The sequence below is a fragment of the Salvelinus sp. IW2-2015 genome, linkage group LG37 (assembly GCF_002910315.2).
Source record: "Salvelinus sp. IW2-2015 linkage group LG37, ASM291031v2, whole genome shotgun sequence".
Taxonomy (NCBI): domain Eukaryota; kingdom Metazoa; phylum Chordata; class Actinopteri; order Salmoniformes; family Salmonidae; genus Salvelinus; species Salvelinus sp. IW2-2015.
In genome coordinates this window covers 13,469,803-13,594,550 of record NC_036876.1, presented here as the reverse complement: position 1 = coordinate 13,594,550, position 124,748 = coordinate 13,469,803, and the positions used below count along the sequence as shown (strand labels likewise).

Sequence of the window (124,748 nt, the reverse complement as noted above, 5' to 3'; positions counted from 1 at the left end):
AGCTGTGAACCCACACTTCACACATCAGTGCTAATTGAAGTTGTATCTGGTCTGTCTCAGTTCCAGGTTGGATGGTATATTAATCCTTCCAGGTAATTTTGTCCTTAATTAGTGTTGTAGGTTTGGAGTTTTGAACTGGAGTGAAGGTTATGCTGTGGAGGGTAGCATCCTGTATATGTCCCTGCCAAAAAATCCAAGTTTATCTAACTCCAGGATGAAGCTAGCATTCCATCTTTGTTTATGCCTACAAAGCTGTTCATTTTAGTCTATTCAAAAAKACCCCATTTCATAGGAAACATGCACCCATTGAGATCAGGTGTGGCCAATTAGTGGGCGCGGCCAACACACTTAACAAGATARAGGATCGAGACAGTTTTGTTCATGCTGAGAAGGAAATGTATATGATTTTAAATAACATTCTTAGAACGTTCTCTGAACTTTACTAAAGTTTTCTTAATGTTCTGAGAACGGAATGTCCCTATGGGACTCCCGATAACAGCCGGTTGTGATACAGCCCGGGATCGAATCCGGGTCTGTAGGGACGCCTCTAGCACTGCGACGTTGTTTCTTAATGTTCTTGCAACAATTTGAGAACATTACTTTAAATAAAACCATGAGGAAACCTGTAGGAAACATTATGCTTGAGTACTGAAATTGACACAGAATAATGTTGTTTCTTAACATTCTTGCAACAATTTGAGAACATTCCCAATGTCAAACCGGTTGGAGAACATTCCTAGAACATTACCAAAATTGAAATGAAATGTAACCATGTTTGAACTTTTAGGAAACTTTCTGTTAAAGCAGCAACATGCAGAAATCGCTTCGTCATTTCCTGGTTGCTAAAATTCRAATAGTTAGGCTCATTTCAGTTTATGTGACAAAACAAGCAGTCATTGTGTAGAGAATCACTGTACCATCCAAACCCCTGTGAAATATATTTTCCATAACCAAAAATGTAGTGTTTTCATCCATTTGAAGCTGGTGTACAAAACCGAAAGTAAAATACACAAAAATGAAACTTAAGAACAGGAAGCATAGAAATAGCACACATAGAACAGATCTACAGCTTCTTGGGACTTGCTTTCAATGAAAATGACAGATCTATAACTCACATTTCTGTGTGAATGTGGTCAGGTTGCCCAAAAAGTTACATATTGTAGCTTTAAAGAATGAAATACCAAGAAAATATTTGTTTGTCAAGTTCCTTAAATGTGCTGAGAATGTTCCAAAGCCAAGYAACTACCCTGCACCATTCCCAGAAAGTTGTGGGGTGGTTGTATGCAAAATAACCATACAACAATCATATGGTTCTCAGAACGTTATGGGCTAGTTGGGTTGTTCCTCAAATCCCATATACACTGAAGCAGCGAGGATAGGGTCCAGGTTTCTGGTACATGGGGTAATATAACTAATGTTTCTGTTTCTAATGTTGACAAAGCTTTGTGGCTATGGGGGACRTATGTGAGGAACACTGTGTAGCCAAAGTGTCACGCCCTGATCTGTTTCACCTGTCTTTGTGATTGTCTCCACCCCCTCCAGGTGTTGCCCATCTTCCCCATTATCCCCTGTGTATTTATACCYGTGTTCTCTGTTTGTCTGTTGCCAGTTCATCTTGTTTGTCAAGCTTACCAGCATTTGTCCTGYCAGCTCTTGTCTTTTCCCAGCCTCTCTTTTTCTCACCCTCCTGGTTTTTGACCCTTGCCTGTCCTGACGCTGAACCCGCCCGCCTGACCACTCTGCCTGACCCTGAGCCTGCCTGYCATCCTGTGCTTTTGCCTCTGTTGCTGTAATAAACATTGTTACTTCGCCACGGTCTGAATCTGGGTCTTACCTTATCCTGAGACAAAGACACTCCATTTGTGWGGTTGGAGCCTGCTTCCTGAATGAGTAAACAAAATGAACTATTAATTGTTTATAGGAACAAGATAAATTTTCTCACTTCTAATCCCTTTCATAGTTTCAAATGCTCTCTTTTCACTTTGAAAAAGAAAATAAAAAATCTTAAACAACTGAAATACAAAAGGTTCTCTAGAGCTTGTTGAGTCTTTGTTTGCTTGTGAGGTCAGAGCGGTACACAGAAAGGTACACCTTGGCCAGTAACTTACATAATTCTTTAACCAAAGACAAGGGGTTACCCGGGGTTACAAGATCTTGTGTCAGGAGTGGGCAGTCCTGCTTTGTTCCTGAGATTCAATCTCTTTTCCATTATCTAACAGGAAAACACATTACAACATGATCCAGCACCCAATCTAATCAACATTCCTTTAATGGGGCACCTCTCCGATTCAGAAGGGTTGGGTTAAATACGGAAGACACATTTCAGTTGAAGCTTTCAGTTGTACAATTGACTAGGTATCCCCCATTCCCTTACTTCAGATTAACACAGTTTGTATTGTTGTTCCCTTAGAGTTCTAGGCCTACAGCTCTGTGCACTGGACTAACTGAATCCTCATGGTGCCCATAGGTACTGCAAGGCCTGTTAGTGAGAYACCCAATGAGGACCAACTCAGTGGAATGGAAATGAATGAGTAAAAGCAACCCGAATGGAAATAGTAACCACACATTGGTTCACTGACACTGGCATTAGCTTTCATGATAGTAAGTAGACGGTGCATGCCGTATGCTCACTAAGGGATAAAGCTACACTACATGGACAAAATTATGTGGACACCCCTTCAAATTAGTGGATTCTGCTATTTCAGCCACACCCGTTGCTGACAGTTATATCAAATTGAGCACACCGCCATGCAATCTCCATAGACAAACATTGGCAGTAGAATGGCCTTACTGAAGAGCTCAGTGACTTTCAACGTGGCACCGTCATGGGATGCCACCTTTCCAACAGTTCGTCACATTTCTGCCCTGCTAGAGCTGCCCCGGTCAACTGTAAGTGCTGTTATTGTGGAAATAATAAGTGGAAATGTATAGGAGCAACAACGGCTCAGCCGCAAAGTGGTAGGCCACACAAGCTCACAGAACGGGACTGTTGAGTGCTGAAGCACACAGCGCGTACAATCGTCTGTCCTCGGTTGCAACACTCACTACAGAGTTCCAAACGGACTCTGGAAGCAACATCAGCACAATAACTGTTTGCCGGGAGCTTCTTGAAATGGGTTTCCATGGCCGAGCAGCTGCACACAAGCCTAAGATCACCATGTGCAATGCCAAGCGTTGGCTGGAGTGGTGTAAAGCTTGCCGCCATTGGACTCTGGAGCAGTGGAAACGCATTCTCTGGAGTGATGAATCATGCTTCACCATCTGGCAGCGTGACTGACGAATCTGGGTTTGGCCAGGAGAACGCTACCTGCCCGAATGCATAGTGCCAACTGTAAAGTTTGGAGGATGAATAATGGTCTTGGAGGAGGAATAATGGTCTGGGGCTGTTTTTCATGGTTCGTGCTAGGTCCCTTAGTTCCACTGAAGGGAAATCTTAATGCTACAGCATACAATGGCATTCTAGACAATTCTGTGCTTCCAACTTTGTGGCTACAGTTTGCGGAAGGCCCTTTCCCATTTCAGCATGCCCCCGTGCACAAAGCGAGGTCTGTACAGAAATGGTTTGTCGAGATTGGTTTGGAAGAACTTGACTGGACTGCACAGAGCCCTGGCCTCAACCCCATCGAACACCTTTGGAATGAATTGGAACACCGACTGYGAGCCAGGCCTAATTGYMCAACATCAGTGCCGACCTCACTAATGCTCTTGTGGCTGAATGGAAGCAAGTCCCCGCACCAATGTTCCAACAWCATCTAGTGGAAAGACTTCCCAGAAGAGTGGAGGCTGTTAAAGCAGCAAAGGGGGATCAACTCCATATTAATGCCCATAATTTTGGAATGAGATCTTCGACGTGCAGGTGTCCACATACTCTTGGCTATGTAGTGTATGTATCCACCTTGACGTGTAAGGATTCATGAATGATTTCCATATAAAAATTAGCATTAAATAGACGCATTGTGGTTTCTCCGAGTCATCCAAAATAGCTTTTATTTTCCAAACATTACAAATAGTGCAAATGTACGTAACATTAAAACAAACTAAAAACTTTTTCAGAAAAAGCTATTTCAGAAAACTAAAAGCACATTTCTCAAACTCACACAGGGGACAGTAAACATTACCACAGTAACTAACAACAGAGTGGCAGAGAAGGCACAGACTGGAACACAAGTTCAAACACCTCACTGTCTAAAAAAAATCACTCAGTCAAATGGCACCCCAAAATAACTCAGGACAGAATCTAGTTTTTACTCTGTTGTGTTGCGCAGCAGAGGTCAAGCGAATATCAACCTCTGGTCCAATCTTGGCCAATGATAGTGATACTGCAGTAAGGAAGTCCTGGAGTTTTAATCTTAGAATATTTTTTTTGAAAAAGTAAAGTGTATTTTTTAGACCATGTTAACTTATGAGGGTTATTTGTTTCCTGCGTACACTTTTGCACATTTCATCTTCTGTAACAACCACGTGCATAAGACTATAGTAATTGATAGCGGTGAGGTAAAGATGGAAATACTACAAAACATGCATTTGCCTGATGTTTTCTGTTTGCATATTGCTGTCCTCTAGTATTTCAGATCATTTCATTTTCAGACTCCACAGCTTCTACGTCAATTAATAAAATTAATAAAACAACAAAAAAACAATCACTGGAAAACAAGACATTGCAAGACTAATGTCACAAACAAGTAACTGAACTCAAACTCACTGCATAAACATATCCAAACTAGGAACAAAGTTCATACTTCCAGTCATTTTTAAAACTATGGGTCTGGTCAAAAGGCACATTTGACAGGCAGGACCTGTAAGATTATCTGTTGAATACCTATTCAATAAATAAAACCATAAATTACTTTGATAAGTTCAAACGGTTTTGTTCTTTCAGACACCGAGCTGTAGGGTACGAAACTAGCTACCGTATAGACTCCCGTTCTTTTCCCTTCCCTCCTAAATCTCCCACTCTGGTTGAGCGTTGGAGCGCTGCAAGTAAACATTTAACACCTTCAATACCAAGACCGTGTCAACAATGTCAGTTTTCCTCTCTCCCCGACATCCACGTCGATAAACGATCAGACAACGGATGTCTGCTGTGTGCTGTCTGCACAGCCAACATACTGCAAGAAATAAGAAAGATATTTTTGGCAATAGTTGTTTGGCACAAGTTGAGTACTTTCCTTCCATCTCTCCATTGTAATTGGCAATAAATCACAGAGCGCTCCTGTCAGTCTCATGTAACTGTAGGTGAAGACGGGTGAATCAATCCACCTGCTGCATGGCACTAAAGTAGGTCTTTGTTATACATAGTAGCTGGAGCCCTGTCCCGTCCATAATATGCCATTCGGTGGAAAATACCTTTTGTAAGTAACCCATTATACAATACACTACTGTAACAGATTCTACAGTAAGGCAACTACCTGGTGATAAGTTAGTTAGGGATATGTCTTTGTGACCTGAAGTTAATACACAGAATAGCGCCATACAGTCATGGATTGCACTCACAATGGCACGCATCAGCGCACACATTCACACGCACAAACACAGGTACACACAAACTCTGCATCCATATAGAAAAATAAGCGACAAGAAAAACACTTCAATCCAATCAAAACACAATCTGAATAGCAAAGCGACTGATGATAACCAGTCATAGGTTGGATTGAGGCTCAGTCATATCATGGAGGGGTGGGGGGGCGAACATCATTTTCCGTCCTCTTAGTGCAGTCACATAACACTGTTCTCAGTCTCTTCCATGCAGTGTTGATGTCATGAGCCACACACATACAACATCAGTCCCAAAGTGCACCCAGGTGACCTTCCACAGGGCTGCCTGGTTCAGGTGTGTCCGACGCCAGGCCTCACTGCAGCACACACTTCTCCTCCTTGCTCTTCTTGCTGTACTTCCTGCGTCTCTGCTCCAGGCCTCTCTCCAGCCTCTCGTCCTCCTCCAGAGCCCTAGGCGCAGAGAACAGGGAGATAGACCTGCTAGAACAGTAGTCCCATAGAAAATAGTTCCCCTCTCAGACTTAGAGGGGACTGCGTCCCAATTGGCACCCTATTCCCTATATAGTACACTACTTTTGACCTGGGGCCATTTGGGCTCTAGTCAAAAGTAGTGCACTGTATAGGGCAGGGATTATCAATTAGATTCAGTGGCTGGACGATTTTATCTTGAGCGGATGGTCGGGACCGGAACTTAATTACAAATCATTTGTAGACTGCAAATGGACCGCAAGAAGCACAAACAGACATAATATTTGACTAAAACATAATGATTTCAAACCTTGCGTAGACACTTGTATATGATCACGTGTCTCTCTAATATGTGTGGGAATACTTGGGAACAGATTGCAAAAATTAAAATAACTTGCAACTGATTTCCTGGTCTTTTTACAGTCTTTTATGTCCAACCATGAAAATAAATAAATGTTGTCTTTTTTGCTCATAAACTTGAGGGGCCAAATAAAACCACCCGCAGGCCAAATTCGGTCTGCGGATCACCAGTTGGGCAACCCTGATATGCAGACATGGCTGTCTCACCCTCTCTCCTTGGCATCCATGTCGTGGACCAGCTCGTCCCTCAGGTTGACCAGAGACACCAGCTCCTGCAGTAGCAGCTGCTCCCTGTGCTTATGGGCCGCTGTCTTCTGCCACTCTGGAGGACAGAAAGAAGAGTGGAAGAGAGAGAGAGGGAGCGGAGGAGAGGAAGACAGGGAAAGAGTGATACAGGATTGAGGGTGGTACAGAGTAGAAAAGACAGTTGTTGCTTTGCCAATATGTAATTTAGTTCCATGACCAGCTTTTTCTTACAATGGTCTTTTTCCTTTTTTAAAAAATTATATTGGCTTTCACCTTGCTCTAATAACATTCAAATTTCGTGTGAAACATAACAAAAATCCCCTGTAGTTTAATTTTAAACTTCTCTTTAAAGATCAATGAAATATATATTTTTTTACCCCTTTTTCTCTACAATTTCGTGGTATCCAATTGGTAGTTACAGTCTTGTCCCATCGCTGCAACTCCCGTGCGGACTCGGGAGAGGCAAAGTTCGAGAGCCATGCGTCCTCCGAAACACAACCCTGCCAAGTCTTGACACACTGCTCACTTAGCCCGGAAGCCAACGTGTCGGAGGAAACACCACACACCTGGCGACCGTGTCAGCATGCACTGCGCCCGGCCCGCCACAGGAGTCGCAAGAGCAATGGGACAAGGACATCCCGGCCGGCCAGACCCTCCCCTAACCCGGACGGCTCTGGGCCAATTGTGCGTCGCGTCATTGGGTCTCTATTGGTCGCGGCCGGCTGCGACATAGCCCGGGATCGAACGCGGATCTGTATTGACACCTCAAGAACTGCAGCGCCTTAGACCGCTGCGCCTAAGGCCCTCTTTAAAGATTTAGAAGCTAATGCTGAAACTGGAAGTAAATAAAGGATTCAGATAAATTATGACATTAAAGAAAGGAGCACTTCCTCAAACCAACTCGAGGGCAGATACCACTTGGCACAGTTGGCAGGTCTGGCTTTTCCTAACAGATGAACTAGCCTGAGTCAATCACGCCCAGAGCTTACTGCCATACTTCAGATGTCCTTTGCAGACTCAAAGCTAGAATCCTTAGCTGCTACATCAATTTTTGGACTTGATTGGAAATTGATGATATATATACCCATTGATTCTTGAAGAATAGAACGCCTCGTGAGCTTAGTTCAACTGTCGAACCCCATAAGCGTGTTTTACTCCAATGTTTGTAAACACCGCAAATGTAAACAAACACTGTAAAGCCTCAAAACATGGTTAAAACTATACATTTGATATCATGGATGGTCAGTCATTGCATAATTAGCTCTGTCTGTGAATTTGAGAGGGGTTACATTTATCCAGCCGCCTCCCTTAGCTTTTTAGCAAAACAGGGGCAGGGGAAAACATTGTTATTGTTTCAATGAAGGATTCTAGCTTTAAGACATATTTTTGCCATTGTATGTCACTATAACCAAAACCGACCACAGTGGTGAGCTGTACTGCAGAAAAGAGTTGCATCACGAATCCTGTAGTTCAGTATATCGGTACTGCAGTTTTACCTTCAATAGCCATCATGTCTCTCAGCTCTCGGTTCAGCATCTCAAACCTCGTCTCYAGGTTCTGCTCTTCTTGTCTGTGGAGCAGAATAACTTTTGGTTAGATCAGTGTAATGGCTCTATGATATGTCCGCGTTGTTTTTGAAGCACTAGGTAACGGTGGAGAACACAGCGGGGATGGTGGGTCATACAGCAGCTGTAGTTGGTCTTGTCTCCTGATGAGGGCGTTCTTCTTGTTGACCAGAGTGAACCACTCCTGAATCAGCTTCTCCTCCTGCATCTTGTCACTACCTACATGTATGGAGACAGAGAGGGCGTCATTATAAAGAGAAGCCTTGAAAATACTGAAAGCATTTATTCAAGGGTATTTTTCTTTCTCTTTCTCCATCCCCCTCCTCCCTCCATCCTCCCCCTCCACCCCCCTCTCCTCCCTCCATCCCCCCTCACCTGACTCCATCAGTCGGCGTAGTCTCCTTTCCACTATGTCTGCCCTGCTGTCAATGTGCTTCTGCTCCGCCTCCAGGGCCTTCATCTCACTCAGTGCATACTGGCTGGCGTCCTGGATGCACGCGCACACGCACACGCACACACACACACAGACACACACTTCTTTCATATACAGAACATTGGCATTTCCTTGATGCACGTAAGTGTTTATGACAGCGGCAGGCAGGGATTTGTGAAAGTGACAGACCTGGCACTCCTCCTCAGCCGATCGTCCTTCTTCACCAGCTTCCCCTTCTATATGGAAAATACACACAAACACAGCGTAAGGAAATACATAGGAACATAATGCAGTAGCTCCACTGAGCAATTACTAGACGAGCATTAAAGTGGCAAACGAGACTGCGATGACAAGAGGCAATTAGCATAGTTGGATAGGCCAAGGACTGATCCTAACGACAGGAAACCATCAAAGTAATTAGAGTGAGTGATGCCAATGCTCAGGGGATGGATGAGTCAAGTACAGCAAAGAAAACTGTGATGACTTGTGTCTGTACTCGCTCTCTCTCTCGCTCTCCTATCCACTGCACCTCTGATGGGTGTTGCGCAATCAAAGCTCCTGGGAAACTGGAGACTCAGTAAGTCTGTGTGGGTGTAAACTCCAATAACATCATACAAAATCAATACACTGTATGTACCTGTTTCTGATTTCTTTCTGGTAGCTCCAACCTCTTCCTGACCTGTAGCAACCTGTAAAGACAACAATCACTCACAGAGATCACTCACAGAGATGGAGAAAAAGAGTTGGCAGATTAAGTGGCAGAAAGTGGAGAGAGAGAGAGAAAGAGAGAAAGAAAAAGAGAGACAAAGAGGAGCTGGGTGTGAGAGTAAGAGAAGGTGAAGAGAGACAGAGAGATCGTAGGCCACTTACCTCGGTTGAGTCTGCCTCGTCTATTGAGCTGCGTTGCGACCGCCGCTTCTTAACCAGATCTGCATCCTTTAGCTGGGAGAACCCAGACTTGGCAGATAAGAAGTGTGTCCTTGGGGGTGCGACGGGGGCCTGGGCCCCTCCTCCTGCCCCTGCAGCCTGCAGCCGTTTGGTTCTAGGGGGCGGGACCACGTCCCCATTGGTGCCCCCCTTAGTGTCACTATACGCCTCCTTCTCTGCAGCGCCCCCATTGGTGTCCGTTGTGAGGGCCTCATCGTGGATCCGTTGACAGTAGCGTGCAGCGGCCTCCGGGTCGGGGCCCTCCCGGCTCTCCCCGGCCACGCCGTAGCTGGACTCGCTGCTGTCCGCCTCTATGTGCAGCACGCTCAGCTCCTGGCCCAAGAAGTAGGTGCGGATCTGGTTGAGGTAGGTCATGACGATGAGACGGTCAGGCACGGCCAGGAGGGCCATGTCTGAGGGCTCCATCAGCCGAGAAATGCCCAGCTCAGCAAAGCCGTCGAAAGCCTGGGGGTTAAAGAGGAGATGGGGTGGATGGGTAAAATGCAGTAGTACTTAAGTAAAAATACTTTAAGTTAATACTTAAGTCGTTTTTGGGGGGAATCTGTACTTTACTGTTTCTATTTTTGACAACTTTTACTTTTTCTCTACTACATTCCGAAATAAAATAATGTACTTTTACTCCATACATTTTCCCTGACACCCAAAAGTACTCGTTACATTTCGAATGCTTAGCAGGACAGAAACATTTACCAATTCACACACTTACAAGAGAACATCCCTGGTCATCCCTACTGCCTCTGATCTGGCGGACTCACTAACCACAAATGCTTCGTTTGTAAATTATGTCTGAGTGTTGGAGTGTGCCCCTGGCTATATAAAATAATAAAACAAGAAAATCGTGCCGTCTGGTTTGCTTAATATAAGAAATGATTTATACTTTTACTTTTGAGACTTAGACTGTCATGTTTACATGAATTCTGCTTATTTCCAGGGATATATCCTGAACATCCTGAAATATATGTAAATATCTTTGTTAGAAATAATATTATATTTCCCTTGACGGAGTGATGCAGAATGTAAAAAATGGCTCAACTTACCCCACTCTCCCCTACAGTAAACGCACTCAAAAATGTAACTATATTTAAAACCAAATACTTTTACTCAAGTACTATATTACTGGGTGACTTTCCCTTTTACTTGACTCATTTTCTATGAAGGTATCTTTACTTTTGGGTACTTTCTCCAGCACTGGTAAAATGTTAAGGTGCTAAACACTTCATGATAAACATTCTAGGCCGAGGAAATGATGGGTTAGCAAATTATACTCTGACTGATTATTACACGCCGAAATAACATGTGGAAAATCACCTTCTTGTTGTTGCGCTTGATGTCATAAGGGTCCAGCATCTCAAAGTTTCTAAGTAGCGAAGAGAGAAAAAAAATCGACACACAAGAACAGGAAACAAGTGAGAAACCGTGACATAATGCGTGCTTATGTTCATGTCTAAGCTCTCCACAGACGGTACCTACATCCTGTCCGGGTGGAAGTGGTGTAGAAGGGCACAGAAGGCCAGGCCGTTCCTCCAGGATGTGCTGAAGTTAGTGATCTTGATCCCCTTATGTTCTTTGGTGGCTTCCTGACACCACTCCAGTAGTGACTGGCTGGAAGTGACCAGGCCAGGACTGGCCATGAGACCCTAAAACAACACGACATCAAATATAAAAGGTCAATTCAGAGTTAAATCTAGGTGGCACTTCATTTTATGGTATAGAAATGACCAGGTATCACACAGCAATAACTACAAAAAAAGTGTTGTTTTGTCATTGACAAAATTGAAAGTTATGATGGTGGTAAGGAGTCAACATTTATGATGGTGGTAAGGAGTCCACATTTATGATGGTGGTAAGGTGTCCACATTTATGATGGTGGTAAGAAGTACACATTTATGATGGTTGGTAAGAAGTCCACATTTATGATTGGTGGTAAGGAGTCCACATTTATGATGGTGGTAATGAGTGCCTTATATGGTGGTAAGAGTCCACATTTATGATGGGTCGGTAAGGGGTAAACATTTATGATGGTTGTAAGGAGTCCACATTTGTGTAGTAAGATTTATATGGTGGTAAGGAGTCCACATTTATTGATGGTGGTAAGGAGTCCACATTTATGATGGTGGTAAGGAGTCCACATTTATGATGGTTGGTTCAAGAGTCCACATTTATGATGGTGGTAAGGAGTCCACATTTATTGATGGTGGTAAGGAGTCCACATCTCATGATGGTGGTAAGGGTAAACATTTATGATGGTGGTAAGGGTAAACATTTATGATGGTGGTAAGGGTAAACATTTATGATGGTGGTAAGGGTAAACATTTCATAAGTCAATGATGAAACAAAATGAATGGTGGAGGATTGGTCAACTGATACGACTATAAATAGCGTACTTCTGGAGAAGCAGCACTGTCTTGACCCATTTCCTGAGAGTTTGCAGGTCTGCGCTCAGGTGTTGTTGGCTCCTCTGCTGCCTCCTGCTGCCTAAAAAGAGAAAGACAGGGATTTAATATGACTTGACTACGCAGCAACAATGTTATACTCTGGATTTTTTTTGTTTAAACTGTTTCGTAGCAACACATTTAAAACAATGGCAATGGATGAAATATATGGCGTTTTCTCAATCAGTTAATTTTCACGCAAGCATAGTAGCAGTAGAACTTTCAACAACTAGGGGAGAGTGTGGTAAGTTGAGCTAAGGGGGTAAGTTGAGTCACCCTTGTTTCTAATCACTTGACCAAAGATTTAGGAAGAGGTCATCATTTCATGGAGTACGTGAAGGAAGAAACCACATGGGAAAAAGTGCAAAGCAAGTTACGATTCTCACTAAGACTAATTTATTGCATTAGAGGTTTTATGGTGCTTGTATCTAAACCAAAGGAGATCTTTAAAGATCAGTTGGGGGTCTCTATAAGCTTCAATATGCGGTCCTTAACCTAGTATGAAAGTGCATCCTTGAAGCTGTATGGGCAAATATATATTTAATTCAGTACATACATTTGTAGGCGGCTTGATTTAGCCCATCCCACGGCYCAACTTACCCCATACCCGGAGTAAGTTGTGCCAAATGACCACTTTTTTGGACAAGCTATGTTTTTAAAACGGTCATGTTTACATGAATTCTGATTATTTCCAGGGATACACAACATCCTGAAATATATGTAAATATCTTTGTTAGAAATAATACATTATTTCCCTTGACGGAGTGATGCTGATCGTTAATGTACCCCACTCTTCCACTCTTACCCCACTCTCCCCTACATGTAAATGCACTCAAAAATGTAAACATGTCACGCAACTACTCTTTTGCACATGCGTGTCCAACATAACATACAGTACCTCTCTTTATCTAAGCCACCGTCAGCTACGTCTACTGACTCAAAGCCAAAGTCCACCTCTTCAACCCCCGTGTATTTTCTCTCTACCTCCATCTTCTCTGTCTCTTTGGCTCCCTTAACATGTAACCAGTCGTCCTCAGCTGGTGTAGCAGTGGTTGGAGAGGTCTGGTCAAGAACTTCTGCCTCTGAACCCCTCTCAATATCCTCACTAACAGTGTCTGCGAAGAACTTAGGGGTTTCTGTGAAGGACTCAGTGACAATGGCAGTATCTGTAAAGGTCAAGCTCTCCATGCTCTGCTCCAGTCCTTTCTCAAAGACAGTCTCTGCCTCTGAACCCCTCTCAATGTCCTCGCTTACAGTATCTGTGAAAGCCTCAGTGACCATAGCGGTATCTGTGAAGGTCCAGCTCTCCCCACTCTCCTCTAGTCCCTTTTCGCAGACAATAACTTCTGGTGATATCTCCTCTGAGTGAAGAATTGTGACAAAGCTCCCTTCGGAGACCATGCTTGAGGTTAATGATATTGAACCCTCTGTGGCTTCCTGACTGGCGACTTGTTTGTCTTCCTGAGAGAGAGACAACAAGCCCTCAAGGGAATCTGTCTGCCTAGTGAATGAGGAGTCCATTGAAGGAGTTCCATCGGAGAAAGTGGAACTGAGGCGTTTTTTCGAGCGGGGAACTGGAACAGGCATGCTTGATTGTTCTATGTTTAGTCTACTCCTCCTACGCAGAGGAGCAACCACCACTTCACCAGATGCTGCAGGCTGGCACCCAGGGGGTACGGGAGGAAGACTACTGCTCCTCTTGCTGTGTTGAGGTGGTTCCAGCACAGAGGCTGAGGCTGCATGTGAACGTCCTCTCTCTCTGGTAGAATCGTTGTCATCCCCACTAGAGGCATGCCGGGTCTTTGGTCTGGTAGCATCTAAATGGACAGGTGGGGTCGGGTCTCGTTTCCCACGAGGCTTTGGGACTGGTAAGTACTCCTGCTTGTCCTCAGTCTTTACTTCTGGCGCAGTGTCCTCTGTCGATACCTTCTGAGCTGCACTGTAACGGAAAACTGTAATTTATGCACTAATTTGGGGTATTATCAACAGTAAAATGCTGTGAAGCATTATACTGCAGCATACTGTAAATTATGGTGCATTGTGGGAAATTGTTGTGGGTGGGGAAATAATTGGTGTATTTTGAATGGTACTGTAATTCCATTCCACAGAATACAGTACCGTACCGTATTTTGGGAGTGCCAAAAACCTTTTGACCACTAGTGGGTGCATGGTATTGTTGTTTCTGGCTCATTAACATATTTTGAGGCATGTCTTGTAAGAGCCTATAGTTAGAGAGAGCTGTACCAATTGAACTGGTATGTGGTAGTAGTGCTCCATCAAATTAAAATATATATAGGGGACAGGATTGGAGTGGCAGCAAGTCTTAAACCTTTAATGGTTGAGCATTTTGCCATGTCCTTTTGGTCCGTTTTACCCTGTAGTCATAGCCTGTTTAGAAGCCTTTGTTAAGGCCTCTAGAAGTGGAAGTGATGTAAAACACAAAATATTTATTTGATATGTTGCGATATGTAAACACATTACCTAGCAGCCAACCTGCTTGCACCAATCCCATGTAATTACAGTAAAATAATGTGAAATACAAGCCCTAATTCCCTCAATGAATTTCATTAATCCCTCCATCCATCCATCCATCCATTCATTCATTCATTTGATTACGGTAGCATTGACTTTTTTCACGGTATAATACAGTCAATTCTACGGTATTGTACGGTATGTCATTGTACAGTAATTGCTTTGATACTGTTTTAAGATTACAGTAGGTGTACTGCAATATGAAATACGGGAACTTACTTGTCAATGAGCGGCCTATAAATTACGGTCAAATTCACGGCAACCCCTTCACAGTGTGGCTTATCTTCAATTGGCTCAGTGGCCATTTCTGTGGCGTTCTGAGACTGCATCTCGGTCTCAACATTTTCAAACGAGTCTATCATCAGATCCTCTATCTGGGATGGTGCTGAAGACCCCTGGTTGGCAGCATTCAGGGCCTCTACAACCACAGCCTCATCTTCTACTTTGCCTGATTCCACTGGGGGAGAATTTGTTTTCTTGCTGCGCCTTGGCGGGGCTATTTTTCTGATGATCAGGAGGGGGGCAGTCTCTCTCGCACCAAAGTCCGGGTACGACTCTGTCGGTACATGATCTGGTGTTAGGGGAACAGTTGTGACCTGACCGGTAGCGCTCTCTAAATCGGCAGCTTTCTGTTGATGTTCGGTAGAGAGAGATGCTTTCCTTGTGCGCTGAGGTGGAATCAGCTCGGTGACCGCYTGGGCAATCAGATTCTCTGGCTCATCGGCTTTCTGAGCTGGCTGTGGTAGAATCAGTTCAGTGGCTCCCTGGCCAAGTTTCTCTGAAGGTTCTGCACTGGAGGCTCTAGAGGTTCTCCTTGGGCGCGGAGGTGGTACCAGGCTAGTTGCCTGTGTTGATGTGTCTTTAGTGAAGCTTTCCTTTCTCCTCAAAGGTCGGTGTGGAGACTCTGCTGGAAGACTACGGTCTCTTTTCTTAGTACGGCAAGGAGGGACCACGTCTGTGTGCGCCTGGACAGGGGCATCAGGTTTCTGTTGGGGCTCTGTTGAATGACTGCGGTCTCTTTTACTACCAGGCCGTGATGGGACCACCTGAGGAGCTGCCTGGGCAGTGAAACCCTTCTGACCATCAGCTTTCTTTAGAGGTTCTGTTAAAAGACTACTGTCTTTTCTCTTCGGACAGCAGGAAGTGACTACTTCAATGGGCTTCTGTGCAGATACATTCTCAGATTTTTGTTTACGCCCCGGACTGAGGCTGTCTTTTCTCCTTAGAGGCTGTGAAGGGACCACATTAAATACAATCCCTTGATCATCAGCTTCCGGTTGAGATTCTGGAGGAAGACTTCCCTCTTTTTTCTTCACACGATGAGGAGCGACCAGTTTAGTTGTTACCTGTGCAGCGACATCCTGGGTAGCCACACTTCCTTGGCCATCTGCTTTTTGTTGAGACTCTTGTGGAAGGGATCGCTTTTTCTTTCTGCTTCTCTGAGGGGGGGCAACTTCTGATTGTGTTTCAACCGAGGTGACTGGGGTGACAGTCTGATCATCAGAGGGTTTATCTGGTATGGGTACTATATGTTCTTCAGACTTGCCCTCTACCGGCAACTTGTCTGCAGTAGGTTGTGAGGTAGGGCCAGAGGCTTCTTCTGTGCTTGCGTGTTGGGGGCTTAAAGAAAAAAACAATACAGTCATGTCTCAGGTCTTGCTATGGAATTAGATTCCATTGAAGGCCTAACTTTTCACTTTAAACAACGTTTTTTTGTTTAATTATATTATCCCAAAAAAACAACCTTTCAACAATGATTTTTCACACAAGCCACATTCCATAAGCTAGCAAATGACTAAATAGAGACAGTTGCTTACCCAAATCCACTGAGGAGACACTGAAGTGTTACAAGAGAACAACTCAACACAGTGACCAGTTATAACTCATACAAATCGTCCATGTTCCTTTGCTTAAATTACAAACATGCGCTCACACACATATATTTGTGACACGTCTGACATAGCAGCATAAACAGTGCAAAGACACTGATGACCTGGACCCACAAACAAGTGCCTTAAGCATCAAGAAGCAGCTTAAACCCATCCATTCTGTACTGTAGACTTGTCCATCACAGTTCACTGAGTAGCAAGCATTGCTGAGCAAAACATTATGCAAACGAGAGACAATGTTATAACTGCAAATAAACGGATTTGGATTCTCAAGCCGTGCAGGCAAATAGTTCCGAGACGGGTTTGCTGCCATGACACTCACCCCTTGTCCAGGTGTAATGAAGGTGATAATTCTGTCTCAATAGGTGACCCTGCTGAAAAAACTTCAACATAACCTGTTATCTGTCCAGAATCCTGCACTTTGAATGTTGACTTCTCCCCTATTTGCGCCCATGAGTCAAGGGTAACCTCTTCTTCCCCAGTTACCACAAACTCTCCTCTGGAGATCTCAGTAAGGTCAGCCTCCGTCAACGGCGGCCATTTTCTCATACTGCTTGGGCCTTCGACTCCAACGAACCCATCCTCACTGTCTTGTCTCACTGCCGATGGAGAGTTGGATTGCTTGTCTTCCACAGTCAACAAGGATGGCTCAGCGGTGGTTGGGAGCTCCACAGTTGGTTTGGTTTCACCCTCAACATGCGGTGCCTCTCCAGACACTGCTTCCTGAACAAGGATAGATATATCTGGGACAGGATCAGAGGAGCTCTCTGATGGGACTGCACTGTCCTCTGGGTCCACAACACTACTGTCGACATCTTCTGTTGGAGGTGAACCAGACGGACCCAAAATGGCTGCTACTGTTTCATAACTGTGAGAGAGGGATACTAACAGTAAGTGAGGGATTGAACCCTAAAACAAGAGTGATACACATTTGGAGCATGCCAACCATACACAAAGTCTCAAGTCTTCTCAGAAATCAAGGCGAATGAACACAGATCGCTCAAACTTCAATCATCAAGAAATGTATTTTATTAATCGCATACGAAAGTTGCTCGGAGGTCTAAATTTGACCAAACGGTGATTTTTCAATCCATGATGAAGATCAAAAATAGAAAATGCCATCACATGCAAACAGAAATCTAAAAAACTCTAGTGAACATGACGGTGATACTGGTGAATATAATGACCTTAAGTGGACTCATGAGTCAGAATGCTTCTACTTTCTAAAAAGAAAACACGCTACACATTTTGCCTCACACCAATCTCCCACTTACCCTCTGGAGAAGACACCAACAATATTCTGTAGAAGGCCAGAGGCCTCCTTTGGCTTCTCTGCCACAGAACCCTCAGCCTCCAGCAYCTCCCACCCCAAGACTAGCTCTGGTTCTGACACTGCTGAGGGCTTCTGGATCTCCTCAGGTGTGGACTTCTCTATTTGTGGGCTGCTGAGGACACTAACATGAGAGGTGAACATTGAAAAGAACATCCCCACAGAATCCATGCCACACACAGAAAAACACTCAGTTGTTGGCATGCACCACAATGACTCACCCGTCACAAATTCAGTAAGAATTTCAATCCATAATTATTGATCGCCATGTAAGAGGCTCCCAGACCTAAAACACATCTCAGATGCAGAGCATCTTGAAAATGATCAAAAGCCATGCAGTCTTTCAAACTAACTTTTCAGTGTTTCCAGATTTCTATGAAATATGACCTAGAATGAATTACAATAAGAGTGAAATAGTTTTCCTTCCAAAAATGATAATTAAGTATGTTAAAAAGCAGCTTTTCTCTGTTGGAATGGTATGGGCGTATACCGGTCATAGAAAATATTCATGCGAGTAGACCGCTGATTGGCCAGCTCATAGCAAGCACTTTTGAGATAGAAGTTACCAGTGTTTTTTCCCCCCTCTCATTTATGCTTTGGCCACAAATATGATTATAAGATGAGTCGACAACATTATTTGGGTATGAGTCAACAGAATATTAACTTCTCAAAGTGAGATTTTCACTGGACAGTTAGTTCAGAGATTTGCCAGAGCTCAAATATCTGGCTTTCCAGTGGCCATGGCAGACCAAATAAGACAAACAACAACATATCACTACCACTACCACTGCAATCCATGCAGAGAGTCATATGCTCAAACACTCACCCCTTATCTAGAACATACTCTGCTGGTTCTCCAGCAACCTCTTTCTCCTTTGTCTGCATACTTGTCTCTTAAAAACCAAAAGCAAAAGAATGTTGCTTTCCACTTGCAATGTGAGTCACTGGAATTAGAATATTACATGCTTAACCATACACGTCTTACCATGTGCCTCTACAGACTCTGGACTGTGAGGGGGCACAGATGGAAAACCAGGAATGTTTGCTGCCTCGGGGCAAGATGGTGCCAGTGCAACCATAGTTTTGAGGCCTTCATCTCCAACTGCACTGCCTAGGTCAGGCTTGGAAAGTGCGGTATCCCTGGACCCATCCTTCAATGGTTTTTCATACAATGGCTGCATAGAACTCACAGATTCTTCTCCCTGGGCCAGAGCTAATTCAATTGGCTGTCTAGAAGGTAATCCAGCTACTGTAGATTCATTTGTACAAGATGGGTGTAGAGCAGACATGGTTTGTCCTTCCATTGCTTTAGGTTGTGGTAAGGACAGGAACCCAGGAGTGAGACTCTCACGTGCCACTATATTTTTCATATTTCCTTTGTCTTCTGCTGACCTATCTTGGATTATTATGGTATCATCTTTCAGTGTCTTCTCAAACAGAGGCTTCTGTTCAACGTGCCAATTTCCTGTCTGGACYTTGGCCGTAGATGGCAAACCTGGTAGACTGGAGATTTTGGGGCACGATTGTGTGAAATCCACACGATGTACTTCTTTCTTAGGTTGTGGTGCAGAGGGGAAGCTAGGAATCCCGGCTGCTTCTGTGCAACATGGCACCAAAGCAACCATTGCTCTTGTTTTGTCAATGTCTTCTTTTGATCCGTCTTTTGGGAGAATGTTTTCTTCTTTCTTCTTCTTCTTCTCCAAGTGCTCAAACATAGGCTTGGGGTCAACAAGCCACTCTAAATGTGTAGCCCCCTCAGTGGATGCAAAACCAGGGAGACTGGAACCTTTAGGACAAGCGGGCACAAGACTCAACATACTTAGATCTACCTCAGCTTTGGGATGTGGTGCAGAGGGGAAGCCAGGAATACTTGCTGCGGTAGGGCATGATGGTACCAGATCCACCATTCCTTTCATTTCTTGTTTGTCTTTTTCTGATATTTCCATAAATAAAATCAGCTTCTTCATTTGCTTCTCCCATAATGGTTGATGCTCCTTGGGTGGATCTGTGTGCCAATCTTTTCCTTCAGTTTGCTGATTGGATGGGAAACCTGCAATACTGGAGAGTTTTGGACATGAAAGACAGATCATACTTGGTCCATAATATACCTCTTTGGGTTGTGGTACAGATGGGAAACCAGGGGTACGACCAACCTTTCGGACAAGATGGTACCAGAGATACTATTCCTTTCATCTTGGCTTTGTCTATTTCTGATCTTTCCGTTATCACAACTGGCTTCACCTTCATTTGCTTCTCCCATAATGGCTGATGATCTCAGGCAGATCTGTGTGCCAATAATGTTTGTCAGTTTTCTGACGGATGGGAAACCTGCAATACTGGAGACTTTTGGACACAATGGAAGAAGGTTGACAATACTTGGCCCATAATATACTACTTTGGGTTTTGTACAGATGGAAACCTGTACGAGCCACTTTCGGACAGGATGGTACCAAGCCAACATTTCTTTCATTTCTGTTTGTGTTCTTCTGGTTTTCCATCAATAACATCTTCTTCTTCATTTGCTTCCCCATAAATGCTGATGATCCTTGGCAGATCTGTGTGCCAATCTTTTCTGTCAGTTTGCTGATGGATGGGAAACCTGCCATAACTGAGACTTTTGGACATATAGACTGATCATACTTGGCCCATAATAGACGTCTTTGGGTTGTGGTACAGATGAAACCAGGCACCAGAGACATTTTCGGACAGGATGGAACCAGAGCCACTATTCCTTTCATCTTGGCTTTGTCTATTTCTGATCTTTCCGTTATCACAACTGGCGTCACCTTCATTTGCTTCTCCCATAATGGCTGATGATCCTCAGCAGATCTGTGTGCCAATCTTTTCTTCAGTTTGCTGATGGGATGGGAAACCTGCAATACTGGAGACTTTTGGACATGATAGACTGATCATACTTGCCATAATAACCTCTTTGGGTTGTGGTACAGATGGGAAACCAGGAGTGCGAGCCACTTTGGGACAAGATGGTACAGAGCCAACATTCCTTTCGTCTGGCTTGTCTTTTCTGACCTTTCCATTCTCAAAACTGGGTTCACCTTCATTTGCTTCTCCCATAATGCTGATGATCCTCGGCAGATCGGTGTGCCAATCTTTTCTGTCAGTTTTCTGACGGGATGGGAAACCTCAATACTGGAGACTTTTGGACACAATGAAAGAAGGTTGACAATACTTGCCCATAATATACTACTTTGGGTTTTGGTACATGGGAAACCTGGGTACGAGCCACTTTCGGACAAATGGTACCAGAGCCAACATTTCTTTCATTTCTGTTTGTCTCTGATTTTTCCATCAATAACACATCTTCTTCTTCATTTGCTCTCCCATAATGGCTGATGATCCTTGGCAGATCTGTGTGCCAATCTTTCTGGCAGTTTGCTGATGGGAGGAAACCGCAATACTGGAGACTTTTGGACATGATAGACTGATCATACATGGTCCATAATATACCTCTTTGGGTGTGGCACAGATGGAAACCAGGCACCAAACATTTTTGGACAGGATGGAACCAGAGCCACTATTCCTTTCATCTTGGTTGTCTATTTCTGATCTTTCCTTATCACAACAGGCTTCACCCTCATTTGCTTCTCCCATAATGGCTGATGATCCTCAGGCAGATCTGTGTGCAATCTTTTCCTTCAGTTTGCTGATTGGATGGAAACCTGCAATACTAGAGACTTTTGACATGAAAAACAGATCATACTTGTCCATAATATACCTCTTTGGTTGTGTACAGATGGGAAACCAGGGTACGAGCCACTTTCGGACAAGATGGTACCAGAGATACTATTCTTCATCTTGGCTTTGTCTATTTCTGATCTTTCCGTTATCACAACTGGCTTCACCTTCATTTGCTTCTCCCATAATGGCTGATGATCCTCGGGCAGATCGGTGTGCCAATCTTTTCTGTCAGTTTGCTGACGAGATGGGAAACCTGCAATACTGGAGACTTTTGGACACAATGAAAGAAGGCTGAGTATGGTTGGCTCAAAATAGACCTCTTGGGGTTGCGGTACAGAGGGGAAGCCAGGAATCATGGATGCTTCGGGGCAACATGGCACCAAAGCAACCTTTGAACCATCTTCCTTCCTAAATTTGTCTTTTGGAAAAACTTCTTCTTTCTTCCTCCTCTGCAAGTGCTCAAACATAGGCTTGGGGTCAACAAGCCACTCTAATGTTGTAATCCCCTCAGTAGATGTGAAACCAGGGAGACAGGAAACTTCAGGGAAAGTGGGAAGACTCAACATATTGGGTTGTGGTGCAGATGGGAAGCCAGGGATCCTTGCAGCGTCAGGACACGAATGCCTCAATGAAACATTGGTTTTAATTTCCTCTTTGTCTACCTTTAAGCTGTCAATAATGACTTTCCTRTCCTTTAATGGTATCTCGAACAATGAGCTCTGATCAACAACCCACACTGCTTCCCTATCCTTCTCAATGGATGGAAAACCAGGGAGACTAGAAGCTTTAGGGCAGGAGGGAACAAGATTCACACTACTTGTCCCCACTTCAGCTTCTGGATGTGGTGCAGAGGGGAGACCAGGAATCAGGGATGCTTTTGGGCAACATGACACCAAAGCAACCATTGCTTTAATTTTTTCACTGTCTTCTTTTGATCGGTCTTTTGGAAAAACATTTTCTTCTTCTTTCTTCTTCTTTTTCTCCAAGTGCTCAAACATAGGCTTAGGGTCAACAAGCCACTCTAATGTTGCAGCCCCCTCAGTGGATGCGAAACCCGGGAGACTGGAAACTTTAGGGAAAGCGGGCACAAGACTCAACATACTTAGATCTACCTCAGCTTTGGGATGTGGTGCAGAGGGGAAGCCGGGAATACTTGCTGCAGTAGGGCACGATAGCTCCATAGTCACCATGTGTTTCATGTAATCTTCTTGTAATCTGTCCAAATGTGGACTGGACCTAATGGTCACCTCTTCTTTCCCCTTCACTGTCTTCTCGCAAATTGCCTCAGTGTTGATTGTACACTCCTCTACCTGACTTTCAAGAGAAGGGAATCTGAGTGTGCCAGCCACTCTTGGACAGGATGGCATTAGATCTGCCATGTTAGGTTCCCTCTCTACCTTGACTTCCTTGGACAGATGTATAGACGGAAAGCCTGGAATGCTGGCAGTTCTTGGGCAAGATGGGATCATATCTGCCATAAATCTCACCATGTCTCTCTCCTCTTTTGATCTATCCATGGCCAGCTGTGGACCGTCCTTTGTTGGTTTCTCCCATAATATGCTCGTGTCCACTGGGCAGTCTTCCAATTGAGCCTCTGAACAGGACGTTTGAGTGGATGGAAACCCTGGTGCACTGGCAACTCTTGGGGATGATGAAGCCATATTTTGAGGTCTGAGGAGAGGGTAAACCATGGTCAGAGGTGACTATAACAACCATGAAAGCAGAGTTTTCAACTAAGAGCAAAGCAATCAATAGGAAATTACCATCTAAAACGATCACACACAAACCAAAACTCATGCTCAAACATGATCTGACTATTCACAAAAATTACAATTAATAATGCAAACATTTCAATCAAGATAAAGCCAATCTAGGTGCATAAATACCACACAATCAAATGTAAAGTTTTTTTCAAAACCATGCTTGCAAAAATGTATACTGAACAAAAATCTAAACACAACATGCAACAATTTCCAAGAGTTACAGTTCATATAAGGAAATCAGTCAATTTAAATAAATTCATTAGGCCCTGATCTATGGATTTTACATGACTGGGAATACAGATATGCATCTGTTGGTCATAGATACCTTTAAAAAATGTAGGGGCGTGGATCAGAAAACCAGTCAGTTTCTGGTGTGACCACCATTTGCCCAATGCAGCTCGACACATCTCCTTCACATAGAGTTGATCAGGCTGTTGATTGTGGCCTGTGGAATGTTGTCCCACTCCTCTTCAATGGCTATGCGAACTAGAAAACATTGTCGTACTCGTCAATCCACAGCATCCCAAACATGCTCAATGGGCGACATGTCTGGTGAGTATACAGGCCATGGAAGAACTAGGACATTTCCAGTTTCCAGGAATTGTGTACAGATCCTTGCGACATGGCCTTGCGTAATAATGCTGAAACATGAGGTGATGGCGGCGGATGAATGGCGCAACAATGGGCCTCAGGATGTCGTCATGGTATCTCTGTGCATTTAAATTGCCATAGATAATATTTATTTATAATTTATACGAGACTTCCGACGCCGACCGAGATGGCCGCCTCGCTTCGCGTTCCTTGGAACATATGCAGTATTTTGTTTTTTTATGTGTTATTCCTTACATTGGTACCCCAGGTAATCTTAGGTTTCATTACATACAGTCGGGAGGAACTACTGAATATAAGATTAACGTCAACTCACCATCGTTCCAACCAGGAATATGACTTTCCCGAAACGGATCCAGTGTTTTGCCTTCCACCCAATACAATGGATCTGATCCCAGCCGGCGACCCTATGCGACGCCGTAAAAGGGCAAACGTAGCGGTCTCCTGGTCAGGCTTCGGAGACGGGCACATCGCGCTCCACTCCTAGCATACTACTCGCCAATGCCGTCTCTTGACAAATAAGGTTGATGAAATCCGAGCACAGGTAACATTCCAGAGAGACATCAGGGATTGTAACTTCTCTGCTCACGGAACATGGCTAACTCAAGAGACGCTAACGGAGTCGGTGCAGCCAGCTGGTTTCTTCACGCATCGCGCCGACAGAAACATACATCTTTCTGGTAAGAAGAGGGGCGGGGTGTATGCCTTATGATTAACGAGACGTGGTGTGATCATAACAACATACAGGAACTCAAGTCATTCTGTTCACCTGATCTAGAACTCCTCACAATCAAATGTCGACCGCATTATCTATCTCTTCGATTATATCACGACCGTATATTTCCCCCCAAGCAGACACATCGATGGCCCTGAACAACTTTATCTGAACTCTTTGTAAACTGGAAACCACACACCCTGAGGCTGCATTCATCGTAGCTGGGGATTTTAACAAGGCTAATCTAAAAACAAAACTCCCTAAATTCTATCAGCATATCGATTGTGCTACCAGGGCTGGTAAAACCTTGATCATTGTTATACTAACTTCTGCGACGCATATAAGGCCCTCCCCCGCCTCCTTTCGGAAAGCTGACCACGACTCCATTTTGTGTGCTCCAGCCTACAAACAGAAACTAAAACAAACAAGCTCCCGCGCTCAGGTCTGTTCAACGCTGGTCCGACCAATCTGATTCCACGCTTCAAGACTGCTTCGATCAACGCGGATTGGAATATGTTCCGCATTGCGTCCAACAACAACATTGACGAATAGCTGATTCGGTGAGCGAGTTCATTAGAAAGTGCATTGACGATGTCGTACCCAAGCAACGATTAAAACATTCCCAAACCAGAAACCGTGGATTGACGGCAGCATTCGCGTGAAACTGAAAGCGCGAACCACTGCTTTTAAACAGGGCAAGGTGACCGGAAACATGACCGAATACAAACAGTGTAGCTATTCTCTCCGCGAGGCAATCAAACAAGCTAAGTCCAGTACAGAGACAAAATAGAGTCGCAATTCAACAGCTCAGACACAAGAGGTATGTGGCAGGGTTTACAGTCAATCACGGATTACAAAAAGAAAACCACCCCCGTCGCGGGACCAGGATGCTTGCTCCCAGACAGGCTAATAACTTTTTTGCTCGCTTGAGGACAATACAGTGCCACTGACACGGCCCGCCACCAAAACCTGCGGGCTCTCCTTCACTGCAGCCGAGGTGAGTAAAACATTTAAACGTGTTACCCTCGCAAGGCTGCAGGCCCAGACGGCATTCCCAGCCGCGTCCTCAGAGCATGCGCAGACCAGCTGGCTGGTGTGTTTACGGACATATTCAACAATCCTTATCCCAGTCTGCTGTTCCCACATGCTTCAAGAGGGCCACCATTGTTCCTGTTCCAAGAAAGCTAAGGTAACTGAGCTAAACGACTACCGCCCCGTAGCACTCACTTCCTCATCATGAAGGCTTTGAGAGACTAGTCAAGGACCATATCACCTCCACCCTACCGGACACCCTAGACCCACTCCAATTTGCTACCGACCCAATAGGTCCACAGACGACGCAATCGCAAACCCACACTGCACACTGCCCTAACCCATTCTGGACAAGAGGAATACCTATGTGAGAATGCTGTTCATCGACTACAGCTCAGCATTTAACACCATAGTAACCCTCCAAACTCGTCATCAAAGCTCGAGACCCTGGGGTCTCGACCCCGCCCTGTGCAACTGGGTCCTGGACTTCCTGACGGCCCCCCAGGTGGTGAGGGTAGGTAACACATCTCCACCCGCTGTCCTCAACACTGGGGCCCCACAAGGGTGCGTTCTGAGCCCTCTCCTGTACTCCCTGTTCACCTACGACTGCGTGGCCATGGCACGCCTCCAACTCATTCATCAGTTTGCGGATGACACTACAGTGGTAGGCTTGATTACCAACAACGACGAGACGGCCTACAGGAAGGAGGTGAGGGCCCTCGGAGTGTGGTGTCAGGAAAATAACCTCACACTCAACGTCAACAAAACAAAGGAGATGATTTGTGGTCTTCAGGACAACAGCAGAGGAGCACCCCCCTATCCACCATCGACGGGTCAGTTAGTGGAGAAAGGTGGAAAGTTTTAAGTTCCTCGGTGTACCACATCATCGGACAAACTGAATTGGTCCACCCACAACGACAGTGGTTGTGAAGAAGGCGCAGCAGCGCCTCTTCAACCTCAGGAGCTGAAGAAATTCGGCTTGTCACCAAAAGCACCTCACAAACTTCTACAGATGCACAATCAGAGCATCCTTCGGGGCTGTATCACTGCCTGGTACGGCAACTGCTCCGCCCACAACCGTAAGGCTCTCCAGAGGGTAGTGAGGTCTGCAGAACGCATCACCGGGGCAAACTACCTGCCCTCCAGGACACCTACACACCCGATGTCACAGGAAGCATAAAGATCATCCAAGGACAACAACCTCCAAGCCACTGCCTGTTCACCCGCTATCATCCAGAAGGCGAAGGGTCAGTACAGGTGCATCAAAGCAGGGACCGAGAGACTGATAAACAGCTTCTATCGTCAAGCCATCAGACTGTTAAACAGCCACCACTAACATTTAGCGGCCGCTGCCAACATACTGACTAAACTCCAGCCACTTTAATAATGGGAATTGATGGAAATTATGTAAAAGATGTACCACTAGCCACTTTAAACAATGCCACTTAATATAATGTTTACATAACCCTACATTACTCATCTCATATGTATATGTATATACTGTACTCTAGATCATCTACTGCATCTTGCCATCTTTATGTAATACATGTATCACTAGCCACTTAAACTATGCCACTTTATGTTTACATACCCTACATTACTCATCTTATATGTATATACTGTACTCTATACCATCTACTGCATCTTGCCTATGCCGTTCTGTACCATCACTCATTCAAATATCTTTATGTACATATTCTTTATCCCTTTACACTTGTGTGTATAAGGTAGTAGTGTGAATTGTTAGGTTAGATTACTTGTTGGTTATTACTGCATTGTCGGAACTAGAAGCACAAGCATTTCGCTACACTCGCATTAACATCTGCTAACCATGTGTATGTGACAAATAAAATTGGATTTGATTTGAGATAAAATGCAATTGTGTTCGTTTCCCGTAGCTTATGCCTGCCCATACCATAACCCCACCGCCACCATGGGGCACTCTATTCTCAACTCTGACATCAGCAAACCGGTCGCCCACACGACGCCATCTGCCCGGTACAGTTGAAACTGGGATTMATCCGTGAAGGGAACACTTCCAGTGGCCATCGAAGGTGAGCATTCGCCCACTGAAGTCGGTTACGATGCCGAACTGCAGTCAGGTCAAGACCCTGGTGAGGATGATGAGCACGCAGATGAGCTTTCCTGAGACCGTTTATGACAATTTGTGCAGAAATTATTTTGTTGTGCAAACCCACAGTTTCATCAGCTGTCCGGGTGGCTGGTCTCAGATGATCCCGCAGGTGAAGAAGCCGGATGTGGAGGTCCTGGGCTGGCATGGTTACACATGGTCTGCGGTTCTGAAGCCAGTTGGACGTACTGACAAATTCTCCAAAATTACGTTGGAGACAGCATATGGTAGAGAAATTAACATTACATTCTCTGGCAACAGCTCTGGTGGACATGCCTCCAGTCAGCTTACCAATTTCACACTTTCTCAAACCTTCAGACATCTGTGGCATTGTGTTGTGTGACAAAACGGCACATTTTAGAGTGGCCTTTTGTTTTCCCCAGCACAAGTTGCACCTGTGTAATGTGTCAGGCTGTTTAAKCAGCTTCTTGATATGCCACACCTGTCAGGTGGATGGACTACCTTGGCAAAGGATAAATGCACACTAATTGATGTAAACAAATTTAGAAAAACATTTTTTTTGTGTGTATGGAACATTTCTGGGATCTGTTATTTAAGCTCATGAAACATGGGACCAACACTTTACATGTTGCATTTATATTATTGTTCAGTATATATATATTCAKAAAAATTGTAACTGATAATGCAAAATATTGGCAAATTCAATTAAGTCTAGAAGCACAAATTTTACAATACGATGTCATACCATTCCTGCATTTGGCTAATGCTCTGTTTAAGTTATRTCAAATCCAAACTCCAAAAACAGCAATAGGAATGCAACACCATGCAGATCAACACAACTAACCAGCACCATGCCGGCAGGTAGTGAGGTTGAGCGCTGTGGCCCTTTCACACTTACCTCATCTCATAAACTTTCMCCTGCCTAGCCACAGTAACCTCTTCCTTCCCAGAATGCTCTATTCCAGAGACTGACTCTAAGACTTCCTCTACCGCTTCTTCCTCACATATCATGTCCAAGTCCTCTACAACTTGATACTCTACTAGTGCCACAACCTCACACGCCATCTGGCTGTGTGAAATGTCTTTTGGCTCATTGTCAACAGTTGCTCCCATCCCATACGGCAATGGCTGTCCCCCTTGAATRGGAGACTGACACGAAGGGCTGAAAGAGAGTGACAGGAAGTGAGAGACCAAATAAATGGGAAGAATTACACAGTGAAAAGCACAGGGCATGCACCTTGCAAGAATAGTGCAAAAACCACAGTAGTGTCAGTCAGATGTGGAGGAGATGGTGCACAAGCATTATTGTAAGCAGGCAAACAAGAACAGCTGCACTCCTGCGGCAAACCAACACAACCCACCTCTCTCTGACAGTCAAGAATAATGGCATGTCTGTAGGAATGGAGTGCCACATTCGGCAGTGCAAGTGTCTGAAAACAGAGTTGAAATGCAAGTGTTTCATACTCTATCTGACAGGCAACTGGACAGGCAGAGAAATGTGCTTTAAAGTCTCATAAAAGTGTGCCATAATGCAGATTTAGAATAGTCTGCTCTCCTACTCCCACTCACTCACCCTCTTTCTAGAACGCCCACTTCTTGCGCCTCATATCTGGTCTGAATGACCCCCTCTTCCTTGAGCCTCTCCAAAACTGAGCCATGTTTAAATTCATGTTTGTTCTCATTCACCACTGCTTTGATTAATTTGGGTTTGTGGCTAAGCTCTGTTTGGCCCTCCTTGCAGTCATATATCTCCTCTGCCCATTCAGGCCTTTGACCTCGACTTGACTGTTGATTGAGAGACGAATCACTGTAGAAAGGCGTTTGACAATGTGTCGATGGGAAGCCAGGGTCAATGGCCTCACTTGTGCAAGATGGCAACATAGACACCATTCCCTTCTCTAATTCATCATGAGTGGGAGCCAGTGACTGCACTGTTTTCTCTTTCAGTGACTTTTCCCAAAATGGCCTCTCCTCCACAGGACACTGATGAATTGGAGGATCCTCTTGATTTTGCGTCTTTGTGGATGGAATCCCTTGGACATGTGTAACCATTGGGCAAGTTAACAAAAGACTGGGCATGTTTGGCTCTTGTTCTTCTTTAGGCAATGGTGCTGATGGAAAGCCAGGTATACTAGCTTCTTTTGGGAAAGATAGTAACATAGCTGCCATTCCTTTGGCATCATCTGATCTACTGACTCCAGGAAAGCCAGAGACTTTGGCAACATTGGAGCATGATGATTTAACTGTAGCAGTGATGTATTGCTCTGTCTTGGGTCTTGGGGCAGAGGGAAAACCAGGTATTTTGGCTTCTTCCGGACATGTTGGCTCCAGGGCCATCATATGTCTGTCAAACTCTTTGTCATCTTTTAATCTACTCATAACTGGGGGTGAAAGTACAGTCACAGAGAGTCTCGCCTTCACTGGCTTCTCTAACAATGGCTTTCGGTCAGCTGGCCAACCCATAACTGGATCCTGTTTTGTTAGTTCTATCTTTATGGATGGGAGCCCAATAACATTAGAAATGTTGGGGCAAGATAGCACAATATTCACCATACTTGGAAGCTTCTCTACTATGAGCTGTGGCACAGATGGAAAGCCCGGACTTAGAGCAACACTTGCACAGGATGGTACAAGAGATAACATTGCCTTTATCATATGTGGGTCTCTGTAACAACAGTCTCCCTCAAATGGAGAGCATTCCAGAGTCTCCAGAGTATTAGCAACCCTCGATGGTGGTGTCTTCCAGAGTACACTCTTGACTGTCGGCCAGCCCTCTACATAAGCATGATCAGACGTGACTGACTGTCTTGAAGGAAAACCACTTATACTAGAAACTTCCGGGCAAGATGGGGAAAGATTAGTCATGCATGGCTTTTTCTCTACTTCAACATGAGCATCTTTTGCTTGCGGACCCGATGGGAAGTTAGTAAGGGTGGCTTTTGCTGGGCATGACAGCACAATACTTGTCAATATTTCTCTGTCTCTAAATGACATTTCCTCAGATGGACAAAGCTGAAGAGATGGGAAACCTGGATTCAAAGCAAAAGTTGGACATGATGGTATAAGWGATAACATTGCCTTTATCATGAYGTTGTCGCTGTAACAACAGTCTCCCTCAAATGGAGAGCAATCCAGAGTCTCCAGAGTATTAGCAAMCCTCGTTGGTGATTTCTCCCAGACTACACTTTTGACCATCGGCCAGCCCTCTACATAACCATCATCCAACATGATCAATTGTCTTGAAGGAAAACCAATGATACTAGACACTTCCGGACAAGATGGGAAAAGGGAAGTCATGCATGGCTCTTTTTCTACTTCAACATGATAGGTTTTGGCTTGTGGAGCCGATGGGAAGCCAGGAAKGGTGGCTTTTGCTGGGCATGATGGTACCATACTTGTCATTATTTCTCTGTCTCTGAATGACATATCCTCAACTGGAGAAAGCTGGAGATTAAGCCCSTCTCCTTTCCTCAATGATTTAACCCAAAATGTCTCCCTGTCAACAAGCCAGCCATCATGTCCTGCCTTGGATGGACGTCTTGAGGGGAAACCTGAAGCCCTTGAATATTTCGGGCAGGTAGGCCATAGACATATCATGCTTGGGATCACCCTAACATGAGCCCTATCTGACTTGTGCCGTGACGATGAGGGAAAGCCTGGAATGGTGGCTTTTATTGGGCAAGGTGGTAACATAGACACCATAATTTTAATCATCGCTCTCTCTTTGAATGATAATGTTTGCACTGGACAAAGGGCTAGTGTGTCTCTATTATTTAATGGCCTCTCCCACAGTGGCCTCTTGTTAACACACCAGCCATCTTTATCTGAATTGATAGGAAGTCTAGAAGGTAAGCCAGAAACTTTAGAAACTTTAGGGCAAGTCTGCAGAAGACTGATCATGCTTGGTGTGTCTGCAAACTTCTTCCCAGGTACAGAGGGGAAGCCTGGAATCACAGATGCTTTGGGACAAGATGGCATCAAAGCAAMCACTGCTTTCATTTTGTCAATGTCTTCCTTTGATCCGTCTTTTGGAAAAACTTCTTCCTTCTTCTGCAAGTGGTCAAACATAGGCTCGGGGTCTACAAACCACTCTAATGTTGTACCCCCCTCAGTGGATGCGAGACCCGGTAGGTTGGAAACTTTAGGGAACGTGGGAACAAGACTCAACATATTGGGTTGTGGTGCAGATGGGAAGCCAGGGATCCGAGCAGCATGAGGGCATGATTGCCTCAAAGGAATGTTGATTTTMATTTCCTCTTTGTCTGCTTTTGAGCTGTCAAAAATGACTTTCCTCTCCTTTGGCGGTCTCTTGTAAAATGGCCTCTCATCAACTACCCACCCTGTTTCCCTATTCCCCTCAATGGATGGAAAACCAGGGAGACTAGAAGTTTTAGGGCAGGAGGGAACAAGATGCATCATACTTGGTGTCTYCTCAGCCTTTTTGCGTGGTGCAGAAGGGAAACCAGGAATCATGGATGCTACTGGGCAACATGGCACCAAAGCAACCATTGCTTTCATTTTTTCAGTGTCTTCTTTTGATCGGTCTTTTGGAAAAATGTCTTCTTCCTCCTYCTTCTTTTGCAAGTGTTCAAACATAGGCTTGGGGTCAACAAGCCACTCTAATGTTGTAGGCCCTTCAATGGATGCGAAACCCAGGAGACTGGAAACTTTAGGGCAAGCAGGAACAAGACTCAACATACTAAGATCTACCTCAGCTTTGGGATGTGGTGCAGAGGGAAAACCAGGAATCCTGGCCTTCTTCGGGCAAGATGTTAACATATCTACCATGTTATTTGTAACGTCTTTATTGTCATGTGGTATTGCCTGTACCAAAGAAACAGTTATTTTCTTTAATGGCCTCTCCAAGAGTGTCATCCAGTTAGCATGCCAGACAACATTTTCAGACGTATGCAGATGTCTAGAAGGTAAACCAAAAACTCTGGAAAGTCTAGGACAAGTAGGCAGAAGGTTCATCATAATTGGCTCTTGCCTTGGTGCAGAGGGGAAGCCAGGAATACTGGCTGCTCTTGGGCAGGATGGTGTAAGAGCAAGCATGGTGCTGGCCATTTCACTATCATTATAGACTGTGCCAACATTATCTAATAATYCTGACCTTTTTCTTGGTGACATCTTCAAATATTCTTTATCTACTGGCCAATCTGGTGCCTGATTCAGATCCAAAGCTGGCAATCCAGAAACAGTCGATACCTTTGGGCAAGTAGGCACAAGATTCACCATACTTGGGGTTTCTACTGATCTCTGCCTTGGTGCAGAAGGGAAGCCAGGTACACTGGTTTTCCTGGRGCAAGATGGTACCATAGCTACCATATGTTTCAGATCTTTGTCTTTATCATGAGCTGGAGAAATGTCTAGAATTGGCACACCCCTTTCCCTCAACGGCTTCTCCCAGAGTGGCAGTCTCTCCACAAGCCAATATTCATCTCTAGACCTGATTCGCTCTATAGAGGGTAAACCAGAAACCTTAGAAAGTTTAGGGCAAGTAGTCAGAAGACTRATCATACTTGGTGTGTCTTCTAGCTTCGACTGCGGTGCAGAGGGGAAGCCTGGAATCCTGGCCTTATTCGGGCAAGATGGTAACATATCTACCATCTTTTGTGTAAGTTCTTTATCCTTGTGTGGCATTTCCTGTACGTAAACTGTACTTTTCTTCAATGGCCTCTCCAAAAGTGGCCTGTTAGCATGCCAATCATCATTTTCTGATGTATGCAGATGTCTAGAAGGTAAACCAAAAACTCTGGAAAGTCTAGGATAAGTAGGCAGATGATTAACCATACTTGGCTCTTGCTTTGGAGCAGAGGGGAAGCCAGGTGTACTGGCCTTCCAGGGGCAGGATGGTGACAAAGCTACCATATTTTTCACAATTTCCGTATCATGATAGACTGTGTCAATATCGTCCAAATGGAACATTGATTCTTCTGGCCTTTCTCTAGATGGCAACAGTGACTCTTTATCAACTGGCCACTCTACTGTTTGTGTCTGTTCGATAGCTGCCAATCCAGGAACTCTAGATACCCTTGGACAATATGGCATTATGTTAACCATACTTGGCTCTTGCCTTGKTGCAGATGGAAAGCCAGGGACACTAGCCTTCCTTGGGCAAGATGGTAACATGGCCACCATATTTTTCATAAGCTCATTGTCCTTGTGTGGCATTTCCTGCATTAGACATGCTGTTCTTTCCCTCAATGGTCTCTCCAAGAGTGGCCTGCAGTTAGCATGCCACTCAACATTTTCAGGCTTATTTGGCTGTTTGGAGGGTAAACCAGGAACTCTAGCCAGTCTAGGGCAAGTAGGCAGAAGGTTAACCATATTCGGCTCCTGCGTTGGTGCAGAAGGGAAGCCAKGAATACTGGCCTTCCTGGGGCAAGATGGTACCATAGCTACCATATGTTTTACCATATATGTATCATGAGCTGGAGAAATGTGTTGAATCGTTACATCCAATTCCCTCAATGTCTTCTCCCAGAGTGGCATTCTGTCCACAATCCAATTTTCATGTCTAGACATTGTTGGTTGTTTGGAGGGTAAACCAGAAATTCTGGCCAAWCTAGGGCAAGTAGGCAGAAGGTTAACCATGCTTGGCTCTTGCCTTGATGCTGAGGCGATGCCAGGAATACTGGCTGCGTTTGGGCAGGATGGTTTCAGAGCTGCCATGTTTGTGACCACTTCACTATCATGATAGACTCTGCCAACATTCTCCAAATGGAACATTGATTCATCAGGCCATGCTCTGGGTGACAGTGACTTTTTGTCAACTGGTAATTCTACTATTTGTGTCTGTTCTATAGTTGCCAATCCAGGAACTTTAGATACCCTTGAACAAGTTAGCATTATGTTAACCATACTTGGCTCTTGCCTTGGTGCAGATGGGAAGCCAGGAATCCTAGCCTTCCTTGGGCAAGTTGGCAACATGGCTACCATGTCTTTCATAATTTCAGTGTCTTTGAATGCCATTTCCTGATCTTGTAAAATAGGTCCTTCTCTTTTCTTCAATGGCTTCTCCCACAGTGGACTGCAGTCCACTTTCCAGTCAATATCATCTGAATTGTTTGGAAGTCTAGAGGGTAAACCAGGTACTCTGGGAAGTTTATGGCAAGTAGGATGAAGACTGAGGATATTTGACTCTTGACTTGGCATAGATTCTACACCAGCTACACCAGCCTTTTCCGGGCAAAAAGTTAAGAGAGCAACCACAAGTTCATTGTGCTCATATGACGTTGCATGTACTACAGAAAGTGAAGGGATCAGCTCAACTGTTTTCCTCAATGGCTCTTCTATTATTGGCCGTCTGATAGCATGCCAGTAGTCAGGTTCTGACTCAGTTGGATGTCTAGAGGGTAAACCAGAAACTCTGGAAAGTTTAGGGCAAGTAGGAAGAAGATCATACTTCATGATCGTTCTTGGGGATCCTAACCTCTGCTTCAGTTTTGAAGGAAAGCCAGGAATACTGGCCTTCCTTGGGCACGATGGTAACATGGCTACCATATATTTCAACATCGTTTTCTCTTTATATGCAATGCTAAGAGCTGAAGAAATTGGTTGAATAATCACATCCATTTTCCTCAATGGCTTTTCCCASAGTGGCTTTCTGTCCACAAGCCAATCTTCATCTCTAGAACTGATTGAGGGTAAACCAGGAACCGTAGAAAGTCTAGGGCATGTAGACAGAAGACTGGTCATACTTGGTGTGTCTACTAGCTTCTGCCTAGGTGCAGAGGGTAAACCTGGAATCCTGGCCTTATTCGGGCAAGATGGTAACATATCTACCATATTTTTGGTAAGTTCTTTGTCCTTTTGTCGCATTTCCTGCACTACAGAAAGTGCTCTGTTCTTCAATGGTCTCTCCAGAATAGGTCTACTGTTAGCATGCCAGTCAACATTATCTAACTTAATTGGCAGTTTAGAGGGTGAACCAGAAACTCTGGCCATTAAAGGGCATGTAGGCAGAAGATTAACCATATTCAGTTCAGATTCAGAAAGCTTTATTGTCCCAACATTGGGCAATTTGGTAGGCTCTTGCATTGTTTCAGATGGGAAGCCAGGAATACTGGCTGTTTTGGGGCAGGATGGTTTAAGATCCACCATTTTCTTGACCTTTTCACTATCATTATAAACTGTGYCAACATCCTCTAAACGGACCATCAATAATTCTACTTCTTTAGGTAACTTATTAAACAGAGCCTTTGTATCTACTGGCCAGTCTACGGTCTTTGTCGGGTCTATGGTTGGCAGTCCAGGAACTCTAGATACCCTTGGGCAAGTTGGCATTATGTTAACCATRCTTGGCACAACCTGAGCTTTGGGCCTTGGAACAGATTGAAAACCAGGAATAGTACTCTCACTTGGACAAAATGGGACAAGCACTACCATACGTTTAAACATTTCTTTGTCTCCATACACTTGGTCTAAAGCAATTGACGACGAAAGCTCAATAACCGTCTTCTCATCATGTGGTCTCTCCCATTTCAGCTTTTTATCCACACTCCAACCTACATCCTCAGCCCCTTCAGTCTCCTTTGGTTTCCAGGAGTCCAAACCAGGTGCACTGGATACGCTTGTGCAAGTTGGCACTAGATTCACCATACTTGGTTCCATTTGTGTTTTGGGTGGTGCTGCTGGTCTTTCTGTTTTGGGTGGTGATGCTGGTCTTTCTATTTTGGGTGGTGATGCTGGTCTTTCTATTTTGGGTGGTGATGCTGGTCTTTCTGTTTTGGGTGGTGGTGCTGGTCCTTCTGTTTTGGGTGGTGATGCTGGTCTTTCTGTTTTGGGTGGTGATGCTGGTCTTTCTGTTTTNTGCTGGTCTTTCTGTTTTGGGTGGTGGTGCTGGTCTTTCTGTTTTGGGTGGTGATGCTGGTCTTTCTGTTTTGGGTGGTGATGCTGGTCTTTCTGTTTTTGGTGGTGGTGCTGGTCTTTCTGTTTTGGATGGTGGTGCTGGTCTTTCTGTTTTTGGTGGTGGTGCTGGTCTTTCTGTTTTGGGTGGTGATGCTGGTCTTTCTGTTTTGGATGGTGGTGCTGGTCTTTCTGTTTTGGGTGGTGGTGCTGAGGGGAACCCAGGAACACTGGCTACCCTTGGACAACTTGGCAACATGGCAGCCATACTTTCCATTACTTTCTGGTCCTCATCCGCTGTTTCAGGGGCAGGGGTGATAATTGGTGTTCCTTTCAGTGGCTTCTCCCATAATGGACTTTTATCAATGGGCCATTCTTCGGGTCGGGCCTTATATCTGTTCCTAATCAATGTGGATGGGAAACCAGGGTAACTGGACACGTTTGGACAAGATGGCAGCGAGGCAGCCATACTTTTAGTTCTAAAGGGACAGGGGACACCAAGGATATATGTCAGAGGAAAGGTGCCAACTGGGAACTACAAAACATGTTCTTGTGTTTAAATAACTAGTGGGACCAGCCCTTAATATTTATTGAAATGCAAACCTATGAGGTACATTAGTACCTCATGTCTTCAGGACATGCTAACATGTTTTAGAACTAGTTGAATGACTGACACATTGAGGAACAGGGGTATGTAGTGATTGTGCACCATGCCACACTTACCCCCAATCCATGGTTACCCCTTGTTCTTTTGAACGTCTTGAAACTCTTGTTGTTTTGGGAGAATATTTAGGAGCATCTTTCTTAGGGACCAGTGTCTGCCCCTGCTCTTTCTTTGGGTCTTTCTCATTTGGCAGACCCCTCTGCGACACTCTGTACAACCGTGTGGTCTGCAACTCAGTGAGGTGGGAGGGCGGGGCCATCATCCTCTGCTGCCCACTGGTTACTGTCACAATCTGTTCAGGCTCTGGTTTGGCTAACGGTGTCCCTATCTGCATGGACATCTTGTTCAAGTGACTCCTCGTTCTGTCAAGTGACTTCATGGATGTGACTGTGGGCTCAGGTAAGCCTGGCCTTTGCATGGGTGCAAAAGGGAGAGGTTGCTGAGGTGTTGGAACTGGGAGTGCCCTGATTGACCTCTCCTCTGCCTGACATTTTGCAATCGGTTTTGGCATCTCAAAATATTGGAGCCCCGGAACAGAGGTTGCTCGGGGGCTAAAGGGCAGGAGAGGGCTCATGCTCTCAGCTCTGAGGGACAAACAAATCAAGGTCAGAGTTCAGAGGTCAAGGGAGGGGGGAGATTGCATCTCCATAGCAACAACGCAGTGAAAAACAGGCAAGGTTCCCCATCTCAAGCACGGTCAGAGGTGCTACTGTAAGGGCACAAGCACAAGCTTTGCTAAGGATTTTACATGAATTCTTTGGCATACTTCTAGAGTTAGCATACTACTAAATTGCACACAAAGTAGACAACCAGCAAGCGCTCAGTCAAAAAAAGTTAATCATGTAAGACAATCACTGGGACAAGACGAGCAGAGATCTCTCTATGTATTTAAAATGTTTACATTTGACCCTTATTTAACTGGGCAAGTACGTTTTTAAGGACAAATTCTTATTTACAATGATGGCCTATTGCAACAGCTTTGCAGCTTGAGGAAACTTGACACACTATAAATCTGCCTACCTACCAGAAACTGATACAATCGTTTTGGTTTCACTATTGACAACCAGGTAGTTTCCAATGAATCACAATATTTCAGATGGATACATTGCTACAGTGACAAAATATGTAGTTCTAGCTTTGCAGTGCCAAAGCAAACAAATGGTTATAATTACAACTTTTAACCAGGTAAGCTAGTTGAGAACAAGTTCTCAATTTACAACTGCGACCTGGCCAAGATAAAGCAAAGCAGTGCGACACAAACAACAACACAGAGTTACACATGGAATAAACAAGCGTACAGTCAATAACACAATAGAAGAAAAAAAGAAAGTCTATACACAGTGTGTGCAAATGGCGTGAGGAGGTAAGGCAATAAATAGGCCATAGTAGCGAAGTAATTACAATTTAGCAGATTAACACTGGAGTGATAGAGGAGCAGATGATGATGTGCAAGTAGTGATACTGGTGTGCAAAAGAGCAGAAAGTAAATAAAAACAATATGGGGATGAGGTAGGTAGATTGGATGGGCTATTTACAGATGGGCTATGTACAGCTGCAGCGATCGGTTAGCTGCTCAGATAGCTGATGTTTAAAGTTAGTGAGGGAAATGTAAGTCTCCAGCTTCAGCAATTTTTGCAATTCGTTTCCAGTCACTGGCAGCAGAAAACTGGAAGGAAAGGCGGCCCAAAGGAAGTTGCTGGCTTTGGGATGACCAGTGAGATATACCTGCTGGAGCATGTGCTACGGTGGTGTTGTTATCGTACCAGTGAGCTGAAATAAGGCGGAGCTTTACCGCAGCATAGACTTATGACCTGGAGCCAGTGGTCTGGCAATGAATATGGAGTGAGGGCCAGCCAAACTAGAGCATACAGGTCGCAGTGGTGGGTGGTATAAGGGGCTTTGGTAACAAAACGGATGGCACTGTGATAGACTGCATCCAGTTTGCTGAGTAGAGTATTTGAAGCTATTTTGTAGATGACATCGCCGAAGTCGAGGATTTGTAGGATAGTCAGTTTTTACTAGGTTAAGTTTGGCGGCGTGAGTGAAAGGAGCTTTTTTTGCGAAATAGAAAGCCATTCTAGATTTGTATTTGGATTGGAGATGTTTGATATGAGTCTGAAGGAGAGTTTACAGTCTAGCCAGACACCTAGGTATTTGTAGTTGCCACATATTCTAGGCAGAACCGTCCAGAGTAGTCGATGCTAGTCGGGCAGCGGGGGGGGGGCATGCATTTGGGTTTTACTGGTGTTGAAGAGCAGTTGGAGGCCACAGAAGGAGTGTTGCATGGCATTGAAGCTCGTTTGGAGGTTAAGTTAACACAGTGTCCAAAGAAGGCCAGAATGTATACAGAATGGTGTTGTCTGCGTAGAGGTGGATCAGGGAATCACCCGCCAGCAAGAGTGACATCGTTGATATATAGAGAGAAAAAGAGTCGGCCCGAGAATTGAACCCCTGTGGTACCCCCATTAAGAGACTGCCAGAGGTCCGGACAACAGGCGCTCCGATTTGACACACTTGAACTCTGTCTGCGAAGTAGTTGTGAAACCAGGCGAGGCAGTCATTTGAGAAACCAAGGCTATTGAGTCTGCCGATAAGAATACGGTGATTGACAGAGTCGAAGGCCTTGGCCAGGTCGATGAAGACGGCTGCACAGTACTGTCTTTTATCGATGCGGCGTTATGATATCGTTTAGTACTTGAGCGTGGCTGAGGTGCACCCATGACCAGCTCGGGAACCGTGATTGCACACCGGAGAAGGTACGGTGGGATTTGAAATGGTCAGTGATCTGTTTATTTAACTTGGCTTTCGAAGACTTTAGAAAGGCAGGGCAGGATGGATATGGTCTATAACAAATTTGGGTCTAGAGTGTCCACCCCTTTGAAGAGGGGGGATGACCGCGGCAGCTTCCAATCTTTAGGGATCTCGGACGCATACAAAAGAGAGTGATTTGAACAGACTGAAATAGGGGTTGCAACAATGGTGGCGGATAATTTTAGAAAGAGAGGGTCCAGATTGTCTAGCCCAGCTGATTTGTACGGGTCCAGGTTTTGCAGCTCTTTCAGAACATCTGCGATCTGGATTTGGGTGAAGGAGAAGCTGGGGAGGCTCAGGCAAGTAGCTGCGGGGGGTGCGGAGCTGTTGGCCGGGTTGGGTTAGCCAGGAGGAAAGCATGGCCAGCCATAGAGAAATGCTTATTGAAATGTTCGATTATCATGGATTTATCGACGGTGACCGTGTTACCTAGCCTCAGTGCAGTGGTGTTGATGCCATGTTGATCGCAGACAGCACAAGATTTTTGTGCAATAACACGACAGCTGCCTTAGACTCAAACACAACTCCTTCAGACAGTTATCCAAGACACTATATCTATGTCACCATTATGACTAATAAGAAGAGTACACCGACTACAGCAACACTGGGAAAACCACAGCATTGACGAGAAGAATTGTTACACAAGACATTTCCTTGAAGTCGGACGKTTACTGTGTTCCTGACATACCACTAAATAGATTTAGGCCTTTTCAAGTTACTACGAATGTGGAATTCACTCCTCACAGTTATCAATAAGTTCAAATGACCATACTTTTGTCTTTCAAAGTGGCMTTCACTGTGTCACCTTACATCGTTGTCTTACAAAACGCCATCGTGCAAAAAAATAACCACAAAAAAACAGACCATGCTCACCATGGACATTGAATGGAGATGTAGAGGTTCAAACCAAACCAGCCGTTCCAAGCATGAACAATGAGCACCACCACCAGTAGCTGTATAACCTTTGAATTCACTCACCCTGCCGTTCCCTGGACAACCTCCACTCCAAACATTGAGTCTGCCCCCCATCTTCCCGCGCAAGCTCTTGTCTCAAAGGGCTTAGCCAATGGGTCAAGTGTGGATGTTGATGGGTCTGCCCTCTGATTGGCAATACTGATCATTCCAGCAGTGCGGGCTAGAAGGGACGACAGGGGAGAACATCATGAAGATTCATCTGACGCCATCAGTACACACCGTCTTGACTGTGGGCCAAATCYTGACTTAAAATTATAGGGCACAGATCTTCATGTTTTGAGCCAAGTTAAGTACACAGATCTCAAGTTAGGATTTGGCCCTGTGTATAGATTTAGGGATGTTCCTAAAAGGTATTGTGGTTGCTTAAGGTCCTACTCACCGGGAGTTGTGGCAGTGGTGTATTCCTCCTCTGTCAGAGTGCTCAACTGCCTCTGAAACTCTAGAAGGGAAAAGACAGGACATGGTTAGACCTGATTATCTTAACGGGAGAGTTAGCTTGGCACCCAGCTTGGCACCCGTGACGTGCCAAGCTGGCAATGAATGAAGGAAACACATTTAATGCTAACATAACATTCGTACAATCAATAACAATTAGCAAGAGACTGTTACAACCAAAACAACTCGATAGGTGCCRAGTGTTCGCATGTGACGATTGACAAGGGAATACATGTTATCATCATAGCATTCTATCATGAATGTCCCCATTATTAAACATGAGGACTTTGTCAGTGAACACCTTTCTGTTTGTCGCCTCAGGTTGTATACCTGTCTCTTGGGGAGCAGTGACTGGTGCTGGGAGGRGGGCAGTGGGGACTTGAGTCTGAGAGCCAGCAACGAGCACAGGAGAAGGAACAGGATAGGGGGTGAGAGGAGAGGGTGAGTGGGGGAGCTCCAGARGAGGGGAGACCAGCCTCTTCAAATTGGGGTGGACCATGGTGGGAACCACCTGGTGCATCCATTCTGCAGTCTGGAGCGCAGCAGGGGGGACTGAGGTTGACAGTGAGAAAGAGAGAGAAAAGATAGGACACAGGGAAGACAAGGGGGGGAAAAGGAGAAGGGAGGAAAGAGGAAAGAATTTGATTCATAAGCGTTTCAACCAGTTGGGATCTAAGTACAATTTTGTAGACTGGTTAGACAAGCATTTGTCCAATGTCCATGCTTTGGGCTGAATCTCACTGAGATCTGTACCTGACTGGGAGACAGTGGCAGAAGCAAGATCTGCAGCACACGGCGAAGCGCCGATAGCATGAGGGGAGGGACCAGGAGCAGGGTCATAACATTGGGCAGCGGTAGGGTCAGAARCAGTAGGAAGCCCAGGGGTGGGAACAGTGGGATCAGAGGAAAGATCAGGGGTAGAGGATARGGAAGGGTCAGGGGTGGCGGTTGGGGCAGGGGCTGGGTAGATGGGAGTAGATGAGGAAGAATCAGAGACGATGGCAGGCGCAGAAGCAGGGGTGAGGACAGGAGCATCAGAGCCAGAGGAGGTTACGAGAGGGGGGGATGAGGACACAAGAGTGCGGTAAGGTGCTCCAATTGGGTCAGATGCGTAATCAGGGGTGGGGAGAGAGGAGGATGCAGGAGACGAGGCTAGGACAKGGGGGGGTAAGGGGAGAGGAGACTGCAACATGGATGAATGGGACACATCAAGGGAGAATGACATGTAGGAATCAAGCTGAGAGAAAGCAGGATTACATGGTGTCTCCATGGACCACTTTGTCTGCTCTAGAGGCACAGGCTCCACTGGGTCAGGGGGAGAGAGGTGCAGAAATTTGGGGGAGAGGGCCGGCTGGGCCAGAGGGGCCTGGGATTTTGGCGGTCTCCATTCACTCTGCCAGGGTACTGTGAGGGAGGGATGAGAAGGGGTAGAATGGAGGGAGGGAGAGGAAACAAGGGATTAAAATAAGGCACAAGTTTGAGAGAAAGAGGAACAGGAGAGAGGAGATGAGGGAGAAATAGAGGGATGGTATGTGGGTGGTTAGAAAAGATATTGGAATAGAAAGGGTATTCAGATTGGAATAAAGAAGAATTTTTGCCTTGAAGAATGGGCAAAAATCCCAGTGGCTAGATGTGCCAAGCTTATAGAGACATACCTCAAGAGACTTGCAGCTGTAATTGCTGCAAAACGTGGCTCTACAAAGTATTGACTTTGGGGGGGTGAATAGTAATGCACGCTCAAGTTCCCATTTTTTTTGTCTTATTTCTTGTTTGTTTCACAATAAAAAATATTTTGCATCTTCAAAGTGGTAGGCATGTTGTGTAAATTAAATGATACAAACCCCCCAAAAATCTAAGGCAACATATAGGAAAAATGCCAAGGGGGGTGAATACTTTCGTAAGCCACTGTATTGCAAATTTCTAGTCAACAATGGGGGGGTGGTTGCTTCCTACAAAAGCACAAAATATGTGCATTTCTAGCCATCTTTGAAAAGCGAGTCAGGTAAAGAGCTTTTTTATGCTTTAAAGACGCAATTTGGCCCCGTTAAGAATATAGTTGAATAGCCCTGTCATAGCCCTTCTAAGGATACCCTTTCCACTCCCTATTTAATCTTGCTCTTGTGACTGACTGGTTTAGAACCAGGTCTCCTGCATGTCATAAGACTGTGTTAGCCCCTGGTTCGAACCCAGTCAGTCACGAAAGCAATATTAAATAGGGAGTGGAAAGGGTATCCTTAGAAGGGCTATTCAACTATTCAGCCAAATTGCTGTTTTTGTGACACTCCTGTCTGACATGTCATGCATGGCCTGTGATCATCATAGATGGGAACAGAAGGTAGGTCCAAGTTAAATAAAGGTTCAATAAAATAATGAAATAATTCAAATAAATGTTCCATAGAGTCTAAGCTTTCAGGAATGGGGTCCTAATAGCTTATAGCTAGAGCCAAATTCATAGGAAGAAAACCAATTCAGAAACTGCCAAAAACTTCTGGTTACCAGARAGAGCGTTTGATTCTATCTGTGCTCCTCCACATTTCCTGGCTGGCAAAGTACCAGGATGTTGTCTCTGGTTTTGAATCTGAACTGAATTTGAAAACTGGAGAAGTTAAATACATGAAACTTTGATAAACTTGAAATTATAGTTTTTAAACTTGATACACAGACAATGAATGAAATATCTTCCATATTGAAACTGAATATATAAATATTGAATTTGAATATTCAATTAAATTGTAATTGAATTTTTTTACTAAATTAAATATTCATTCAATTCAGTTTCAAATCAGGAAATACAAGTCCAATTTATGAATTAAATGATTCAATTTGTGCATTACAAATTCAAAAATATTACATTTAAATTCAATATCCTAATACAAAATGTTGGAATTTAAATATAATTTCTGTTGGCACTGAAATCACTCCATATGCTTTGCCTTGTGCCTGTGTCGTACCTGTCTCGGGGGCTGAGGGCAGGCTGGTAGGCCTAGTGAGGGCAGAGCCCGGCTCTGCCAGGGAGGTGATGTATGCTTTGGGCCGACAGGGGACAGGGAGGGGCTGGGAAGTAGGAGGGGAGGTGCCGAAAGTGGTGGAAGAGAAGGAGGAGGATGAGAAGGAGGGGACGCTCTGGGGTCTCCAAGCACTGGTGCGAGCAGCAGCATAGGTGGCTGAGAGAAGACAGGAGGATGGAAAGAAGAATGTGGGGGGTAGAGAAGATGAAAGGAAAGAGGATGGTGATGAACAGCTACTACAGACAAAAGAGAACTTACAGAATCAAAGACAAATTGCATCCATGCAGTAAATTGAAATGAAGGACAAATGCCTTGAAACTATCCCATCAATTTCTGTGCATGCAGTACCTGTCTGTGGAATATCCGAGAAAGAGGGAGGTGGAAAGACAGATGGGGCAGAGGGTGAAGAGGAGAGAGGAGAGGTGGAAGAGGAGGAAGGCCCAGTGAAGGAGGCTGAGAGGGGTCTTGATGGAGAGAAGGTGGGGAGACCAGGGGCCACATGGCCCTCAGCAAGACTGGCAGGTTCAAGGGCCGGGTCAGTCTGGAAGCCACAGGGCCTCCGGCCTACAGATATGGGCACTGAGAGAAAACGGTAGAGGAGAGAGTAGAGRAGGAAGAAAGAGAGGAGTGAAGGAAAAGGGAGAGGGCAGACAGTGAGAAACAGAAAGCATATTAAAGATGGGTTGAGAAATTAGAATCAAGCTTGACCAGTGCAGAGAGTAGAACAATTGTGTCCTTCAGCATGGCTTAATGTAAAAAAACAACGTTTTTTTTTTAAAGTACATGCTTTCTCTTGAAACTGGCCTGAGTAAACTAAACTACTCCACAACTAAACAGCCCTATTAACTGTGATCTCACTTCCCTAGCAACAGTCAAGGACCAACGCCAGAAACCATAAATACAGTATGACACCGCTTTGATGAAGAAATTCACTGCGAGCTAAGGCAGTTGCTATGGAAATGAAGCAATTGCCTCTGGCAATCTCTGCAATAAACATTTAACGCCTGGCATTTCGGTCAGTGGAGAAAATAATTATTCCAGACCCCTGTGTGTCTCTAGAGACTCAAGGTAATTCAGGACATTCAGTTCATTCCTCAAGGAATGTGTCGACATGTTTTTCCCAATCTTGCCATAGCTTTACTGATGTAAACAGCAGGGGGTGCTTCAGACCATAGAAAGATAGAGTAAGGTCCAAAATGTTTGGCACCCTTGATAAAGTATAATAATGAATAATACAAAAATKGAGCTATATATATGCTCAACACAATGGGAAATGTATATTATTTTATACTAATACAATTGCTCAGAGAAAGAGAGTTTGTTTAACAAGTAATTAAGTTTTTTTTCTAAAAAAGATAAGGGTCAAAATGATTGGCAGCCCTGTTTTCAATACATTTCTATAGACGGGTTGGTCAAAAGCGACGCGTACGCATCTCTGGGGCAAAACAGATGGGGTTGTCTTAGACTCTTGTCTTAAACTATATTTCTGTCTCACCTGTCTTTGTGCTTGTCTCCACCCCCCTCCAGGTGTCGCCCGACTTCCCCATTATCCCCAGTGTACTTATACCTGTGTTCTCTGTTTGCCTGTTGCCAGTTCGTTTAGTTTTTCGTCAAGCCCACCAGCGTTTTTCCCCCGTGCTCCTGTCTGTCTCTAGTTCCTGTTGTCTAGCTTTCCCAGTCTTTTACCATTTTGCCTGCCTTGACCCTGAGCCTGCCTGTCATTCTGTACCTGTTATACCACCCTGAATTACTGACCTCTGCCTGCCCTGACCCTGCCTGCCGTTCTGTACCTTTCAGACTCTGCTCTGGACTACTGACCTCTGCCTGCCTTTGACCCGTCGTTTGCCTGCCCCCCTGTTTTTGTAATAAACTTTTGTTACTTTGAAACTGTCTGCATCTGGGTCTTCTCCTGAGCCTTGACAATTTCATCTATATTCAACTATATTTTCACATTTTTCATGAAAACAAATACATTTGCACAACGAGCACTTGTTGTCTCTCAAATACATCGTTACAGTTGTTGGTTAGCTAGCGAATTTTTGCCATATTAGCTTAGACATGACATCAGTCAAAACAAGACATGGTATCACTAACAAGATACAATGACCTGAAGCAAATCACCTACGATTCCCCATATGGCAGCTTCTTGTCATTGTTGCTATCTATTCACGCCTTCTGGCCACATCGATGCGCGCAACATTTTCGTGGCGTTATCAGCCCCTCAAAAATGATGAAATTGAAGAATACATTGGAAGGGATCTTAGACCATTCCTCCATTCAGAATCTTTCCAGATCCTTGATACTCTTTGTCTGTGCTTATGGACTGCCATCTTCAATTCAAAGAGCTCTAATTTCACGTCATCCAGCAAATGTAAACGCCTGGAGTTTGCTGAGTTCTGCATATGCAGAAAAGAACCCATTACCTACTGTAAAATATGGTGGTGGCTCTTTGATGTTATGGGGCTATTTTGCATCCACTGGTCCTGAGGCCCTTGTAAAGGTCAATGGCATCATGAACTTTACCCAGTACCAGGACATTTTAGCCAAAAATGTAGTTGCCTCTACAAGGAAGCTGAAACTTGGCTGAAAATGGATGTTCCAGCAAGACAATAACCCCAAGCACACATCAAAATCGACAAAGAAATGGTCAATTGAAACAGAAAACATTTTGCAATGGCCATCTAGGTCTCTGGACTTGAAAACCATTGAAAACCAGTGGTTTGAATTGAAGAAGGCAGTCCATAAACACCGGTGAAGGATATCAAGGCTCTGGAAAGGTTTTGTGYGGACGAATGGTCTAAGATCCCTCCCAATGTGGTCTCCCATCTCAAAACATTTGAGAAAAAGTCTCAGTGCAGTTATCCTCGCAAGGTGAGGTATTGAAAGGTATTGAAAASAGGGGTGCAAATCATTTTGACCTCTATCTTTTTTAGAAAAAACGCTTACTTGCTTTAAACAAAATCTCTTTCTCTGAGCAATTGTAWTAGTATAAAATAATATAATTTCCCCAAAATTGAGAATACAATATAGCTCAGTATTTGTATTATTTCTTTTATACAGTCTTTTWTTTGCCCATCTTTATCAAGGGTGCCAATAATTTTGGACCTGACTGTACATGGCATAACATGGTAATGGCCCCTTTACTGTGTTCACGTGAGACAGAATACCCAAACTACAAAACTCAGAATCAAACATTTGGGTATCCCTCGGCGGTATCCTTACCTTGAATAAAAGCTGCTATTTGACCTTTTACTTATTACAATAGGTGTAGTCTATGATTAAAGCTGTAATCCGTACTTGGTGAAACTGCCACGTCCGTTTGTGATGTCACAACAACAAAGTAACTTCAAAACAACAGACAGTTTTTCCCCCCTCAGACATCATTGCACGTGCGATAGAACAGCAGAGTATGTACTGCGATTTTTTTTCGTTTCACCAACAGAACAAAACAAAACAATAACAAATGTGCTGCGGGCGAACAGTTGCGCTGTTTCACCTTATGCGGATTTCAGCCGGAAATCGATTTATTTCAGCTTTATCACTGTGATGTCTGTAAGTCAGTCAGTCTGCCAGTACCTGAGCCAGCAGCGGGCTGGAAGATTTTGGGCAGTGCAGGTGGGTGGGCGCGGACAAAGGCTGGCACTTGGTAGGCATAGGGGGAGGGTCGTGCCTGCTGAGCGGTGCCCGCGGGGCCAGTGGTGAGTCGGGAGCGGGCGGCAGGGGCGGGAGGCAGGGCGGAGGGGTCGAGGGGTACGGGCAGAGGGGGGCGTGACAGATGTGAGATGGTAGACACAGTGCCAGATGAGCTACTCCCATCCATCTTACTGGCAGCTGGGTGAGAGATGAGGACGGGGTGGGAGGGGAGGCGATGGGCAGAAAAAGGAGGAAGATGGAAAAGAGAGTAGGAGCAAAGGATAAAAGGGAGSACAGATGCAGGAGAGAACAGAATAGAATGGCAGGGAAAGTAGAGAGAGAAARTGGACCAAAGAGATGAGAAGATAAGTGAGATTCAGTTGAGGAAGAGAAGAGAGGAGGGGAAACAGAAGTGAAAACAGAAGGGAAGAGGAAGTGAGAAAAGGGAAGAGGGGAAGATTGAAAGAATATAAGCAATGGAGAGTGATAGTACTCGGATACTCATACCATACAGTCAAACTGTACAGTTGCTMGAATTACCGTTTCTTTCTCACTGTAACTCTTCATTATCAATGATTAAACCCTACTCCCATTTCTATGTGCCAGGRACAAGAATTCCTGGTTAGGCCCCAGCATTCAGTCCCACAGTTKAATTACAGTACATTTGATACTGTACATGAGAAGAATTTAAAAGAAAAAGCTCAGCTCCTATGGACACCTTAGGACTCTGTATTGTGTAACCATACATTTTAACATCTATCAGATTCCATCACTTCAAACAGTGATTTAAACGACTGGTCATTTGTTTGCTTAATTTACCCTTGCGGAGAGTATCTGATTAAATATGAGAATGTAATGAGGTATACAACTTCATTTGAAACCTAATTGGCTAATATCCATTCGGTTTAATAAATATGATTCATCGAACCATACAAATTATGTATATAGGTTGATGATCAATATTTAGACAAATGCTTATAASCCATGAATATCATAATTTCAAATGAGGGATGGGATGTTATATAGAAGGAGAAGGGATAGGGGRAAAAGGCCAATCAGGATTCAGAGGAGGTGGGAGCAGGGGAGGAAACAGGAAGTTACCTGTGGCCTCTGGGTCAATCACAGGTCTCCATGCCTGATCACGTATTCTCCTTGTGGAAGCTTTCAAAGTAGAAGGAAGGAAGGAAGGAACATATTAAAGGAAAAGGAAAGAAAACGAAGGAAATTAAATTGATATACTATGGAAAGGGAAGCTTGGCGTGGAAAGAGAGTTTCTTGGCATTCATACATTTGAAAGGGAAAATGTAGAACAGGGAAATTGGGCCACCGTAGTTGAGACATAGGTGTGAGGCTGGAGAGTGGAGCAACATGTTATGCCGGTGTATTGAGCAATGTTTTTAAACATAAATGCTTAAAATAGAATTGTCACACCTCATATGGCTGGCAATCATATGTGCAAAGTAAACATCTCCTATGACAGTTTTGTTTACCTGTTACTACAGTTGAAGTCGGAAGTTTACATACACTTATGTTGGAGTCATTAAAACTCGTTTTTCAACCACTCCACAARTTTCTTGTTAACAAACTATAGTTTTGGCAAGTCGGTTAGGACATCTACTTTGTGCATGACACAAGTAATTTTTCCAACAACTGTTTACAGACAGATTATTTCACTTATAATTCACTGTATCACAATTCCAGTGGGTCAGAAGTTTACATACACTAAATTGACTGTGCCTTTAAACAGCTTGGAAAAATCCAGAAAAYGATGTCATGGYTTTAGAAGCTTCTGATAGGCTAATTGACATCTTTTGAGTCAATTGGAAGTGTACCTGTGGATGTATTTCAAGGCCTACCTTCAAACTCAGTGCCTCTTCGCTTGATATCATGAGAAAATCAAAGAAAAACAATTGGAGACCTCCACAAGTCTCGTTCATCCTTGGGAGAAATTTCCAAACACATGAAGGTACCACGTTCATCTGTACAAATAATAGTACACAAGTATAAACACCATGGGACCATGCAGCCGTCATACCGCTTCGGAAGGAAACGCGCTCTGTCTCCTAGAGATGAACGTACTTTGGTGTGAAAATTGCAAATCAATCCCAGAACAACAGCAAATGACCTTGTGAAGATGGTGGAGGAAACAGGTTCAAAAGTATCTATATCCACAGTAAAACAAGTCCTATATCGACATAACCTGAAAGGTCGCTCAGCAAGGAAGTAGCCACTTCTCCAAAACCGCCATAAAAAAGCCAGACTACGGTTTGCAACTGCACATGGGGACAAAGATCGTACTTTTTGGAGAAATGTCCTCTGGTCTGATGAAACAAAAATAGAACTGTTTGGCCATAATGACCATCGTTATGTTTGGAGGAAAAAGGGAGCGGCTTGCAAGCCGAAGAACACCATCCCAACCGTGAAGCACGGGGGTGGCAGCATCATGTTGTGTGAGTGCTTTTGCTGGAGGAGGGACTGAGTGCACCTTCACAAATATATGACCTGGCATATTGGAGATGGAAAATTAGTGTGGATAATATTGAACGCAACATCCTCAAGACATCCAGTTCAGGAACTTAAAGTTGGTCGCAAATGGGTCTTCCAAATGGACAGTTGATCCCAAGCATACTTCCAAAGTTTGTGGCAAAATGGCTTAAGGACAACAAAGTCAGGTTTTTGGAGTGGCCCATCACAAGCCCTGACCTCAATCCCATAGAAAATGTGTGGGCAGAACTGAAAAAGCGTGTGCGAGAAGGAGGCCTACAAACCTGACTCAGTACACCAGCTCGTCAGGAGGAATGGGCCAAAATTCACCCAACTTATTGTGGAAGCTTGTGGAAGACTACCTGAAACGTTTGACCAACAGTTAACAATTTTAAGGCAATGCTACCAAATACTAATTGAGTGTATGTAAACTTCTGACCCAGTGGGAATGTGATGAAAGAAATAAAAAGCTGAAATAAATAAATTCTCTCTTATTATTCTGACATTTCACATTCTTAAAATAAAGTGGCGATCCTAACTGACCTAAGACAGGGAATTTTTACTCGGATTAAATGTCAGGAATTGTGAAAAACTGAGTTTAAATGTATTTGGTTAATGGTGTATGTAAACTTCTGACTTCAACTGTATATGCATCACTGTCAGATGAAGTGGATAAGTAGACTTGTGTTTTTTCAGTGTGTATGCAAGATTAGTATATAGCTACTGTATTTATCAGCGTGGCAGTATTCCAGACCAGAGCATTTTGAGTGTCTCTGTCTCTGACACATTTTCTCTAAGCCTGGACTAGATCTCGGAACATGAAAACACTGATGACTTGTGTCATGTCTGCTGAGACCACTACCTGTGACGGGAGTTGCGGCTCCCATGCTGGCTCCGATGCTGGCTCTTCTTCCGCCCTCTTCCTCGTCACTATCGTTGAAGTCATCCAGGTTGCCGATGTCACTCTGCTTCAGGCTCATCAGACTGGCCAGACTCTGCATGTCCTCATCTCTGTAGAGGAGAAAGGAAGCAACAAGCCTTATGACTCATCCCAAAACAGTAATATTGTCTAAACGACAGTTTATGACTAATCATTGAACATCATCAACTCACTATACAGGTGTATACAGGTCAGTAATGGCCAACTCAAACGTTTATATACTGTACCTATCCACTACATACCTACTTGTATTGCACTGTGTGTTATTTAACTGTAAGCTTAGTTGAAAGAAAGTTGGCTCAAGGCTTTTTCAACTTTACATAATGTGGTAAACTGTTTAGTACAGGGTGGTTTGAGTAATAAAACACACACACACACACACATACATATTCATATACATATATATATATACACAGTTGAAGTCAGAAGTTTACATACACTTAGGTTGGAGTCATTAAAACTCGTCATTAAAACTCGAATTGTGAAAAACTGAGTTTAAATGTATTTGGCTAAGGTGTATGTAAACTTCCGACTTCAACTGTGTGTATATATATATATATATATATATATATATACAGTACAGTCAAAGTTTGTACACACCTACTCATTCAAGGGTTTTTCTTTATTTTTACTATTTTTACTTTGTAGATAATTATTTTTATTGGCCTGTCTGAGATATGGCTTTTTCTTTGCATCTATTTAATGAAGCGCAGTTGAGGACTTGTGAGGCATTTGTTTCATAACTAGACACTCTAATGTACTTGTCTCTTGCTCAGTTGTGCACCGGGCCTCCCACTTCTTTCTATTCTGGTTAGAGCCAGTTTAGCTGTTCTGTGAAGGGAGTGTACACAGCGTTGTAACGATATCTTCAGTTTTCTTGGCATTCTCGCATGGAATAGCCTTCATTTCTCAGAACAAGAATAGACTGACGCGTTTCAGAAGAAAGTTCTGGCCATTTTTGAGCCTGTAATCGAACCACAAATGCTGATGCTCCAGAATACTCAACTAGTGAAATAAGGACGTTTTTTGCTTCTTAATCAGCACAACCGTTTTAAGCTGTGCTAACATAATTGCAAAAGGTTTTTCTAATGATCAATTAGCTTTTAAAATAATCAATTGGATTAGGTAACACAATGTGCCATTGGAACAGGGGTGATGGTTGTGATATGGGCCTCTGTACGTCTGTGTAGATATTCCATTAACAATCAGCCGTTTCCAGCTACAATAGTAATTTACAACATTAACATGTCTATACTGTATTTCTGATAAATTGTGATGTTATTTTAATGGAAAAAATTGATTTTCTTTCAAAACAAGGACATTTCTAAGTGACCCAAACTTATGAACGGTAGTGTATACAGTGGAAGAAAGTATGTCAGAAAACAATATGGAACCTTTGGAAATTCTGATTCTTAATAAATTGGTCATCAAATTTGTTCTGATCTTCATCTAGGTCACACAAATAGACAAACAGTCTGCTTAAACTAATAAACACAACAATTATACGTTTTCATGTCTTTTATTGAACACACGTTGTAAACAATCATAGTGCAGGGTGAAAAGTATGTGAACCTGGATTTAATAACTGGTTGACCTCTTCGGAGCAATAACCTCAATCAACGTTTTCTGTAGTTGCGTATCAGACCTGCACAAGGTCAGGAGGAATTTTGGACCATTCCTCTTACAAGGTCAGCATACTCTTGGGTGTCTGGTGTGAACTGCTCTCTTGAGGTCATGCACAGCATCTCAATCGAGTTGAGGTCAGGACTCTGACTGGGCCACTCCAGAAGGCGTATTTTCTTTCTGTTGAAGCCATTCTGTTGTTGATTTACTTCTGTGTTTTGGGTCGTTGTCCTGTTGCGTCACCCAACTTTCTGTTGAGCTTCATTGGTGGACAGATAGCTTAACATTCTCTGCAAAATGTATTGATAAACTTGGGAACTCATTTCCCGTTGATGATAGCAAGCTGTCCAGGCCTGAGGCAGCAAAGCATCCCAAACCATGATGCTCCTCTCACCATACTTTACAGTTGGGATGAGGTTTTGATGTTTTTCTTTTTTCTCCTCACATAGTGTTGCATGTTCCTTCCAAACAACTCAACTGTAGTTTCATTGTCACAGAATATTTTGCCAGTAGCGCTGTGGAACATCCAGGTGCACTTTTTCAAACTTCAGACGTGAAGAAATGTTTTTTTTTGGACAGCAGTGGTTCTTCCGTGGTGTCCTCCCATGAACACATTCTTGTTTAGTGTTTTACGTATCATAGATAGTCAACAGAGATGTTAGCATGTTCCAGAGATTTATGTAAGTCTTTAGCTGACACTCTAGGATGCTTCTTAACCTCATTGAGCATTTTGCGCTGTGCTCTTGCAGTCATCTTTGTAGGACGGCCACTCCYAGGGAGAGTAGCAACAGTGCTGAACTTTCTCCATTTATAGACAATTTCTCTTACCGTGGACTGATGAACATCAAGGCTTTTAGAGATACTTATGTAACCCTTTCCAGCTTTATGCAAGTCAACAATTCTTAATCTTAGGTCTTCGGAGATCTCTTTTGTTCGAGGCATGGTTCACATCCGGCAAAGCTTATTGTGAATAGAAAACTCAAATTTTGTGAGTGTTTTTATTAGGGCAAGGCAGCTCTAACCAACATCTCCAATCTTGTCTCATTGACTGGATTCCAGGTTAGCTGACTCCTGACTCCAATTAGCTTTTGGAGAAGTCATTAGCCTAGGGGATCACATACTTTTYCCAACCTACACTGTGAATGTTTAAATGATGTATTCAATATAGACAAGAAAATACAATCATTTGTGTGTTATTAGTTTGTCTATTGTTGTGACTTAGTTGAAGATTTGATTAATCAAATTTGATATCCAATTTATGCAGAAATCCAGGTAATTCCAAACGGTTCACATACTTTTTCTTGCCACTGTATGTACACACACAGTATATATTTTGGAGAAAGAAAAAAAATAAAGTGACTAAAACCAAATCGAAACTGTGTAGAAATTATAATGGACCTATATTCATAGTTTCTTGACAGTCTAGCTCGTTAATAATCACTAGACAGTCAAGGAGCATTGAAAATTCCCAAAACRATGGATAGASGACTATTTTTTGCAAATTTTAACGGCAAAATCTGTGAGGCCCTCCTGACCTCGTGGTTGAAGACGAAAATGCGCCCCCCCCCCGGGGCAAAATAAGTTAGACACCCCTGTTTTAGTACCTCAACCTCTCTCTTCTTGACATAAGGCTATTTAAAAGGTTTACCATATTATCTACTTAACGTAATATGGTAAACCTATGATAAACTTCACTGATTAAATAAATGGTGACTCACGTGGCCTTGCCCTCTTTGAGGAAGACGCAGGTCAAGGTCAGTTTGAGCGTGGCCTCCACCACCTTCACYGACAGAGGCTTGAGCTTCAGCGTCAGGTCATACTGGGCAGGCGTGGCGCTGGCAAACTTCTTCATGTTGACGTCCACCGATGCCAGCACCTTCCTGTGGCCCTTGTTAGTCTCCTAGAAGGACAAAAGACAGGGGTCATTAGCCAATCGTATGTTTTCAAAGTAATGCTGTTTTGAATCCAATATATATCACTTCACAGTATATAAGAGGCTTTAACTCAGGACATTTTTGGGTAGCATGTACTATGTCATCCTTGACAGCTCTGTCAAACTTATTCCACGAATCCGCCTTGACTAAAAATGGAATTCAGAATTGATGGAAACATTCATTCACTCACATTCTCAATGATGAACGTCCAGTCCTTGTCTTCAAATTCGTCTGCWGTCGGGTCCTAAATGAGAGAGATTTTGAGAATAAGGAAACATGTTTTGACAATTCAAATGCTGATTCATCTAAATCATTTCCCCAATCATTCACACATATCTTCCTAGGRTTGAGATGCCATACCTTGAAAAGTGTGACATTGATGTCCAGGTTTTCGGGCACCTGCCATACCACTGTGCCCCTGTAGGGGTTCTTGATGCCCGGCTGCCATCCATGCAGCTGAGGATTGGAAAGCCCAGGTCAGGGAAAGGACCAGAGCAGGTGCTGACCATATGCATTTTATATTGAATAMGCCATGTGTATCTCACAGAGTGCTCAATGTTACTAGAAGTTCATGTGATGTGATTAATAAAGCAATTACTGTGATGAAYAAAGGCAGATGTATTTATGGCTTAGCTCAAATCTCATACCTTATACACTTCCGTATCTAGATGGTTCCATTTCCTCAGACACAAGCAAATCTGACCATTCACCTTACARGCTACACACCCTCAGGTAGGCTACATACCGTTTGTGCCTTCTCAGACTTTATCATGATGACAAGTGTTAGACAAATAGGCCTACACATGCCACTCCTCTACTTGTTAAATGAAGTAGCTTTCCCCATATTACCTTGGTGCAGTTTCGTCTGTTTCTTCTGGTCCATACTACTCTCAGTTTGTCTGGTTGCCTGTAAGTAGAGAAAGGACAAAACACGGTATACTGTAAGCATTTCTTAATACTGTATACACGTATATAAACACTACAGTGTAGATCAGTGTTTCCATTGATAATGCAGTATTTGGTTAACTAACCCATATAATAGGACCTAAATAGGCCGCTACTGGAGTCTGAGGTATTCTTTACATAGGAAAATACCGGTATTTAGCATAGGATCATTTACAGGACTGAGCTCTCTGTGTATCCTGTTCCTTCAGGCTATAACATGGCACAGTCATGTTGAATGTAAGCACTTACTATGAACAGTATCAATGCACATACTAATACTGATAAATGCGTTTAGTCCATAGGCTAGGCTGTCTGGAACGTAGCTATATTTTAGAGCCATCAGAAATACATGCCCCCCCATCCCCCCAATAGAGTGTTGGAATTTAAGAGGCACAAAGATAAAAGCTCAAGACATGACCAGTTGGCCTTCTCTTAAATACAAACAAGCACGCACACACACACTGCTGTGGAAAAAAAACAGCCTGGACAAAAACCTACTACTTGTGACTCTGTTCAGTGCGCTGACTAACAGACATCTCAGAGGAAGAGAATGAGCTCCATAATCGGATCAACGTCGACAAACTAACTTCCCTGCTACGGCCTGAGTTCCTCTGGTATGGGAGACATTAGCTGGGGCATGTTCAGTAGGGCATATCGTAGCAAAACGTTTCACAACATTTCTTATTGGACAAGTTCAGATTGTACATCCCCATTTCAAAACGTTTACTCTTACTGAACATGACCCAGCTGGGGCATTTTTTTTCTTCTTCTGTGTTTACAGTCCTCAGGGCCCTATCAATGGAGGGTGTGGCCCTAGCAACCACCAGGGCATAATAATTCAATTTGTCTCCAGCCTCAGCCAGCTACCTCCTACATGTATGTCACACAAGGAGGGTTGTCACTCAACAGATCTGTTCTAGACTAGAACAGCAATTATGTAATCCTAGAAGATATTCTATGCAGGGACGTGAAATAGCATTGTATTGTTTACCTTTGCCAACTCCCAACAACAAGAACCAATAGTGAGTGAGCAAGATATTGCTGTTCGTTTACAGTCAGTCCGGCGACTCCGAAAGGTAAACATGCAACAGACTAATTGCATGTTGAAATGAAACAGAATGCACTGTTACGTCTTGAAGTATGCTAGAATGAACATAGGTACTTAAAAGTCTATCTGCCCATGAGTAAAACTATACAGTGCCATGAAAAAGTATTTGCCCCCTTTCTGACCATCACACTACCACCACCATGCTTGACCGTTGTGTGAGGTCCTTACTGTGGAATGCAGTGTTTGGTTTTTGCCAGACATAATGGGACATATGTCATCCAAAAAGTTGACTCAAGTTTGTCAAAAAGCACCTGGATGATCATCAAGATTCCTGGAAGATTGTTCTATGGACAGATGAGTCAAAAGTGGACGTTTTTGGACAACACGGGTCCCGTTATGTCTTGCAAAAACCAAACACTGCATTCCACAGTAATGACCTCATACCAACAAAGGTTCAGCATGGTGGTGGTAGTGTGATGGTTTGGGGTCAGCATGGTGGTGGTAGTGTGATGGTTTGGGGATGCTTTGCTGCCTCAGGACCTGGATGACTTGCCATCATTGTCTGAAAAGCAACACAGTTAAAAGTTTTGGAATGGCCTAGTCAAAGTCCAGACCTAAACCCGATTGAGAAGTTGTGGCAGGACCTGAAACGAGCAGTTCATGCTCGAAAACCCACAAATGTCACTGAGTGGGCCAAAATTCCCCCACAGCGACATTTATTTTACCTTCACTAGGCAATTCAGTTAATAACAAATTCTTATTTACAATGACAGCCTACACCGGCCAAACCTGTGCCAATTGTGCACCACCCTATGGGACTCCCAATCACAGCCGGTTGTGATACAGCCTGGATTCGAACCAGGGTGTCTATAGTGAGACCTCTTGCACTGAGATGCAGTGCCTTAGACCGCTGCACCACTCAGGAGTTTGTACAATACAATACTGAGTGAGACGTGAGAGACTGATCAACAACTACAGGAAGCATTTGGTTGCAACCAGTCGCGTAGGGGGGCAATTACTTTTTCACACAGGTGCATTGGGTGTTGCATAATTTAGTTGATTAAATAAATGAATTTAGTATCGGCATTTAGTGTAATATGTTCACTCAGGTTGCCTTTAATCTAATATTAGGGTTTGGTTGAAGATCTGACAAGATTCAGTGTCAAAAAATATGCAAATATTTAGAAAATCTGAAAGGGAGCATATCATTTTTAACAACACTGTATTTCTGTTGGCAGAGGGAAAGAGAATAGAAGACCTATAGAGAGGAGAGAGAGTAAGGGCAGAGTGTGAACAGTCTGACAGGGCCTCTTTCTCATGTTGCAGGCCAGTTATAGAAGACGGGAGGATTGAAGAGAAAGGGCACAGTGGAAGGGAAGGGGCTGGGGGAAAGGTGGGGTTGGTGGGATGGCACAGAAATAGACCTGTAGAATGGTTGCTCTTAACCATTAGGTAACTGCTGCTTCAGTTCACCCACCGCCAGCCAAATATCAGCCTACCCCATATACCTGCCAGCCACGCGCTCTAGCATAGTTACACACTGCAGTCTACTCTTGATGAATTGCATGGTGCCTGTAGTTCTCTGGAGCCAATATTCTATAAGAGGTGCCGGTTACTCACGCAGTGGACAATTTGAGGTGGCGGTGAGCACCCGGCCCAACTCAAGCACAGATGTGTTGCACAACGGTAACGATTTGTGAAATACATGAGAGACGTAATGGTCCCAAATAACCTTAGTTGTGTGAATGGTTCCACATCATCTTACAGGCTACAGTGTTATAGAAGGGATGTACTGTACTGTACTGTACTCCCGTATTCCATCATGTCGCATGAGGGTATGTTTTTGATCCCACTCCCGGCATGCATTCTCGAGGAAATACATTTGAGAGACTGATGTGCTGTATTTGGAGAATGAACCTTGAACAGATAACGGGCACACATTATTTCTGCAAACTGACCATTAGTGATCAGCCGTTTTGACAATCAGTACGGCCTGGGGGACGGCCTGTCTAGCTGATCCACATTTGACACATTCTTCTTGCCAACTGGAAAAATGGTAACCCCAAACACTATGGTCTGGTTACTGCTATACTCTGTATGTGGACAGACACCAAAGCCACAATGTATGTCATGTCTGATTACAACAAAAACACCCTCTGACCTATCAGAGAACTTTGCTGAACACAGTAGGCCTAAACATAGAATGTGCACAAGACCGACCCTTGTTACAGACCTGGGCTGCTGAGGCTCATTGTGAGAGAATAATGTGATGTGTGGTCTGTGGTTTCATAACATCACATGATAGTATTGCTGAACAAGCAGGGCCACAGTATGCAGCCAAGAGTCAGATCCCCAAAACATACAGACTACACCAACAGCAGACATCTTTTTATTTAACCAGTGAAGTCAGTTAAGAACAAATTCTTAGTTACTAATACAGCCTAGGAACAGTGGGTTAACTAACTGCCTTGTTCAGAACAGATGTTCACCTTGTCAGCTCAGGGATTTGATCTAGCAACCTTTCAGTTACTGGCCTAACACTCTAACCACTAGGCTACCTGCCGCCCCKAACAAATAAYACTGCTTGTGTTAATTCCATATATCAAACGGTCATAAGTGTCACGTCATCTTCTATGAATAAGAGGTTATTAAACTCGCCAGGCTTGATTGTTATCACATTAGAATTAGACAGTAATTAATGATGTTATCATCAAACTGAATAAGTGTAGGATGGTTCGATAGACTGCCATCCCAAGAACATAGGCCTAACATGCTGATACTAGTGAAGTCGGTGTGTACTACAACAATGAGGAGACCGACAGAGAGCTAGGCTAGTCTGCAAGCGAAAGCTCGACGGTTGGAGGAAGTAGGCTACATGCTAGGTGTGAGTAATGCTAACGGAACTCTTAAAGTGACAGAGCCCAGACAGGAACCACAGCACCACTGGCTGTGTGCACATACCATGCATGCATAGGAGCTGACTTAGGTTAAAACCCTGCTGTCGGTTTGTGTGTGTGTGTGTGTGTGTGTGTGTGTGTGTGTGTGTGTGTGTGTGTGTGTGTGTGTGTGTGTGTGTGTGTGTGTGTGTGTGTGTGTGTGTGTGTGTGTGTGTGTGTGTGTGTGTGTGTGTGTGTGTGTGTGTGTGTGTGTGTGTGTGTGTGTGTGTGTGTGTGTGTGTGTGTGTGTGTGTGTGTGTGTGTGTGTGTGTGTGTGTGTGGGGTGGTGTTGTGTGTGTGTGTGTGTGTGTGTGTGTACGCGCGTCCTCATGAACGCACCGACCGTGCAGAGCAGTCATATGCAGCATTTCATCCGATTCACTGATTGAATCAGCAGAGTGCATCATGCCATCGGTGGGGCTGTAAAACACGCAGCCTCACCAGCCTGACAGTCTGCTTCCACGTGAGCAAACGATTACATGAGTAGATTAGGGTTAGGTTATACTAAGAGATACAGCATCTGCTTAGAATTCTGAATTTTGGGGGGCATCTAAAGCTCATTTGCTACATTTCTACACAATGTAATATGACCCTTTGGTGTCACTTTAATTGTAAATAAGAATAGAATATGTTTCTAAACACTTCTACATTAATGTGGATGCTTCCATAATTACATTTAATACTGAATGAATCGTGAATAAAGATGAGCGTGAAAGTTAGATGCACAAAAATCATACCCCCAAGACATGCTAGCCTCTCACCATTACAATAACAGGGGAGGTTAGCATTTTAAATCATACCCCCAAGACATGCTAACCTCTCACCATTACAATGACAGGGGAGGTTAGCATTTTAAATCATACCCCAAAGACATGCTAACCTCTCACCATTACAAACAACAGGGGGGGTTAGCATTTCTTTGGGGTATGATATTTGTGCATCTGTAACTTTCTCACTCATCATTATTCACAATTCATTCAGGATTACCCGTAATCACGGTAGCATCAACACTGATGTAGAAATGCTTAGAGACATATTCTATTCTTATTTACAATAAAAGAGACTCCAAAATGACACAATACATTTACCATTCAATTCTATTGGGCACAAAATAATAAGAAACACAACCAAAACAAACAGCAAATGCGTCCAAACAAATTTGTAGAGTCATTACGTGCTATGAATGTTGGACCAAATACTTTTTACTACTTTAATAAACATACAAGTGAAGTTGTCCCAACACTTTTGCTCCCCTAAAATGGGGGGACTATGTACAAAAAGTGCAGTAATTTCTAAACGGTTCACCTGACATGGATGAAAATACCCTAAGATTAAAGCGGGCAGTCTGTACTTTAACTTCAAAGTCATTGTTTGATTTCCAAACCAAACTTTAGGAGTATAGAGACAAAAGAAAATATGCTTCACTGTCCCAATAATTACGGAGGGCGCTGTAATTCATGTCATAGGACTAATAGGGCTGTAGAGCTCTTTTTACTTGTACACAATACAGCTGGATCGCCCCGTCCTGCCCCTAGGGGTCCACCGCCCTGCAGCGCCCCGACCCAACACACCACACTCAGCTTTAGGATCTTAGTAAAACATTTATTATTGGTTTCAGGTGTTAGGCCAAGGCCAGAGTGACAACCAATAGTACGGCAGAACCCCAGGGCCAGGACTGAGCAGCCCAGCAGCTAGGGATTGCCTAAATAGGTATCTCCCCTGAAGTTGGAATGTTTTCACGACAGACTCCTTTTGTCGTACAGTATTCCACAAAGGCATCCAGACCTTGTGAAAGTTGCACAGTATACCCTTAAATCTTGTAATAAATCAAATCTAGCGATACATCACTTGACATTTCTGCTATCCATTGTGACATTGTGGGAAGATAACCAACCTTCCAATTTAACGGCAATGCATTTCTTAGCCGCTATAAATGCTAGGTGACAGTTTCTCCTGACGACAGCCTCCAGGAAGACCATAGTCTTTGCCAGAATTCAGCCAGCCTTCACAAGACCATAACATATACAAATATGTCGCCTTTTGTGTTTTAAACCTCCAGCAGAGGAATAACCTTTCTGAGTGCATGATAGTCAGTTCCACTGGCATAATAGTATGCTCTATGGATGGTCTTGCACTGCAGTAATTTACGTCTGAGATGATATGAACATGGCTGGGTATTCAAACACATCTGTATCCATTCATCATCAACAATACCGTCTCCCAGGTCCTTCTCACATTTTTGTTTGGCACGTCTTGTGTCATCGGGAAAAGATGCTATCAACCCTTGACACAGTTCGGAAATCAACTTTAGGGGTCAGACTGCCTTTAAATAGTTCCAATCTTTGAAGATTCTGGCTTGTCCAGTTTTTGCCGCACAGAGAGAATAAAGAGTTGCATTTCAGTGCCGTCACAGACTGGTCATCCCTGGTTGCCTGACCCTGCTGTCACCATCTGATGCTGCTCAGATGAAGCATGACAAAAGATTACCTTGGTGTACATTTATACATTGTATTATCCAAGAAGAGAATCAATGGTTCAATAATGGAAATGACCATTATTCTCAGATCCCTGACTGTAGTCTACCCATCAACTCAAGATGGGACTTTGTATCCATTCACTGATTGTTATAATATACTGCAGAATTCACCTGAGCGCCGTGGACTGGTCTTCCCTGGCTGTCTGACCCTGTCACCATCCGATCCTGCTAAGACATGATGAGCATAGTGATGTACACCATAACAGCCTGTAGAGCTGTTTATACCGTGTCAGTGTGAAAAGTAGGGAATCACCTAGGGAAACTGACAGATAAATAACGTTACATTGCTATATTAACTCTAATTTTAAAAAACTCACATTACGCTGTCAAAAAAACAATAATATCGGTCTTCAATCGCTTGGCTGCTGGTTGCATCATTTGATGCAGGTCTATTGAGCCAAAAATAAYAGCTAAAGTTAGTGAGCTAACTAGCTAACATTAGCCAACTTTTGGCTCTCTCTAATGGTAGCTACATCATCTGGCGAAAACTAGCCAAGTTCATTTACTTCTGTTGAAACAGGACAAAACATTTCCATACACACAACAGCTGTTAGATACTGCTACCTGACAGATAGCTAGAGACTAGAGCTGAACTGGCTGGGGTAGATACTAACTAGCTAACGTTAGCTAGCTAGTTCATTCACTTCAGACAGAAATCCAATTGAGAAGGGATGAAACATTAGCTAACGTTACATGTCAGTTACACTACTAGCTCAGCACTGGGAATCTTTTTTTCCTTCCAAACAGCAGTTACCTTGCCAGCTACATCAGTCAAATAAAGAGTAGCCAGTTTCTGCTCTGCTTGCTTTTACAACTCGGAGAAAAAGCATAACACACACAGACAACAGCTGCCTCTGTTTGCATGCTCTGTGGTGTCCGAGCGGTCCTAAATCCAGCCGGCTGAAACCGCCAAACAGCCTACCCGACCGCACCGAGGCATCCGCATGGTCCTAAAGCACACCGTTGCCACTTTTTGTATCACAGAGCAATGATGAAACTGGGGGGAACAAAAATACAATTTCAGAATGTGGGGGGGTCAAGTCCCCCCTGACCCCAGTGAAAGTTGCGCCCTTGAAATACCGTACCGTACAGTTGTACACACCGACTATATTGTCTATAATTACGAGAACTCCTGGAGCTAAGGCAACATGCCGGTCTAAAATAGGCCTATATAAAAGGTAAAACTACTTAAATAATAAATGGAGATTAAGTTCAATAAACACACTCCTCTGAATTTGGACAACTGGCCCAGTTAGAACAGAGAGGACACACAGAAAGCCAAAGTGGAATAGTGTAAAAGAAACACAGCCCAGCTGCTGTTGTATAATGTGACCTTTKGGGAAAAGGACACCCATATTAACTCTATACTGCATGGAACAAGAATGTGCACACTCACACACCTGACCATTGAGAGAGGTCTTTCAGCACTGCAGCATACCACCCAGCGTCCCACTGCTGGCTTGCTTCTGAAGCTAAGCAGGGTTGGTCCCTGGATGGGAGACCAGATACTACTGGTAGTGCTGTTTGARGGCCAGTAGGAGGCACCCTTTCCTCTGGTCTGAAAAAAATACCCCAGGGTAGAGATTGGGGACATTGCCCGGTGTAGGTTGTTGTCTTTCTGATGGGATGTTAAACAGGTGTCCTGACTCTCTGTGGTCACTAAAGTTCCCATGGCACTTATTGTAGGGGTGTTAACCCTGGTGTCCTGGCTAAATTCCTAATCTGTCACCTAATCATCCCCAGTTTACAATTGGCTCATTCATGCCTTGTAACTGTTCCCCAGGTTGTTGCKGTAAATGAGAATGTGTTCTCAGTCAACTTACCTGGATAAATAAAACAATTACATACATTGGTGTAAGAATAATATCACCTGATTGGAAAGGGAAAACAATTCACTACAGGTGCTGTATGATGATGTCATACATACAGGTGTAAATAATTTATGACATCATCTATTTACACCAGTAACATTTCAAAGCTTAGGCCGACACATTTGGACAAAATATGTTTTGCTTACGCTCAAAACAACAATGTCAATTGAGATGCTTGTCGCATGACGATGATTAGAATGGGAAAACAGCATGAGGACAAATGCGGAAGTGCATTGACTGTTGAAGAAAGCTGTAGGCTACAGTATATTCATGCATAGTGCCCTGTGCAATAAACGTGTACGATCAACAAAAATGGGGGAGTCAATGTGATAGCAGTAAGAAACGGACAACAAACATATCATTGCGCATTGCACACAAACCAAATATGAATTTGAAAGTATGACCTGATTAAATGACATCTCAAGCAGGGGACAAGGAAATGAAGGACAAGGTGACAAAAGTTTCAAACCCCACGAGGTTATGTTTTATCGGTTCAGACATGACAACTTTATCAAGGCTAAATCCAGTAAAGGGTGGCAGGTAGCCTAGCTGTTAAGAGCGTTGGGACAGTAACCGAAAGGTCGCTGGTTCGAATCCTCGATCTGGCTACGTGAAAAACCTATCGATGTGCCCTTGAGCAAGGCACTTACCCCTAATTGCTCCTGTAATTTGCTGTGGATAAGACTAAGAGCGTATGCTAAATGACTAAAATGTAAATTATGTTCACTTACCATTTCTTCGTGCATTCTACCGTCAGTTCTTGAAAAGTCGCCACAAACTGAAATTTCGAGGCTTTCTTGCCGACACGCTGAAGTCTCTTCCAAACTGAAGTCATGTTTGGAGGCTATAATGTTATTTTCTCAAGAGACATTGGTATAAATCCTCTCCACAGTTCCCCTCTGTCCTCGCTGCTTGGGGAAACACCAGTATGTTGCCGCAGCACTTGCGTTTGCTGCGAAAGAAAGACCGTCAACGTTCACTCACTGTTCAACAGTCTGACTGGTGTTCACATGTCCCGAATGTCACACACATAATTCAGGCATAACAAACGCACGCCACGACAGATCCGAACAGTGAGACGACACCCCAAGCAAAAAAAACTGATATGAACATAACAATTTCTCATTCAATAACACGTTTTATTAAACATCAATTGAGGTATTGCATTTTCACTTGTAGCCTATAATTTTTTTTGTTTTGTTTAATTGACCAGTATGATATTTAAATAATATTCTACTGGTATAAAAAAATAATACATGTCTGAAAAATAAGAAAGCATCTCCTTATTCCAACTGCAACTAGTCCATTGTTTGAGATGAGTGTGGGAAGCAATTTATATATTTTTGAGTCAAAGGGTGCACTGTGGGGGTTGGGGAGGGGGACATGCCAATGTAATCCCATGGTAATAAACCCACTATGGTCCTGGCTTTGCTGAGGTGTGGTAAGAGGTATTCAATAGGTACCAATAGCCTAAACAAAATAACTGGGGGACATGTAAGTACCGGATATTTGGGGGGCCAGGAAACATGTCAGGGCAATATGTTCTTGCTTAGTCCCTTCATACAGCAAACCAAAGGCTACAGTACACTGTACCTAATAGCAGGGGACTTTTCAGTTTACTCTGGTGTTTATTTATAAGTTGTGGCGCAACGCTGACAGACTCAGGCAGCTGGGGAGTTTATTACTGGCCATGAGAACAAAAGTGTAAGGGCTATATTTTCATGTYATCCAACAAATGTAAACGCCAGGAGTTTGCTAAACGGCATTGACACTTGGATTGGAACCTGCGCTATGGTCAGATGACATGAAAATAGTGCTCTTTGGCCTTATACATCAGCGGTGGGTTTGGCGTCAAAATAAGGATGCATATGCAGGAAATAACCCCGTACCCTACTGTACAATATGGTGGATCTTTGATGTTATGGGGCTATTTTGTTTCCACTGGTACTGGGGCCCTTGTTCAGTTCAATGGTATCATGATGAACTTTACCCGGTACCAGAATATTTTAGCCAAAAAACCTGGTTGCCCCTACCAGGAGGCTGAAACTTGGCCGGAAGTGGATCTTCCAGCAAGACAATAACCCCAAGCACACATTAAAATCCAGAAAGAAATGGTTAATTGACAACAAAATCAACATTTTGCAATGGCCATTTCAGTCTCTGAAACCCATTGAAATGGATCTGGAAAGATTCTGTATGGAGGAATGGTCTAAGTTCCCTCCCAATGTGTTCTCCAATCTCATAAAACATTTTAGATAAAGGCTCAGTGCTGTTACCACCCACCCCACTCCCTTATTAACTCATCTAGACAGGTTATTTAGAGGTAATATGTTTCCACAACAATCTTTTTCCTGTTGGTGGGCCACCTATTGGTCACTGCACTTCCTATTTTCCAGCTGCAGGGTCCCACGTGTCATTCAGTGCCACCTGGGTCCACAGGATGTGCTGGGAGAAATGGCACTTCAGGGCAACTGTATGCAGACAGCTGACTTCAAATGGAGGATTTAGAGCCAAAATGGGGTACAACATGTCATGTCTCTGACGAGATTGACTGAGCTCCCTTTAAAATAAGGATGCTGTCCAGGTTAGTTGACATAATTGGTAGAGGAGGAATAGGCTGGAAGTCTCAGCCACAAGAGGTCGTCAGAGCAATCATTAAGGCTGTTAATTAGACTCTGGGCCAAGTTGATTACACCTGTCACAAATGTTTCTATGTGACAAAGTTGAAACTGCAGTAAACATTGGAAATTAGAGGAATTCCAAAAGTTGCCAACTGAATAGTTGACTGAGAAAAGGGATGAGGCCATAATGTCCCTCTCTTTCTAGGAGTGGAAAATAACATGGTGGTTATATGAGTCATGGAGAGATCAGAGCCACTGCAGCATGCAGAGTTATGTCCCATAGTCCCCTCCTTGATAAATATAGACACGCAGGGCCAAACACCTGCCGACTGTTCATCAAAATGAAGGGGAGGGTGACAGCGAGAACCCAGAGACATACTGGAAAAATGTTAACAAGGTCACTGAACATCGTAACGCTAATTGAGGCCTACAGGATATAAGAGTTCATATAGGGCTTTTGCAATGCATACAATCACGTGTTCTTGGATTAAAAGAGCAGCTATATATTCCTGGCACCAGATCAGATTTTACACAGTATTCCCCTCCAAATTTAGCACTAAACTACCTATGGTCTTTGAGAGTGCACTATGACATATGCTGTGTCAATAGCTACATTATATGCAACAGCAATCGCAAGACACCAGTCTGTGTCCCATGAGGCTAGGAGTTAGATAATGTTACCACCTGGTTGGGAATCCCCCTTCTCTGTGTACATTGAATGTACAGTTGAAGTCGGAAGTTTACACAAACTAGTTTTAATGACTCCAACATAAGTGTTTCAACCACTCCACAAATTTCTTGTTAACAAACTATAGTTTTGGCAAGTCGGTTAGGACATCTACTTTGTGCATGACACAAGTAATTTTTCCAACAATTGTTTACAGACAGATTATTTCACTTACAATTCACTGTATCACAATTCCAGTGGGTCAGAAGTTTACATACACTAAATTGACTGTGCCTTTAAACAGCTTGCAAAATTCCAGAAAATTATGTCATGGATCCCCAAAAGGGGGAGGCTTGCAAGCCGAAGAACACCATCCCAACCGTGAAGCACGGGGGTAGCAGCATCATGTTGTGGGGGTGCTTTGCTGCAGGAGGTACCGGTGCACTTCACAAAATAGATGGCATCATGAGGGAGGACAATTATGTGGATGTATTGAAGCAACATCTCAAGACATCAGTCAGGAAGTTAAAGCTTGGTCGCAAATGGGTCTTCCAAATGGACAATGACCCCAAGCATACTTCCAAAGTTGTGGCAAAATGGCTTAAGGACAACAAAGTCAAGGTATTGGAGTGGCCATCACAAAGCCCTGACTTCAATCCCATAGAACATTTGTGGGCAGAACTGAAAAAGCGTGTGCGAGCAAGGAGGCCTACAAACCTGGCTCAGTTACACCAGCTCTGTCAGAAGGAATGGGCCAAAATTCACCCAACTTGTGGGAAGCTTGTGGAAGGCTACCTGAAACGTTTTACACAAGTTAAACAATTTAATGGCAATGCTACCAAATACTAATTGAGTGTATGTAAACTCTGACCCAGTGGGAATGTATTGAAAGAAATAAAAGCTGAAAAAATTCATTCTCTCTACTATTATTCTGACATTTCACATTCTTAAAATAAAGTGGTGATCCTATCTGACCTAAAAAGGGAATATTTGCTAGGATTAAATGTCAGGAATTGTGAAAAGCTGAGTGTAAATGTATTTGACTAACGTGTATGCAAACTTCCCGACTTCACTGTGTGTGTTAGAGGGAGTGAGATTGTCCACCGGGTCTCATACATAAGAGCGACCCAATCAGGGGCATGCGTTGGGGGGGGGGGGGGGTCATGTCACCTCTGATCCCTCCGCCGTTGTTCTTCTGACCAGTGCATACCAGCATCAGCCTGTCCGTCTCTCAACCTAAATGGGGACAACTGGGATTGCAAACCTGTGACTCAGGCAGCAAAGGGCGGCACATGACGGGACAGTTAATCCATGAAAGAGAGCAGCTGTGTTCGAGAGCATCAACTCTGATCAGTCTGATCTACCAATCACCTCCCATCCCTAAATAACTACTAATTATGATTTGTAGATCAGTCAGTCTGCTCAGTCGGTGATCAGCTACTAAGTAGAATTGATGCTCTCAAACATGGCCAGTTGCTACAAAACTTAGCAACAGTGAAATTGGATATAGGATTATTTGGGGTACAACAACAACCAGGAAGACACCACCCTCCACCTCAATTCATACCCACATCCAGTTCAAGGTCCTCTAAATGACCCAATAAGAACTACTGTGGATATGTTTATAGAGGATGCCTGAGAGGCTGCCTGGTAGGGTGCCAGGGCTGCCAGTACTAGGCACAGGCTCTGAATCATGTCCCATGGGCCCCCTCTCTTTCATACAGAGTCAAAGCAAGGCAGGACTGACACTAACTGGGCTGCTGTCAATGGCAAAGGATCATCAGAGAGCTCCACTCACAAGATATGGTGCATTTACGATTTTATTCAGTGAAAGGTGCAACCAAAAAAAAACTTGTACAGAGCATGCCCAGTATAAAAGTGGGTGAAAACGACAGACAGGAAAAWAAATTGCCTCACCTGTTTAGTCCATTCATAATCATGGACAGTCTTAAGCCATTACATTCATCAGGGACTGACTGTGTTGCAAGTCATTTAGTTGACTACCACTTCTAATAGGAAAGTGTAGGACTTCGATAYTAACAATTGTTTTTGGAATACGTCATAAAATTATTTTCATTTTAAGTCATGGTATGGAGTGGGAGAAATGGGAACGCTTTGTTTCTCATAACACCTTAACTAAATGGGTCTATATGACAAAGACAGAACAACTGGCCCTGCAAATGCAGATGTCTGTTATTAGTACTTAATAAGACTGTCTGGCTTCTCAGATATTACAATCACTTTTCATCTTCGCAAAACACACAGGGAATCTATTGTCACTGAACTGTATTGTACAATTCAAATAACCAGAATACAAACTCAACCATTCCATCAGGGGTTTACAATCATCAACAAAAAAAATTACCTCATCACCTGTTTCACATTATTATTGGAAGTCTAAATCAATACCATTCACGCAATATGAATATATGATTTTATTTACAAATCAACAATGACCTCAAAGGGATACTTCYGGATTTTGGCAATTAGCCCTATATCTACTTCCCCAGAGTCAGATGAACTCGTGGAGACYATGTTTATGTCCAGTATGGAGGAAGTTAGAAGTCGTTGTTAGTGCAATGACTGGAAGTATATGGGTATCTGCTAGCAGGAAGTCTATGGGTATATATATAGACTTCCAGTCATTGCGCTAGCACTAGCAACTAGCAATTGTGCTAGCTAGCAACTTTCTTCAAACTGCACGCAGACATAAAAAAAAGTGGTATCCACGAGTTCATCGGACTCGAGGGAAGTAGATAAATTGCCAAAATCCCAAGGTATCCCTTTAAGCAGCTAACATGTAGACTAGAGAGGTCAAATTCAAATAACTKTAACAGTTCTTATACAAACAAATAAATACATTAATATATTAGTCCCCAAGACGAAGAATTTTAGCAACATAGTCAAATCATTCATCCATCTATTTCAATGTCTTTGAATGCTAATGGTGGGAGTTAGGAACAGTGTTCTGGCTACCTTAGAATAGGTTTGGGGTCAGGCTCTTGGGGAGTCGGCTGGTCAGGAGACAGGGGTGCAGGCGGTTCCAGAGGACAGGGGGAGATTGAGTCGGGGAGGGTGTACAGGAGCTCCTCTGGGTCCAGAGTCCTCTGCACTGARTACCATCTTATCCCGGTCTGTTCCCTTCACTTCTCTGTCCTGGGGTCCACAGAACAGCCGGAGCACTGCTTGGACCTGTGGCACCTCCGTGGCAGTCTCCTGGAACGTCAGAATCGCCACGATGCCAGCCATTAAATAACCTGTGGAGAAAAAATAAAACGGCAGACGTATGAGACGGATACATCCGATTATCACAAAGCTGTGAGGACAAGAGGGGAAGCAGAAGCCTGTGTGGAGGACCAGGCACGATTAGCGTAAATTCCATTTCCATCTTGATTACTGCCAATTCTGAAATCGACTGCAAAAAAAAAAAAAAAAGGCTAAATTGAATTGACCACAACTCTGCTATGGCTACTCTCACAGGAGGTGAGGAATTCCATGCACTCCTTGGTCGCCTTGTTGCGCCTTTCCCCCAGTAGGTAGTCCCCCTGGCCGATGGTGCTGAGGGTGACCACGCAGAAGAACAGGGCGTCCAGGAAGCTCCACTCCGGCTCCAGGTAGCAGAGGCTGGTAGCGGGCAGCAAGAACAGGAGTATCACCAGGACCAGAGAGAAGAGGCTGGCATGGAGCAGCACTGCTCGGCCGTAGGGCAGGCCCCAGTAGGTCTGGAGGTGGCGCACAGGGCCGTGGGTAAGGATGGGCAGCATGAGGTCAGACAGGCAGGAGAGGACAAAAAGGGTGAGGGGGATTCCCAGCAGGCAGTATAAGATGCAGAAAAGTTTGCCGCCATCAGATAGGAGACTGGAGTTACCATAACCTGGGAAAAAAAACAGTTGGCATAAAAAGTGGATTTGAGCAAAACAGGGATTCTGACTTCCACGTGGAACAAGTAACCTAAACAATAACCTAAAGCATGTTTTACTAGGGTAGTTGTGAGACGTGTGCACACATCTACATAGGCCCTAAAGCCATCTTTTAGTTTTTGCACCTGACTTTGGCCTGCGGCAACAGGATGTAGCCTAGCCTACACTATCCTCACTAACAAACTACATTGCACGAGAGAACTATTCAAGAGGTTCAATCTGTGATTATTTGGACCTACAATAAATCATAAAATGTACATCATTTCAATCTAACTGTGGAATCAACAAGCTTTATTTATTTGTTCTTCTTACCACGGACAGTCAAAACATTGATCACAAAGAACATGGACGAGATAAAATCCCAGCTCCAATCATCTCTGTGTGCATCTAAGACAGCAATGTTCCGATTAGCAGAAAATGACGCTTTCACAATAATTGTATCCAGCCTGCTCTCCGGTACGCAGTAGTTGTCCCTCAGAAAGTGCTCTCGGAGTTCAAGGACCTGTGCTCTGAGCCTGTTTTCCTGGGGCTGCTCAATAGCCATGAGCACCAGACCCCCAAAGAGTGTGAAGAGGATGTAGCTGAGGAGCAGGRACCAGAAGGCATGCTTCCGACAGAACCTCTGGAACGAGTCGACCCAACAGACCATGGTTGTTTGTCGGACTGACCTTGCTGTGTATCGCTAGTGTAGGTAACCAAATACTCACACGCAGGTGAGCCACTAGTTTTAAATATTTAAAACACAATTCAAACACCATTCCACTCATTGAGATAACTCAATAGAATGTCAATTCTGGAAATGAATTAACTCAAATTAAATAGGAAAAAGCTGCCGAAAACATATCAAGTTTGAATTTCACTGTAAATAATGAATGGAAGTGGAAAATATGTAATATTTTAAGAATATTTATTTTAGGATATTGGCTATCGTCCATATACATGTACAGGATGGTAAAATTACTCAGGTACATGGCAGAAAATACATTGTCCGTGTTTTAAGACAGTGTCAAGCTCTCAGCTCGGTGTGAATACTCCTTCCATATCCATGGATTCCACTATTCAACACACCCCAGGCCAGCTCCTGCAGGCAAGTTAGTCTGAAGTTGTCAAACTAGTAGTGTCCTTATGGTGCATTCAAGACAACTGGGAACTCAAGAACAAATGAGGTCAAATCATGACGTCAGTGATGTTCAGGATGGAAAAGAGCTCTAGAACGATGTGTACATGAGTCAGTGTCTCTTATGCGAATCCAGTAGGGTCCCTCCCACCTAATGTGCCTATCCTCTAGTCCTAGTCTACCTCTTATGTCATAGGCTGACTAGGSAGGGAGGATATAGGGAACTCCACCTGCACTACTGAGCAGTGAAGTAGCCTCAGCCTGTTCCAAGGCCTTGACCCCTGACCCCCAACCATAGTCTCACTGTTCTCTCAGAGGGGCAGGTGCAGGGAGTAATGGGAGCAGGTCCAGCGGTGCACCGGTTTGCCAACCCTCCCGATGACAGGCAGCTTGTGGGCGTAGGCACGGGGCGGTACGGTGGACAGGGGTGTGGGAGAGCTGAAGCTGGTCTGGAAGCGGCGCCCCTGGCAGCGCCGGCCCATCTGACGTCCCCCGATGAGGAAGGAGAATGTGGGGGGTCCGGTCTGAGGAGGGGGGAAACGGGCCTTGGTGAACACATCGCGGGATGGACCCGCTGAGCGCTGTCCTGGCCGGGAGGAGGAGTTTCTGCGCTGGATGGAGGATGAGGAGGAAGAGCGAGCCAGGGACCTGAGAGAAGGAAATAGAGGTAAAAGGAACATGTTAGCTATAGTAGCTAAATAATTTCAGCCTTCAAAAGGTACATGTAACTGCCAAAATAAAGGAAACACTGGAGTAAATGAGGGATACAAAGTATATTGAAACCAGGTGCTTCCACACAGGTGTGGTTCCTGATTTAATTAAGCATATAGCATCCCATCATGCTTAGGGTCATGTATAAAAAACACCCAGTTGTCCATTATTTCTGTCAACGCCAAAGATTTTCTGACCAGCCTATTAAGCCACTATTTTGGCGTTTCCTTTATTTTGGTAGTTACCTGTATATATTCTTCAGAAAAACATAAGCACTTCTTTATTTGTTCTAAACGTGTGTGGAGTGTTAGACACCAGCTTTCTGTCTGGACCAGCTGTCTGATTGTCTTTTTTTCTCCCGTTTCTCTATGGTGTGATTTAAACAGGCTGTCTTATGGTCTGCGAGACACCCGCTCTGATCACATCACTCATTATCACTTCTTAACATTGCTTAGTATTCAAAAAATGGCAATGTGGACAATGTGTAAGATGAGATAGAAATCAGAATTTATTTGCACATAAGTGCATTGTAAATTGTACTGTTGTATGCAATGTATGCAATCTAAATAAATAAAGGATATTTTGTAATTTATGAGAGAGCTGTGCCTTTGACCCCCACATATAATATAACTAGTTATACAGATGCTACATTACCTTCCTGGAGCAGTGGCAGCTAGACTGGGTGGGGCGGGCTCAGTACGAGGGCTCCCGTCTTGCCGAGGGCTGATGTTGAGGTTAGCAGTGAGCTGGGGCATCTTGCGCGTGGTGTCTGGGTTGGCAGCGGGACCAGGGTGCTCCTTCCTCGTATCAGAGGGCTGGGAGGGGGCTGACGGGGGGCAACCTCCCAAGCTGGGGCCCGTGCTGAAGCGTACCGCCAGGCTGTCGCCGAAGAAGGAGTAGAGCTCACAGTACATGGCGGGTAGGGGGACGGGGGTCCAGTCATCCCAGGGGGTGCCAGCCCCCCCAGGTCCCTGCAGGTGGCTGGCGATGCCCAGGGCGGCCTCGGAGAGGGGCTCTGGAGGGGGGCTGAGCCCGGGGGAACTCATCCTGAAACCCATCACGCCCCCAGAGCCCAGCTGGGCGCTGCTGCTCCCCTCCGCTGGCTGGGACAGAGACAGGGCTTTCATCTTCAGCAGGCGCTCCACCGCCACCTGCAGGACAGAGGGGGGATTGGTACTTAGTGGGCACACTGGAGGTTGATTGAGTGTGTTACCAAACATAAAAAATGTAAAGCCCTTTGAGATCAGGTGAAAAGCGCAACATAAATGCAATTCGTAACAATACATTATTGGGAATCTCTTGTATTACTTTGGAAAGCTTTGATTGCATTAGAGAACGGCAGATATGGATTTTTTTAGGGCCGGTGCCGATTTTGGGGGTCAACGAGGACAGTATTTTAGGCCGATATTCAAKATCATTACATTATAACATTTTAATGACAAAATTTCCCAGAGACAGYCGTGTATGCATTTTAAATCAAAMAATACATTTGACTTTATTTTTACCAATCTAATTACATAACAATTTCAATAATTTTATTTGAATGGTAAATCTCTTGATAAACTGGGTTAATGGAGATGGCATAGGCCTACTCACAATAYAGGTGAACGCATATTCAATAGGAGCGTGTGCATGCATTGAGTTATTGAGCTTGTTTTGGCTCATCGGTGGAGTGTACCGTGCTACAGATGACAAACAATCTGTTAACCTTCCATTTGGGACTCATATTAGCCTACTGATCAACAACATTTGACTAAAAGCATCACTCAAGAGTGTCATGTCTGTATGGAAGGACATAGGCACAGCTGTTAGTTTGAGAATATAAAAGAACATATTTTCAATGCAAACGGGCCCAACGTAATGTCATGATTTGTGATCACGGGGGGGGGGGCTTACGAAACCAGAAACCATAGTTTGAGAAGAACGCACACACGGGCGCAGATCTACAGCTTTCWTGTTCCATAAACATGTAGGAAGATTCTTAGGTAGCTAAACCTATTGACAACCTTCATTTAGGCATTTTAAAGACACTTCCTTCTCTCCCCATTGTGATAACAATCTAACCCGACTATCAACTGTCAATTTACAGATACGATAGCTACTGGTCAGATCAGCACACCGGTAAATAGCTAACGTTACAACGCAAGTCAGAGGGCTCGCTACCGAAAAAAAGGTGCACGTTCAAAATGAGAACCAGCTAACGTTGGCTATTATCTCCTCTCTGATATCTTAGTACCATGTACATCTAGCCAGCATAGTAGTCCCATGTAGCTCAGTAGGTAGAGCCCGGCGCTTGCAATGCCAGGGTTGTGGGTTCAATTCCCACGGGGGACTAGTATGGAAAATGTATGCAGTCACTACTGTAAGTAGCATCTGCTAAATAACGTCAAGTGTCATAGTAGCTAATATAGCTACCTAGCTAACACCACAAATTAATTCAAGGGTTGGTTAGTCATTTTTGCTATCTGCTTAGCTTGCTTGCTTATTGCATGCATGTCCAGACACGTCGACATGAGCTTTATAAGTAAATAAACTAAACTAATCATTTGCAACAGGAGTCACAGTGTCAATTCACCAATACTGCACCTTTCTGTTGGAGAATGASCTATCGTGCTGCTGCTGATTTTCCCAGATAGACATTCCTCGGCATTGGGCAGTGCTCGTGGCTCAGGCAGTAAGGGGCGGCTGGCATAGCAGCAGCTTTACTATGTCGAGGGATTGTCGACAAAGCCAATAGAGAAGGGCCGAAAGACTAGAAAAGGCAAATATCGGCCCGATATATCGGCCTGGCCGATTGACGGTCGTTCTCTAGTACGCGTCACAGAAAACGCACCACATTTCAGACTCAGTGACTGGTCTGCTGCACTTACCAGGATGGCTCCGTAGACCTTGTGTCCGTCTGCTTTCACCTGGGCGTTGGAGACTGAGTAATCATCCAGGACAGCTTGCAGGTTAGCCCAGTAGGCTGGCAGGTGTGGATATAACACCCGCTCAACAGCCTAGAAAAGACACACACAGACACAGACAGTGATCAGCAAAGATCCTAAAATGAACCAACAGAAATGAAAGAAAACATAGTCTCAATCAAAGACGATCAAGATAGAGGAAACGTGGTTACCTTCCATCCGAGTGCGTGTAGCCCCACGACAGCTCCATAGTGAGAACACAGCGGGCGGACCGGGTCTGACAGAACCTTCTGCAGAGACAGCAGAATCTGATGGTACAGACCACTGACCAGGTCTCCATGGGTCCTGACAAAGACACACGTTTTGGAGAGAATTACGTCAAGATGGCCGTGATTCTGTTGTTGACAGTGTCACAGAGACTAAGATGGTCCACTTTTGACCAAAACATTATTTAAAGGTGGTATTAGGAGCATTACAGTGTGCAGGCCTTTGTTTTTTTCTCTCTCATGAACCTATAGGTGTATCAGTCAAACTGCCATGGTCTGAGGGGCTTTGTCCACAGTCTAGTCATTCTACTGCACACATCTGTACTGTATATATAGTGCATCTTTATGGGTGGTGGGTCATACCAGAAGATGTGGCTGAGCAGCAGTGCTGCGTAGTCCCTTAAGGTCCAGTGGTCGTTGAGGGGGTTGATGGAGGCGGCCAGCGGCTCCAGGATGCAGTACATGACGCTGGACACCAGGCTGCGCACGTAGGAGCCAAGGTATAAGTAGGGGTTCTGCACCAGGCTCTTCACCATGTGCAGCAGACGGTTCAGCTGCTCCAGGTCGTGGCTCACAGACTTCACCTGGTGGGCAGAGTGGAGAGAGGGGTACATATGAAGCACAGTACTAGCTACATTTAGTAAGGATAAGGTCAGGACTTTTTCTTGACGAGGATCAAATCCAGGGCCGAGTTATAGGCTACTGTATGATTAGGGTCTTCTAGAGTTTCTCCTGGTCAGGAAAAACTGAGTGCCCTGTAGGCACTAAACGACTAGAGATTTGAATGCATCTATGACATTAGATTTTGTGTTTCAAATAAGTATAACATACCCCACTGATGACATATACAAAATATGGCAGGAGGGCAGCAATCTTGGAGTTGGACTGGAGATCCAGCAAAGCCACCTGATGAAGAAATAGTTCATCCACCATGGATTCAAATGTTTGAGCGATTTCAACAGTTTCTCCAATCAAATGAGTTCTATCACATGTCGATGCCAGGACAAAACTCTACCTTCATAAGGTGTGGGTCCTCTCCCAGTATGGCCCGGGTGATCTGCTGGTAGTACTTGAGCAGATCCTCCGAGAGAGTTTGYACAGCACTGGGAACTGTGAAGGAGAGTAAAAGGAGGGATCAACCACTCTGAAAAAGCCATGGGAGCAAATATCACCCAACGTTCAAATTTAATCTGAGCCCTTACCTGTACCTTGAGGCTCCAGGTTGCCTTTCCCATCCAGATAAGACACGTTCACTAGTAGGAGAACAAATCATAGTCACCATCAATTCTACTAAATCTCTTACAAGTAGAATGAGTATCGATTTGACTATTGATTTGCAGGTGGCGGGTTAGTATGTAGTAAGTCAGTGAGACGCATTTCTATAACAAGCATATCGGCGGTCATACCTCGCACCATGGTCTCTGCACAGCCCTTGGGTATGTTGGTGGCCAGGGCAAGTTCAACCAGGTTGATATCACGGTCGTCCACAAAGAATAGCTCGCCCTCCTTGATCGGTCGGAAAGGTAGGGCATCTTGCGCACCGTAGCCAGCTATGGCCTGGCAAAAAGAGAAGACAGTACAGATAGGAGTTCAGTTAGAGTAACAATAATAAAGACTGACGTCACCCGGCAAGCGGGATCCAGTTGAAACAGGCTCACACAATGTATACACTGAGTATACACTGAGTGTAAAAACATTAGGAAAACCTGTTCTTTCAATGACAGGCTGACTAGCTGAACACTATGACCCCTTATTGACGTCACTTGTTAAATCGACTTCAAATCAGTGTCGATTAAGGGGAGGAGACAGGTTAAATAATGTTTTTTAAGCCTTGAGACAACTGAGACATGGACTGTGTATGTGTGCCATTCAGAGGGTGGGCAAAACAAGATTGAAGTGCCTTTGGTAGTAGGCACCAGGCGCACCCGGTTTGATTGTGTCAAGAACTGCACCAATGCTGGGCTTTTCCACTATCAACAGTTTCCTGTGTGTATCAAGAATGGTCCACCACCCAAAGGACATCCAGCCAACTTGACACAACTGTGGGAAGCATTGGAGTCAACATGGGCCAGCATCCCTGTGGAACGCCTTCGACACCTTGTCGAGTCCATGCCCTGATGAATTGAGWCTGTTCTGAGRGCAAAAGGGGGTGCAACTCAATAGTAGGAAGGTGTTCCTAATGTTTAGTACACTCATTGCATGTATACCTTCAATAAAACAGTAGGCATTCTCTCACCTCCACATTGCTCCAGCGCAGTGCTCTGTTGAAGTCCTCTACTGTCAGCTTCCTCCTCTTGGCATGTCTCATGAACTGAGAGCTGCTCTGTGTTGGTCAAAGTCACATCAGACAAACAAATATCTACAAATAGCCAACTTTACATACTTTACCTATGAATGGGGCTCAGTGTTCGTCCTGGTCAGAACAAATGGTGAGTGAAAACTCCTGGCCCTCACGACATCGAACAWTCAACATCGATTTGGCACCGGTTTTATTGTTTACCTGTGTGGCTTCCCTAAGCCGGTAGCAGACATCTTCAGCCAACAAAGCAGCCACATCGTCGCTGAGTTCCACTCCCGCACTCTCAGCCATGAGTTTGACAGACTCTCTGGGGACTTCAGCGAAGCGCCTCTCCTCCATGCTCACGGCAGCGTTCCGGTAGACCCGCAGCTCTGCGGAGAGAGACCTGCAAAATAACCACACATGTGTAACTTGCTGGTATAGTTAGCTTACTAGCTAACGAATATGATTTGTTAGCATTAGCTAGCCAGTTTATTTTGATGCGTGCACCCTTCAATATTAACTGATTCGTGCAGGCAACGATTAAAACTTTACACGAAAACAATGCCAACAGACTGTAGCTCAATGTGACTCAATCACTTACCAACTGGTGCAACTGGACAGTATGAATTTGCAAGGTTATCGCTCTAAACCGCGCACAGGAACCTCACTCGGGTGCGCTGACATTTTCCGGAAAGCCAGACTTTCAAAGATTGGTCCAATTCCCTATCACTCAAATGTGCGTCACTCCCACTCCCACAACCGCTACTTATTCTTCTTCTGTGGATTATTTGTTTATGGCGGTTGGCAGCCAATTTTAAGGTATTACCGCCACCAACTGGACTGTAGTAACCCTGCCAAACCCTAACGACGCTGGGCCAGGTCTGCTTTGGCTGTGCAGTATTAAGGGTGATATGGACTCTGCAGAAGTCAGGGCATTGACACTTCTTACGCGCCGCTGAGCAGCGCTGTTGTGAAGGAAGTTATCAAGAAGTGAGTGCGTTTGGTTGTCAGGAGGTCCTGTATTATCCTATCAATACAGAGCCATCCACATCTTAACGAAAATAGAGGCGCACAGAAATAATGAACTCAATTTGCCATCTGCGCATCCCGGGGCGCCGCAATTGCGTCTCATCAGATCAACCATAAAGAGTGTTTGAATTGCCAAAATAGTCATTGTAAGTCCTATACTAGTCTTGATAGATGCGTGAGCCTGTGCAATTATACATGTACATGACATTTTCATTTAGATGTGCTTATCCAGAGAGACTTGGTTGAACGCCACGTTTCAGAGGAAAATAAACGTTACTGCAAGTAGATCCTTAAAGATGTATCTGCAACAGCAGTGCAAGGAAGATAAAACAATGTCTTTAATAAAAGGAGTGCATTCGAATCCACACAGCCTGARGGTTGCATCCCAAAATAGTCAAGTACATTGATAGAAAAGTTGCCATTGGAGAACATGGTTTATGCAACAAATCTAAAGTAAAGCCTGATGGCCAAATAAACCCAAATAGGTAGAAAGCCTACGCAGACAAAAAAAAGCAAGAGTTCATTTAGCAGTGAGAAGTTCCGGCTAGTTCAGTGACAGAACATGCATTAAAAAAAAGCTTACTTTGAGGCAGAAGCATCACAATACATTTAAGTGAAAAACTTAAATTAGACATGACATTCATGAATCCAACATTGATAACTGATTCACCTCCCTCAAATAAAATACATAGTACACATATGGCTTCCAAGCTCATAGGAAATCACTATATACACTATACTTTTCAACGAAAATACTGTGGTCTTGACTACAGTGACCATGGCTTGTTCTCCCATACATCCTGCATGGTGCAGGCAGCAGCCACAGCCTGGCTGTTCTCTAKCTGCTGGAGCCTGAGGGCCAAAGGCAGCAGCAGATCGTTCAGCTGGCAGGAGAAGGTGAAGACATGATGAGCCACAGGCTCGTTCAGCAGGGTGGTCAGGGAAGACGACGAGTCTGGCCAGACCGGGCAGGATAGTCCAGAGGGGGATTTGGATGAGCAGGAGGAAAACATGTCTGAGGCTGTGGACAAGGCTCTACCACCGAACAGCTGAGGAGTGCAGGCACCCCCCTGGGTGGTGGAGTCAGAGCCTCTGATGCTGCTGGGAAGGTTGTGCTGGATGCGGCAGTGGGTGCCGTGGAGGCAGAAGCCAAAGGTGCGGCACAGGGCCCCACAGAGCTTCCAGTCCTGAGTGTGTGGGCCTGGCAATGGGAGCCTTATCCTCATCCTGGAGACTCGGGGGATACCAGGCCGCCATCACACTCGATGTTCAGGAAGGTGCAACGCGTGCCGAAGGGGCACATGCCGAACGAGCGGTAGGTACGGCAGGGGATGTTGAGGCGGCAGGTAGGGCGCTGCTCCATGGAATTGTGGGGTGAACAGGAAGCGAGTCCCGTAGACACAAAGAAGAAGAAGCCTGCCGTGTGGAAGGTGCGGCACAGCTCGGTCTTGTACTTGAGTTGGCGGGAGGGCATATGGAGCTCATGGGTTGGCGGGAGGGCATATGGAGCTCATGGAAGCTGTGGGCAAACTGGCAGCGCTTTGCGTGCATGCAGAAGCCCAACTCAGCATAGCGGCTGCAGAGCTGTCGTGTAGCGGGTGGAACACTTGAGGGGATCAGGGGGAGAGACTGAGACTCTACTAGGTGCAGGAGGGCCTCAGCCAGGGACAAGTCTTCCCCAACACCAGCTGAGCCCTGCTCCCCTGGGAACAGGTCATCTATCCCCTCCTCTTGGTAGTGGAACATGGGCAGGTTGTTACTGCTGGTCTGAGAAAAGCATATTTAATATCAGGGTTAAATTATTAATTTGGATGGTAGGCCTACACTATTTAGGCCCATGAAAAACGGTATAGAAGCAAGGTAAAAATGCAACAGTACACTAGCAAAGTAGATTTTCCCCAATGTTCAACACCTGTTAGCTTGCAACCTCAATGTCCAAGCCAAATTCTATGAATATTATTTCGGGATGCAATTCGTAGAAATAACAGGAAAGATCCGGAAAAGGGAAAACGTATTTCGGTAAATACTTAGACAACATGCTACACTGATTGCTTTGTTACGAAGTCACATGTACTATCTATCGCTGTGTCCACTGTTAAATTTGTAAAATATCTTTATCTTGACCCAGTTCCCACGTCCCCTTTAGAATGAGGCTCAGCTGTGCAGCAAACACTAAACGTCAGTGGGGCGTTCGAATCCAACCAACCAGATAAAATGTAGCTAGTTTTCATTAGCAACCAGCCAATTGCGTTGAAGCTCTGCGACAACGTTGCAGTTTTAGCGCCGGATGAAACCGCCCCTTATCAAATTAGACAGAGGGGCAGCACACAAGCGCAATAAACGTTTGCCAATTACTTCCCTGACTACTAACCGCAAGCCCATTGAGAACAAACACATTTTCTGGCAATTTACACCACAGTTGGTCAACCTAGCTATTTGTTAGTTAAATGCTGTCTGTTGGAGGAAACTATAACCCTTTGTGTGACCATGATTGATAATGCCCTTGTTTGAAATTAATAAAATACTAATTTCATGTTTGGTGGACTCATCTAGCTTGGGTTACAGTATTTATAGGAACACATTTAATGTGAGATGTAAACACAAATTATTAAAATGCTATTCCTTTTGTCACTGACAACTAGGGGACAATGCATTTCATACACACCCAGAAAAAGTACTCGCATGAAAGAGAAATGTGTATATGACCACAAAGAAAAAAAAATCTTTATTTATTTTCTTATCAAGATACATTAAAAGGATACAGACACATTGGAATAAAAAACACTTGAGAAAAAATGTAATTGTAGCATAATTATCTCTCCAACATACAAAATTCTAACTCCCTCTCCATCCCTCCCAACTGCTTTGATGGCCAACCATCCCAGTCTCCCATCCCAAACCCACTCAATGACAGAGAGCAATGTTCACATGTACAGTATTTTAACCTTCTTCAAAATATGAAGTAATTACAAGCTTTTTTTAAAAGGTTTTATATAAAAAAAAACTGACGTTATCAATAGGCCAAGTTTTTTTCTTCAGATTAGTATTTTCACTAAGCATTTTAACACTTAAAATTTGTTTTAGAAACATTACAAAAGCCCACATTGGGACCAAACTTGCATATAAATCCTTCATTTCTACCCCAGTACTGGCTGTCAGTTCCCAATGCCTGAGGGAGCATGAGGAATTATAATATCCAATTAAGCATCGATTTAATCTAACGCACCCTTTCATCATAAAACACAAAAAGGTAAAATAAAGATTCAAACCAAATCAATCCACAAGTAAAGACATCACTGGAGATTCCTCTCTCATCAGATCATTAAAAACATGACTTCTGTACCCAAGTCAATACATATTGCTGCTTTAGTAATGACATTCTGACAACCAGCTCGTAACATAATTTGCCATTTCTGTTCAAAAGCAAGAGCCAAACAGTCCATTGTCATAAATGCTGTGACTTTGTCTATGGGTGGGGGATCTGAATGCATGTTTTATACGTACAGGTGGCAACATGCACAGGGGCCATCTTAGAATGGAGTTCTACACACCTTGAATGTTTATGGCTTAAATTCTGTCTCCTTCACTAAAAATAACCCATATTTCTCACAATAAGGGCCTTAAAGACAACAGCATCTATTCCGTATGTCTCAAACCACAGTAACCCATCAGATCCACATCCAGAACACACTTTTGAATATCTTCCAAACCTACATGAAATGAATGTCTTCTACCCTGTTAACCTACATTACACCTTTTCCTAAACCATTACTTTCTCCTACCATTGTATTGATGATGCAAGACCGTTGTACACGAGAGGTCGTTCTCGCAGGTCAAAACCAACAAGCACCCCAAAGGCTTTACAGAGACAGATCCAGAAAGTCTTGCTCTCCGGATGGGTAAAACGTGGCTGTAACAAGTATGACAATCAAGTGACAGGAGACAAGACAGGACTCAAATTGATTGTGATGACAAACAAGAAAAACAGAGCTCAAACTACTAGGGGTCAACAGCATTTTTCCCCTCACTATCAAACCATCAAACGTAACTTCGGATAGGCTTGTGGAGAGATAGAGGGGGGATCAGTTCTTATTTGGGTGTATGGAAAGGGGGCAGGGTGATAGTGCAAATTAAAGTCTAACAGAATGAGTGTCAAAAACTAGAATATGATTATTTGACAAGTATGCTTGAATGATGAGTCATACAAAGTACTTTACCTCAACCTCCCAGACCTATGAAGGAACATGTTAATGAAACCATCTAAATAGACTTTCCCGGAAAAATAATCAAAGAAACATGCTAAAAACTCCTGTCCCATTTAGCCTTCCCAATAGAAATAAAACAACTAGAACGGACATTCAGTCAAATTGCCGTGGTCTGAGGGACTATGTCCCTTCTAGTATTTCAATTTCTTTCTATGGCCCTCCCACAACCACGTCCCCAACCAAATTGGTGTCGCCCCCTCAAAAAGCTGCAAATATTTACACAAATAAGACCTGGAGGAAAAAATAAGTGTTTTAACACCATTATTTCAGGATGAGAAATATTTCAGAGTTTAAATTACACAGTTAAAAATATTTGCCATTAAAAAAAGGGGAGCAAAATAATTAAGCAAGAGACGGAATAAAATACTACAACGCCCAAAGCCTAGCGCGTGTACGTGGGTGTAAGTGTGTGTAGAGAAGTAATGTTGGCATGTGTATGTGTGAACTCAATGCAAAGTATGCATGTGGGTGTCACTAAAGTGTGTGTGTGTGGTGAGCAGCACGTCAGCTTTTGAAAAAAAAAAAAAAAAAAAAGACAACAGAAAACGACTACTGGACTGGTATGGCGTGCGCTGCTAGCACTAGCAGTGGTGGTGCGCTCCCGTGTCGCAGTGGGTCTCAGCCCCCCCCCCCCTTAGTCCTCCAGGACGATGGGCTCGCTGGTGCTGGATGGCAGGGTGGGGAGAACCAGGGTCCGGGGACCTAGGGGCAGCTTGACCCTGACAGGGAGGTGAGGTTTTCTGGCTGCACGCCGCATCTCAGACTGAGTCAGGTGTTTTCTCAGAGCCCTTGAGAGGAGAGAAACACACAACACAGTGAATTAGCTATAGGATTGAAAAGATAACACATTTGCACACCTAGGAGTCTAATGTCAAAGTGCACAGGTGCAAAGAAGTGAATCCTTCTCGTCTTCAAACTAGTCGAATGCAATATTATGCATTAATCAACAAATGCAACCTTTTGGTTAAAATAAAATTATCCCATTGAGTGTACTGCCATAGAGACCTGATTGATCCCTTTATGTCAAGTATTCCATATACAACAAATGTATAGAACATTAGGAACGCCTTCCTAATATTGAGTTGCAGCCCTTTTGCCTTCATAACAGCCTCAATTCATCGGGGCATGGACTTTACAAGGTGTCGAAAGCGTTCCACAGGGATGCTGGCCGATGTTGAATCAAATGCTTCCCACAGTTGTGTCATGTTGGCTGGATGTCTTTTGAGTGGTGGACCATTTTTGATACAAATGGGAAACGGTTGAGTGTTAACTCAGCAGTGTGGCAGTTCGACACACTCAAACCGGTGCGCCTGGCACCTACTACCCCGCTCAAAGGCACTGAAATATTGTCTTACCCATTTCACCCTCTGAATGGCGCACACACACAATCCATGTCTCAAAATCCTCCCCCTCATCTACACTGATTGAAGTCGATTTAACAAGTGACATCCATAAGGGATCATAGCTTTCACCTGGATTCATCTGGTCAGTCTGTCATGGAAAGAGCAGTGTTACTAATATTTTGTACACACAGGGTACAACGCTGTATATTTCTCAACACAAAAAAAAGGACAGAATCTAAATTAGTATCCTCCACTGCTGTTTGCTACTCGATACAGAAAGTACTCTGTACAAAAGGACAGTACCTGGTGTCTTTCGTGGCCACAAACACCACGGGGTTGGGTGCGTCTCCCTGGTTCACTTTCTGACGCTTGATCACCGACTGTGAGGTGGTCCTCATGCCCGATGTGAACGGCCTGCCATTGGTGGGGAACGGCAGCCCTACTGCCTGTGACTAATGAGAGAAGAGCGGTGAGGGAAGAGAAATGTGCGCKCGCGCGGTGTGCCACGCCAGTGAGAGTTTGTGTGTGCCGCATGCAAGTGTGTGTGTAGCCACTTGGCCCAAGCTGTGGTGATGCTGCTTTGCTCAGAGGTGGTGGAGGGAGATGGACAGATGGTCAGTGGTAGAACCGATATGCAATTTTTGGGTCCGATACCAATTTTTATGGAAGCTAAAGTCACCGATTACCGATACATCTGCCGATATATAGTTTTTCTTTTTAGAGATGGAATAAAAAAATGTTTTACCCCAAATGTGTTGTGCACAAATTGTGCTCCAAAGGATAAACAGACACTCTAAATTATGATTTCTTAACAAAATATTTAAAATGTATATTATTTAAGAACATTTTGTGGTTTACAGAATATCCATCAAAACCAACTTTATCCTCTATAAATACAACAATAAATACAAAACTATTTTAGTTGACCTTTTTAGCTACCACTTAAAGATATGCCTATCTACGGCAGTGGATAAGAAGTATGTAGAAGTGTTTGTGTTAAACCACCACAAAGGGTGGCTGGCTGAATTAAACGGTCTCGAAGTAAATCTGAAACTGCACTGTTCACAAATAAGCTTTGAAATGCAGTAACATGCCGTTTGTAATGWCACCACTAGGTGTCAGCATTTGTATTGAGTAGATATACTACAGGGTTTACAAGAATCAAAAGGTCATGCAAACACTTAATGGCAACCTAGCAATGCGAGTATGTCATGACAAGCAAAAGCTAGCTATTCATTACGACAATGTTTGCTTCATTACACTGTTATTCAATACCATTTTTTTTTTTTACCGTTTATTTAACCACTTACCAGCTATGTTGACTGAGAACACATTCTCATTTACAGCAATGACCTGGGGAATAGTTACAGAGGAGAGGGAATGAATGAGCCAATTGGAAGCTGGGAAAGATTAAGGGACCGTGATGGTACAAGGGGCAGATTGGGAATTTAGGGATCTTTAGTGACCACAGAGTCAGGACACACGTTTAACATCCCATTTGAAAGACGGCACCTTACACAGGGCAATGTCCCTAATCCCTGCCCTGGGGCATTGGGCTTTTCTTTTTTTAAGACCAGAGGAAAGAGTGCCTCCTGCTGGCCCTCCTAGCAGCATCTAGTCTCCCATCCAGTGACCGATCATGATCAACCCTGCTTAGCTTCCGAGACAAGCCAGCAGTGGGATGCAGGGTGGTATACAAAATGTATTGGCTATAAATTTCAACTGCAGATGGCATTCACTGACAACTGAAAACATTTATTTCATTTTTTAGTAATTTAGCAGATGCTCTTATCCAGAGCGACTAACAGTAGTGAGCGCATACATTTTTCGTACTGGTCCCGTGGGACTAGAACCCACAACCCTGGCATTGCAAGCGCCATGGTCTACCAACTGAGTCACAAGGGACATGCAGGCAAATGGTTTCCACACTGGTTTTAGTCAAACGTTCTAATTTAGCTAGCTAGCTAACATTAGCTACTCATCTCATAAAGAATGCAAACACATGGCCTGAATGATAGATCTGCAGAAAATGTCTTGCTTTTTTCAGATTGCATATTTCAGAAAACTAAATAAATAAATCCCCTAGCTAACATAATAGGCCCAGACAGTAAGTGTTGTTTTTGTATCTAGGACGAGTGTTGAGTTTTTGCACCAGTTCAGTGTCAGCACATAAGTAGCTAGCTAGCCAAGCTAACTACCTATAGCTAGCCAAGCTACTACCTATAGAGCCAAGCTAACTACCTATAGCTAGCCAAGCTAACTACCTATAGCTAGCCAAGCTAACTACCTATAGCTAGCCAAGCTAACTACCTATAGCTAGCCAAGCTAACTACCTAGCTAGCTAAGCTAACTACCTAGCTAAGCTAAGCTAACTACCTAGCTAGCTAAGCTAAGCACCTAGCTAGCTAAGCTAACTATGTTAACTAAGTGAGAATGTGATGAGGACAGGGCTGCTTGCTTGAAGAGTACTTTTGATGATTTACCTATTCAAATACACTGGCTGTAACAAGCTACTCACCGTCAAACCACCATGCCTACTCTCGCACATTGTGACCTAGGGCTGAACGATGTTCAATGAGCAGCTGGTAGCGAGCCCTCGTGAGGCAACCATTGAAAATAAAATGAAAATGACCACAAATGTGCAGACGTATTTGTTTATTCTATGTATATAATATTTGCGCTTTATCTGTGGAATATATATATWTTTTTWAATAATAATATTTCTGTGAAAGGCTAATATCGGCCGACAATATTGGTCAGATTTATCGGTCGGGCTCTAGTCAGTGAATCTCCCATTGTTACAGAGGAACCAGAACCAGTGTGCCAGTCTCTCCAAGGTTACAGTAAATGAGGAAAGATAGCAGGCTGTCTATACCAAACAAGAACCAGTCAGTGTCACATATATGGTTTGACTGACAGAGATCGGGGAAGTCAAAATGGTGGTTGTGGTGTGTTTGTGTGTGAGGACTGAGGAGTACTCACGCTACTGTCAAAGGGCCTCTTCCCGAGCAGGCCTGATCCCCCACGGGGCTGGTTGGCCTGGTTGCGATTGATGGGTGTGGGAGCGCCTCTGGGGGCCTTCAGCTTGAGTGGAGCCTGGATGGCTAGGGAGAGGACAGGAGAGGCATAAATCACAAACCAAAATCAAGACACTTACATTAGGAAGGAGCCTAACTATTGCATTGACGCTATAAAGAGTATTGAAAGAGAATTGACATATAAGTACAAAAGAGGATTGTATGGGAAAGCTACAGGCAAGTGTTTTGAGTCCCAATAGTTAACAAAGCTATTTTGAGAAGTAATAAATAAAAAGATCTCTTAGGAGCTCTCTGGTGGTTGGTAGATTCTCACCCAGTTCCTTCACTATAGTGGCCAGCGGTGGTCGAGGGATCGAGCGGTTCTTTATAGGGGCCTTGGTTGCTTTAGGCAACCTTATCATACCTGAGGAAGAAAAGATGACGATAAGCAGTGGATGTGTGAAAATCACATGTCTGAGTGTGTGTGGGTGTCTATACATACACCGTGTGTGTGTGTGTGTGTGTGTGTGTGTGTGTATATATATAAAGTATCTCCTCTGCTCACACTCGGCCTTGACGGCGTTTGCATTGATGGAGGCGTAGGGGCGGCGTGCGGCGCTGCGGGGCTGCAGGATGTCGGTGCAGACGCGGCGGGCGATGCGCGTCAGCTTGGTGGTCTGCAGGATGAACGTCTGCCGGTTCTTGGCCAGCAGCTTGGCGCGCCCCCCGCTCGTCGTGAACGGGGACAGGCCTTGCACCTCCTGGCGGGTCATGTGACCGCGCGGAGTGGACTCCTGAGGGGTCAAAAGAGTCAAGTTAACATATTGCAATATCATGACTGGTCAGACTGACTGTTAAGTGGGTGCATTGCAATAGGGTCCGTGCTATCGGGGATCCTTGGGACATCCATACCCCATTGAAGTTGACATTTTAAATGGTTATGGTTAACTAAGGGTTATGGTTAACTAAGGGTTATGGTAAGATTAAGGGTTAGCGTAGGGATGTCCCAAGGACTCCGGATAGCACAGACCATCTCACTAGTCTAGTCTACAGTGGCTTCCTCTCCTCGTCTCCTGCCGCTGTAATGATCTGCTAACACAGTATAGGTGAAAGCAACAAGGTGGATGCCCACCAGGAATTATGAAATGAAAATATGAACGCACTCTTCCCTGTCCAATGAAAATAAAGGAAAGGATATCGCTTAAGGCTACTGAGATGAACCCAGGTTTAGGGAAGCTGGTTAGTGAAAGCAGACGTACTGAGACAGATCTTGCGGCGCCCTCTAGCTGTGTGGGGGTCTTCAGGCCTCCGTACTTCTTCCAGTAGATCCAGCAGGAGGCACACAGTCTGCACTGCATGTTGGGAGGACCCCATGCGTACCACTGTGCTGACTGGGCAGCTGGAAGAGGCAAAGTGTTTGTATTAGCTCACTAGAAAAGTAACACTATTTGTATTGTCTATGGAGCTCTGGCAATTAGACAATCGAAAGAATTTACACCAATATCTCAATTTGACGGATCACGCCAAATCTCACTTTGTCGAGACAATGTATATCTCAATCTCTGCCAAAACGCTTTGAAGATCATAGACAAATCCCGGTGGAGGACGCCATTTCTTCTGGAATATCTAAACGATTCAGCCGACATGGATGAAAATGATGACTGACAGTCTGCACTTTAACCTCAGTCATCGCATAATTTCCAAGTGCTGGAGTATAGAGACAAAACAACAGAAATGTGTCACTGTCCCAAGACTTTGAGCTCACTCTATCCCTTAATGTAAACGACGCTTTGGTCCGATTGTTGCTCACACAACTCTCTATTCGCCGCAAAATGTTAAAACGACGTAACTGGGAATCCGTACCCATGCCAATATCATGGACTGTAATGGTTTGAAAACATTCCTAGATTTGAAAAACATGACCAGGCAACTCCTGTTTTACTACTTAGGTCTTGTATGCTGGCCTATGGAGTCCCACGGAAAACCCAGCTACCGAACCATCCAAGTATTATCTGGGCCCCTCGAAAGGACTGATCTCTATAATATATAAACTACTTTTGGAAAGCTCATATTCTAAGCAAGCTGTTAAATTATGGTCCACAGATTTAAGTGAATATGAACAACCCTTTAACTGGAACAGAAAATGGAAAATTATGACTTTGGCATCCCGTAATCCAAACCATCAATTTACACATTTTAAGTTTGTTCACAGACTATTTAACAGCAAGGAAACATTTCGCAATGAAATTGGCCCCCAACTCCCAACTGTTCACCGTGTCCCCTAACTCATTTGATGTGAGAGTGCCCTGCAGTTAAATACTTCTGGGACAAAGTTACACAATTCAGTTTGAATAAATATTCAATACTTTCATCTACTATGTTACTTAACGATGATAGCTCCTTGAAAATCAATACATCAGAGACTATTACTGCTGGCAGGCAACACTGCTGCAAAAAGCAAAAAAGATGTTGGCTCTTAGATGGCAGTCACAACACCCTCTCCCAATTCCCAAGTGGGTAAAGTTACTATTTGTAGTTATAACATAAGAATTATCAAACAGTGCGAATGAATGGTGAGAGGCAACAAACAATTGAGGCCTGGACAAATATACTTGACTAAAGAATAATCTGATCTAAAGCCCAACAAATACAAATAAACAATCTATTAAGGCCAAACATGAACATATATGAGACACACACAAAAAGTAAACAAATTTAAATGTAACATGCAATTTTTTTTTTTACTGAGTTACAATTCATGTAAGGAAATCAGTCAATTTAAATTAATTAATTAGGCCCTAATCTATGGATTTCACATGACTGGGAATACGGATATGCATCTGTTGGTCATAGATACCTTAAAAAAATAACAAAGTTAATATCATGCGAAGGTATATACGTGCATTTATCAATACAGTGAGACAAAGACATGGAGAGAGAGACTTTCAAGACACACAAAAACACACATGTACTCACTATGGCAGCTCTCGCAGCTCAGTCCTTTCTGGAAGCCAGCGGCCCCGTTCATGCCAGGCTTGTTACCAGGAGCCATGATCTGGTTGGGGTTGGGTTTGGTGCTGGAGGGAGGGGAAAATGTGTCATTATGGTATTTGATGCAAGGATAGTAATATTGAGGAGAGTGCAGTTCAGACCGATACTCACTAGGTGGGGATGTACACCTGCTTCAGCTTGCTGTCTGCTTCTGCTGCCTTTAGTCGTTTCTGAAAGGGTATAAACATTTGATACAATTAGCACAGGAAAAGCAAGTAGGTTATTGGAGCAGGTTGAGAGCTTCAAGTTCCTTGGTGTCCACATCACCAACAACGTCCAAGCACACCAAGACAGTCGTGAAGAGGGCACGACAAAACCTATTCCCGCTCAGGAGACTGAAAAGATTTTGTATGGAACCTCAAAAGCTTCTACAGCTGCACCATCGAGAGCATCCTGACTGGTTGCATCACTGCCTGGTATGGCAACTGCTCGGCCTCCGACCGCAAGGAACTACAGAGGGTAGTGCATATGGCCCAGTTCATCACTGGAGCCAAGCTTCCTGCCATCCAGGACCTCTATACCAGGCAGTGTCGGCGGAAGGCCCTAAAAATTGCCAAAGACTTCAGCCACCCTAGTCATAGACTATTCTCTCTGCTACCGCACGGCAAGCGGTACCGGAGCACCAAGTCTAGGTCCAAGAGCCTTCTAAACAACTTCTACCCCAAGACATAAGACTCCTGAACACCTAATCAAATGGCTATCCAGACTATTTGCATTACCTGCGCCCCCCCCCCCCCTGTTTACACCACCGTTACCCTCTGTATCTACTTTAGTCCTTTAACACCTACATGTACATATTACCTCAACTAACTGGTGCCCCCGCACATTGTACTGGTACCCCCCTGTATATAGTCGCGCTATGTTATTTTACTGCTACTCTTCACTACTTGATACTTTTATTTCTTATTCTTATCCATATTTTTTTTTTTAACTGCCATTGTTGGTTTAGGGGCTCGTAAATAAGCATTTCACTGTAAGGTCTACACCTGTCGTATTCGGCGCATGTGACTAATAACATTTGATAGGCGTGAATGAAACTACTATTTATACATCAGTGAAACAACTGACGAATACAAGCCATGTCATATAGTCATTGAGAGGAGGTGAATTACCTGTTGGATGTAGCGGTCAGTAGTCTTCCACATGTAGTAGAACTGGACCACACTGGCTAGTGACTTCCATGGCAGCTATATTTTTTACATGTATAAACACCACACAAATCAGAATCACCAACGCCATCTGTGACCAGTAGAACATACACCATAGGTGCATATCATTACATTTACATTTACATTTAAGTCATTTAGCAGACGCTCTTRTCCAGAGCGACTTACAAATTGGAAAGTTCATACATATTCATCCTGGTCCCCCCGTGGGGAATGAACCCACAACCCTGGCGTTGCAAGCGCCATGCTCTACCAACTGAGCCACACGGGACACATATCATGACAACAAGGAAGGTGTTAAGATATCCCCCCCACCCAAAAAAAAAAGAAGGTAGGGGCACACTGAATCATTTTTGCTTTTCTTGGCTAAATGTTTCATAGCATTTTCCATTGTGTGCCCTAATGAACATGACCTTGGGGGCATGAATGAAGGACCGTAGGGGTGTCATTGAGATGCGTGTTCACTACTTACAAAGTCCTGGCGGATGTCGTTGAAGTCCTTGCCGTACTTCTCCAGGGCCTCCTCAAACAGCATGGCCTCTGAGGCGCTCCACTCCTCCATCTCGTCACGGCAGAGGACCGGCCCGCCCTGCGGGACCAGCGTGGACATGGCCTTGGCTAGGTCGTAACTGTTCTTCTGCAGGGTGTCCATGGCATGGAACTAGAAAGGGGGGGGAGATATTAGGTCGTGGTGATTACGGCACAGGTCGCATTACTCAGGTTTTTGTAAATATGTGATATTGCATATAGTATTAGATAAATATTACGATATAATGTACATTACTGCTATTAATTACGGCAAGGTAGATATCCGTTAGTTTAGGGGGTAGTGGAGCACTTGCTGATTGTCCATGTCCCATGGTGACTAGACAAAGTGTGTGTGTCTCACCAGTGTGATGTCTCTGGAGGCTGCTGCAGCACTCATATGCAGGCTGGGTTGACGGATGGAGCTACTGCAGTCCAGGGCTCTGGCAAACGTCCCCACAGCACTGGAACACACACACAACCATCAAATATCATAATTAGAATCAATGACAAACCCAGTACTGAAACACACACATTACGAACTTATTTTTTCTAGGCTTTTTGATACCCAATCAGATGGGATTTAGTAAATGTGTGACTTTACATCATATGGCCACAAGATGGCACTCCAGCTTGATGTAATCAAGGAGTCTTTCACTACAATGTCGATTCCCTCCAAAAACAGGGACAAACATGCTGTGTATTTGACTGGGGTCCTCCTGCTACTACACCGCTTAGGCAAGATCATTCAAAGATGTCTACAGGAAATGACTGTGCTACAATTAAACCAAAAAGGTGGACTTTGAAACTCAAAGCCATCTAGTTCACGTTACTCAAATCAGAATGTGCACCAAGCTCACGMGGCACCCTGACAACAACGTCCCGACGACAAGAACCTCTACAGCAACAGGGCCGGGTTGTAACGTAACCAGGGCAACCTGTGACAGATGAAGGGGGACAGGGGACACTCACCGAGCCACCACCAGGAACTGGTCAATCTGGGGGTCTTTGAGCTGGTTGTCAGGGTCCCAGACCTTGGTCTCCAGCTTCTCCTGGATACGGGTGTCGGTTTCACCTGTGAGGGACAATACCAATAGAACAACGATCAGACATGTTAACCAATGACGCAGCAGATAGTCAAAAGATACTGGTTGTGGCGCCCACTATTTGGGAGACACTGGTCTATGGCTATAACAAGAGAGACTTGAGGAGAGGAAATGGTGAAAGAGGAATAGGAGAGAGGAATAAGCAGAAGATTWAAAAAAACATATGAATGAGCAGAGGATGCGAGAGGAAGGGGACAGAAATGACAGCGTGTGCAGGCAGTCCAGACTCCTCCTACGTCGTCTCCAGAGGATGAGCAGCTATGTCCGTCGGACCAGACTGAACCAGTGTCAGACACACAGGGGCTCGAACGCCTTGCACAAAACGTCAACCTTCAACTTAACACTGGCTACACTAGGGAACATAAAACAAGAGGGCAGCAGCTTACCACAGCACCTGCCTGAAGGGCCCTATCCATGGGCGTGCTCAGCGGGGAGCAAAATCTCCAATAAGAACATGTACAGTTATGAATGTAACTACTGTTCCCTGAAGGAGGGAACGAGGTATAACATACTATGGGGCGTCAACGCCCAATCCTATTCACCTGAAGCAAACTGAAATCACGCCCAACGGGCAAAGAGACGAAGCCCCGGCTTCCTGGCTATAAAACCCGGGGAACGCATCTTTTTCCTCAATTCAGTACCGCTCTTCAGCGAGCCCAACCCCACCTGACTGCGCGGGCCAAAATGTTATACATCGTTCTCTCCTTTTGGGAAGAGTAGTTATATTCATAACTATATGTTCCCTTTGTCAGTCAGTCACTCGGTATAACGTACTACGGGGGACATACAATCATGCCCAAAGCTGGCTCAAAGGGTACCAAACTATGAAGCCCACGGCAGCCCAAGCTGACCGGTTTCACCGGCTACAAAAAGGCGTTACAGAAACCACATTTTCCCCCTAACACTTAGCAGAGAAACTTGAACTGTCATTGCCCAACATATGGAACCAGAACATGCTGCAACTTGGCTATGCGTACTGACACGCTGCCACCACACCCCGAGTCCACAGACCCCACGGTTCCTGGAACAATACTTAACTTGAGTGCCTGAAAATACAAAAAGGAACCACAAGTCCAATACAACAAACACAACACTAGTCATGACTTGGTAAAGCGCACACGCTCGCTACATAGCATCGACCAGAGTCGATGAGCCACGGCAGCAGAGGATCAAACCCGCGGAAAAGCTGCAGTAACCTGGAAACACCGTACCCGCGCACTGCCACAGCAGCCCAAGGTACAAACCCACAGGGAACTGTGGTAACCCTGATAAATGCACACTGTGTGCCGCACATCAAGGCTCAACACCACAGGGAAACTGTGGTAACCCAGACAAAATGCTGTCTAACATCGACCAAGTCCATAGACCTTACCGGTTCCAAAAGGCTCATACAGACACCTAAGGATTTCACTGAATCTGAAAAACTTGAATCTGCACACTGCCGGACACCAAGGCAGCCCAAGGCTAAATCCCACAGGGGAACTGTGGTAATCCGGGTAAATATGCAACCTGCACRCTGAACAGCCAATTCCGGACCCAGCCATAAGAACATTATGAGCCACACTGGAAGCAGTTACAGCCAAGCAATAAAAAGCACATGGGTAGAGTATGTGGGGAACCCCAACTCACGGCAGCACAGATATCAACAATCGTCAAGTCCCTGAACAATGCCCAAGAAGCCACCACACGCCTAGTAGAGAGTGAGCAGGCACACCGCAAGGCAACCCTTGCCCTTTGCTATACGCCAGGGAGATAGCCTCCATAATCCAATTAGAAAGACGCAGCTTATAAAGCACACTACCCCAAGCTGGATTAGCGAAACAGACAAAAAACTGGTCACAAACACAGACATCCTTGTGCATATCCATAGACAGTGCATTTGGAAAGTAGTACGACCCCTTGACGTTTCTACATTTTTTTACGTTAGTCTTATTCCAAAATGTATTAAAACATCCCCCCAATCAATCTACACACAATATCCCATAATGACTAAGCAAAATCAGGATTTTATAACTTTTTTTTTTTAGAATGTATTAACATTTTTTTTTACTGAAATATCACATTTACTTAAGTATTCAGACCCTTTACTCAGTACTTTGTTACAGCACCTTTGGCAGCGATTACAGCCCAAGGGTCATCTTGGTCACCTCCCTGACCAAGGCCCTTCTCCTCCGATTGCTCAGTTTGGCTGGGCGGCCAGCTCTAGAATGATGGAGGCCACTGTGTTCTTGGGGACCTTCAATGCGGCAGATATTTTTTGGTACCCTTCCCCAGATCTGTTCCTCGACACAATCCTGTCTTGAAGCTCTAAGGACAATTCCTTCGACCTCATGTTTTTGCTCTGACATGCTCTGTCAACTGTGGGACCTAATATAGGTGTGTGCCTTTCCAAATCATGTCCAATCAATTGAATATACCACAGGTGGACTCAGATTAAGTTGCAGAAACATCTCAAGGAGGATCAATGGAAACTGGATGCACCTGAGCTCAGTTTCAAGTCTCATAGCAAAGGGTCTGAATACTTTCTGAATGCAATGTATGTGCGTAAAGCGTGCACTGGACAAGCCATGCAACCTCTGTTGTTCACTGGAAGCAAACGGTGGTGGTGAGAAAGGAAAATACCTGTAAGACATAGGCATAATGTTGGGCGCAAACTGCAATAGGACGTAACGTCACTTTGGAATGCTTCCAACTTTGTGGCAACAGTTTGCAGAAGGCCCTTTCCTGTTTCAGCATGACAACGCCCCAATGCGAGGTCCATACAAAAAGTGTTTGTCGAGATCGGTGTGGAAGAACTTGACTGGCCTGCAAAGAGACCTCAACCCCATCAAACACCTTTGGGATGAATTGGAACGCTGACTGCGAGCCAGGCCTAATCACCCAACATCAGCGCCCGACCTCACTAATGCTCGTGGCTGAATGGAATCAAGTCCCYGCAGCAATGATCCAACATCTAGTGGAAACCCTTGCCAGAAGAGTGGAGTCTGTTATAGCAGCAAAAGGGGGACCAACTCCATATTAATGACCATAATTTTGGAATGAGGATGTTCGACAAGCAGGTATACAACTCTCTCGGTAAACCCCATAGCCATCAAATTCAACCTTCAGGGGCCAAACCCACAGATCCGATATTTGCGGTCGTGGGTGCCAAATGGGACAATAGATCCAGACTATATGCTGTCAGAGAGACCGCGTCCCTCTCTGCCAGTTGATGTAGGCCACCATCGTCCTGCTTTCAGACCTTACCAACACATGCTGGCCTTCCAACTTCGGAAGGAAACGTCTCAGTGCTAGCAAAACAGTCAGTAGCTCTAGATTGTTGATATGCAGAGCCCTTTGCGCTCTAGACCAAATCCCTCTTTCAGAGTAGCCCACACACAGCGCTCCCCATCCCAGTAAGGATGAGTCTGTCATGATCACCCTACGAGGACACTACCCGGCCCATGAGAACCCACTACAACAGCATTCGCCGGTCTCGCCAAGGAGTCAACGCCCTTAGGCACGACAGGGATACCTTGAGCAATCCATGACAATTGCGAGAAGCGGACAGACACGTAGCAACCACCCACCCCTGAAACAGATGCCTCAGACATACCAGCGGCAATACAGCCATCAAAGAGGCCAATCCGACCCAATAACCATAAGCACAAGCGAAAAGCACGAGTGCCCCAGCTGAAAGCGTGCCAGACAGAGCCGGAACGCGAACAAAGAGCATGATTCAGAAGTGGGTCCAGAACGAGACCCAGAAACTAAATGTGTTAAGCCGTAGACAAACTACTTTTCTTGTGATTCACTATCAAGCCCAGAGACTGAATATGGGAAACCAGCCGAGCTCCACTTGTTCTATCGACTCCGCTATGACCAGCCAATCGTCCAGAYAGGCCAATACTCTGATCCCCTGGCACCGCACCGGTGCCAAAGCCTCCTCCACCACCATTGAAAAGGTGAGAGGCGATAGGGAGAATGTATAGCACATGAAAATATGCGTCCTTCAGATCTATGGAAGTGAACCAATCGCTGGGACGCACCGACTGCAATATTCGGCGAAGAGTGAGCATTTTGAACACCAGAACCGCTGGCCAGATGGACCCCTCCTTCAAGATAATGAGCAGTAATTCTGACTGCAACATTATAACAGTGTAATTCATATATTTCATAAATGCTATCGCAAAAATAAGTATTTGGTTGTGTTAATGAAGGCCTTGGGTAACAGAATACATTTATTTCAAATAATAACAGCATTTTCATTAGATAATGTTACTGTAGGCCAGGGGTAGTCAACTATTTATTTTTTGGAGAAAAAAAAWTCAAGGGGTGGATCAGCTTTAATACTGCATTACCCTAAATGTCTGGAGCTTGCTGGTTTTCTATTCTACCTGATAATTGCACACACCTGGTGTCCCAGGTCTAAATCAGKCCCTGATTAGAGGGGACAATGAAAAAAATGAAGTGGCACTGACTTCGAGTTCAATCAAATATATTCATGGAGTGCCTTTGTTACAACTATGAAACAGAAAGGATATGTGCTGGAACACGGTAAAATATGATTTTTTTTATAACGACAAAATATAAAAATAGCCCCAACCACCAAAATGTGCGGTCAAATGATGAAAATATCATAAGCGCCAAGTGGCTTTGATAGATTGTGAAACTCAGCACAAAAAGCAATAATGGCATTTTAATGAATAGAAGTGTCGATATGACAGCATTCAAAAACACTCAATTGTCTTCAGCTCGTGCTTACATAGTGTGCGTCTTCACGCAATGGCATCAGTTGGATTTCATTTTGCTGTTATCCCATGCCCTAACAGTTGCGTAACTTTCACTTGCATGACACACCTTTGTTTGTAGTGCATAATAGTCTTTCTTTATTGTGTTCCCGTTGTCATTATTTAGCACCATTGTGGAGCACAATGGCGATGCAGGTGCCTTATCTTATTCAGCGGGAGGGAGCTCCCATCTCACTTTGTTCATGGTGCCAACCAGACTTGTTTTCTTGGCAAGTAAAATTGCTTGCTAATGAGAGCGAAGTTAAGAAATTGTCCATGGTGACATTTCTCCCTTTGCCAATGTAAGGCTCCACAACCCTCATCACCACATTCTCCAACACTCGCTCACCTGCTGCCCGGTGGATATTTCCCCAGATATTAAAAGCCATTAGGCATGTACAACTAACTACGCACGCTCTCACTGTGTAGCCTACCCCAAGTTGGTCAGAGTAGTCTGATAAGACTTCTTTGATTCGGTGGACTGATAGAAGGTACATACCATTTTAAGATTAGAATTAGAATGGAGCAATACAATAGAGTGGCCCGGCCTGTTCGTCATTCACATTTGGTGATTAATAACTATGCATCATTTGCTTCCCCTCGCTCATCACCTCAACCCCCCCGCCCCCATCATACTTTACTTCGTTTATTTAATCTGTTGTTGTGCGTGGGTGAAATTAGTTTTGCATAGTTACGGATCAGTTTCGAAGCAATTATGTGATTATCAGCTGGGCACTGCACTTAACTGTTGGAAGAATGAGCGGAGCAGGCCTTATTGTTGGGAGACGGAGGCGCAACGTGGGAAAACCATTTAAAAAAAAAAAACATTACTACGTGCCCTCCTAAAACGGTTTATGACTCCAGTTCTGTTTTGTCAAGGATGGAGGGGGGGATGATAAAAAAAAAATGACAGTAATAAATAACTGCTTTAACACGCAAGTCCAGAATGGGACTTTCAGGGCTCTTGGGAACTATGAAGTACCGGCTATAACAACTACTCTGTACTTCTGACACTGGGACCACCCGAATAGCCCTCTTTTGAAGTAGAGAGACGAAATATCCTCTTAAGACAGCTGCTATGACCTCTGGGAACACTGACATAATGACGCCACGAAAAGGAGGACGCACAGCGCACAAACCATACCTCCTCGTCACCGTCCTCATCACCCATGGTGAAACTGTGCATGCCCGCCACTGGACGGAGCACGCTCAAAGTATCCCATATATTATCTCCTGAAGGTGCAGAGTCCCGGGGTGATTCACTTTTTTTTGTCACGCTTGTTTTCATATCCACCACTCTTGACAACCGTGCGTAACTCGCCACCCAACGGTGAAATCTTTGAAACAGGGGTAAGCAACGCTGCTAGACGAACTCCGCCAAGGGGGAGAAAACATCAAAGTCGCATTCACCTCCAATGGTTCAGTCTCCCCACCGAATCGAAAGTCGGGGCTTCAGGCTGCCCCTGTATCGATGTCATCCGATTCACACTCCAGAGCCAATCAGGGATTATATATCATCCCCGGAATCCGGACTTTGAACACCGCCAGAGAAACCGGAATGAGCCTCACTCGGGATGACACCCCTATCAACTCCCACCACCCAACCTTCCCGCACAAAGTCAGCCCGACTTCCAATAGGAAGTTGAACCCAGCCGGAGACAATGGTCAAACAAACTGGTCCAAGCCGAGGCCTCCTGAGCGTGTTTCCACCCCAAGCAACAGGACAGCATTCGTGAGTAAATTTATTTTTCATTGTGAAACAACATGCCCTAGGGCACGGTCGGAGGTTCAAACTCGGCTGGCTAGCCTTTTTGAACTTTTACCACTGGCAATCAAACAAGGAAGCACTGGCTCCACAAGCAGAGCAGAAAGTTGTGGGTTTTTAATCAAACATAAAAACCAATACCAAGACACAAAACGTGCAACATCTAAGGGGACAAATACTCTCTCCCAACTAACAGACACCTATGACGGGTGTCCAGAATCTCATAGCCTTCGTACGCTTGAAAAGTTTGTAAATTGCGTGACGCGTCCTTCCTTCAGGCGAGCTGAAAAGCAAAGAATTTGGGAAATGGATGCGAGCCCCGGTATTATAGCCAGGAAAACGGGGCTTCTTAGGGCGGGCTCGGCATCCATTGGCCCTTTGGGCGTGATTTCCGTTTGCTTCGGGTGAATAGGATTGGTCATTGACTCCCCAATAGTATGTTATACCAAGTGATTGACTTTAAGGGAACACAAATGTCCTTTTTCCCCCATTCCAAAACATTTTCCTGTGTGCCCTACTGAACATGACCCATGTCTCACTACTCACTCATACAACACCATCAATTAGACGTGATAAAATATCTTCTTTCAACCCAGCACTTTAAGAAGTGGGGTGCAACTTAAACCCAAGAGTGTGTAGTCAGAGCACTATGACCACCACAATAGGATGCAACGTGATAGGCCAGTCTAAAAGGTCAGAGTTAAGCCAGCCCCCACACACACACACACACCTTCAGCTAGCTTGTCAGGGATATCGGCCTGGTACTTGGAGCCTACGCGGATCTCTCCCTGGTCCGCCAGGAGGGTCTTCTGAACCGGGTCAAACACCAGCGAGTAAAAGAAACACTCCTGGACAGAAAGATGAACAACAGATGTTAGGAATGGATTGAGTGGATACATTCTCAGCCAATAGACGTTATATTTCAGTGCTTTATTGTATAAAACATTTTTTTTTGTTGATACAATGGTCCTCACTCAAAAAAGGTAGTCTTAAAAACATAGACCACTTTAAGCAGAACCTGCACAACTCTTTAGCCATAAATTCCTCGACAGTGCAGTAGTCATTGTAATACGCGAGACAGACTTGCTGGTGATGAACAGTGACGCTTTGGAGAGAGACTGAAGCTCACCTCTTTCTCCAGGTACCCGGCGAGGACGTCCGTTTCGTTGAGGAGGGTGACGTTACATTTCCCTCTGGGGAAGGGAGAGAGGTGCCAGGAGAAGAGACAGAGTGAGGGGTATTCAGGAGGTCAAAACGGCACCCTGCAAGTGTCTTCCATTAATCTGAACTGATCTGCACCTAACCCCTGCTGCTGTACAAAGCCTATATCCCCAATAAGGCATTGGAAAACAAAAGAAAGTCTGTGGAGATCCCGGGAAAGAACTTCAGAACAGGCAAGATCATTTCAACACAGTTGAATGATTTCGACAGTTATAATACCATCACTTACTGTATTTTAAAATCAGGAGCCTGAACAGTGGTGATAGTTCATGTTATAAAAAGGGACCGTTTGAACACAGTGGCTTAATGATTGTGAATCGGCCAGAGAGGATAACGGTCCAGGTTGAAGGTTAACTGTGCATAGCAGTCCTGTCACATGACACCATATCCCGTCAGAGTTCAAAGGGTTAAACGGCAGCACCCTTGTCTGCAGCTACCGCTATGCGGTGAGACTACGCCTCGGGGGACACACACACGCGCTCTATCTTACCGTATGTGAGTTGCAGGTAGAGACTCAAACTGCCGAGAGAGGAAAAGCTCTCTGTGCTTCAGCTGGTGTTTCTGCTGTTCAGACACGGTGGGCTGCTTGGACTCCTCCTCAAAGTCTCCTATGAAACGCAGAACACAAAAAGACACATTAGCGACAAAGCACATTTCCCAGTTAGATGGGTTCTAATATTCTTGATCGGGGTATGTTCAATCACACAATTCATATCAATATAACCAACTGATACTTGTGGCTACGGGGAGAACGATCCCGCAGTACTTTCATTGTATTGGTTTTGACATTTTCAAGTCTTAAATGACAGATATGGGTTAGAAATGAAGATGGGGAAACAGAACGAGGGGGATAAAGCTCAGAAAGTGAGTGACGGAACAGGGGATCCAACCGCTGCCTCCATGGGAATATGTGGTCCAGGGGTGGAAGCACGACCAATAGACCAGCCCCCGGCAGTATCTTTATTCAAATCACACTAAACAGCAAAGTGAAACTGACTATATACCCTTTTACCTACTGTGACAAGTGCAAGTCTACTGTGCAAGTCTATCATAACCTATGACCTGGAACCTTAACTTGTAACTGTACTTATGTGTAACCAATACCAGACAATGAAAATAATTCCCTACTCGGAAGGACAAACTCTTCTAGTCTATTCTAGTGACCTACTATAGCCCTACTGAAGCTTTACAGTCAATGTAAACAAAGGGCTGCATATAGCCTATATGACCTGGCAGGCAAAAATCCATGTAGATAAAGAAACATTACTTTTCCCCCGTATGGAAATTGTTTTTGTATTATATCTAGTTTTACACGACTAAAATTGCACATTCCTAATTTGAGGCGGGTAAGTCAGTAATGTGTGAGGTGGTGGTGGATGGAGCACTGAGGGGGGAGAGAACGAACTGGGCAGGACTATCGCTCCATCTCCACGGACTCCGCCCCTGCACTCAGCCACAGGAAACCCTGTCAGTAGGGGGGGGGGGGGGGGGGCAGGACCTCAGGCCACACCTCTTTCTGTTAACCCCTCCTGTCACCCCTCAACCCCCGCCCCCCTTTACCCCTCCTTCCCTCCCCTTGTCCGGCGAGTCCCTGCCAGACTAAGTGGGAAACCCTGTGCGTCAAACCTGAGGCGCCCATCCCCCTCATCATGTATACACCCCCCCCACAACAAAAAAAAATACATTAAAAAAAAGGAAAAAAAGACAGGCACTCAAGGCACACCCACGTGCAGTGGAGCTCCAGCAGAGCAGTGAACGCGCTCTCTCCCTCCACACACACACACACTTTCTTCCTTGACAAAGACACAAGGCAAGTCAGAGTTAACCCGTTGCGTGCCGTAGCCCTGTGGGACACATCAAGGGCCTTTTGTTCTGAGCAGCGTGCCTGGGCCGGAGGACAAGCTAAGAGGAGGGTAGGCAATTGGGGGGGGTCTGGTGGTAGAGGAAGAGAATAAAGGATTTTAATAAAGAAGGAGGGGGGGGTACTGTTGGAGGGAGGGAGAGAGAGAGACTGGGAGAGAAGCCCAGGTCTTGTGTAACAGGACAGTGCCAAAGCGGTGGCTCGTGCTGCCGAGTGGGAGGCGGGAGCGCAGGCGTTTCTCGGGCGCCCGAGCCAAAACACAGGAGAGGGACGTAGAGTAGCGCAGCATAACGCAACAGCCGGACAGTGTGTGTGTGTGTGTGTAGCGGGGAGTCAGAACAGAGTGACCCAGGCAACCGGGCCAGGTCGCGAGGAGGGCTGGAGCTAGACTGGGCACTAGGGTCGCTACACCGGCCCAGTTGTGACCGTTTGTTTGCAACCCATCCTCAGCCGTCCTCTCTCTCTCTCTCTCGACTGGTTACAGCCAGTTTCAGGGCCATCTTTGTGTTTCTCCACTGACCCCCCCCCCAGGGGAGGTTAGATAGAATACCTCCGCAGCACACAGGGGCAGCTAACGCTAACACACCACGGTGACATAACCAATCAGCTAGCAGGGGCTCCAGGGCCGAGGGGGCAGGACAGGAGATCACCTACCTACCCAGCTACCCCCAGCCACCCCTGCCTCCTACTGGAGTTCCTGTCTCCTATTGCCGCTAAACGACCACAGAGAGGACCCATGCTTTTTTGATGACATTTTAGTCATTCAGCAAATAGAAGCTCGTATCCAGAGTAACATGCGATAAGTAGGCTCTTTCATTAAACCAAACTGGAGGCACTGTACAGGTAAAACTTGGAATAAAATGTACACCCAGAGTCAAACAAATTAACTTTGTCAGCTAGACAGGTGTAGTCGTTAACATTATAAAATGCATTACAGATTGCTGGTAAATGCATCCATTTTGGGGTGTGGATCTGAATGTCTTGTCTGGAGCCCTGCCACTGCATGCAGCCCACTATGTTAGAGGACTGTGTGTGTGTGTATGTGTGTGTGTAAATGAAGCCGATCAGGGCTCTAGGTAATCTGAGTATCATTAGCATCACAACACTACCTCGGCGGCCGCTTCTCTCTCCCCCTCCATTTCCCCCGCTCTGCATCTCTTCCTCTGATCACTGGGCATCTGCACAAATGCACCACTCAGGGCACTCTAGTGGGCGACCCCCTTTTACTGGAAACGTGTGTGATAAACACCGACACTCAAACCAATAGCCAGCCACTATTACTCCTACAACAACCCACAAGTACAGCACGATTCATGATAGAAAACCAACACACAAAAACTATTCCCCTTCTCCATTGTGAATGAATCCTACATTAGTATCATACTCCTACTGGCAGCTGCAGTGGAACAGCACTACGCAGTAAGCACACTCTTACACACGCCGTTCTGCTTCAGCTGGAGACAGACGGTCCGCCCCAAATGGCAGCCTAGTCCCTATGTGGTGCACTACTTTTGACCAGGTCCCTATGGATCCTGGTCAAAAGCAGAAAACTACATTGGGTTCCATTTGGGAAGCGGGCAGAGCATCCCTCTGCTTAGAGCCAGAGCCAATTGTCTGCTGGTAGTGCAGGGGGAGATCCCAATCTGATTGGAACGCAACACAGTACTCATTCTGGATGGAGATAATAAACTGGTTTATACGAAAGAGACGTCTACTCTAATAATGCTCTCCAATAACTTCACACAGTCCATAGACCGCACAACATTAGAGTTTGGCATAGAGCTAAGAGTTGACTCTCTCAAGTGGTGTGTGTGTGTGTGTGTGTGTGTGTGTGTGTGTGTGTGTGTGTGGTGTAATAGGCCTCTTGATCTCTTTCTGAGCGCAGTGAAGGAGCAGAGCACTGATGGACTGCGATGAGACGACACGGACATAAAGGCTGTTGTACTCACTCGCGTTGCTGTCGGCCAGAGTGTTGAGGTTGCCCGAGATGTCCCGCCTCCGGAACAGACACACCACCTTGGCTTCCACGTTCCCATTGGCCGTCTGAGAGACATATGTGACAAGAGTGGTCAGTCACTACCGGCCAATACTTCGAATGATTGCCATAATCACAATATTATTCTCTGAACGGCATGCCACATTCATAGATACGATTTCCCCATCTATGAATGGAAATCGGCCATTTTGAATTGAATCAAATGTATTGAATATATGCTAGAACTTAAACTGGGGCTGTAAGTGACGAGGGGGTGACGCGAGACTCTCCATCATTACCATTGGATTAACCATGATCTGAAGAGAGGGAGAGAGAAACGACAAACTGAGGCCTCAATGTTGGGCTCCTCATCTAATTCACACTCAAGGTAACGTCCGAAACGGCACCCTATTCCCCATGTAGGGCACTGCTTTTGGCCAGGGCTCTTTCCAAAAGCAGCGCACTACGTAGGGAAGGGAATTTTCAGACGCAGCCTCAGTCATAATAATATGTATTATTGCACCCCCCCCTCCTCCTCCTCCTCTTCCATTAGTGCTCAGAAGGACAGAGTTCTGCTAGTGGTGCTCGCCACAACCCCTTCAATTTAAGAGTGTTATATAAATGAGCTTAATCCTTTGACTGGGAAACAAGCCTGTGTCATACGCCACTACGCTACTGCTATAGCCAGCAGCATTACGTAATGTCTCTTGCACCAGCACCTTGTCACTACTGTAGTAGTCCTGGCTGGCTAACGAAAGCACAACACACCGGGAAGAGGGGGGCAGGGGGCAAGAAGATTGTGGTTAGAACCTAGGAGGTGTGTGTGAATCTCTCTCTCTGGGTGTGTGTGTTTTACCACCATCATCGCCCCCAGAGTTACAAACACACAGGCTCTCAGGTCAGATATGATAAGCTTTACATTTACAAGATGGGGCTGTCAATGTCAGCGAGTTGTTATGTAAACGCTCCGAATCAGAGGGTAGATGTGAAGGACAGATTATTGTACCAACCTTGTTGAGCTCTTCTATTCTGCGGATTAGGTAGGGGTTGCTGGAGGAATTCTCAAAGTACACGTAATCTGAAAGGGAAAGACAAAAGTCTGAGTCATATGAATCATAAAAACCTGTAGCATTTCAATTCAGAGCATGACTTTGAACTTGACCTCTCCGGTTACTCTTAACACGCTCAGATGAAAATCACTAATGCGTCTGTGTGGAGACCGGACTCTGTTGGAGTCTTGGTACGGTCACTTATTGATATGACTAAGGGGAACCCACCACCACTAATGGCAGATGACGTCAACCACCACTCAGACAGGCTTTCACCAGGCAAAATCAATCCATCAAAAAGCCTACAGGTGCTTGGTGGGGAGAGCTAATAGCCTTGCACAACACACCCCGCCTGTGTCTGCCATTTCAAGCACAAGTGAGCCAATATTCACTCAGCCATCCTAGGCTACGCCAGACTACAGTACCACTATAAGATGACTTCTGTTTGCATGCGACATCTCGGGTATTTCCCTAATATCTCATGATAGGGCTACATTATTAGAGATGCTGGTGTTACTGAAAAGTGTCCCCCCGCCCACTCCCCCCCCAAAAATGGGACTTCAGTTAAAAGAACAAAGCCCAGCACCTTTGCCTACTCTGCCTTTGTCTACAGAGATGGTGGGCCTCAATCTCTTCCACACAGCCCATTGATAGTAGCCTATGACTGAAGTAGAGAAGTCTAAATAATAGGCGAATCAATTAATTACCCAGAAGAGAAGTCAGTCTTTGAAGACACACCAAAATTGTTTTGGTATGCCCACCATTATAGACCTAGGCTACTCACACGGTTTAGGTTACAATATCAAAAACGCACCTCTAAATTACTTCTCGCCAGTGATTAAGGCACGACAGGTGATATTTTGGCTCGTGTGGCCAATATTTTAATTCTAGCAGTGAAGTGGAAGGGGAAACCAGACAGTGTGTTTTAGGGGTCATTTGAAGGTCATAGCAAAAGCCAAAGGCCCTGTAACATAGCTCTCAGCAAAATAACTGTCCTGATGAATCAACAGCTCTGTTCAACATCAATCTAGGAAACGCAAGCAAATTATGTGATAATATCTATAACTACCGTGGAGACTGGACATTGTCTACACCAAGACATAGCCAGTCAAACCAGGCTAATACAGAAAACATATTGAAAATGGGTGTCGACGAGCAATGTTGTCGCCTTGCATCTGTTCAGGGACACTAACCTTTAAGATGGACACCAACATTGGCTAACATTGCAATGCATCAGCGATCATATCTATTCTATAGAAGGAGAGTTACAGGATGTAGCCCGGGGGCGATTCCACGCAAGCGGGAGCAGAAAATATTTTCGGTATGTCAGAATGTTCTGGCAACTCTCACATAAAAACTTCACTGGGTGGAAGGACGCTTTTTACATTTGTCTTATAAACCACGTTTGATGAAATTTGACCTTTTAGGACAATTTTAGACCCTGTGATCTGTGAACCGTACACAACCCAGATGACATCTTCGTGACATTAAACTCCATATAGTGTTCTCTCAAATATGGAGTTTGTCTAGATTATGAAATACAAATGTTCACGTTAAAATGTATACGACATTAAAAATATGATTATCAAAACGACCCTTTGATTTTGCTTATTTTTAGACACAACAAACATCATCCCTACCAATTAAGTTTCTATGTGAGAACTGCCAGAACAATCAGAGGTWTCAAAAATATTTTCCGCTCCTAGGTTAAAAGAACACGTCGTGGATGACGGGAGAAATGCCTCCACTGCCATTATGTAACCACAGACACTGGGGTGGACAGACTCTGGCTCAAGAGAAAAGAAAAGACCGCACACAGCACTGTCATCCTCTTCTTTCCCTTTCTCCATATTCAACCATGTTCTCGGCTCTCGGTCTAGCCCCAGCGGGACAAATGAAAACATGAAGCCCTCTCTCCACGCTACGGGGGCTCCGTGCCCGCCTGGATGAAAACGGCGAGAGACAGGGAGAGAGCAGGCTAAAGCGGTGCCTCGCGGATCAAAGGACCAGGGGCTTTTTGAACGGGGATCACAATCTGCACTTCTGAAAAGACAACCTCAGCTCAGACACCCAGAGTCAGTCAGCATTAACCAGATGCCTATGGATGTTCCATTTGTAGGTTATACATTTCAATATGACCAATTGTTGTTTGAAGGACAAATAATCTCAGGAAGAGTAATATGCTTCTCGTCCATTGCAGTTACTGAACAGTGGCAGTTGTGGCGCAGTGTGTTAGGTGCTTGTGGGTGGATTCAGAGTAGTGAGTGGAGGGAGCCCTTAAAGAAATCTGAAGAACTGCCTAATTAGGTCTATACATTTATAATGACTTGTGGTGCCGTTAGGATCTGTCCTTTCATGACGCAATTGATGCTCTATCGTTTTAGGATCAGTCTTACCAGTTAATCTATTGCTCCTTACAAAACACCCGTGGCAAGCACTAACAACCTACGATCCAGTAATGTTGCTGTTGAGACATTGGACTGAAACACAGGTGAGTGGATTTTCACCAATTCCATTCACTTCTATAGGATGAACTCACATGTAACAAAAGCCAATGTCACAAAACAACAGTCAATACTACACAAGGGTCAGCCTGGGGTCCCGGGTCTCAAGCTCACTGACCCTGCATTAGCCCCTTACACAGTTGATGCATTCCCAGTAGCACTGATTCCTTCCACGAGCTCTATATTTTTTTATTTAACTAGGCAAGTCAGTTAAGAACAAATTCTTATTTACAATGACGGCCTACCCAGGCCAAAATGTGCGCCGCCCTATAGGACTCCCAATCACGGCCGGATGTGATACAGCCTGGATTCGAACCAGGGACTGTAGTGACACTTTTTTCACTGAGATGCAGTGCCTTAGACCGCTGCGCCACTATATCAACAGGACCCGTATCCAGCCTGCCACTGTTTATTATCTATGCATAGTCACTTCACCCCTACCTACACGTACAAATTACCTCGACTATTCTGTACCCCCACATACAGCCTCGTCATTGTTATTTTATTGTGTTACTTATTTTTTTATTCTAGTTATTTAGTAAATATTTTCTTAACTCCATTTCTTGAACTGCAGTGTTGGTTAAGGGCTCGTAAGTAAACATTTCACGGTAAGGTCTACACCTGTTTTTGGGCCGCATGTGACAAATAAAATGTCGATTTCAATAGGCGCCTCTGGCTATAAAGCAGGACCTAGACCAAAGCATTCAATTCAACTAATGGAGACAAGTAACAGCTTAAAATACAATTCACCAGAAGGGACATGTGGTCTTATATGAGGTAAAGGCATGTTTTAATACAGTAGCAAGTCTAAATCCAGCAGACTATCAAAGATCAGATGAGGTCCAGAGACAAATGGCAACGCTATGACATGTGGGACCCTCAGAAATAACCGCAACTGAGCAAATATAACACAGCGCACTCGTATTCAAAATGAATAATTAGAGCACAATTTCATAGCCAGCACACAATTTGTCAAGAGTGACACGTCATTTCATTACAGAGCAGAAACTCTACCACAGACATGGAGCAACACAGTCAGTAGCTGTGACAGTCATTCAACTATTGAGGGAAGTCGCATCAAAACACATTTTCAAGGACTCTTACTAGCCAAAGGAAGAGAGCAGCCGTGTATGGTCTGTCTCTACCGTTTGGGAAGATAACAGAATAAGCTAAACACAACATTTTGAGTGTACAATGAAATCCCACAAGAACAAGTTTCCTTGACACACCACTGCATACTAGACTAGTGGCCATATGTATAGCGAGTCTCAGAGTAAGAGTGCCGATAGAGGATAAGTTCAACCTTTTAGTTCACAATGAATAAGATTGAATGAACGGGGGAGGGACTGATTCTATATCAGGACTCCTACTCGGAAACGCTGGCCCAGCCCTACCCAACTGGGTAGATATTCTGTTAGGCAGTGGTTCATGTGACCACCTTGACTGGAGCGAGGAAAATTGGCAAGAACATCACTTTCCTCAACAGTGGAACAACAATAGATGTAATGGCTGCCGTATGTGCACGCTCTCTGGGAAGGTTCCCCTCAAGAGGGCCGACGGTGCACGGGTTAATAAGCATTTTGTCGCGCTCTGAGGTGCTAGGATGCAGCGCTGTGAGGGATTAGGCAAGCAGGCCTTGCCGGCAGACAGGCCGGAAGACACTACCATCTGTGGGGCAGTGCCATCTCGGGCACAGTCTCAAGGCCAGGATGACCGAGGGGGGAGGGGCTCTACAGTTAGACCATTTTACTCTCATATGCGCCTAAATATTTTGCTGTGCAACTTCGACTTTTTATTTAGGAGCACCAGTGCGCCTTGAAAAAATGAAGGATTCTATTACCTCGAATATTTTTCAACCTGTAAAAAAAAGTCAGCAGAACTCTGTGGGGTGGATACAGTATAGGGATTGAAAGGCTGAAATACCTTGCTGAAATTGCCATGTTAGTAGAGGTGAAATCAATGACTGCATAATCCTGCAACTAAAACAATGCATTGCAAGAAATAATAGTCTCAGCAGTGTCATGTCTTTCAGACAGTCAGTAGTTAAATCCATCTATACTGTTGCCTGTAAAACAGCCCAACTCAACATCATCATATATTGCAAGACGTCTGTATGTATTTATCAATGGTGTAGAATTCAATGCCTGCTGTAGGCTGTATTGTTCAAGTTATATTATGCACAGAAAGCAGACAGCATCTTCGATGAGACTGCACGGTTTAATCAACGTGACCTAAATACAGACGCTCTTGTGGAACCTTACACAACGATAAAATAGCCAGAATGTATGCCTATATTTCACTGACACAGTAGCTGTGCATCCACCAAAACACTTACTCGAGCCAAGACAGAAAGGAAACGTGAATTACAACAACGTTGCACCAACCGAGTCAAGATCATTGATGTTGATAATCTTTCTCACCAGCAATAATAGTATCGCATATCATTGCAATGTTGATGATCAAATAAAGCTGTCGACCCTAGGGATTGAGGAGCCGGCTTAACTCTGGCCATTTTGCGACCTAACGCAACGCACGTTTACCGGCTTTTTAACATGCAGACCTCAGTGTTGTTATTTTGCTAAATGCACTATATTAACCTTGGCAGCTAAACAATGCAGCTAAATGGTAAATAATAGTTTCTACAAAATGTTACAATTTGCAGAGTAGTTTGAAGTTGAACAATACGTCTTCCCAATGATAATACATTTCCTTGCTGTGTATGCTAACGTTAATTTACGCTAACTACAGTAGCTAACTACGTAGCTCGCAAGCTAACTTGCGAGTTAAAAATATACAGCTAGCTAGCGAGATAACATAGGTAGCCTGATTGTAAAAAGGTAGCTAGTCAAACCAGCAAGTGGTAGTTAAGTAAATAAACCATGTTTTAGCTAGTAACTTTAGTTAGCTAGCTAACATACTCAAGTTAACTTGCTGGTTTCAACCAAAGATATAAATCATTGGTTTCAACAAAGCAATTAGAGGCAGGCTAGATATAAACTTGGTTGACTATACTACACTACAAGTGGACTAACTAGTCGTAAAATACAACTGACATTAGATTGTTAGCCAACGAACGCGTTCTAATTTAACATGTCTTGCTATTAAGTTAGCTAGCACTAGCCTGCTAACTTGGTAGCCAGCATTCGCGGAAATAACAATCGTTCGATAGATATCTAGCGAATGCAAATCAGCTAGCTAATTACCCTAGCATAGCTAGCTAACGTTCGCCGTGAGGGCTCCTCAAAATAAAAAAAAATAAAAAAATACTTACCTCCCACTCGGTACATGTTGGCCGCCATTCTCTCGTTACCCCCAACAAACACTGTCCAAGGGATTCCCCTCTTGCGTTAAAAATGTCGATCTGGAGCTATTTTATCCCTGCATTTATTAGAGACCTCACCCGCCGCGAAACAAAGCCGGGACCCGGCACAGTAGCCAAGCTCTGGCGGGTAAAAGTTTAAAGTTTCCGTTGCAATGTTTCGGGGTTCCAAAATGCGTCTTTGTTTCAGTCCGATAACGACCTCCCTCTTCCACACTCACTCACGCATTCACACTTGCAGGCAGGCATGCATACACAGCCCTTGATAGCTAGCCTGTCTCTTACTCCACTCTTCCTCCCATCCTCAGCTCCCAGCTTCATCCTCCTCTTCTTCACCTCCGCTCAGTTTGCACACACATACACACACACACTGCCCCCCCCCCCACTCGTTTGTAAACGTCATCTCCGGAAAATGTAACTTAGAATCGGAAAACTCCGGCTACTTATTCCACACACACAATTCTCAGCAAGACAGAGTTGCTCCAACCCTCACCAACATTATTGTGTCAGCCCATAGATATAATTAAAGCAATACTGAAGACAGATAATCTGATTCGCATATTTCGCATGAAGAGTATGCAGATGAGCACATTGATGAGAAACAGCCTTCCATCAGACTTCCTCTAAAATCTACATTCAGATACAGTAGGTACAGTAAGCAAAATGCCAACTCAACGCCCATTATTTGAACAACACTCCCCTCTAGCGTTCATTTCGATAGCATACAGTTTTTAGCACTACAGTGTAACTGGAAATGCAGGCATGCTTTTATAATGAAGGATGCTATGAATTCATAAGCACTAGTTTGTCATTGTTTATTGATAGAAATATCTGGAGACAAAGAAAACCACGACCCATTTAAAAGTACTTTTAAATAAACATAGAAGAAATCCAATACAAAAGCAAAGTGTACAATAAAGGTAAACATTTCTGAATTTGTCTAATACTCAGGAGAGATTAGTTTCAACTACAATATGAGTAAAGAAAATATTTTTGTTATTCAATTCTAAGGCACTTGAGTGATTGTCACCATTTTGCAAAATGCAAAATTGGTCTGAAGCACATAAAAAGTTCAATATTCATAGAGATCGACACAGCACAAGATATGTTTGATTTTATATGACATTTATGAGAAGACAATAACCATAAAACCCCACTAGGGTAAGCTTGCATGGTAAACAAATTAGTAAACAAAATAGGATATTTTGGAATGTTGTCAACAATTGATCCCTTTGTCGTCAATTAATGATGGCAGTCCCAACAGTCCCAACAGTTTGACCTTTTTCCAATTGCATCAGTCGAGGACATTCACAAAGATTCAACAGCATTTCACTCATGCTGAGAAGTAAATTGTGCCCAGATGTATTAACGTTTTCATTACATCATGTGTGGCTCATATCTGCATTACAAAACTCCATTGTGTTTGAACAGAGAATCCTATGGACATAAGGGATGTGATTCCTAAACCTGCTTTGATTTAAGAGCCAGACACAAACACTACGCCACAGGTCCAGAAGCCACTCTCTTTCTACGTTGCTCCCTCTCTCTCTCCCCCTCGCCCTCTGTAAACATTCTCTCCCCTTTGTCTCTCTATCAGCCTCTCTCTGTTTCTCTCAGTCTCTGTCTTTCTCTCCATGTCTCCTTCTCTCCCTTAAGGTTCTGGGGAGCTGGTTGAGGTGGAAGAGGAGGAGTGTAGGCGGTCTCCCCCGCTGTCCCCCGTCCCTCCTCTCTTGACCCTCCACTGGAGGATACAGGTGTCCTTGCCGCCCATTGAGAGCACGTGACTGTCACAGTGGGTGAAGCGCACGTTGGTCACGTGACTGCCGTGGCCCTCATAACTGTGGTTTGGAGCCTGATGGGTAAAATAAGACATTTGATATGTGGTGAGCTTTCTGGTGGAAGGAGTAAAAATGATTGAAATCAATTGAAAAATGTGGCACTGAATTATTCCTGACTTTGGGTTTTGGGCAGGGGTACTGGAAGAGGTGGACTTTACAGAAGTCATCGGCCACCGCCACCATTCTCTCATTGTGGGAGCGACAGAGGGCGTTGATGTCTGTACCGTCTGAACCCTCCAACCACACACCTGTGGGACGACACAAAATAACACACAACACATGTCAGCCACAGGTAAAGGGTTGAGTGATATTGAGAGGCTTGTGATAGTTTGAATGCTGGTCCTTCTCACCCATGACGTGGAAGCCCAGTACACAGGTGTAGGACGCCCATTCTCTGTCTTTGCTCTCATAGCGGTTCCTCAGCAGTTTGCAGCCTCCAGCGATGTCCCCTGTTTGAGTAAAATAGTCCTTTGGATAATTGACTTAGGGAAATTAGACATGACAAAAATATACACGTGTTCAAATGAGACATGCACAAATAAAAATGTAGTTGTTTGCACAGTCACTCACAGTAAAGGATTTCGTAATCGCCTGAGTTGGACATAATGTACTTCCCGTCTTTGGACCAATCAAGGTGAGTGATGAAGCTGGAGTGACCCTAAAGGTAACAGACATAACAAAGTGACACAACGCCCAAACACCATGACAAATATGTCCCGTGTCTGACTGAACAACAGGGCCACTGTGCTCTAACTGTAACCCACAACGGATCACTCATTCATGACATAAATAATCCACAACCATTCCCAACATCCCAGGACTGCACTGCAACTTACATTGCACTTTCCGTAGCGGGAGTAGCGCCGTCCACTCTCTGTGACGTTATAGATGTAGATGAAGTTGTCATGGGAACCCACGGCCAGGAAGCTTCCATCTGAAAGGGTAAAAAAAAAAAACATGTTCCAAATAGAGATAAATACAAAACAATAGAGGTCAAACGTAGTGGTGAGTCAGCACATATTACTGAAGCGTGGTTGACATTCGCTCCATTGTGACACTGAAGGAGCTTGACCTCTGACCTGGTGAGTATCTCATTACGGACAGCTGTTCATTCCCGTCGGTGTAGTCTGAGACTACATCTTTGGTCTGCAGGTCAAGGACCAGCCACCTGTTACAGGGAGATTGGGAGGTGGGTGGTGGTGAGGGGTGGTGGGGGTGGGGTTGGGAAGAGAGGAACACAACCAGTGTGAAGGTTCGATCCTCCAGACAAACGATTCTGCTTTATCGTCCCGGAGTTTGGGGTAAATATCTAGCGGCGACATCGTGACAAACAGGAACGCATTGATACTGATTAACGCAGTAGATTAGCTGATAACGAATGAGATACTTCTGTTGCCTGCTCTAGTCTTCGCGTTTCATGCGGTTGTATTTCAGAGTGGAGTGTCTCACCTGCCCGTGCTCAGCCCAACAGACACCACAGCCCCATTGGGACAGAAATCAGCACACAGCCCATACTCCTGAAAAATATGAGGATAAGTATTTAAGAATATGTTTCACCTTGTGTGTGTGTGTGTGTGTGTGTGTAGGTGCGTGCGTCTGTACATTTATGCCCGCTCACCTCTAGCGTGGTGCACCAGTCCAGTTTGTGCTCCTCTGTGTTCCACACGCACACCTGTCTGTCATGTCCACAGGTCAGGAAGACATCCTGGGAGGGGTGTGTGGCCAAGCCCCACATCTCATCCACATGGCCCTGCACGGGGGAGAGCAACACACACACACACTATCACACACGCTGGCTTTCGGTTTCTATTCTCGAAGCTTCAATGTTCACTCCTCGACACTGATTGGCCTGGAGTAAGACATGGTTGACACCTCCAGTAGTTTGACCTATGGATACAACAATCTAATGCTTTTAAATCCACGACGGGGAGCGAGAAAGTGCGCTGTGCACGTCGGGGGAGAAGTGTAGTGAATCGGAACGCAGAACATGTGCAGACCAGGTGTGTAACCGCAAACCGCTCCACATATCACTCCACGTATACTCCATCATGCTAATGTTTACATACCTGTACTATGGCCACGAAGCCGTCAGAGAAAGTGCCCCTTAGGATGGCATTTCGGGTGGTACCAACCAACACCTCTTCCCCGTCTACATCCGCAATGCAACGGACCGCCCCGAACTCTTCTGGAATCTATAACAAATACATAAAACGTAGATATTATTCGGAAATAATACATAAATAGCCACAAAAAAAGTTTTTTTAACACGCTCAGTTTGGTTATTAAGAGTGACAATGCACACACACAAACACGCGTCTTTCACCTCACACTCTCTCTCGGGTGCCAGGTCAGCGCTCCAGCGGATGATCTTACGGTCTTTGCCCCCGCCGCTGAGGAGAGCACCCCCCTGCAGCATACACAGAGTAAACACACTGCCGTCGTGGGCCCGCGTCTGACGCATGATCTGAAACGTCTCTGCAAAAGGAGGAAGAGAGAAGATGACTTCGTCTATTGTCACAGGCCCTGCGATAGACGAGCGTCCTGTCCAGGGGGTGTAACTTGTACATCATGCTGCCTCACGCTACAGAAACAGGAGATCGGCTCCTGCTCCTATGAGCCGTTCCCGGCTCACACAAGCCAAGGCTACTTACTTACTATTGTCACAGGTCTCACACATTTGGAGAGCAAGGGGAAAAAGAGTCACAGCTATGGCGTCTGGTAGCATAGTTGGTTGAGGAGGTACTAAATCAAATGAAACGATATTTTGTCCATATGTTTGCATTTATTTCATATGGAGAACCTAGTCCTAATTTGGAACAGACAGTTACCTTTGGCCCCTTTCCCCAGTGTCTTGACGTCGCCGGGTGATTTGCCCCAGGTCAGGATGTTCCCCTCGGAGTCCCCGGTCAGCACGTCTCCCGTCAGGCTGAACACAAAGCACTGGATGAACTTGGGCTTCTTGTATTTCTAACAGAGAAGAGAGAGGAAACATCACAAACAAGTTTGAATGGCTATATTTGTGTGGGATCTTTTGTATTTCTGACAGTAAGATAAAGATGATAAACATGTATGCAACAAATGAGTTTGAATGACTATGTAGTGGAGGTGGTTCACTGATAAATAGCCTTGCCTGAGACCTGCAGACGGGTCTAGGCTTCAGCTCAGTGGGCTATAATAGTCTTTCTTGAGGCATCCAAATAAGCCGGGTTTGATATACCCAGTCGGTCATGTTTACAGGGTGCTGTTGACCTTTTGACAACGTGAAAAAGGCTGTCAATGTAATTGTAGGGGCTTATAATGGATTTCACTCACCCCGAAGATGCCCTGCTTCTTGGTGAGTGAGCCGGCACTTAGCGTCCAGAAGTAGACGTGAGACTTGCCACAGGTGATGATGTTGGTGCTGTCGTTAGGGTTGAACTCGACTGTAAACACTGCCTCGTTGGTGCTCTGGATTGACACACGCCAGGGGAAGAGTTCAAGTCGGGAAATAATTGATTCAAATGCTAAGTATCAATTGAAACTGTGAATCCCAGTATCTCATAACTGCATTTCTATGAGGACAATTAAAATGTTGTATAAGAGGGTATAATGCATAACACATCTGCACCAAAGTCTCAAATGGGCAGCAGCTGCACTGTATGAAAAAAAGCATTGAACTATTCCATTACAGTCCCGTGGGGGATGGGCATATATGGGCATGTGTTACATACTGTACATTGAACCAACTGCTATATTTATGTGGGCTGCTAACCCCCCCCTCCCCCCCCCCATGTGACCACTCCCAATTTTTGCTGGAGATCCAAAAACTGGACTATTGAATCTATGGCACTCTCATGACAAATTATGCTTATGCAAAATCTATTTGGCGAATCATACATGTGTGCTACAAGAAACTGAGGACCAAAGACAGGAAATTAGCTCATATAAACACCCACCTAATATCCAAACCACCCACCAACACACACACACAGTCACACACGCGCGCACACACACACACAGACAAATTCACTGTCTAAAATATTTACACAGTTGCCGTGGCAACGTTGCTGAACTTACTCTCAGGGAAGTTGAGAAATTTGGGACAGAAGTCTGCGACAGAACGAGGTGACGTGGACGCCATATTTTTTTCTTAATCTATGCAAACAGTCCTCTTTTTTTCAGGCATCTACAGATTCTCACTCCAAGGAACGCTGGCTTTAACAAAGCCTACGCACGCAAATGACAGGCTTGGCTCCCAGCAAAGATACACTAGAGGCTTATTTCATGTACATGGGCAGGTTTGTTATAGCACAAGGAAGCAGATGTATACTGTAAATGGTATTGATTATTACCATTTTACTGCAATAAACCTACTGTGCAATATGAATAGGACTCTCTATGTGTGTTCGTGTGTGCATGCATGTAGGTGTGTCCGTGCCTGTGTGCTTGCATGAATGCCAAGTGTGCATGCGTGTGTGTCTTGGTGCATTGCTTTACCTTAACGTCTGCRTGCTTGGTTCCTTTGGCGCAGTCCCACACAGACAGCATGTGTTCATTGGAGTCATCAATCACACAGAGGAAGGCTCCAGAGTCCTGCAAGCGGAGGAGACGTGAGTACGAGCGAGAGAAGGAACCAGTGAGAGGCCATATGGCAGATGGAGAAGTAATGCAGAGTCACAAGGACAGGGAAACGGAGATCAATAGCTAATGTGAAACCGTCTGAAGGGTCGTGGGTTCATTCCGCTGAGTCTACCCATACAAAATATATGTACACATGACGGTAAGTCGCTTTGGATAAAAGCATCTGCTAAAAACGGCATATATATAAACTCAGCAACAAAAAAATGTTTGTTGCCATGTCCCGTTGTTGTTGTACCTGTCCCGCAGGTGTGATGTTCGGATGTACCGATCCTGTGCAGGTGTTGTTACACGTGGTCTGCCACTGCGAGGACGATCAGCTGTCTGTCCTGTCTCCCTGTAGCACTGTCTTAGGCGTATCACAGTACGGACATTGCAATTTATTTCCCTGGCCACATCTGCAGTCCTCATKCCTCCTTGCAGTATGCCTAAGGCACGTTCACGCAGATGAGCAGGGACCCTGGGCATCTTTCTTTTGGTGTTTTTCAGAGTCAGTAGAAAGGCCTCTTTCGTGTCCTAAGTTTTCATAACTGTGACCTTAATTTCCTACCGTCTGTAAGCGGTTAGTGTTTTAACGATCGTTCCACAGGTGCATGTTCATTAATTGTTTATGGTTCATTAAACAAGCACGGGATACAATGAAGATCTGGGAAGTTATTTGGATTTTTACAAATTATCTTTGAAAGACAGGGTCCTGAAAAAGGGACGTTTCTTTTTWTTTTTTGCTGAGTTTATCCATCTCTCTCAATGTAAGCATGTATTGGTTGTTTGTGAGTGTTGTATGGAGATTTGGTGTCGGGTGTTTTTCAAAAGCCTTATCGAGTTGACAAAGGACAAGGTACTTAAAAATATAGACCGTTCATTTTGTAGTAAGGATGAACACTTACTGCAAAGGAGAAGGCTACAGATCCTACACCTCGCTCAAACGTGCCCAGTCCTATCTGTTGTAGGGTGATCAATGTGGAGGAATCCCATATGTGGACATATGGCTGCAGGGGCTGAGAGACACAATTAGACGTATAGGACTTGATAAGTGTGACCATTTACAGTACATAGATTTGGTAAACATTTTCATTCATAAATTGCCTCACCTTGCCATCCTTATCCACCCCAGCCGTCTGCCCCGACGCCACCCGCACCCTGTCTGGATGGATGGTTAGACTGAAGGACAGACAAATTGTGATTTTATACAGCATCACATTCTTTTAACTTGACAATCAATTCCTTACATTTTGCTTGCTCAACAACAATTTGTGTTGATTTTGTACAGTTTGTTGTATTTTATACACATGACAAATAAACTTGAATTATGACATGAGGTGTCATGGTTCAACGTGAGCCACTCACCAGCGGACACAGTCTGTGTGTTTGCTGTAGTGGCGTTGAGTGCGGTTGTTGATGTGGTACAGCACCACCACACAGGCGATGAAGTATACTGCCTCCCCCGACGCCAGCAGGTACAGGTTGGCTCGGCAGTCACGCCCCCGGTAACCGTAACTACGCGGCTCCAGTCAAGGTGACATCACTGAAACGTCTCATTGGTTCATCAGTCTAAATCATTAATTCAGCCTAAAGCAATTTCACCCACAGCTACACCCATAATAACAGGTGATTTATGGATGACACAACTTCCACTGAAACGGAGGGCTTGGCTCAAGGACATTAGGGAATTTACATACATTTCTCTATCTGACTCATGGGCAAAATTGACTTAATGGCTTTCATCTAATAAACTTTGCACTATAGGATATCAAATATTCTAATCAACCATGACTGGGATTTAAAAACACACAGTATGTTGCTAGATCAAAGCCCCATTGGTCGTGACTTGTGGGAGGGACTTAGGAAGGATACACCCAATCGAGTTCCAGTTTCTCTACAGGTGGCTCCATCCTCAGATCATCGTAGTTCTGGATGTTGGAGGGGACGTACATGGTGATTGGTCGACCGCGGATGAACATCTTGATTGATTGACCTGTCAGCCAATGACAGATGAAGAAAAATGTATGACAAGACTGGACCATGGATACATATTTGTACATCTCCAATTGCTACCATGATTCAATATGAACTTTCGCTAACCTATCCTCAACCAAAGCCCTGGTGATGCTACAATATCCTACACCACAAATCACATTTAGATCCTAATTCATTCAATAATGTTAAGTCAACAGTGCAGTGCCATTAACCTGTATGAATCCCAAGCCCAAGTCTCAGAGCTACATGTAGTTGAACGACATAACAGTTAACACATAACATCCCCCATGATGTCTCGTACCTTGGGTTCCTCGTCTCGATCCGGCTGATCCTACGAGAGGAGAGGAAGAGACAGAGACAAATAAACACAGGGATCCGAGCAGAACTAAATCACAGCCGATTGCAGCAGGGCAGGTCCTGCTCTGACATTACGGATCCACTGGGACCAGTTTCAGAGCCGCTCGAATGTGATCTATGAGCAAACCAGTGGTGTGGGTTTCCAACATCAGGCCTGTCACCTAACCCAGTGGTTCCCAAACTGTGGGGCGCGCAATTGTTGGTCAAATAAAATAAAAAAAACATCAGAGCCTGACAAATGTTCGACAGAGAACATAACATATTGTTTTAGGGTGGTGAAAGAAGATGGATTGTCTGAGTCGTGTCCGAGCTTAAAGCATCCTGTGTATACATTATATCTCAATAACCAGGTGAATCTCCTCTTGAAACGGACTGCAATCTAGGACCAATAACGTCTCACACTCTTCAATTTAAAAAGGTTGGGGAGTGGAGAGTTAAAAAAATATGTTTTACACGTGTTGTGGAAGGTTCTGGTTCTGGATGTTTCTGGTGGGAAAAAGGGCTTGACCCATCTGCATGTCTCACTATGAAAAGGTTGTTAGTTGTTAAAACTAAAAAGGCAGGGCCCACGCCACAGGTTGAAGGAGCATGGGAAGGGAAGTCGGTACAGTTGAACTACTGTAAGTTATTATCTAGCTCTTTTATTAGTCATTAGTGACACTACATGGAATTTTCCCATAGGCCTACTTCATACTGCTCCTGGACCCCGTCGAATCAAATCAATGACAGATTTGGATTGGTTTAAAATATAGGGGTATTTCCACACTAGCCATTCACATTTCCAAGTATGGACATTCAGTTAGGATACAGTGAGTTCAATTTAAAAAGACCTGGTTACACTTTTTACAACCCTCTCGTGATGCAGAAGAGACAGTTGCAGAAATGACCTAACTCGTGTTGAATTCAGGCAGACCTGTCCCGGGCCAGCTCAGAGAGACAGTGAAAAAAAAACGGGAAAACGTCTAGTCCTGGCAAGCTCACAGAAAGAGAAAGAGAGAAATATTTTTTGTTGTTGTTGAAAACCGTTCTTCTCGGGTAAAACAGTCATCCATCATCCCGTCAGGAGTCTCGGAGTGGTGCGGCAGCACGGTTAACCACAATGGATGGCTTTCCAGGGAGAGTCCAACGGGAGCGTCCCAACCCAGAACGGAGTGGCAGAGCACTAAACAGACTCTCTTGTGTTTAACATCAGGAATGGCTGCCGTGCTACCTCATAAATAAGCCAGTGTAAAAAAGTGTYTCTGTGATCACAGTACGATGAGGGATATTTCTGACCAGGCTTATTTTAGGTTGTGGCAGAGGGATGGACTGTGATGGACTCCGAGCGACCTTTGAGCCTAGAGACGACTAGAGGATGGATGCAACGTCCAGTGGCCAGTCACTTTTACGACTGTCATTATTATAATGTGCAGAGTATTAGTAGCAGTAATATTGTTGTTGTTGTAGTTGCAGTATGCTCCTAGTATACACAGACGTAAGCTCTTTTGAGGCTCACTCCATGCACCCTTTGTCTAATAGAAACCCCTTGTCTTGTGGCTCACTGATCAAATTTACAGACTATTATGCTAATCGGATGGGCGCATCAAACTGATTTTCCGCCAATTGAATCCCCATTAGGTCCAACTGGTAAAAACACAGAAACAATCAGAGGGAATGTCCTCTTAACTCGCTCTGGTTTAGGAATGAGTCACCATTATAAAGATAAACCATACTTCAAGCCAACGCTCATAAAAGCTACTATCTTTGACATTATACTATCTTTGACATTATACTATCTTTGACATTTAGTATGCAGTTTAGTGTCCCCAACTAAAGAATGGGAATGAGAAGTTAACACACCAAAAATGAGATGGCCTTTCAGCCTATAACTATGTTTATGCATTTACAGGGCCCCTAAATGGAGGCTATGGACACATTTAATAATAGGTAGAGTAATACACAGGTTAGCTGGAGCTGTTATGTACGTATGGGCTATTCATCCAGTCCAGGTCTGGCCTGCAATCAGTCTGTGAGTCATTTAAGCCAATATAGAGACTATGGTTGGATAATACTTTGTAGGGAGTCTGGAGAGAGTAGTGTTGTTGGATATACATTACCTGCACTGGCGATGAGCTCTTTGGTCCGGCTGTGAGAAAAAGAAAAAAAACATAACTGTTAGATACTATATCCAAGAGACTCTTTCAGACACTTGGACCAACCGTTATATTATACAGTCTTTGGGCCCAGCTTACGCAATTGGGATATCCTAAGACTTTTCAAAAGGAAAGGAATTTTATTTTTTATATAAAGGGCACTTGTTTTCCAATGAGTGACTATTTAGTGAAATATGTTTCTGCGCCCGTAGGAAAATGAGATGTGACGATGAGTTTGAAAGCTGGTCTTGCTGATGGATCAGATGGGCCTTCTCTCACCTCTCCAGACTGGGGGATCGGGTGAGGAGGTTGGCCGAAGAAGCTGCTTTTTTGTCCAACTTCTTCTTGGTCTTCTCCTGGGGGTCCTTTGCCAGTTTCTCACTGTTCCTGCGAACTCTGGACAATGAGGATAGGGAGTCTGTATAAGAGGATTTATGTGCAGGGTTTGAGACAGACAACCACACTTGGGAACACAAACACATACTTGCGCAGAGACATGCACACACACACACAAACACGCTTGCACACACACACACAAACACGCTTGCACGCACACACTCAGATGAACTATGAATGTGTCTGTGTTTCAACGTGTATTCTATGACGGGCCAGGGATTTCCTGTAAGCCACACAACCATTTTCCTGATGATGTGCTCAATAAATCAGAGGAAATTGCCCTCGTCATGTGACCAGGGATGTTCGAGGTATGTAACAGGAAGTAGAACTAGGAAGTGAAACCCAGCTGACTCCCTTCCCCTGAAGCTCCTACTGATTTTACACATACTAGGTACATTATGTAGACAGTGTTTGTATCCAAGTATGTAATGTAACTGAATAGCCTAGTTCATATTACGGTTTGGATCTGGATAAAAGTACTTCATAACTTAGACTTCCCATCCATAGCGCCGCTGGTTCTAACGGTGTGGCATGATAGAGCTAACTGAAACATATGCTATCAATCAGCAATAGGCCTCTTCCAAGTCATAACTAGCAAACTAAACATCAACACACACACACACAGAACACAAAAACAAATTAGAGGAATAATGTAGCAATTATTTTGTGATTATG

General features: G+C 44.5%; 5 protein-coding genes and 1 pseudogene across 18 annotated transcripts in view; all 6 read right to left on the bottom strand.

Annotated features, from left to right (window-relative positions):
• Positions 1–3,970: 3,970 nt before the first annotated feature.
• ehbp1l1a (EH domain binding protein 1-like 1a) lies at positions 3,971–65,326 on the bottom strand. 10 transcript variants are annotated; one of them, XM_023982373.2, is made up of 26 exons: positions 65,034–65,311; positions 55,816–55,873; positions 55,327–55,422; positions 55,157–55,210; positions 54,751–54,932; positions 51,332–51,480; positions 49,087–49,146; positions 47,929–48,183; positions 44,701–44,931; positions 44,296–44,508; positions 42,602–42,748; positions 41,675–41,896; positions 41,289–41,348; positions 40,913–41,069; positions 12,847–13,887; positions 11,901–11,991; positions 10,987–11,153; positions 10,825–10,873; positions 9,439–9,960; positions 9,206–9,257; positions 8,758–8,804; positions 8,511–8,622; positions 8,255–8,354; positions 8,067–8,140; positions 6,532–6,646; positions 3,971–5,946 (listed from the first exon to the last, which is right to left on the bottom strand). In XM_023982373.2, the coding sequence occupies exons 1-26, from the start codon at positions 65,135–65,137 to the stop codon at positions 5,850–5,852; spliced, it is 4,455 nt and encodes a 1,484-aa protein (XP_023838141.1). In that variant the 5' UTR covers positions 65,138–65,311; the 3' UTR covers positions 3,971–5,849. The 10 variants fall into 10 exon arrangements, 9 of the variants coding, with proteins under 9 accessions (XP_023838141.1, XP_070294003.1, XP_023838143.1 ...); XM_070437902.1 differs by lacking the exon at positions 12,847–13,887 and having other exon boundaries at positions 65,034–65,312; XM_023982375.2 differs by lacking the exons at positions 41,675–41,896; positions 42,602–42,748 and having other exon boundaries at positions 65,034–65,309.
• A 4,115-nt stretch (positions 65,327–69,441) lies between these two features.
• kcnk7 (potassium channel, subfamily K, member 7) lies at positions 69,442–72,315 on the bottom strand. Its single transcript, XM_023982091.2, is given in 4 exon segments — positions 69,442–70,683; positions 70,685–70,847; positions 71,069–71,464; positions 71,823–72,315. Coding segments are annotated over 4 exon segments (1,017 nt in total). The 5' UTR covers positions 72,160–72,315; the 3' UTR covers positions 69,442–70,562.
• An 85-nt stretch (positions 72,316–72,400) lies between these two features.
• On the bottom strand, positions 72,401–79,507 carry taf6l (TAF6-like RNA polymerase II, p300/CBP-associated factor (PCAF)-associated factor). 2 transcript variants are annotated; one of them, XM_023982311.2, is made up of 12 exons: positions 79,393–79,507; positions 79,011–79,194; positions 78,747–78,833; positions 77,917–78,067; positions 77,713–77,763; positions 77,526–77,620; positions 77,342–77,416; positions 76,874–77,094; positions 76,457–76,589; positions 76,209–76,337; positions 73,993–74,489; positions 72,401–73,275 (listed from the first exon to the last, which is right to left on the bottom strand). In XM_023982311.2, the coding sequence occupies exons 2-12, from the start codon at positions 79,146–79,148 to the stop codon at positions 72,939–72,941; spliced, it is 1,914 nt and encodes a 637-aa protein (XP_023838079.1). In that variant the 5' UTR covers positions 79,149–79,194; positions 79,393–79,507; the 3' UTR covers positions 72,401–72,938. The 2 variants fall into 2 exon arrangements, with proteins under 2 accessions (XP_023838079.1, XP_023838081.1); XM_023982313.2 differs by having other exon boundaries at positions 79,011–79,180.
• Positions 79,508–80,027: 520 nt separating this feature from the next.
• LOC111960424 (mRNA decay activator protein ZFP36L2-like) lies at positions 80,028–81,967 on the bottom strand (annotated as a pseudogene).
• Positions 81,968–84,563: 2,596 nt separating this feature from the next.
• LOC111960246 (metastasis-associated protein MTA2) lies at positions 84,564–113,060 on the bottom strand. 2 transcript variants are annotated; one of them, XM_023982161.2, is made up of 19 exons: positions 112,709–113,060; positions 106,895–106,962; positions 106,184–106,201; positions 105,859–105,952; positions 102,539–102,656; positions 101,957–102,020; positions 101,558–101,675; positions 94,160–94,262; positions 93,552–93,651; positions 93,135–93,323; positions 92,609–92,683; positions 91,608–91,666; positions 91,422–91,522; positions 89,705–89,844; positions 89,011–89,239; positions 88,780–88,869; positions 88,411–88,532; positions 85,732–85,880; positions 84,564–84,873 (listed from the first exon to the last, which is right to left on the bottom strand). In XM_023982161.2, the coding sequence occupies exons 1-19, from the start codon at positions 112,734–112,736 to the stop codon at positions 84,720–84,722; spliced, it is 2,019 nt and encodes a 672-aa protein (XP_023837929.1). In that variant the 5' UTR covers positions 112,737–113,060; the 3' UTR covers positions 84,564–84,719. The 2 variants fall into 2 exon arrangements, with proteins under 2 accessions (XP_023837929.1, XP_023837930.1); XM_023982162.2 differs by lacking the exon at positions 106,184–106,201.
• A 494-nt stretch (positions 113,061–113,554) lies between these two features.
• The window catches only part of eml3 (EMAP like 3), a 29,056-nt gene continuing 17,862 nt past the window's right edge, over positions 113,555–124,748 (bottom strand). For all 3 annotated transcript variants that reach the window (XM_023982204.2, XM_023982205.2, XM_070437909.1), the window contains 20 exons: positions 123,957–124,073; positions 123,642–123,670; positions 121,490–121,519; positions 121,066–121,186; positions 120,559–120,708; positions 120,303–120,372; positions 120,099–120,209; positions 119,071–119,166; positions 117,907–118,041; positions 117,423–117,561; positions 116,918–117,069; positions 116,661–116,786; positions 116,213–116,344; positions 116,044–116,111; positions 115,674–115,762; positions 115,431–115,528; positions 115,165–115,252; positions 114,945–115,043; positions 114,712–114,842; positions 113,555–114,608 (listed from right to left, as the gene is read on the bottom strand). In XM_023982204.2, the coding sequence (XP_023837972.1) occupies positions 114,408–114,608; positions 114,712–114,842; positions 114,945–115,043; positions 115,165–115,252; positions 115,431–115,528; positions 115,674–115,762; positions 116,044–116,111; positions 116,213–116,344; positions 116,661–116,786; positions 116,918–117,069; positions 117,423–117,561; positions 117,907–118,041; positions 119,071–119,166; positions 120,099–120,209; positions 120,303–120,372; positions 120,559–120,708; positions 121,066–121,186; positions 121,490–121,519; positions 123,642–123,670; positions 123,957–124,073 (2,182 nt within the window). In that variant the 3' untranslated portion in view covers positions 113,555–114,407. The remainder of the gene's footprint in view (positions 114,609–114,711; positions 114,843–114,944; positions 115,044–115,164; positions 115,253–115,430; positions 115,529–115,673; positions 115,763–116,043; positions 116,112–116,212; positions 116,345–116,660; positions 116,787–116,917; positions 117,070–117,422; positions 117,562–117,906; positions 118,042–119,070; positions 119,167–120,098; positions 120,210–120,302; positions 120,373–120,558; positions 120,709–121,065; positions 121,187–121,489; positions 121,520–123,641; positions 123,671–123,956; positions 124,074–124,748) is intronic.

Bases quoted from the DNA above. Each gene is read 5' to 3' on its own strand.
- LOC111960246 (XM_023982161.2), bottom strand. From the start codon at position 112,736: ATGGCGGCCAACATGTACCGAGTGGGAG. The intron at 102,021-102,538 runs GTAAGATAGAGC...TCCCTTCCCCAG, and splicing joins CTACCTGCAACTCACATACG to AGGGAAATGTAACGTCACCC. The intron at 91,667-92,608 runs GTAATTCACCTC...ATACCCTTTCAG, and splicing joins CTGACCGCTACATCCAACAG to AAACGACTAAAGGCAGCAGA.